The 144,179-nt window shown below is 37.0% G+C and overlaps 5 protein-coding genes and 4 pseudogenes across 6 annotated transcripts; 6 read left to right on the top strand and 3 right to left on the bottom strand.

Moving 5' to 3' along the window:
* Positions 1-40,150: 40,150 nt before the first annotated feature.
* Positions 40,151-43,197, top strand: LOC143614437 (uncharacterized; annotated as a pseudogene).
* A 16,296-nt stretch (positions 43,198-59,493) lies between these two features.
* Positions 59,494-74,340, top strand: LOC143614436 (putative LRR receptor-like serine/threonine-protein kinase At3g47570; annotated as a pseudogene).
* A 7,913-nt stretch (positions 74,341-82,253) lies between these two features.
* On the top strand, positions 82,254-84,195 carry LOC143614435 (uncharacterized). Its single transcript, XM_077087873.1, has 2 exons — positions 82,254-84,124; positions 84,189-84,195. Exons 1-2 carry the CDS (start codon positions 82,254-82,256, stop codon positions 84,193-84,195), a joined length of 1,878 nt encoding a protein of 625 aa, XP_076943988.1.
* A 19,036-nt stretch (positions 84,196-103,231) lies between these two features.
* Positions 103,232-104,058, top strand: LOC143614434 (putative LRR receptor-like serine/threonine-protein kinase At3g47570 pseudogene; annotated as a pseudogene).
* A 19,658-nt stretch (positions 104,059-123,716) lies between these two features.
* On the top strand, positions 123,717-126,821 carry LOC143614443 (uncharacterized; annotated as a pseudogene).
* Positions 126,822-126,915: 94 nt separating this feature from the next.
* Positions 126,916-130,330, bottom strand: LOC143614440 (uncharacterized). Its single transcript, XM_077087875.1, has 7 exons — positions 128,840-130,330; positions 128,633-128,723; positions 128,362-128,519; positions 128,220-128,271; positions 128,044-128,123; positions 127,875-127,968; positions 126,916-127,636 (listed from the first exon to the last, which is right to left on the bottom strand). Exons 1-7 carry the CDS (start codon positions 130,286-130,288, stop codon positions 127,011-127,013), a joined length of 2,550 nt encoding a protein of 849 aa, XP_076943990.1. The 5' UTR covers positions 130,289-130,330; the 3' UTR covers positions 126,916-127,010.
* Positions 130,331-131,517: 1,187 nt separating this feature from the next.
* LOC143614441 (dolichyl-diphosphooligosaccharide--protein glycosyltransferase subunit 4B-like) lies at positions 131,518-133,047 on the bottom strand. The gene is made up of 2 exons (XM_077087876.1): positions 133,010-133,047; positions 131,518-131,753 (listed from the first exon to the last, which is right to left on the bottom strand). Exon 2 carries the CDS (start codon positions 131,751-131,753, stop codon positions 131,640-131,642), a length of 114 nt encoding a protein of 37 aa, XP_076943991.1. The 5' UTR covers positions 133,010-133,047; the 3' UTR covers positions 131,518-131,639.
* A 2,535-nt stretch (positions 133,048-135,582) lies between these two features.
* Positions 135,583-138,107, bottom strand: LOC143614442 (uncharacterized). 2 transcript variants are annotated; one of them, XM_077087879.1, is made up of 5 exons: positions 137,838-138,107; positions 136,968-137,175; positions 136,558-136,894; positions 135,993-136,472; positions 135,583-135,871 (listed from the first exon to the last, which is right to left on the bottom strand). In XM_077087879.1, the coding sequence occupies exons 1-5, from the start codon at positions 137,924-137,926 to the stop codon at positions 135,765-135,767; spliced, it is 1,221 nt and encodes a 406-aa protein (XP_076943994.1). In that variant the 5' UTR covers positions 137,927-138,107; the 3' UTR covers positions 135,583-135,764. The 2 variants fall into 2 exon arrangements, with proteins under 2 accessions (XP_076943994.1, XP_076943993.1); XM_077087878.1 differs by having other exon boundaries at positions 135,589-135,871; positions 135,993-136,484; positions 137,838-138,093.
* Positions 138,108-140,467: 2,360 nt separating this feature from the next.
* LOC143614439 (mitochondrial fission 1 protein A-like) lies at positions 140,468-142,387 on the top strand. The gene is made up of 5 exons (XM_077087874.1): positions 140,468-140,595; positions 141,579-141,717; positions 141,799-141,920; positions 142,036-142,099; positions 142,186-142,387. Exons 1-5 carry the CDS (start codon positions 140,515-140,517, stop codon positions 142,269-142,271), a joined length of 492 nt encoding a protein of 163 aa, XP_076943989.1. The 5' UTR covers positions 140,468-140,514; the 3' UTR covers positions 142,272-142,387.
* Positions 142,388-144,179: the final 1,792 nt, after the last annotated feature.

The raw sequence follows: 144,179 nt of genomic DNA, 5'->3' as shown, positions 1-144,179 counted from the left end.
GGATATCTATTCTTTACCGTAAGCTTATTCAACTCACGATAGTCTATGCACATTCTCATACTTCCATCCTTCTTCTTCACGAACAACACTGGTGCGCCCCACGGGGAAACACTTGGTCTTATGAAACCTTTGTCGAGGAGTTCTTGCAGTTGGGACATCAATTCTTTCATTTCGGACGGTGCTAGACGGTAAGGTGCTTTCGCGACGGGCTGGGCTCCTGGTATTAAATCTATCTGGAATTCTATCTCTCGCTCCCGTGGTAACCCCGAAATATCCTCAGGGAACACTTCTAGGTAGTCACACATGATAGGAACACTTCTGGGTAGTCACCATTCTGTCATTCTGTTAAACTTCTAATTCGTTACTTATCCTTAATGAACTGACTTGCCATGATGAACTGGTTCTTGTAACGAATTGGAACCTTTAACGAACTGGTTACTTACACGAATTGGAATTTTAACGAACTGGACTCTTAACGAATCAGTCCATGTAGCGAACCAGTCCAAGTAGCGAATTGGACCTTCTAATTCGTTATCTCCTTTAATGAACTGGTCATAACGAATCAAGGGTAATTCGTTACCCTTTTCCCTTAACGAATTGGATACGAACTACAGCTAGTTCGTTAATCTTTCCTTAGCGAATCAGCTGGCGAATTACCTCTAATTCTCTAGTTATTTCTTAGCGAACTAGGGTTAGGTCAGGTTTGTCAGAACATTCCCTGACAACCTCGTACACGTTTTTCCGGCGCCGCCATTGCCGGAAAACTCACCGGAAAAACGTATCTTCACCGTTTTTCATCGTTTTTCGTCCCGTTCGATCCAGATCTGAGCTAGGGTAACCCCTAAGCTCATATTAGGTTCGGTTTATACCCGATTCCACCCGGATCTCATGACTTAAACGGTTTAACGGTGTCGGCTCGTCGTTTCATGATTATATCTAACGGATTTAAGCTCAAACAATAGAATACTATCATTACCTCGGGTCGGTTCTCAGTTTCCTTCTTGATATCAGTTTAGATAGAGAGAACTAGAGAGAGAATCTTAAATGTGTGTTTTGGATGGTGTAAGGGATATGTGTAAATGAATTAAATGGAGGATTAAGGGTATATATATTTTTGATCATGGGCTTAAACCCATGGTCTTTCCTTCATTCCTCCATAACCCAAGTCCATAACCCATATCCATTTACCCAACATAAGTCCATCTCGTATTCTATTCAACTAAACCGATAACGACCCGCTATAAAATAAACGAACTTTATTTTATTAATATAACCGAAAGTAGGATGTTACATTACTCACCCTTTTCGCTAGGATAAGATAACGAATCATGTCATTCGCTATAATATGCGCTTGTAACGAATGAGGCTTAATCATAGGCCATTAATCATAGCGAATGAGTTAGTAAATAAAATATTATTAAAGAATCCTAATGGAAATTTTGTTTAGAACAGTTAATGAAAATAAATTTTTTCCAAACTGACCTGGCAGCTTAACCCCAGCAAGGGGCTCTGCCCCTTGGACCCCGCCAGGGGCTACCGCCCCTAGAACCCCGCTGCCCTCGGACCCCCGTTCGTTGAAGGCTATAATAAACTACAAATACGTTATGGATAGTGATAATTAATTGATACGTTTAATTGTTATACAGTTAGTAGTGCACAGCTAAAGAAAGAAATAACCATTAACGGTGAACGTAACCGAGCTCAGGTGAGTTTCTAACCCCATTTTCTTGTTATGTTTTCGGGGTTGTGTGCATATTTGATGTGATTAGTTAATACACTTGCCTTAAGTGTTAAATGTATGCCTTCTATGATTTTTTGTATGAATGAATGTTTGACGGTACATGAATGACCTTCAGATATTGCATGTGCCGCCAGGTAGTAGTGTGATATGTGAATGTTTTATGAATAATGTATGAATGATATGTGAAAGTTATGGAAAATGTTAAGTGTATGTTTGAAAGTACATAAATTTAATATATAAAGAAGATAATGTATGGTTGTATGGAGGTACGCTTAAAGGGTTGCATACCCTAATAATATATGCGAAGGATACAGGGTTGCATACCCTAATAATATATGAGAAGGTTACAGGGTTGCATATCCTAATAATATATGCAAAGGTTACAGGGTTTGTCACACCCAAACCACGGCCTAGGCGTATGACAACTATGTTGGTACCACAAGAGTAATTAAAACAGAGTTACGTTTAATAGCAGAAGACTTTTATAAACTTGTGGGTTTTAAGTGTAATATTACAAAAGACGGGATTTTAAAATACCCGTTTAAGTTATAACAAAAAGTATTAATTATTTTTTAATTACAAACCACCATATTAGTATTTTAAGTTTATACAAAACAAATCCGAGCCATCGGATATCCATAGCACTTCGTTACTCCAAGTGCTAATTTTGGTCACCTGCAAAATGTAAGAAAATACGTTAGCAACGAATGCTGGTGAATACGCTGACGATAAAATATTTTTCTTTACTTAATCACCCCTCGGGACTACGTAGGTCCCGGACCAACGTGGCTTAGGAATAATCAAGTTAAAACAATACAATTTATAAACTCAAGTCTCTATACTCGGTCCCCCCAGCGAAACACCAGAGCGTTTGACTATTTGAGTGCCTATACGAGTACACAAGGTCATACTCCCCGCAGGAGAGCGTAATTGTGACCAGGTGTGGTGTGCCCACCACATATGAAAGGATCCAGATAAACGTACAAGATAGCTTGAGGCCAGTATTTATACCCTTGTTTAAAAATGTTTTAGAGACACTTAGTCTCATGTAAAGTTTTTCATATAACACGTTGACCCACTTGAAAACAAGTTTGTAAATCTTTGGGGCGTATTCACCTTTTTCAATTTAGATCGGCTTCAGCACCGTCCGAGGGTGTTTCCCATTGCTATCTTGCACCTATAGTACGAGTATAACCAATTGTTAGTCGGATGTACATTCCGGTTTAAGACCTTTAGTCTTATTTTATAAACTTTACCTCGATGAACCTTTAGTTCAAAATCTCTTTTTAATTTAAAACCTTTAGTTAGAAAGTAATATATAGACCTTTAGTTTATTTGTAAAAACCCGACGTTTCTTCTTTTCCATGAAACGTATTCTTTTTCTTTATTGTTTAAGAATAGTTATTTACTTAAATAATATTTTCATAACAAAGAATATATACTTACACACATATATATTTATCAATATTCATATTCTTATCTTTTGTTCATTTCTTTGTTATGTTTTCTTTTCTTTTATCAAGGTATCGAGTATAACCTCGACTTAATGTTTAAGACTTTTTAATATTATATTCATTGGTATTACGCCTACTTTGTTGGCGTTTAGAAACCCTAACAACTTGAGAAGCACTCCAACGCCGCTTCACCTTCTTTTCCTTATCGTTCTTTCTTCTTGTTTTTCCTCCCCTTGGCACGCCAAAACACCAAACTTCAACACTCGTGGGCACGCCTTTCGAGACTCATCGCCATGGTTACAAATGCCTTCTTGGTCGATATGTGGGTGGAGGGTGGCACGAACTTCGAGGAAATGTCGGCATGGAAAACGGTGAATCGGGACACGTTTATCGAGGATTTATGGCACGAACTTCGAGGTATGATATAAAGGCTAGTGAGATGTTAAAGAGAGAAGTGGATGACTGAGTTTGGGATGTGAAATGAGAATCCCGGACTTGCTATTTATAGACAAAATTTTGGAAGCCATCGCGGTACGCGATGGCCTCCTAGGCACCCATCGCGTATCGCGATGTAGCCCTGGACAGTCACCAAATAGGTTTGCCACGTGTCGCCACGTGGCAGAGGGTGTGCCACGTGTTGACACGTGGCGGGCCACGTGTGGACACATGGAAAAACTGGTGCCAAAGGAGTCAGACCACATCATCGCGATAAGCGATGACGTTGGTTAATAGAGATCGCGTATCGCTGTTAACTCCTTATAGAACCTTTTTGACCAAGCCCTTCGTGATACGTGATGGGCTTGTCCTTTGTCCCGTCGCGTATCGCGATAGGATAAGAAAACATAATTTTCGTTTTAAACCCTAAGGTTTGGAATTTTGGCATTTTTGGTCCTTAGACTTTGGAAAGTTATTAATTTGAACTTGAATTTTTCTCGATGTTACATCCTCCCCACCTTGAAATAAATCTCTTCCTCGAGATTTCTTTAGAAGAACAAGTGGGGATACTTCTTTCTCATTTCCGATTCAAGTTCCCATGTATACTCGGGTCCTCTTCTTTCATAATTTTCAATTTTCGTCTTTTCAATTTCTTTAATTTTGAATCTTCGATTTGAATTGGTTTTTCAACAAATTTTAAATTTTCATTAATTTCAACATCTTTTAACGGCATCTAAAGAGATTCTTCGGTTAAACATTTCCGCAGATTTGAAACATGGAATACGTCGTGTATCCCTTGCATTTCCTCAAACAGTCGCAATCGGTATGCAACAGTACCAATTCGTTCGAGTATCTCGAAAGGTCCAACGAATCGAGGACTTAGCTTTCCTTTATTACCGAAGCGAATGACGCCTCTCCAAGGCGAGACTTTCAATAGAACTTTGTCACCAACTTTAAACTAGAAAGGCTTACGATGGACATCAGCGTAACTCTTTTGGCGATCACGTGCCGTCTTAAGTCATTCTCGGATTTGAGGATTTTGTCAGTGGTTTCTTGGACTATCTCGGGTCCAGATAATTTATTGTCTCCGGTTTCAGACCAACACACGGGCGCTCTACACTTACGACCGTATAACACCTCGAATGGTGCGGCTTGAATACTTGTGTGATAGTTATTGTTATACGAGAATTTCATTAGGGGTAAGTGGTCATCCCAACTTCCACCTAAGTCAATCGCACAAGCCCGAAGCATGTCTCCCAACGTTTGAATCGTCCTTTCATTTTGCCCATCAGTTTGCGGATGATAGGTTGTGCTAAGGTTAAGCTTTGTGCCTAAGGCTTGTTGGAATCTTTTCCAAAAATGAGATGTGAAACGACTGTCTCGATCAGAAATTATAGACAGCGGTACTCCATGCAAAGCAACGATGTTGTTCACATAAATACGCGCTAGTCTATCCATTGAGTACGATTCATTGATGGGTATAAAGTGTGCGGACTTTGTTAAGCGGTCCACAATTACCCAAATAGCATTATGTTGATTTGTCGTTTTAGGGAGTTTGGTAATGAAATCCATAGTGATTAAATCCCACTTCCATACAGGAAGTTCGGGTTGCTGGAGCAATCCTGATGGCTTTTGGTGTTCATCCTTGACTTTCAAACATGTTAGACATTTCACAACATACGAAGCGACATCCCTTTTCATCCCACTCCACCAATAGTTTGATTTGAGATTATGATACATTTTGTCGCTCCCGGGATGCATCATATATTTGGATTTGTGAGCGTCATTCAAAATTTTCTCACGCAAATCCCCAACGATTGGTACCCAAATTCTATTGCCGAGTCTAAGGATACCATCGTCACCTTTGACTAGCGAGTCAACGGTGTCGTTACGTTTTTCGTCGGAGATTTGGTTTTCATTGATCGCTTGAGTTTGGGCAGATTTGATTTGTTCGAGAAGATCGACTTGAAGTTCAAGACGTAATGCTCGGAATCTTTTTGGCTTTTCGTGCTCTTTACGAATTAAGGCATCAGCCACGACGTTGGCTTTGCCTTCATGGTAAACAATCTCGCAATCGTAGTCGTTGAGAGTCTCCATCCAGTGTCGTTGGCACATGTTGAGCTCTTTTTTATCGAAGATATGCTTTAAGCTTTTATGATCGGTGTACACGGTAAATCTTACTCCATAGAGATAGTGCCTCCATATCTTAAGTGCAAAGATTATGGCGCCTAACTCTAGATCGTGAGTCGTATAATTCTTTTCGTTTACTTTGAGTTGACGAGAGGCGTAAGCGATTACTTTCTTGCGTTGCATTAGTACACATCCCAAGCCAGAGTGAGATGCATCACTAAATACAACAAAGTCCTCAGTACCTTCTGGAAAGGCCAGTATCGGTGCTTGGGTAAGTTTTTGTTTAAGTATCTCGAACGCCTCTTGTTGTTTTGTTCACCATTCATACTTGATGTTCTGGCGAGTTAAAGAGGTTAGGGGAACAGCTATGCGAGAAAAATTTTCAATGAATCTACGGTAATAGCCGGCCAAATCTAAGAAACTTCTGATCTCGGTTGGCGATTTTGGAATCTCCCACTTAGAGATAGCTTCAATCTTAGAGGGATCGACTTGAATACTGTTGACGTTGATGATGTGACCAAGAAATTGTACCTCTTGTAACCAGAACTCAAATTTTGAGAATTTAGCATACAACTTCTCGGTTCTAAGAATTTCAAGCAAAGTTCAAAGGTGGACTTCATGATCAGCCTTAGACTTAGAATAAATAAGTATGTCGTCAATGAATACGATAATGAATTTATCCAAGTAAGGCTTACAGATACGATTCATCATGTCCATGAACGCGGCTGGCGCATTCGTAAGTCCGAATGGCATAACGGTGAACTCATAATGGCCATACCTTGTTCGAAAAGCGGTTTTTGGGATATCCTCGGATTGGACTTTGAGTTGGTGATAGCCGGAACGAAGATCGATTTTTGAAACGAAACTAGCACCTTGAAGTTGGTCAAAAAGATCATCGATTCGAGGGAGTGGATAGCGATTTTTTATTGTGACTCTGTATAACGCACGATAGTCGATACACATACGCATAGATCCATCCTTCTTCTTGACGAATAAAATTGGCACTCCCCATGGTGATGAACTCGGTCGAATGAAACCCTTCTCAAGCAGCTCATCGAGTTGTTTCTTTAATTCTTTCATTTTAGTCGGAGCGATACGGTATGGTGCCTTTGCGATCGGAGCAGTACCGGGAATAAGATCGATCCTAAGCACTACTTCACGATCGGGAGGGATTCCGGGAAGTTCATCAGGAAAGACATCAGAAAAGTTGGAGACTAGAGGTACGTCATTTATCTCCTTTGGCTTTGACTCTTCAGTGACGTAGGCCATGAATGCTAAGCATCCTTGATTTAAACATTTGTTAGCCCTAATCATGGAAATTATGCTAACTTGGCCAGCGTCTTTGTCCCCTTCTATTCGAATGGTTCGTTTATCGGGGGCTTGAAGTTCAACGGTTTTGCTATTGCATATGATACGAGCATGGTTATCGGATAACCAATCCATACCAAGTACAATATCAAAACCAGCAAGTGCCATTGGTAAGAGTTGGATAGGCAGAATATAACCAGCTAAAAGAATTTTTCCGTTTTCAAGGGCTTCAGAGATTTTAACGATTTCGCCACTAGCAGTCTCGACGCTTAGAGTTTTATTTAACTTTGTTAAAGGTTCGTTTAATAGACTACACGAGCTATAATCTATAAAACTTAAATTGGCACCCGAATCAAACAAAACTCTAGCATAGGTGTCGTTGACTAGAAACGTACTGGTGATGGTTTCTGGCATTTCAGCGGCCTTTTTCGTGTCAAGTACGAAGACTCGTGCATTTCCCTTCTTGTTCTGTCCACTTCCACCCGCATCACCAGTCGCGAGTTTGTTCTTTGGGCACTCAAAACTAAGATGCCCCATCTCCTTACAGTTGTAACACGTCATCTTCTTCTTCCCGCAGTCAGCAGCAGCATGGCGCAGTCTTTGACATGATTCACACACGGTTGTTGAGGCATGTCGGCAATGCCTCGGTGACGTTTTCGGCATATCTTGCAGAATGGTGCATTCGAGTTAAACCCAGGTCGATTTTGATTTGCGCCTTTGCCTTTGTAGTTGGCGCTTCCTTCTGTTCTCCCTTGAGCGGTCGTTGTTGTAATCTTTCTGTCCTCTTCCTTGTTGCGAACCATTCAGCTCATCAGGTAACCAGCTAACTCCATCGCAGAGTCAGCGGTTTGAGGTAAATGAGACCTCACCATATTGCGGATTTCCCGCGGCAGTCCTCAAATGTATCGTGTAACTTTGCTGGATTCAGGATTAACCAGCTGGGGAACCAAACGACAATACTCGTGAAACTTGGTGTTGTATTCACAAAGATTCATCCCCACGACCTTATGATTGAGAAATTTAGTTTGAATTTGGTCGTTTCATGCATGGGATAAAACTTTGCCATTAACATCGCCTTGAACTCATCCCAAGTCAGATTGTACATCACTTCTCTTCCTTTACTCATGATCATCGTATTCCACCACTCGAGCACTTCTCCTTTGAACATAAGGGCAGATTATTGAATATTTTCTTCATCGGAACACTTGCTCGTTATAACAATTGTCTCCATTTTCTCAAGCCACCTCACAGTTGTGATGGCTCCTTTGTCATCTTGGAACTCCTTTGGTCCATAATACTTGAAATCCTTAAACGAACATCCTCCAATCTTGAGTTTCTTTAATTCTTGTATAATTCCTCTATCAGCATTCGATTCGTGAACACTCTTTTCGACCTGGGAGGGTTTCGGACGAGATTTTACGGATTTTCGAGAAGGATTAACGGAATGAGAATGTTTTGAGTTTTTCGATTGAGACCTAGCCATAGATTCCTCTCTAACAGCATCCTTAATCATCTTTTGTATTTGACTCATATTTTTCGGGGATTGGGTCATCTTGTTTATTTACGGGGTCTTTCCCCTTTTCTTTTCTTATTTCTTTCTCTTTTCGAACATTCTCATTGTTGTTTACACATTCTTTATTACACAACATTTCACATAACACATAGGATTACATTATACACATACTTCTACTTCACATCATTCATCAACACTTGCTTCAATCCTTCATAAACTTTCTCACAACCTTCGTCAACTTGTTGCACTTGCGAAGAAGCGTCTCTCCTATCTTCTTCTTTTTCTATCCTTATGCGGCCATCTTTTTCCTCCAATCGTCCGTCTCATGTAACACGCGGTCCAAATGTTCCTCATATGACTGCGGAATTTCGTTGGGGTATCCATTTCTCGGAGGTGGGTCGTGGTAACCCATCGTCACCATGTCATAATGATTTCTTGGTTCTGTATACGAGGAGGTGGTCATGTCAGATGCATAGTGGAAGAAAGCTTCAGCAGCCATATTTTGTTCTCGGATCTCATTAGCTTGCTCTTCAATTGATGGAATTTCTCCTTGGAATGGTGGGAAGCTTGATGATGCTTGGTTCTTGAGTTTCTCGAGGTATTGAACATAAGGGTCAACGGAACCATAGCTTGTGTTTTGGGAAGTGAGTGATTCCTCCATTGGTATTGATATCTCGTTAGGATTATCAGGGTACTCTTCTTTCGGTTCTTCCTCAGTTTCTTCTTTTGGATCCTCCTCCTCTGGGTCCTCTTCTTCTGGGTCCTCTTCCTCTAGGTCCTCTTATTCCATTTGATCAGTCTCATTTGACATTTTGGGCATGCAAAAGTTCTCGTACGGCATCATTACCCTCATTTTGGGCTTGCGAGAGGGTCCTTGGATCGAAGCTTAGGTATTACCTTGTAATACCTAATTCGCTAAGATCGATGGCTCTGATACCAACATTTGTCACACCCCAAACCACGGCCTAGGAGTATGACAACTATGTTGGTACCACAAGAGTAATTAAATCAGAGTTACGTTTAATAGCGGAAGACTTTTATAAACTTGTGGGTTTAAAGTGTAATATTACAAAAGACGGGATTTTAAAATACCCGTTTAAGTTATAACAAAAAGTATTAGTTGTTTTTAATTACAAACCACCTTATTAGTATTTCAAGTTTATACAAAACAAATCCGAGCCATCGGATATCCATAGCACTTCGTAACTCCAAGTGCTAATTTTGGTCACCTGCAAAATGTAAGAAAATACGTCAACAACGAATGCTGGTGAATATGCTGACACTAAAATATTTTTCTTTACTTAATCACCCCTCAGGACTACGTAGGTCCTGGCCAAACGTGGCTTAGGAATAATCAGTTAAAACAATACAATTTATAAACTCAAGTCTCTATACTCGGTTCCCCCAGCAAAACACCGCAGCGTTCGACTAGTTGAGTGCCTATACGAGAACACAAGGTCATACTCCCCGCAGACAAGCGTAATTGTGACCAGGTGTGGTGTGCCCACCACATATGAAAGGATCCAGACAAACGTACAAGATAGCCTGAGGCCAGTATTTATGCCCTTGTTTAAAAATGTTTTAGAGACACTTAGTCTCATGTAAAGTTTTTCATATAACACGTTGACTTGTTTGAAAACAAGTTTGTAAATCTTTGGGGCGTATTCACCTTTTTCAATTTGGATTGGCTTCAGCACCGTCCGAGGGTCTTTCCCGTTACTATCTCGCACCTATAGTACGAGTATAACCAATTGTTAGTCGGATGTTGTGACAATCGTCAATTTCAGGTTAACTCCGTTAACTCAACTCCGTCAATTCAAACTTAAGATCATTGAATCTCTAACGCACACCTCATTACATTTAAACTAGGGTTTAAATGACGCTTAACACTTACTACATGTGTAGTCTTTCGGGATTTGCACCGAAACGCAAACGATTTGACGCAAACGGTTGATGAATAAACGAAAAACGTCAACATAATAATTATGTGATAATTATGTGTTAACATATGTGTTACTTGATTATATTGTGTAATGCTAGACAAGAAACAAGAACTAAGTTAGTTTAAGCTAGGAAAAGTAATACTTAGAAGTGGAGGGGCCAAAGTGTAACATAGTATTCTATAAATAATAACAATAAACTAAACCCTAACTTATTTCTTTTCCTCCCCACTCAAAACCGATCAGCCACCCTCTTGGTTCTCCTTGGCTGCCGTCACCCTCACACACACATACAACCACCAATTCAAGCTTTTGATTGAAGAATTAGGTGCTAGGAAGGTATAATTGATTATCCTATACATTCTTATTACTTGATTTTGATGTTTGTTGGGTTAATTGTAAACCCTAGCTGCCGATTCTATATTTATATATAGTTATTATGATTGTTGATGATTTGATAACTAGAATTGATATTGTTACATGTTGATTGTTGTGTCTATGATTTGAGTTCAAACAAAAACCCTAATCATGTATGTAATGGGTAATTGATGTGCATGGATGGTGTTTATGGAGTCTAGAGTGTTATATGAATGCATGATAGTTCATAGGTTGTTAATATGTTGAGTTTGGATGCAAACAGTTTCTGGACAGAATGTGTATTTGATGTTTAAGTGACTGTAACGAAGTGTAAATGTGAAAATTGGTTGAGATTATTGGTACTACAGTAAACTAGGTTGAGTCTAGTTTATATAGAGTATAAATTTGTAATTTTTGGACAAGTAGAAGTTAAGTTTTATGATTTTACAAAAACGTTGTGCAAAGCTGAGCTGTTAGACCTGCTGTTAGGTTGTTTTGTAAATGTTATATCTCATGAACTACGAGACCAATTGGGTTGGTTCCACTTCTAGAAGTTGACTTATTGAGTTAGGAACCTAACCCAAGTTGTCTTGCATTTATTGGATTTTTCGTTTAACGGGAATTGCAAATAACATTCTGTTGCGCATGAATTTGACTGTTATGAGTTTGCTGTAATGATTTGATCATTGTGAGAAAACTATGTGGAATAAAAATATAATAAAATATGTTCTGGAAACCTAAGACATATATGCTTCTGTGATGATTTTTGGTAAATTAATTGAGATGCTATGATTGGTGGAATAGTACAATCTTTTAAGTAGAATTTCTGTCTCGGTGAAACTAGCTGCTGAGTTTTGTGAAAATGCATGAAATATGATACTTGCAAATTTATTATCGTGTTTTGACCAAATTGCCCTTGAGGGGAATGATTGCAAGATAGTTGTCGTGTTTTGACTAAAATGCCCTTGCGGGGAATAACTGCTAATTGATTGTCATAATTTGACCAAATTACCCTTATGGGGAATAATGGCTAGTTAATTGTCATGATTTGACCAAAATGCCCTTACGGGGAATAATTGCTAGTGATGTACTTTATGAATACATGACACGTATATGATTGCTTACACATGAAATGTGTCACAAATACACATGTTAAAGTCACACACAATTCACAAACGAAACACGAAACATGTTATGTGCTTAGGTATTATGTGCCGGGTCTAGAGACTCGATAATATTCCGACACTTAGAAAAATCTCTTTGTTATTTTAGAACGCTAGAGAGAGTTTTTCTGTGACGCGCATCTTGGTGATTTAATTTGGGAAATTCTTCGCAAACAGTGAGTTTCACTTTCCCCTCTTTAAACTGTTTTCAAACGCTTTTCACTTGGGGGAGATAACATACTCCACAACGCATTTAAGATTTTGTTATAAATTATATATCACTTGTAAAGGCTAAGTGGCAAACGAAACATTTGAAGTCCTACACATCGAACCGGTTAATATTTAGAATAGCGAGTCACTGTTGAGTAGTACTACTGGGTTTGACAAACCCCACCCAACGCTAAACTCGACTGGAGGTCGAGCGGGTGTAATTTTGGCTAACACGTACCATGGTCTGGAGGACCTGGTGACAAGGCACTTAATAAACGAGTCAGCTTCGGTGTCGAACACTTAGTAATACTTGTTGTATAGACTAGCTACCTATCGATATATAATTGACATAACACTATCTGTAACGCAAAACGCTGTAACGCTGTAACGCTGTAACGCAAAACGCTGTGACGCTGTAACGCTGTAACGCAAAACGCTGTGACGCTGTAACGCTGTAACGCAAAATGCTGTGACGCTGAAACGCAAAACGTTGTGACGCTGTAACGTTGTAACGCTGAACGCAAACGCTAAACGATTTATTTTTATATAACTTGTGAACTCACCAACCTTGTGTTGACACTTTTAGTATGTTATTCTCAGGTAGCCGAGGCGGGCGCGCGGTTTAGGAACATGCATTGCTTGATAAACTTTTAACTATGCAAATTTACTTTTAACTGTTATCATTGGTTTTAAATCGTCCTGCGTGACGTCACATTGTTCTCTATGGTTTTACGCTTCCGCACTTATTTTCATTTAAACGTTTTTATGGTTTGATTATAACTGATGATTCCGATCCTGTTAGTTCACACCCTCTGACGGTAAAACTCCGTTAGTGGATTTTGAGGGTGTGACAGAGTGGTATCAGAGCCATTGGTTATAGCGAACTAGAAGCTGCATGCATACTAGACTATAACCGCGACGACCCATTAGTTATAATGAAACGCACTACATAGATTTGTGTAGTCTTGTAATCTTATCTCTTTACCTCTTTCACTCATACGCGCGCGCATACACGGCTTACCTGAAGGAATGTCGACGCCGCCATCATCATCATCATCATCCGATCCGATGACTCATGCTCACGGGAAAGAACCGTAGATACCTACCGCATCGCCGCCCCGAGTAGTCCCGGAACTCGAAGCTCCCGCACCGAAGAGGTACCGCCTATCCGGAGGCATATACGAAAACGACGTTAGCTGGGATTGGTACCCTAACATGATCAGACGTATGGTCTATCGCGAACAAGTTCCCCTGTTACCCCACCCGAACCACCCTGCTTATCGCAACACCCTACCACCCATAACTGAACCTGTAGAGCGAGTTCTCGCAGCTGTTGTTTCATGCTTGGAGCGTGACGTGGGTTACATGCGCTATACGAGAGCGAACGTTTCCGGACTGTTAAAAGACGGAACCGAGACTAAGGAGGAGATTGCCCGCATGGCAGCGGCAATGAAGGAAATGCAAGAGGCTAGTGATCAACAGATGAAGATTATGAGGAAGATGCAAGCCGAGATGATAGACTCGCAAGAACAACTCCAAGTAGCAAGGACCCGAACCGAGATAGCTCGAGAGCGTTGCGATGTCTTACAAATGCAAATTGCTCAGAACGCAGCCGAACCTGAGGCAGAGCTTGAGGCTGAGCCTGAGGCAGATCCCGAAGAGGAGCCTGAGGAGGAACCTGAGGAAGATCCCGAGGAGGAACTCGAAGAGGAACCGGAGGAAGAACTGGCTGAGCCAGAGGCACACTCAGAGGTGTCCCCAGACGATGTACAGATGTGCAAATTCTTGGATTGGAACTGGCTAACACGGTGAACTGGGAGGAGTTCAAGAACATGATGCGAGAGGAGTACTGTCCGAGAGAGGAGATTTCGAAGTTGGAGTCAGAATTTTGGTCACTGAAGATGGTAGGCTCGAAAATTGAAGCCTACACCACCCGTTCTCACGAGTTGGCTGTGATGTGTCCGCGGATGGTGGATCCGCCAAGTAAGAGGATTGAAATATACCTTGATGGGTTAGCACCGCAGATACAGGGCATGGTGACGTCTTCCAGACCAACCGCGATTCAACAAGCGATCCGTTTAGCTCACAAACTGACGGATCAGGCTGTGACCCAAGGTGCGTTACCACCTAGGGGTTCAACCACTAAGGCCCGTGACAACCCGAGTAATGACAACAACAGCAACAGCAACCCGAGCAGCGGAAAGAGGAAGTTTGACAACACCAGATCCTCATCCTCGAACCTCCCACCGCAACAACACTACCGTAAGCCCGAATTCACTCGGAGCTTTAACAATCAAAGTCACAACAACAATAACAACGGTAGCGGGCAGGGTTCGAGCGGATATGCTGGGAAATATCCGAAGTGCAATAGGTGCAACTATCATCATGTTGGCCCCTGTAACCGTGTCAAGTGTCAGAGATGCGGAAAGATGGGTCACCAGGCGAAGGAGTGTAGAGGAGACCTTGCGGCAACGGGTGCTCCTAAACCACCTATGACGACGAAGGGATGTTACGAGTGTGGGCAGGAAGGTCACTTCAGGAAGGATTGTCTCAAGCTGAAACAGAACGACAACAATGGGGGTAATGGAAGTGGCAGTAATGGTGGAAGCAATGGCAAGGGAAGAGCTTTTGTGATTGGATCGGGTCAAGCCCGCAATGATCCGCCCGTGGTGACTGGTAAGTTCCCTGTAAACGATTGTTTTGCTTCTGTATTGTTTGACACTGGAGCTGATAGGAGTTTTGTGTCGAAAGCCTTTAGTCAACTCTTAGACTTAACTCCAACTCCGTTAGATGCTAAGTTTCCTGTTGAATTAGCTGACGGTAAAACTATAGTAACGACTCATGTACTTACTGGATGTAAGTTAAAACTGTCAGGTCATATTTTTGATATCGACCTTATTCCTTTTACGCTTAGTAGTTTCGATGTCGTTGTCGGCATGGACTGGTTATCCGAGAACCGAGCGGAGATTATATGTCACGACAAGATAGTTCACATTTCTACCCCTACCGGCGAGATCATTTCGGTCCGAGGTGAGAGAAGCGGCATGACCACCAGCGTCATTACCCTTATGAAGGCGCAGAAGTACTTACGAAAGGGTCATCCGGCAATTTTGGCGCAGATTGTTGAGAAACCCGCGGAGGAGAAGCGAATTGAAGATATACCGGTTGTGCGAGATTTTCCGGAAGTTTTCCCGGAGGATTTGCCTGGACTCCCTCCTATTCGTCAAGTCGAATTCCAAATCGAGTTGACACCCGGTGCAGCACCCATGGCACGAGCCCCGTATCGGCTCGCACCGGCGGAGCTTCAGGAACTGTCCACTCAGTTGCAAGACTTGTTGGATAAGGGTTTTATCCGACCTAGCTCATCGCCATGGGGAGCCCCTGTCTTGTTTGTCCGAAAGAAAGACGGGACTTTCCGAATGTGCATCGACTACCGTGAGTTGAACAAGGTGACGGTCAAGAACCGTTATCCTTTACCCCGAATAGATGATTTATTTGACCAGCTTCAAGGATCGAGTTACTACTCGAAGATCGATCTGCGATCCGGTTACCACCAACTGAGAGTGCGCGAAGAAGATATCTCAAAGACGGCTTTCAGAACACGGTATGGTCACTACGAGTTTTCGATTATGCCTTTTGGCCTAACCAACGCACCAGCTTTATTTATGGATCTCATGAATCGAGTATGCAAGGCGTACCTCGACAAGTTTGTGATTGTGTTCATTGACGATATTCTCGTCTACTCCAAGAACGAGGCTGACCACGAAGAACACTTAAGGGTAATTCTGGAATTGCTAAAGAAGGAACAACTGTATGCTAAACTCTCGAAATGTGAATTTTGGCTTCGCGAGGTTCACTTTTTAGGACATGTGATCAACGAGAATGGTATCCATGTCGATCCCGGTAAGGTAGAGGCCATCAAAAACTGGGAAGCACCTAAGACTCCGACTGAGGTGCGGCAATTCCTAGGACTGGCCGACTACTACCGGCGTTTCATCGAGGGATTTTCAAAGATTGCTCAACCCCTCACCGCTTTGACTCACAAGGGCACTAAGTACAATTGGGGTGACGCGCAAGAATCCGCTTTTCAACTGTTGAAAACCAAACTTTGTAGCGCCCCTATTCTAGCCCTCCCCGAGGGAACGGAAAATTTTGAGGTACACTGTGACGCATCTATACAAGGTCTCGGTTGTGTGCTGATGCAACTCAAGAAGGTAATAGCCTACGCCTCTCGACAACTACGGGTTCATGAGAAGAACTACACGACCCATGATTTGGAACTTGGAGCTGTGGTGTTCGCTCTTAAGATATGGAGGCATTACTTGTACGGTACCAAGTTTACCATTTACACCGACCACAAGAGTCTATAACATATCTACGATTAGAAGGAGCTGAACATGCGACAGCGCCGTTGGGTCGAGCTGCTCAAAGATTACGATTGTGCCATCAAGTACCACCCTGGCAAGACCAATGTAGTGGTCGACGCCCTCAGCAGAAAAGAAACAGATAAACCCAGACGAGTGCGAGCATTGCAACTCACGATTCATGCCAACTTGCCCGATCAGATTCGCGATGCGCAACTTGAAGCTTTGAAAGATGACAATCTTCCGTCGGAACTCATGCGGGGCATGAACAAGCAACTTGAAACCAGACCGGACGGGGTCCGATATTTTGAGAACCGGATTTGGGTTCCACGGTACGGAGAGTTGAGGACTCTAGTGATGGACGAAGCTCACAAGTCCCGATATTCTATCCACCCAAGCTCAGATAAAATGTATCATGATTTAAAGGCACTTTACTGGTAGCCGAACATGAAAGCCGACATTGCCACCTACGTGAGAAAATGCCTGACTTGTGCCAGAGTCAAGATAGAATACCAGAAACCATCTGGTCTACTGCAACAACCAGAACTCCCAATGTGGAAATGGGAACACATCTCAATGGATTTTATCACGGGTTTACCTAAGACACCGACGGGATGCGATACCATCTGGGTGATCGTAGACCGATTGACTAAGTCTGCACACTTCTTAGCGATTAAGGAATCGGACAAAATGGAAAGACTAACTCGCGTTTACACGAAAGAAGTGGTGTCTAGACACGGAGTGCCTGTCTCGATCATTTCCGATCGAGATTCTCGTTTCACTTCGCACTTTTGGAAGTCGCTGCAAAGCGCACTAGACACCCGTCTTGATATGAGCACAGCATACCATCCTCAGACGGATGGGCAAAGTGAACGAACTATTCAGACCCTGGAGGACATGTTGCGTGCATGCGTGTTGGATTTCGGAAAAAGTTGGGAACCTCACTTACCTTTGGTAGAGTTTTCGTATAATAACAGCTACCACGCAAGTATTAACGCAGCGCCGTTTGAAACGCTGTACGGACGGAAGTGTCGATCACCACTCTGCTGGGCAGAGGTGGGTGACAGCCAAATCACTGGTCCGGAACTGGTACTCGAAACTTCGGAAAAGATTGTTCAAATCCGAAATCGCATGGCAGCAGCACGAGATCGCCAAAAGAGTTACGCCGACAAGCGCCGAAAACCTCTCGAATTTCAAGTGAACGATCGAGTGTTACTCAAAGTCTCACCTTGGAAAGGTGTGGTTCGGTTTGGTAAGCGAAACAAACTCAACCCACGATATGTTGGTCCTTACCGGATAACTGAGAGCATTGGTCCGGTGGCGTACCGACTGGACCTACCAACGGAACTCGGTGGCGTACACAATGTATTCCACGTGTCCATTTTGAAGAAATGCCTGTCCGATGAAACCCAAGTAGTCCCTTTGGAGGAAATACAAGTTGATGAACAGTTACGTTTCATTGAGGAACCAGTCGAGGTTTTGGATTGGGAAACCAAAACGCTCAAGCACAGCAAAATTCCAATCGTTAAAGTTCGTTGGAACTCGAGGCGTGGACCGGAGTTCACGTGGGAACGCGAGGATCAAATGATGAAAAAGTATCCTCACCTTTTTGAAGGGCTAACCAAACACAGAAAACCGCGAAACCCGGCAAACCGTCAGACATCACCGGAGGTATGAATTAAATTTCGGGACGAAATTTCTTTCTACTAGGGGATGATATGACAAACTGAATTTTTTTTCTTACTCTTTCAGACACTCATCACGACTTAACTCAAATTTTCGGGACGAAAATTCTTTAACATGGGAATGATGTGACAATCGTCAATTTCAGGTTAACTCCGTTAACTCAACTCCGTCAATTCAAACTTAAGATCATTGAATCTCTAACGCACACCTCATTACATTTAAACTATGGTTTAAATGACGCTTAACACTTACTACATGTGTAGTCTTTCGGGATTTGCACCGAAACGCAAACGAGTTGACGCAAACGGTTGATGAATAAACGAAAAACGTCAACATAATAATTATGTGATAATTATGTGTTAACATATGTGTTACTTGATTATATTGTGTAATGCTAGACAAGAAACAAGAACTAAGTTAGTTTAAGCTAGGAAAAGTAATACTTAGAAGTGGAGGGGCCAAAGTGTAACATAGTATTCTATAAATAATAACAATAAACTAAACCCTAACTTATTTCTTTTCCTCCCACTCAAAACCGATCAGCCACCCTCTTGGTTCTCCTTGGCTGCCGTCACCCTCACACACACATACAACCACCAATTCAAGCTTTTGATAGAAGAATTAGGTGCTAGGAAGGTATAATTGATTATCCTATACATTCTTATTACTTGATTTTGATGTTTGTTGGGTTAATTGTAAACCCTAGCTGCCGATTCTATATGTATATATAGTTATTATGATTGTTGATGATTTGATAACTAGAATTGATATTGTTACATGTTGATTGTTGTGTCTATGATTTGAGTTCAAACAAAAACCCTAATCATGTATGTAATGGGTAATTGATGTGCATGGATGGTGTTTATGGAGTCTAGAGTGTTATATGAATGCATGATAGTTCATAGGTTGTTAATATGTTGAGTTTGGATGCAAACAGTTTCTGGACAGAATGTGTATTTGATGTTTAAGTGACTGTAACGAAGTGTAAATGTGAAAATTGGTTGAGATTATTGGTACTACAGTAAACTAGGTTGAGTCTAGTTTCTATAGAGTATAAATTTGTAATTTTTGGACAAGTAGAAGTTAAGTTTTATGATTTTACAAAAACGTTGTGCAAAGCTGAGCTGTTAGACCTGCTGTTAGGTTGTTTTGTAAATGTTATATCTCATGAACTACGAGACCAATTGGGTTGGTTCCACTTCTGGAAGTTGACTTATTGAGTTAGGAACCTAACCCAAGTTGTCTTGCATTTATTGGATTTTTCGTTTAACGGGAATTGCAAATAACATTCTGTTGCGCATGAATTTGACTGTTATGAGTTTGCTGTAATGATTTGATCATTGTGAGAAAACTATGTGGAATAAAAATATAATAAAATATGTTCTGGAAACCTAGGACATATATGCTTCTGTGATGATTTTTGGTAAATTAATTGAGATGCTATGATTGGTGGAATAGTACAATCTTTTAAGTAGAATTTCTGTCTCGGTGAAACTAGCTGCTGAGTTTTGTGAAAATGCATGAAATATGATACTTGCAAATTTATTATCGTGTTTTGACCAAATTGCCCTTGAGGGGAATGATTGCAAGATAGTTGTCGTGTTTTGACTAAAATGCCCTTGCGGGGAATAACTGCTAATTGATTGTCATAATTTGACCAAATTACCCTTATGGGGAATAATGGCTAGTTAATTGTCATGATTTGACCAAAATGCCCTTACGGGGAATAATTGCTAGTGATGTACTTTATGAATACATGACACGTATATGATTGCTTACACATGTAATGTGTCACAAATACACATGTTAAAGTCACACACAATTCACAAACGAAACACGAAACATGTTATGTGCTTAGGTATTATGTGCCGGGTCTAGAGACTCGATAATATTCCGACACTTAGAAAAATCTCTTTGTTATTTTAGAACGCTAGAGAGAGTTTTTCTGTGACGCGCATCTTGGTGATTTAATTTGGGAAATTCTTCGCAAACAGTGAGTTTCACTTTCCCCTCTTTAAACTGTTTTCAAACGCTTTTCACTTGGGGGAGATAACATACTCCACAACGCATTTAAGATTTTGTTATAAATTATATATCACTTGTAAAGGCTAAGTGGCAAACGAAACATTTGAAGTCCTACACATCGAACCGGTTAATATTTAGAATAGCGAGTCACTGTTGAGTAGTACTACTGGGTTTGACAAACCCCACCCAACGCTAAACTCGACTGGAGGTCGAGCGGGTGTAATTTTGGCTAACACGTACCATGGTCTGGAGGACCTGGTGACAAGGCACTTAATAAACGAGTCAGCTTCGGTGTCGAACACTTAGTAATACTTGTTGTATAGACTAGCTACCTATCGATATATAATTGACATAACACTATCTGTAACGCAAAACGCTGTAACGCTGTAACGCAAAACGCTGTGACGCTGTAACGCTGTAACGCAAAACGCTGTGACGCTGTAACGCTGTAACGCAAAACGCTGTGACGCTGAAACGCAAAACGTTGTGACGCTGTAACGTTGTAACGCTGAACGCAAACGCTAAACGATTTATTTTTATATAACTTGTGAACTCACCAACCTTGTGTTGACACTTTTAGTATGTTATTCTCAGGTAGCCGAGGCGGGCGCGCGGTTTAGGAACATGCATTGCTTGATAAACTTTTAACTATGCAAACTTACTTTTAACTGTTATCATTGGTTTTAAATCGTCCTGCGTGACGTCACATTGTTCTCTATGGTTTTACGCTTCCGCACTTATTTTCATTTAAACGTTTTTATGGTTTGATTATAACTGATGATTCCGATCCTGTTAGTTCACACCCTCTGACGGTAAAACTCCGTTAGTGGATTTTGATGGTGTGACAGATGTACAATCTGGCTTAAGACCTTTAGTCTTATTTTATAAATTTTACCTCGATGAACCTTTAGTTCAAAATCTCTTTTTTACTTTAAAACCTTTAGTTGGAAAGTAATAAATAAACCTTTAGTTTATTTGTAAAAACCCGACGTTTCTTCTTCTCTAAAAAACATATTCTTTTTCTTTATTATTTAAGAATAGTTATTTACTTAAATAATATTTTCATAACAAAGAATATATACTTACACACATATATATTTATCAATATTCATATTCTTATCTTTTGTTCATTTCTTTGTTATGTTTTCTTTTCTTTTATTGAGGTATTGAGTATAACCTCGACTTAAGGTTTATGCCTTTTTTAATATTATATTCATTGGTATTACGCCTACCTTGTTGGCATTTAGAAACCCTAACAACTTGAGCAGCACTCCAACGCCGTTTCACCTTCTTTTCCTTATCGTTCTTTCTTCTTGTTTTTCCTTCCCTTGGCATGCCAAAACACCAAACTTCAACACTCGTGGGTACGCCTTTCGAGACTCATCGCCATGGTTACAAATGCCTTCTTGGTCGATATGTGGTTGGAGGGTGGCACCAACTTCGAGGATTTATGGCACGTTTATCGAGGATTTATGGCACGAACTTCGAGGTATGATATAAAGGCTAGTGAGATGTTAAAAAGAGAAGTGGATGACTGAGTTTGGGATGTGAAATGAGAATCCCGGACTTGCTATTTATAGACAAAATTTTGGAACCCATCACGGTACGCAATGGCCTCCTGGGCACCCATCGCGTATCGCGATGTAGCCCTAGACAGTTACCATATAGGTCTGCCACGTTTCGCCACGTGGCAGACGGTGTGCCACGTGTTGACACGTGGTGGGCGATGTGCCACGTGTGGCCACGTGTCGGGACACGTGGATGACGGTGTGCCACGTGTTGACACGTGGCAAAACTGGTGCCAGAGGTGTCAGGCCACGTCATCACGATACGCGATGTCGTTAGTTAACAGCGATCGCGTATCGCTGTTGACTCCTTCTAGAACCTTTTTGACGAAGCCCTTCGCGATACGCGATGGGCTTGTCCTTTGTCCCGTCACGTATCGCGATAGGGCAAGAAAAAAGAAATTTTCCTTTTAAACCCTAAGGTTTGGAATTTTGGCATTTTTGGTCCTTAGACTTTGGAAAATTATTAATTTGAACTTGAATTTTTCTCGATGTTACAGGGTTGCAGACCCTAATAATATCTACGAAGGTTATAGGGCGAAATGCTCTTTAAAACGTGTAAGAATGTGTGCAAAGTAAGATAAACATTGAAAGTATGAAAGAAAGAAAGGAAGAATATATGTATGAACGAAAGAAAGATACCATGCTAAGTGCGTAATATGTATCTTCGGATACGTATGCATGTAAGTATGTGAATGTATTGTATGTTGCTTGATTAACTAGAACTCACACAGCGTAGCTGACTTTTAGTATGCACGCAGGTAAATAGATTGAGACAACTGGCTTGAGGAGGACACATGGCGGGATCTGAAGATTTGCCATGATGTTTTGATATTATGTTTTATGTTATGTTTAAAAAGACAAGTTATGATGCTTGTAATGAATGGTTGACCTTTATTATCATTCCATGAAAGTTTTAATTCATTCTTATATTTGGAACTGTGTTTATGAGTAAATCCAACGCTAATGTAGGGCACCGGGACCAGAGCCTTACAGAAAACCATACAATTCCATGAGACATGTGTAATAATCGTGCAAGTAAGGTCATTTCCAATTGGTAACAACCAACGTACTTAGATAATCGAGCAAGTAAGGTCCTTTCCAGTTGGTAACAACCAACGTACTTGGATCGGGGGTCCCTTTTCCACTCATAACAAAATGGTCCATAATGCAAAAGGGGGGGGGGTATGATCATACTTATTAAGGAAACTACGTGCAAGTAAGTTTTGAGCAATTAATCAACTAAACACACAAGTCCATTATATGAATTGTAGTTTTATAAATTAATAAGTAAACAATTGATTTGATATGATATATATGCTACCCCCAAAATGTGTTAAAGTATTAAAAATAGGGTGTGAGAAACTCACCTCGAAAATGAGAAATGATAGTTTGAGCGAGTCGAACAATCGAGATGGAGAATCACGGTGGATTATCCTAATCAAGTAAATATGTATGCTAGATTTTAATAATGAGCCTAAATGGAAAGGAAGCTACAACAAATTGGGACTTAGAGATTTTTGATTAAAAATGAGTTTAACTAAAATGAATTCAAGTTTATGTAAATCATTTGTTATTTATTAGTCGAATAATGATTTGTAAATGTATAATTATAACTTATTAATATTAAATAATAAGACTAAAAACAATTTATGATTAAACATTTAGTTGTTTTGGTAACATAATAAATTAATTTACTAATTAATTAATTTAAAGGTTTTTACATGAATTATTTTAAAGAAATTATACATATTAGTTTGTGTTGAATAAAAATAAACAATAATTAATTTACTCAATTAATTATTTAGAGATATGAAGTATATTAGGTCTATCATAAGAAATGTTTAAATAAAATAATTTTTATAAATCATCTTATTTAAAAGAAAGTTTATAAGTTTATAATGATCAATGGATCATATGATTTAGCTAAATACTTATGCTTATTCTTGATATAATATTTAGGAAATCAAAGTGTTTATCTTGGATATCCATGATCGTAATGATTCTTAAAACCAAAATATAAGATTTTTATAAAAGTATCATGGTCATGAAGAACAAATTATGAACATTCAACATAGAATCAAAACAAAAACTATAAAATGCATGAAATCATAAAACTTACTTGTTAATGCTTTCAATCTTAAGAAAATAGTGTATTGAGGTGTGAAAAAGATGGGGGATTAGTCCTCCTTTTATGGTAAATTTTTAGAGTGGTTATGTTTTATAGAATTTAAGATGTTAAATCATGTTCAATATATTAAAACACCAATTAAAAATAGTTTAATGGGGTTTTCAAAAGGTTTAACTTTTTTAATCAATTTTATTGAATTAAAACATTCATTAGTTTTTAATAGTTAAATAGCATATCAAAATTATGATGTTGATAATAATAATAATATTAACAATAATAATAGTTGAAGAACAATTTAGATAAATTGCATGGGATATGCATATGATCTTGATTATGAATGTTTAACATGAGCATGCAATACTACAAGGGTGATGAAAAACATAATTGCATAGAAATGATCACATGATTAAAAGGTGAATTACGAGTAAGTTCAAAACTGATGAATGTCACATAAAATACACGAAACGAATGTTACATTGGCCATTCGCGTATCGCGAAGGACAAAGTAACCACCTCTGAATATTTTATTCCTTCGCGTATAATGAAGGAGTTAGGATTGGCTGTTCACGTAGCTCGAAGCCGTCTAATAGGTCCGGTGTGTCGACACCTAGACCTGCCACATGTCACCTTGTGGGGACACATTACCTGAAAAGTGTTTCCACGTGTCGATACGTGTCATGCTTACTTCATGACTACTTCGTGTAGCGTGAAGTGTTTTATTCAGATCCTTCGCGTAACACGATGGGTCCAAAACTTACAAAACATCCATTTTAGAAATTTTTGGCACGAAAATTTAGAGACGTTATATCCTCCCACCTTGGAATGAATCTCGTCCTCGAGATTGCTAAAACAAATGTGGGTATTTTATCCTCATAACTGATTCTAATTCCCAAGTAAATTGCGATCCTCTTTGGGAGTTCCATCTTATTTTTACTAACTTTAGTTTTCACCTTTTAAGTTTCTATGCATTGAAATCTTTAACTTGTAAAGGTAGCTCTACAAATTTACGATTTTCGTTGATTTCAACGTCTCTTAAAGGCATAACTAAAGTTCTGTCAGCTAAACATTTAGGTAAGTTAGAGACGTGAAATACATCGTGTTTTCCTTTCATCTATTCTTGAAATGTAAGCGATAAGCTACAATACCGATTTATTCTAACACTTCAAATGGGCCAACAAAGTGAGGACTTTCCCTTTTGACCAAATTAGGCAACACCTTTCCATTGTGATACTTTCAATAAGAATTTATCTCCTACTTGAAATTCCAATGGCTTTCAACGAACATCCGCACAACTCTATCCCTTGTTGTCTTGAGTCGTTCGCAGATTTGTAATATCTTATCCGTTGTTTCTTGGACTATTTCTAGTCCAGCCATTTGATTATCTCTAGTTTCAGACCAACATACGAGCGTCCTACATTTCGTACATATAACGCTTCGAATGGCGCGACCTGAATACTCGTGTGATAGCTATTGTTATATAAGAATTCTATCAAAGCAAGATGAAGCATATCTTCTAACTTTTGAATTGTTCTTTCACTATGCCCATCAGTTTGTGGATGATAAGAAGTGCTAAGATTCAACTGAGTTCCTAACGCTTGTTGGAAACTATTCCATAAATGAGACGTAAATCCACTGCCTCGTTCATATATGATAGATAAAGGAATACCATGTTATGATATGATGTTGTTTAAATATATTCGTGCCAGTCTATCCATAGAGTATGATTCGTTGATAGGTAGAAATGAGCGGATTGGTTAACCTATCAATGATAACCCAGATAGGATTATGCTAACGTGTATTATTAGGGAGTTTTGTAATGAAATCCATAGTTATCATCTCCCATTTCCATATGGGTAGTTCAGGTTGTTGAAACAAACCTAAAGATTTCTGATGCTCAGCCTTAACTTGCAAACAAGTTAAACATTTAGCTACATACATAGCAATATCCATTTTCATTCAATTCCACCAGTACTTATGCTTAAGATTTTGATACAATTTATCACTACTGAGATGCATCATGTATTTTGATTTATGAGCTTCATTCATGATATTTTCACGCACCCAGATTATGTTTCCAAGTATGGGTATATCTTCATCTCCTTTGACTATAGAGTCAACTGTACCATTACGCTTTTCTTCGGAGATTTGTTTTTTTCAATGGCTTGCTTTTGAGCTCTTGATTATTCGATTAGATCTATCTGTAGTTCTAATCTTAAGGCTCAGCAAACATTGCAGCATTCAAGTACTTTGCAAATACCATTATACACAAGATTATCCCCACTCGAACATTACTTAGGTTCGGCCTAACGTGGCAGAGGCAAAATCTGGCATGGTGCGGTGTGCCCATCGTCTACCCACATATGAAAGGATCCAGACAAACGTATACGATAGCCTGAGGGCAATGATTACCTTTGTTTATAAAGGTTTATGGATACATAATCCCATGTGAACATTTAATGAATCAATTTATAAAGTTTAAAGAGTTTGGACGTATTCACCTTGTTCTTGATCAGTGTGTCTCACTAAGTTATACTTGCTTGTTACCTCGGACCTATAGTACGAGAATAACCTATTATAAATAACTAGATCAATGATCTAGCTTTAGACCTTTAGTCTTTTTGCATAACCTTTACCTTGATAATCATTTCTTTATAAAATATGTAACATCCCGTTTTTCGAGTTTCGGTTAATAAATGAAATATGAGTTATTATGAGTCGGGCTAGTGTTGGGTATATGGATATGGATTATGGACTTGGGTTATGAAATAAAGAAGGAAAGACCATGGGCTTAAGCCCATGCTCAATAAATATATATACCTTTAATCACCCATTTAATTTCATTTCACACATATTCTATACACCATCAAAACACACACTTAAGCTCTCTCTCTCTCTAGTCTCTCACTCTCTCTAGTCGAGCATGGAAGAAGAATCGATCCCGACCTAAGGTAATTATAGCATGATGTTAAACCCGTTAGTTATGGTCACGAAACGACGTGCCGACACTGTTAAACGTTTAAGTCACAAGATCCGGATGGTATCGGGTATAAACCGAGCCTAAGATGAGCTTAGGGATCACCCTAGCTCAGATCTGGATCGAACGGGGCGAAAAACGGTGAAAAACGGTGTAAAATGGGGTAAACCGCTTTTTTCCGGCCACTGCCCGGTTTTCCGGCACGGCGTCGCCGGAAAGGCGGCGCGTGTATTTAAGGACGTCAGAGAATGTTTCTGACATTCTCTGATAAAACCTAACCCTAATTCGCTACGGGAGGATAACGAATGAGGTTCAATTCGTTATGTGGTTCGTTACGGAAGAACCCTCGTTCGTTAGGCCAGTTCGTTAAGGAAGAATAATGAACTAGTTGAGCAATTCGCTATGACTTCCAATTCCCTATGAAATACCACTTCGCTAAAGTTCAATTCGTTAAGATGGTCCATAAGTGGTGATTCGTTATGATATAACGAATCAGAACTCCATTCGTTATAGAACTCTAATTCATTAAAGAACTGAATAAAGAATCATATAACTGGATAACGAACTAAGTTTACAAGAATGGCAGAAATGGTCCCTAGAATTAGAAAAAAGAATGATTTAATTACAAAGAAGCCCTTGAACTTTTAGGTAGCAAATTAATTAATGATTCAAAATGCTAATGGAAAATATGATAAGACAGCTCGACCCCAGCCAGGGGCTCTGCCCCTTGGACCCTGCTAGGGGCTGCCGCCCCTAGACCCCGCTGCCAGGGGCGCTGCCCCGGGACCCCCGTTCGTTGAGGGTTATAACTATACTAGAAACGCGATGTGAGTAGTGATAGTTATTTGATATGTGTAATTGTTATACGGTTAGTCGAGCACAGCTGAGGAAAGGAATAACAATTAACGGTGAACGTAATCTAGTTCAAGTGAGTTTCTAGCCCCATTTCCTTGTTATGTTTTCGGGGCTGTGTGCATACTCAATGTGATAGTTAATACACTTACCTTAGGTGATAAGTGTATGCCTTGTATGATTTATGTATGATGATTGCTTGACGGTGTGTGAACGATCTTCGGATATTTCATGTGCCGTCAAGTGGTAGTTAAATGTATGATTGATATGTGTGATGTATGAATGATGTATGTATGAATATATATGATGTATGAACAATGTATATATGATATGTTGATGGTACGTGAACGCTCTTCGGAGATTGCACATATTGTCAAGGAAAGTATGTAAAGGACATGTATGTTATAGTAGTACGAATGTAGGGAACCGACCCTAATAGTATCGGCGAATGCAGGGAACCGACCCTAATAATATCGGCGAATGAAGGGAACCGACCCTAATAGTATCAGCGAATGAAGGGAACCGACCCTAATAGTATCGGCGAATGTAGGGAACCGACCCTAATAGTATCGGCGAATGTAGGGAACCGACCCTAATAATATAGGCGAACGTAGGGAACCGACCCTAATAATATCGGCAAAGGTTATAGGGCGGAATGCTCATTAAAACGTATATGTAAGAATGAAAGTACGTATGTAAGTAAGTATGTAAGTAAATATGAAGGTATGTACCTTCGGGTGCATATGTTAGTATGTGAATGTATTGTATGTCGCCTGATTAACTAGAACTCACTCAGCGTAACTGACTTTTAGTATGCACGCAGGTGAGTAGAATGAGGCAACTTGCTTGAGGGGAAGCACATGGCATTGATTTGAAGTATTATGTTATGATATTTAAAAGACAAAGTTTTATGTTTAAATAATTGAAATGCTCGTTAAGACAAGGATTAATGGTCATGTAATGTAATGGTTTGAATGTTTTAATATTCCGCGAATGTTTTTATTAACTCTGATAGTATGAACTGTGTTTATGAGTAAATCCAATGTCCAAAGTAGGGCACCGGTAACGGGGCCTTACAAAATATATATGGACCGTAGTCCCTTTTTTTGTTTATCATTCATACGCTATGTTTCTTTTTCATGAAGAAACGCATATACCAAGTTTCTTCCTCACGAGGAAATATTTATAAAACTTTATATTATAAAGAAATAATATTTTAACTAACGATCATCTTAGAAAAGATATATTTTAACTTATATCTGATCAAGGTTTGGGCTATATCCCCCTACTAAGGTCTAAGCCATATAAAGTAAAATCGTCAGGCATAACCCTTATCTTGTATTGATACTTTATAAGAAATGCCTACACTTGACGCGTGCAGCACTCCCACTTATTGTTGATAATCGAGGGAATAAATCGATATAACTTCCACTCTTTGCATGTACTTTGAGAAAAACAAACACGTCAGGATGTCAGGAACAAGGCACGAATTTTGAGGTAATGTGTGTGTGATTGGAGTGTGGATGGAGAATGGGGTTTCACCGTGTGGCCTCCTATTTATAGGCTAAAATTATGTTTCTTCGCTTAGTGTGAAGAACTTCCAATCTGTCCTTTTGCGTAATGCGAAGGACAAGATAACCGCCTCTGAATATTTTATTTCTTCGCGTATCGTGAAGGAGTGTGTCGACACCAAAACCTGCCACGTGTCACCACGTGGTGACACGTGTTGCCACGTGTCGATACCCGACACGATAAATTCGTGACTACTTCGCGTAGCTCAAAGAAACAGTGGGTGAGATCTTCACGTAGCTCGAAACCATCTATCCTCGAGTTGTGTGTTTTATCTTTTGCGTTTCACGAAGAGATTATTTTGATTTCTTCGCGTAGTGCGAAGTGTCCTAATTAACAAAATTTTCATTTCAATCCCATAACTTTTACATTTGATATTTTTGGCTCAAAACTTTTGGAGTGTTACACTATTCATCATCTCCTAATACCTATTCTTGATTACATGTAAAACAATTTCTAAAATATGTCAGCAACACACGTTGTTCAACACGTTGACATTAAAATGATTTATATACTTAATTATCCCCTAAGGTATCGTATGACCCGACCCATCGTGGCTTAGGAAATAACTAATTTAGTGAAAATTATTATTAGGGCTTGCTTTTCTGCTATGTGTTTTCCTAGATTATGTTATGTGATTTCCATTGTGTTGTGTCCTCATAATCAAAGCACAGCATGCTGTTTTTTTATTTGTTCTTATGTGACTTTTTATCTCACTTTTATATCAGATTTTTATTGCATCCAATTAAACTTATTAGGTTTGATTTTGTAATCTCAGTCTTGTTTTTGAACATGAAGGAGAGGACATCTTGCTGAAGTCGTGTGGTTATAGGTGGCATGGCTTTATGAATGGTTGGCAACTTGGCACACATTAAGGTGCGTTTGGTTCAATGTCATTATTGTATATATACTATTTATATTTCTCATACTTGTTTTACGTTCCTGCTAAAACAGAAAATATATTTTCTGTAAATTTAGTTTTGATTACCTTACCTTCTCATTTGCATGTTCATAAATCCACATTTTATTCTAATACCCAAAGATTATTGATTTTAATGTTCCCATTAATTTGTTCATTATCAGTTTATCACTTACTCTACAGGAGGCATTACTAACTTTAGGATTTTTTTTTGGCAGTGAGGAAGATGAGGTCTTTGCTAGCTTCTTCGTAGCACATATAGAGCAATCAATCAATCAATAACACCCAGTAAAAATCCCATTAATAGCAAAGCTTAGGCAGGTGATCTACTGATTCCCTTTTCAATCAAATACAACTTTATGCCTTCCATGGTTCTTAGATTGATATATTATTAGCTCATTAGTTTACTTGTGTAATTGGTGCTTGCAGGTCTTCCATAAGTGTGCCTGGAACTGGAATAATGACTGCACGTACAACTACTAGAAAGATTATTTATAGTATTGACCAACACGATTGGACTTCTGTCTTTAGGGTAAGATGAAATCTTAAAACATAAAAGAGTGGGTTGGGTTACGGGTCAAAAACATGTTACTTTTTAGTATGGGTCAAAATAGATTTGAGTTTGCTTAGCCTCGCCAACAAACACTTTTTATTCTTATTCTTAAAACATGTAAATAATTACTCATTGCGTATTAGCCTAACTATATTATTAATTATTACTATAAAAAATGAACCTTTTATTTCACAGCCATCTAGAAGGTTTGCAAATCATAAGTTCATATGGTTTGTCAAACGCTATTTCCGAATATCTGCATCTTGTAAACATGTTAGTCTGTTAATTTTCTCAAAATGCAATTCATAACACTCTTCTAACGGTTAAAAAACATGGGTCAGAATAGCCACCTCTTTAGAAATACCATAAAAACGGTTGTTTTAGGGTTTAAATGTTTTTTTTAATTCTCTAACACAAACACTACACAAACAAAAGTAGTCAAAGCCAACCGAACATCAAAGGTGTTGTGAAACAAACTGCATTACCTTAACCGAAATAACCATAAATCAAAACCATAATAATTGCTTTAAATGCACATCTAAACACTTGCTAACTAATGTGATCGATCATTTCGTTTGTCATTTATAGTTATAACAACCTAACAAGTTACTTTGTTGCAGAATGTGATGGAACGTACAGGAGAGTCAAACATAGAGCCACAAGTTAGTATAATTTGAAAGATTCACCATTTTCTAATACTTTATATACAAACTGTACAAAATACAAACAACCTTGAACAAAAATGTATCTTTTAACAACCAAACTCATGTTAAATTATTTTACATATAAAAAAAGGCCATATTCGCAGGTTTTTTCAATGTTATCGGTAGATGTTAAAACAGTAGTTGTATTATATGTAAACTAAAATAATTAAGATGACCTATGTCACATCAAAATTTTTTGGAAGATCAGGCTATTACCATTTGTTTTACAACCTTTCCACAATCAATTATCAGTTAATATAATATTAGTTCACACTTTAATGTTGGTCATTTACAATTTGCCTATAAATCATTAGCAAAATTTTCTCACTTAGGTTTGGTTTTAGGGGTAATGTTGGGTTTTGGTGCAGTTTTTGGAATGTATAGGCGAAGGTGGTGGTCGTACAACGTGTAACAAATGTCAAGGAACGGGATTCGCTGCTACACAATATAATTCTTTGTATCAGAAATGTAAGTGCATGGAGGCAATATAACATTCAAAATTTATATGACCCTGAATCAACACAGAACTTGAATGTTGTAATTTAGTTGAACTTGAATGAGAGTGTTAACGATGAATGTTGTAATTTAGTTGAACTTTGAATGTGGTCATATTTCATCCCCGCCGCAACACACGGGCTCAACTACTAGTAATGCTAACAATCTTATAAACTTTTAACAAGTTTATTCAATTATTAAAATTGTACTCGTAAATTAACATGTCGTTATTTTCGATGTAATTTTTTTTTGAAAAATACAAATAAGATAAATAAATAAAATTCATATTATATTACAAATAATTTTCAATGTAATCTTTTTTCAAGGTAACAATAGTGATTTAATATTGTGTAGTCGTTACGATAACTACTAAAGAAAGTATTTCAGCTTATAAGCAAGACGAAGGATGATGCTTTTAGACCAAATGTGAAATAAAAATAAGTACAAAAATACAATATGCAACCAAAAGGTAAATTTTTATTTTATTCTCTTCATTAATAATTTGTTGTTTAATAAAGTTATAACAAAACTTTAAAAATTTTTAAATGTACTTTCTATACAAACACATCATGTAGCTAACATTTATAATGCTAACAATTTTATAAACTTTTAATAATATTATTCATGTATTAAAATTTTAATTGTAAACTAACATGTCGTTATTTTTAATGTTCTTTTTTTTTCAAAATACAAATAAGAGAAATACATAAAATTCATATTACTTATAATGGTCTAACACCTTCAGATAAGAAACTTTCACTTAAGTGAAGACAATTTCCCATTTCAATTTGTTTTGCAATGATCGTTAACAAAAGTGTCACACCCTGCCAATAGGGGGCTGGGAGTTTCAAAGACAAATTGGTACCAAGTGTAAGCATCGGAATATTATTGATAAAAATAAGTTACTATGTTTGCACTAAGTATTAATGACAAGGTGTAACTACACAACTATCTTTTCACTGACACTGCTACAATCCCGAGGTTGGTTCTACTAATCTTCTTGGCATATAATCTTCATAATTCATGTTCGGCATACGCCTCTATCCTTAAGTATTATCATTACAAAGCTAATCCAAATTGATAATCCCCATAGTACCTGAATACATGCTAAAAAGTGTCAACTAAAAAGTTGGTGAGTTCGTGAGTTTAGCTCACATACACATAAAACAGATCATTTATAAAAGCGCGCAAGTTTGCGTGTATGTAAGTATAAAGCATGGTGCACATCAATCAAGTCCACAATCAAACCTGCAACTAGCATAAGTATCCCCAACTCATACTAGAAGTTTAACCGTCCCGGATTATCACCCTGCTAAAAGCAATAATCAAACACGTAGGTTATATGTCGCAACGATCCGCAGATCTCAGTGTGGTTTACCCAACATAGGGTCACTGTGCGTGGGGGTCTCCCAAATAGTACTACCCATACAAGCCTCCGGCCCATTCCCTCGGGCTAATGATTGTGTAAAAGTTGGGACAAAATTTAGCAGTAAAACACCTCTTGATAAGTATCACACCATAAGTAAAACCAGCATATATCCAGCCCAAAAATTTTAAGTAAAAAGGGCAGCACGAAACTCACCTCAGTTCGTATGCAATGCGTATATGAAAGATAATCAATAGGCTTGCACTATGCTAGAAATCACCAAGTACGCCTAGTGTATATATTAATCAACAATAAGTTATCGAAGAACAATGTAAAATTCACTATTTGTATTGTGTACTAGTTAATTCTAAGTGTTTTCCAACGTATTTGGTTCTTAATGAGTAAAGTTTCCTTTTATGGGAAGTTGTACTTAACTAACTTAACAAGATTGATTTTTATTTTTTTGTTGTATTTAAGTATATAATTCAAATTCCAGGAGTTTTAGTTACCTTAGTTCATTTGTCGGGTTTTGATAAAGTTTCTATTTTTGAAAAGTTCGGTTTTCAGTTAGGTTTTGGGTTACCATATAACAATAGAATTTATATACATTTCATTGATATCAAAAGTCTAATGATACATATTTAAACAACCATGTCTTGTGTTTACAAACGTTGACAATACCGGTTATCAACGGTGTTGTCGGTTTTTAACGAAATGTCTTGAAAGAATAGTTTAAATAAACGAATACTTTTGTAACTGAAACTTGTCATTTCCATAATTATATATATCATAAAAATAATTTATTTTCAGGTCTGATATCTCAGAAATTTCTGGGCTGTACGGTTTTAGTCCTCGTACCTTCGTTTAACGTTTATTTTGGCAAAAACTGAGTTAAAGGCTTAGATAGTTTTTGTATAACAAGTAACACTAAAATCATGGTTTTATTAACTTATACTTACTGTTAAAATTCAGAAAAATGAAAACTTTATATTTTTCAAATGCTCGTTCGGGTTACGTCGTTTTTGCCATAACTCGCGTTTAAACGCTATTTCTTAACAAAAATGGGTGTTGTGAATATTGAAAATGGTTTATAAATTTATAGTAAATCATTTAATTATATAAATTCTGGAAAAATATCCATTTTATATTCTCTAGTCTTTCAGTCTTTAAAAGCCGGCTCGTTGTCGGTTTCAAACGAAACAATGAGATTAAGCATGCAAACGGGCCCGTTTTGTAAATACATTTTCCCATTAAACATTTATAGATTTTATCTTGCCATTTGAACTCATAAGCCTTTGTTTGAAAATCACAATCTTATACTTTCAGTTTTGAGAAATAACAGGTTTCCAAAAATGCTCTTTCGTTATAATTTTAACAAAAACGTACTTTTGATTTTCCAACTTGTTAATACCTGCTATAATGCATAAAAATAGGTTGTTTTGGTATTTCATGGGTTTTGAAAATATGTTCATGGCTGCGTTTTCGCGGCCCGGTTTTGGCTCTTTCGAGTCTTAGTTCGGTTTTAAAAACAATGATTCATGTAAAACCATTCTGGTTCAGGTTATAACTCATCATAGTATTATGTTTAGGGCTGTAAAAAGATGTTAAAGTATCAATTAGGTTGCATGGCTTATTTCTTATCAAAATGGTCATCAAAATGTCGGTTCGGGTGGTTTTTCTTACTCGATTAAATATTAACTTTCGGGGCTGGTCATTACCAGGTTTGAGGTCTTAAATATGCATGTGTAACTGCTGGAACTTTTGTTAAATGTCCAGAAGTTAGTATGGTCACCTATCGGGTTTGTTTTCAACTAGTTTTCATGTAAACGAGTTTCCGAATGGACTTAAACTAACCACAGTTTTCGGGGCTGCATATTACGTGATTTTTAAAGTTCTAAACCAGCAATAATTTCTGCATATCTTGGACATATTTGCAAAGCTTATTGGTTTGGTTCACGCTCCGCTAGTTTGGTTTTAAAATATGAGTTTTCGGTTTAATAGTTAATGGTTTTAACTTCACGGTTATGATAAACCCGATTTTAACATGTTTTCCATTATAGTTTTAGGTTACATATTAATATGTTTTCTTTTAGTTTACTGGTTGAGTTTCCCACAGGTTTAACACTGTTTCAAAGCTTGAAATCAACACGAAAATACAACAAATACGAGCTGCGATACCTCGAACTCTTTAGGGTTTCACGAGTAGGATAAATTCTTGAACTCAATCCATGAGCAAAAACAGAAGCTTCGGGGCCGGTTTTCCTTGTGATTTAGGCCGGTTCGGTCCCTCCTAGATAGGGAGCAGAGAGTGAGTTTGAGTGTATATATTTGAAGAGTAATATTGATTAAGTGGAGATGACGAGCATGAGCACACAAATGCTTCTGGTTCTGAGGGTAATTAGACAGCAAGGGTGGAGTTTCAGGTTGGGAGTTTTATAACATCTGAACCAATCAGATGATTATAACAGAATGAATTATGGATTGTACATTATGATAACAAACTAACAGGTTTCTTGTTGTTTGTCTGCTGGATCGGTTTTTCAAGCGGGGAAAGCACCACAAAGAGTTTGAGTGATGCTTATAATTGTAAAGATTGGTAATATTAAGGTGAAGGAGATGATATCTTTGAAGCAGGGAATCAACTTTGCATGAAGAGTGATTGGAGAAGAAGATTGATTGGTGGCAGGGCTGTAGATGGCTTCGATAGGGGCAGAGAGAAAGAGATTTCCAATGGGAGGCAAGGATTTTGAAGATATTATAATATCTTCCATTATATTAGTTGATTTGTTATTATTATTATTACATAATTATTTATAGTTTTGCTAAGACCGGTTTATGTATTTACATATAAACATGGGTGTAGGTGATTTATATAACGTGTCACAAATCTTGTTTATCGGTTTCGTCTCATTTTGTTTTGTGAAGCGGATGGTAATATAAGGAACTACTTGATGTTTGGTTTAACTATTTTGTATACCCGGTGTGATTCACATAATTGTGGAATGACTCATGTTATTATTTTTTATTTTTTTTTGGAATTATTGAGTTAGGGTTCGTTTGAGTTATGTGAGTCTCTATTTTGTTTGAGTGATTTGGGCCAAGCCCATGTTTTATATTATGGTATTATTTTTGAGCTTATCCATATTCTATCGAGTTCTACAAAGTGGCCCCGCCGAGCCAATAGGCAACAATCTTGGCGGCCCGGGCCAAGCCTATCGACGTACAGTTCGCTTCGACTGTTCGATCAACATTCCACTCGGTATCTAACGATAAGTTTTCTTAAAAAAAATTATAGCCCTGTTTTTGGGGTTGTTACAAAAAGTCATCGTCAGTCTCTAGCAATAGTTGGAATATGTTTGAGAGATCCTATTTTACACATGATTAACTATATGTGGCTTTATCAAGATGCTTATTTTGGATAACCATGTGTAAAGTTACAACCAAGACACCAAATATGGTTTACAAATAAATATTTAGTAGTTTATGAATTTTGTATTTTAAACTTTTAAATTATGTTTGTAAAAATTGTACTATGTATTTTCCTTTTTTTTTTTAAGTTTATGTTTTTTAGTACTTACATTATGTATGAATATGAATTGTAGCTAAATATCATGTTACCATCTCAAAAACATATTAAAAAATACGTTGTCGTTTGAAATTATATGCGTTTATTGGACGATTTATATAATTCCACTCGTGTGATACACGAGTCAATAACCTAATTTACATTAAACAATTAAAAAATAATAATCTATCTATCTATATAAATGCCTGTAAAAAATTCGTGTCGCTCTCTAGTTGCTCCACACCCCTCTCAAGCCACCAGATTATTTGATTTGGGATTGTTGGCTTCTCATTCATTTGATTTGAATTCGCGGGTATGAGTCTCACTAAACCCGGATAGTTCTTAAATGAGTTATAATTTATTCATTTATTTGTGAAAGCATTTTATCGTTAAACAATAATTTTTGTGGGTCATGGTCTCACCAAACCCGGATAACCCTTAAACGAGTTATAATATTTCATTTATTTATGAAATAACCATAAATCATCAAACAATAATTTTCATGGGTCATAGGTCTCACCAAACCTCAAATAGTACTTATAGGAGTTATAATATCTCATTTATTTGTGAAACCATTTCATTATCAAGCCATTATTTAATTTATTTTATCTACATATTTTCCACCAAGCATTGTTAACCTCCCCTCTTATGCATCAATCACCATTGTTACCTACCTTAAATGCCTTTTTTTCGTACGACATGTTTTGTTAATGTTTTTTCTTTGTAAAAAAATCAACATGTTCATATTCGCTTGTGGTTGTTCGATAAAAAACTAAAAAACCTACATGTCTCAATTAAAAGAGCTCAAACGCTAAAAAATATAATGTCCATAACAAACTAATATATACGTATTAAACAAAACAATGTTAAAAAATAAAACAAACCATTACAAAATATAAAATAGCAAAACAATTAAAACCAAAATAATCCCCCGTAACACGAGTGGACTCAAACTAGTTGTGTGATGATGGTTGCAAAGTTTTGAGGAGAGTTTTGACTACACTATTTTTTTCACAAAACTGGAAAAAAAATGATTGAATATCACGTGGCGTAAAATAGGTATGAAAATTTTTTCCCGAATACCCGTATCTGTACCCATACCAGTCTATTCCATACGGGTACCCAGATTTCTTGATTTTAGTTACATGTAGTTTAGGGTACATATACGGGTACTCGATACCCGTTTGTAATATGCATGGTTTCTTTTATATATCGGGCCAAAAAAAAAATTAGTTCATGGGTAAGAGGTTCTTATTTATTCATTTTTATTAAATATGATTGGTTGTTAAATAACATGTATTAACTTTCTCTTTTGTTTTTCTATACAAATTAAGGAAACAATAAACAAAGAAAGGGAAAGGGAAAATAGAAAGGTGACTAACGAAAATTTAACGGATGTTAACTTTCTTTGCTTAAAATAATTTTGTTTTAAACATTTTGATAAAAATAATGTTTGGGATACTTGGAATATTTTGGTAATCATTACTTGATTTTGAATGAATTTTATATTATGGTTGATTTGTTTCATTTATAATTTTGGTGTTATGTTTGGTTGCGGTATTACGGTTTTGGTTGTGGTATTACAGTTTTAGTTTTAAAGATAATTGATTGTCGGTACCATACCGTTACCTAGTTTAGAAGAGATTAAAAAAACAAAGGGGTACCAATGTGAGTATCGTGTCCAAAGTACATGTACCTGTACCCGTACCATAAAATTCGGGTGTGGGTATGGGTACCAAGATTTACTGATTTTAGGTACGGATATTTTCGGGTACATGTACGGGTAATGTACGAGAGACGGTCACGATCTCATCCATAACATAAAACAACCAAAGATGAAAAGTTTTGACTAAGAATGATCTTATTGATGATATATCAATCTTTTTTTAAGTTAGTCTGACTTGAATCCTACGACATCGGGAGGATACACTATTAAAATACGATCATTTGTAAATAACATTTCCGCTACATGTTCTTGTTTTTATGGTCATAATTATTATTTTTTTTTTGTATTTATAATAATGATTCATTTCGAATTGGTATTGAAGGGATACAATGAATTATTTTGTTAGGTGTTTGCTTCCGATCAATTAAGCAACATAATTTTCACTAATTAAGTTTTTCCAAGAACTACAAAGTAGTGGAAGACTAGCCAGAACAGTGACAAATGACTTTGTGAGTCATTTGCAAATTGACTTGACGGATAGAATTCCCACTGGTTTTCCAAATGTCACTAATTATTTATACTAAACTACTTATTAAATTTAAAGCAAAAAAACAAAATACGGTCTTAAATATAAGAATAATTATTTTTTTGAACGGCAAATATATATGATTATAACTACCCTTAACTAATCTCTCACTTGTGATATAGTGGTAGGAGACTTGGTTTCTCAGGTAGGACTTAAGTTCTATCTCCACTTGTATCACTCTTTATAAACTATGGTAATTCAAGATTTGATTTATGTCTTGTACAAGGTTGTCCGTTCGAATTCTGAGCCCAATCGGGTTTTTGTCCCCGTGTGTTACGCCAAAGAGTTATGCTTTGTAGCGGCACATACTATCAAGTGGTATCCGGCATTATGGTTTCTCGAGAGAATCCCCAAGCCAAACTCTGAAGCCAGCGTGGACTTTGTTAAGACAACATAGTCCGACTAGAGTATAGTAGCCTAAACACAAGAATGTCGCCATTCTAAAAACAAACTGCCATTAACTTTATGATATTCTAAATTTAAGGTAATGATTTAGAGTAAGTCGACCGTAGTGTCTATTTTTCGAGTAACAAGTCTTTCAATCCTGTGGCATAACGTGCTTTTGTGACAATTTAAATTGTTTGTTTAAAAATGACTATACACTAAATAACATGGATAGTTAATGGACAGAAAAATTATAGACGTCAAGAAGTTGGACCATTAGATAGTCCGACTCTTACGTATATCTTGTGAACCTCATTAAGTCAAAGTCCAAAAGTCCTGATGATTTGAAATCAAAATCAATCTTTTGCAATGATTGAACAATATGATTTTATTTTCCAATCCTAATATGATATAAAAAAAAAGAGATTTCTACATGTAGTTTCTTTCATTCATAATCATGAATTAAAGATCTTTAAACTTTGAACATCGGTAACTATGTGCTCCTCATTCTGCTTAAAAGCAACCTTGCTTCTTGTTCTTATACAAATGAATGTTGCTGGATCTGGTTCCAATCATCCAGCAGATAATGTTGCATTACTGAAAATCAAATCCAAGATTACAGTTGATCCTTATGGTGTTCTCACATCGTGGAATGATACTCTTCCTTTTTGCACGTGGCGGGGAGTGACATGCGGTCGCCGACACAAAAGAGTCACAAGCTTAAATCTAGCAGGCAAAGGCTTAGTAGGTTCTTTATCTTCTTTTCTTGGAAACCTCAGCTTCCTTAGGTCTATCATCTTAGATGACAACCAGTTTTATGGAAGTATCCCACACGAAGTAAGTCGCTTATCACGATTACAAGTGCTTTCCCTTCACCAGAACTTTTTCACCGGAGAAATCCCAGCCAACTTATCAAGTTGTTCGGAACTATGGTTACTTGACTTATTTTCAAATAAGTTGCCTGGGAAAATTCCAAATATTTTTAATTCTTTGCAGATGATGGTGATATTATACTTAGACAAAAATAACTTCACGGGTGGGATTCCACCGTCCATTGGCAATCTCACATATCTTGAATACCTCTTTCTTGCCAGAAACCCGTTAGGAGGCAGCATGCCCGACTCCTTCAATCAGCTAAAAGAATTGAGAGCATTAGGCCTAGGACAAAACGGCCTCGTCGACTTGTTTCCATTACTTTCCAATAACCTTTCTATGTTAGAATACTTCAACATCCCACTAAACCAACTTCATGGTGATCTACCCACAAACTTATGTTTAAGCCAACCTCATCTCCAGGTACTAGAAATTGATGATAATCATTTCAGTGGATTCCTTCCACCCTCCATATCAAATTGTTCAAAGTTGGAATACTTCGATGCTTCTGTAAATGATTTCAGGGGTGAAATTCACATCGATTTTGGAAAACTGCAAAATCTTCAGATGTTGCATCTTGCTGTCAATAATTTTGAAACTAATACCAAGAATCTTTTTGATTCTTTGTCCAACTGTAGTAATTTAGAGAACTTGGAACTTTTTGAAACCCGATTAACAGGGGTGTTACCAAATTCGCTCGGGAACTTCTCATCCAAAATGAAGTACATAGGGCTTTATGGAAATCATATTTCTGGGAACCTCCCTTCATCTATAGGCAATTTGGTTGGGTTGAATAGAATTAATCTAGCACTAAACAACTTCACGGGCCTAATTCCTGAAAGCATAGGAATGCTTCAAAACATGGAAAGACTATATCTGAGCTTCAATGCTTTCACTGGGATTATTCCAACATCGATAGGAAACCTCACATTTCTAAGCGAACTAACATTGGAAGCAAACAAATTGGAAGGTACTATACCCTCGACTTTAGGCGGATGCAAAAAGTTGTTGTTTCTAGACCTTCATAGAAATAACCTAAGAGGAAGTGTACCTATGGAAATATTCAAACTGTCCTCACTTTCCATTAGGCTAGATCTTAGTCAAAACAATCTATCTGGCATGCTTCCACAAGTGATTGGCAACCTGAAGACCTTATGCTATCTTGATTTCTCCCAGAATCATTTATCAGGTGAACTTCCAAGTAGTTTAAGCAGTTGCATCAGCCTTCAAACACTAAATCTTTCTAATAATTTATTCCAAGGATCAATGCCAGAGGCATTGAGTTTTTTGAGAGGCCTCGAATATGTTAACTTGTCTCGAAACAACTTTTCCGGGCTTATTCCAGGGTATTTGCAAAAAATGGATTTGAAGTATCTGGATCTTTCATATAACAATTTTGTAGGAGATGTGCCTGTTAAAGGTATTTTTACCAATACAAGTATGATATCAATCATAGGAAACAATAGACTTTGTGGTGGCATACCGGAGCTTCGCTTACCCAAATGCACAACCAAAAGAAGTACTAGAAAGCTTTCTATTGGTGTTGTTATGGCGATCTCGATATCTTCCACTGTTGTAGGGTTTGCTCTGGTGTCATTTATTTGGTTTTATTGTTGCATAAAAAAGAACAAAGACAAACCGTTAGATGCATCACTAACTGGATCTTATGAGAAGATTTCATACGGAAAACTATACAAAGCTACTGAAGGGTTCTCAGTAGGAAATCTTATCGGTACCGGAAGCTTTGCATTGGTCAACAAAGGAGTTCTTAACGAACATGGCTTTACCGTCGCAATCAAAGTATTGAATCTTAATCTCCACGGAGGTTTTAGGAGTTTTATATCAGAATGTGATGCTTTAAGAAATATTCGCCATCACAATCTGGTGAAGGTTATAACAACTAGTTTTCGAGTATCGATTTCAAAGGCAATGATTTCAAAGCTTTAGTTTATGAATTCATGCCAAATGGGACTTTGGACAGTTGGTTGCACTCAATACACCAAGTGCTAGATCTTGTTCAAAGAATCAACATTATCAAGGATGTGGCTTGTGCTCTTGATTATCTACATTGTCGGTGTGGAAATGTAATTGTTCATTGTAATTTGAAGCCAAGCAACATTTTGTTGGACACCGATATGGTTGCTCACGTTGGAGATTTTGGGCTCGCGAAAATTCTTTCATTTGAAGGAGTTTATGATGCAAACAACGATAGCTCAAGTGCTTTTAGAGGAACCATTGGGTATGCACCTCCAGGTAAGCTAATGATCACTAGCCTATTTGAGTATTTTCTTTTAGACCACGTTTTTTTATACTATATGATTAACTCTACATAAGTTACAGAATACGGGCTTGGAAGTGGCGTCTCAACCAGCGGAGACATATATAGCTATGGAATACTGTTGTTGGTGATGATGATAGGGAAGAAACCTATTGATCCAATGTTTGAAGAAGGTGTAACTTTGCATTCCTATGCTAGGAAGGCCCTGGGCGATGGTTCTTTGCTTCATATTTTGGATCCAGTGCTTCTAAATGAGGATTTCGATGAAAAGAGTTTGATGTTGTTAGTGAACATTGGAGTGCAGTGCTCTTCTGAGTCTCCACAAGATCGAATGGATATTGAGACTGTTGTTCACAAGCTTTTCTCAGTAACAACTACAACTAGATCTTGATTTGTGAAAGGTCTACTGATCAAGTTCTGCAATCCCTAAAAAGCTAGTATATATGTGATTGTGTTACATTGTTCGCTTATAAAAGTTTGTTTCTTACGTCTATGATGATATTGGTAAGGCTGTATTGAGTGTTTCTTTGAATGTACTGTCACTAGTAGCGATTCATGTTTGTAAGATTTAATACTCGGTATTTTTGTTTACCCTTTGGTTTCTTCCTATCTCCTAATGTATACATGTGAACCTTTGCTAGGAATGATGATTTGTACGCCATTGAGACTATAATAAACTGAAAGTTAGTTATTATTGTTCTTGTGACCTGCCTTTACAATTATTTGTGTTTGTTCTATTTAGATTATTTGCTTTACATCATTGAGAATCTCGTTTGAAAAGAAAAAGAAATTATCTTTATTATGATAATCAAATGGAGTATTTATTGTAAAACTTGAATTAGAAGTAAGAACATTGTTCACGTATAAATATTTGTAATGATTTTTTATAGATTAAATCTTTGAAAAGTTTTAGGAAGTTGGAATTAATAAGTCCACTTAACTGAGTCACTTGAAAAGGCATAGCCAAATGGAATTTATTTATTTAGATCGAATTTCTTTATTCATGTTATTTCTGTTAGTTATGTTATTTCTCTATTTAGATTTTGGGATAATTAGATATTTATATAAAAACGTTCCATTCATACAAAAAAGCCGGGTCTTGCTAATATATAGTTATAAAAATATTGATTATCTATGTAGTTGTAGCCAAGAAAAAAGAGAAATAATTATGTTTCTGCACCGACTAAACCAATAACTATTCATGATTCCATAATTGAATCAATTCCATATTGGTTCAAAATTAGAGGAATGTTATGGTAAAACTTCGTTTAAAACGATGTGGAAGAAAACGTGTGACTTGAAGGACACGATCCGTTGTGGATTCTTATTCTTACATCCATCATTTTATATAGGAATGAAGGTGCTCTTGGCTAGATGTCATTTTTCTATTCTACTAGAGCCCTTCTTTTTTAATTGGACTGTAATTGTAATGTAAATAGTTTGCGATGGAGCTCGGGTAGAAAATATTGATTAATTTCTCACGGGTAACGATCTAGGGTTAATTCCTATCAATAAATTGGAACAACTTCGTAAGTATATCTTCGATATATAAATCGAGGGATCCGAATCGAGCAAATTTTAAATTCCAAAATTTTTGTTGGAACGGCTAAAACTTTTCGATTCATGGTGTATCGGGCACAAATAAACCATCAATATGATTCTTTGATAGAGAGAAATTAATCACAAAAAGGGGTATGTTGCTACCATTTTGAATGGATTAAGAAGCACCGAAGCAATGTCTAAACTCAATGATTTAAAACCAAGATAAATGACCCCAGAACTACAAAAAAATTGGCCTAAGACAACCTTTATTTCACAAAAAAAAATAATACATTAAATTTGCATTTAAAAGAAACAATTGTGTTATCTAACAAAAAGGTTTCATTAGGTCTAATGCAATTTTTTTTTTTTAAATAAAGGTTGCCTTATGCCAATTTTTTTGTAAAAGCTAGTTAAATTGTCTCATCGATCCAAATACATGATCCAAATATATTTTAAACGAGACGAGGGGGGGGGGGGGGGGGGGATTAAAGACCGCTAAAAAAATGAAAATAATAATTTCTTTAAGATATTTTAAAGATATATTAGGATTCTTGAACTTGAGTTATGAGTACAAATAATTTTTTTAGGTAGAAAACTAAAGGAAAAAAATTACTATGAGTTAAATTATAGACTAATTTATTTTGTGGAGTCTTTTCCTATTTATTTTTATGTCATTGATGTGCTTAAAACATCCAATTAAATGTTAACTAAATTAAACAAATAATAAAAACAAGACTTAAGACTCAACTAAACAAAACACCGGCAAGTGAACCGATCAATTGTACTAAAGTTAAGTAAGTCCGGAATATCGAACCCACAGGACTCTATAAATTACGTTAATTAACTAATTAGACTCGACTTACGACACGACTATTTATTATTAAAGTAAGCAATTAATTACAAGATCGAGAAACAAGCAATTAATTACAAGATCGAAACCAATTAGAGAAGGAATCTACCTAGTTAAGAATCCCATGCATCAACAATCATCAAGCAATGGACAACTAATATGATATGGAAACTGATTTCTAAATATATTCATCTAACAAACCCTAAAGGACCGTCTATTGCATCAAGTAAAATCCAAAAGAATGAATATTAGATTATTAAGCAATCACTTGGATTGATTTCCTTACAGTTATCAAATAGGGTTAATTAATAGTATCTAAAGCAAGCAATCTCACGAAACACTAAACCCTAGATAACTTGATAGGCTAAACATGACATCATGAACAAGGATCAACACAATAAGCAAGAATATTGTCACTAATCTATCCTAGCATGCGATTAACCAAGAAACATGAACAACTCCTCACCTTACAGCTATTGGAATTTAGCAGAACATTTAAAACCCTAACCAACTATCAACAAGCTTCTATGATCTAATGGGCCCATTCAATCACAATAATCAAAATACCAAGTAATGATTAAACATAAACCCTAAATCTAAAGAACACAATCAAGAGATAAAAGATCTATTAAATAATCAATCAAGATAACAAATACTCATATGCATCATGAAAACAAAATTAAGTCTTTTACTATCAATAAAATGAAACCATAATCAAATCAATTGTCCAAAGTAAGAATCAAGCGTCAAACATGTTCATCAAACCTAGGTAGACATGAAGTCTAGCCTAGCATAGTCATAATCAAAGATAAATAACTAAAACCAAGAACAAAGATATACATCATGAAATATAATGAACAAGAACAAAGATAAAGAACGAAAGAACTCGTCTTAATCGATCCTTGAACACTTGTATGAAAGCTCGATGATCCTCCTTGATTCCTAGCTCCAAAACACCTTCAATATTAGCTCTAACCCTTGGAAAATCGGCTGATATGTTATCTCTTTGTTTAGGTTTATAACCCTTTATATATTAAACGAGTTGGGCCTTGAATAAGCAAAATATTGCTGGTCAGATGGGCTAGGCGCCGCGGGGCCCCATCTTGGTGCCACAGTCGCACGGCGCGGCGTGCCCTAGGTGGGAGCTCCGGTTTTTTGTGTTATTTTATTGCTTAAATATGTTAGATATCTTTCTTGAACTCCAAGTAACGTTTAGAAACTTCTTGACCTTCTTTCCCTTAACTTTCTAGTCACCATCTACATGAAAACAACTAAAACACTAAGTGAAGCAATCATGTAATCATTGACAAGCAAAACGAACTTAAACATCTTATGAAATGATAGAAAGAATTAGATTTAACGTGAAAGACACCAAACGATTTAAAACATGAAAAATATAAAATACTTGAATCAAGACCTTAAATAATAAATGATAAACAAAACACAAACTAAACCGAACTCAAAACATTAAATAAACATAACTTTACAATGCATTCGAGATGTATAAATATATGTATATTAAATTGTCACACCCCAACCTATGGCGGAAATGCCGGGGCGCGAACTGATTGTCACAGCTCTCAAGGTTACTATCATGCACAATATAGGTTTCAATATCTATTTAATAATTTCAAAATAATTGAAGTACAAAATACAACTTTTTAAACAAACAACAATTACAAATTAAATTCTTGATCATACTATTTCTCACTTAAATTCTTCACTGACTCTTCACCAACCTGCATTAAATTTCTACGATAACCAGCATATACGTTTAAAATAGAATTTTGTCAACAACACATGTTGAGTGAGCAACACATCAGTTTAGTTGTACATATAGTATATATAGCAAAATACGTAGCTACAACAAGTCATATGAGAATAACAAATTAACCAAATGAGCAAATATAACTGAGATGTCGAGAAGCACAAAGGCTAACGACTGGCGTATGATCATACTAGACTGAGATTATGTTGAACCTCTCCAAATGCGGTTCACGTAAAGCATGTAAGCACATAAACAAGTAAGGTATAAGTTGTTAACACATAAGACAAAGTTGCAGTTTTGAGTATAGGTATATATGAGAAATATATTTACGCATATGTCCCCAAAACATTGAAAGCGGTAAAATAGGGGAATGTGGTACTCACCTCAAAGACGAACAAGATGATTGAGATAATAAGAATACATGAAGTCACACGCGAACGTTAGAGCCTAAGACGAAACAAGAGCAAACGGATACACTAAGTACAAGATTTAATTACGCCAACTACTTAAACAATAACAAATTAATAATATAATAATATTATATTTATATAAGGATTTACTATATAAAATTATTATTTTGATTTATGTAAACATAACTTAACAAAATATTATCCGTAGTTTTATAAATAAAATTACTTGATTTATTAATTTATTAAAACATTAGTTGCTAAGTGATAAGATACTTTATTTATGTATGTGAATGAAAACGAGAATTAAACGAGTTTTGCAAACCGGGTTTTATTAGAATAATCTTTAATAGTTATTATTTTGATTAATATAACTGTTTAATGGTGTAAAAGGAAATAAACAAGAAAATCTCCAAAAACATCGGGTACAGGGGGTCGAACCCGCGACCTCCGCCCGATAACACGCATGTATTAACTAGCTGAGCTACAGCGCCAAGCGATTAGGAAACCGTTTCCATTTATTAAAAATACAAGCAGCTCATAACAGATTTGATTATAAACCCTAATTATTCAAATCGATCTATCCCGTCCCTGTTAATCAAATCAACATTGGGGCTTTTGATCTACATGAACTCGCGATCAAAACCCCATAATTAATTACCTCATAAACTGACGTGTGCTGGGTTAATTTGGACGGACGGCGGGCGGCAACTAGAGGTGATGAACGAGCATACAAACAGCTATGGAAAACAAATTATGTATAAGGTTAAGGTTAGCGAGGGTTAGAGGATTGAGGTTGTCAGTTTAATTGAATTATGAATTCCGTTTATATGTATTATGGGATCAATAAGGTGTCGGCTGCACATAAAGGAAGAACGAATCAATTTGATCAAATTGGCTTAATTAGAACGTCGTTTTAGCAAATTTTTGAATGTATAACACAACCTTTGATTCAATTACCATTTTGAATACGAGAATTTAGGTCCAAGGTTTTCAATTATAACCGGGTTTAAGAAAAAAGGAATGGATTACGGATTTGGGTAAGGGTACGGGTCTGGGTTAACCAGATTAGGAAACGGTTTATAGTATATTTTCAGTTTGAACCTTGGGGTTTGAGATCGGATACAATTGAGATAAAATTTAAAAGAAACAACTAAATATTAATAAAATAATCAATTTAGCTTGTTGAACACGATATTTTTATAAAATGACCCAAACACCGAAACGGTCGGGTTTATAGGTTTCGAAAATATCGAGTTGTTACAGTCTCCCCTACTTTAGGGAATTTCGTCCCGAAATTAAGGAATACTATAACAACACCATTAGAGTTTGAGGAAAAGAAACTTTTAAAATAGAAATTAAAAATTGATCATAAAACCGAACTTTGAATAGTTAAAATAACGCTCCAATGCAAATCCGATAAGGGCACTTATATATAGAATGTACCAGCGGCGTATCCACCATGTCCTTATCATTTTTACCTTTGTACCGTTATCGCAACTACTCTCAATTCTATATTATGACACACAACTTTACGCTTCATGATTTCCATGCGATGACTACGATAATTATGTTCCGGACCATAATTATTGTTATCGTCGGATGGTCCACATGATTCGTTCCATCGCGTGGATTTACGAAAACATTTGAGTAAAACATGTTTTTGAGGAAACACAAGTATTAAGGAGTTTTAATTTAAAACACTAAAAAGTCACTAATGTATAAAATAATTTCAAAAGTTATAGTGGATTTAAATAAAGCAAATAAATTTCTAAGATGACTTTTAAACGTAAAGATATAAGTATTTAAAATTTAAGAATGGTAGCTTATAAATAGTGAAGACAAAGAAGCAAGATAGAAGTAGGCTTAAATAAACAATCTATTTAAAAGAAACTTTATTCCTAAGATAGAATATAAAAGGTAAATAGTTCAAATGGCCATAAGAGGCGTTACAATAATTATGAAAAATACAAGATAACTTAAAATAGATAAAGGGAACGACAAAGGTCTTTAATATCGATGAGTAGCTTAATTGACTTGACTTGAGGCACCATGAGGAGTTGCAGGAGTAGAAGCAGTTGAGGTAGATTGATTCGTCATTTCCTGGAAAACTGGAGCTTGAATGGTTTGCAAGAGAGTTGTTTGGTGGGAATATGTCTGGTAAACTTGAGCTTGTGGTTGCGAGGTTTGGTAGTGTTGGGTTAAATAAGGTTGACCTTGATTGATAGGAGGAGCTTGAGGGACATGAGGTTGATGGGTTTGAGACTGGTAAGCATGGGTCAAGTAGCATTGTGTAGTCGTGGATTGGGCTTGATGAGCTTGGGTAAGTTGAGGGAAGACATTACGGAGATGATTTGGGTTTCCACAATGGTATCAAACACGGATATTAGGAACATCTGGTTGAGCAAGAGGATTAGGTTTTTGCGGAACAGCTTGTGCAATAGGCGGGATACAGCAAGTGTTAGCAAGATGGCCATAATGGTTACATTGGGTGCAAAGACGGCATAGGGATTTAACTAGGTGATGATGGTTACAAATGGAGCATAACGGGTAAGGACCGAGGTAAGGTTTCTTGTTTGAGGAGACTTGCGGGTGGGTAGGTTTTGTTGCAGCGAGGTTCTTACGTTTCTTGTTGTGAGGATTAGTGGAGGTAGACGGTTTGTAGTCACCAACAAGGGAATTAGTGGGAAAAGTTGAATCGGTTGCATTAAGGTTACGAATTTGGGTTACTAACCTAGGGATCGCAACAGTTAACTCTTTAGCTATAAAAGCAGCTATGCGGTGGTCGTGAGAGTCAAACGATTGATGTCGAGGATGACGATAGTTTCTTAGATGAGACATTCAACGAGGACCAAAAATAAAGATTTATAAGATGAAGGATAAGTTGAGGATATCATAAGAATAGTAAAATGTTTAATTATGTAGAGATAACAATGTTGTCTTAAGAAGTAAGAGGAATTGCGTCATGAGGATTAAAAGTAAAATTTTATAAGATGAGGGGGTACATTGCGCAAATAGTTATTAAGTGAGAGGTCAGGAAAATAAACTAGGAGTACAGTATTATAGAAAGTTGTATTTTGAAAAGGTAGATTTTATTGTATGAGCATAATCACTTAAAATCAATAAGCTATTAGAATAAAAAAAATTAAACTCAAAGATTAAATAAATATTTGTTATAATGAACGACCGAGAAACATAAAATATGTTTAGGTAAAATGACAAAAACATCTTCTTTGATAAACTTAGTTATGATTGATTTGATTTATTTGTTTTAACATAACTTGATTAATTAGATCTATAAAAATTTGAATCATTGAAGTTGATTGAATTGAAAAATTTTTATTAGGTTGCAAAGTAGGGTTTAATAAAAAAAAGTTTGGAAATTTTGAGCTTGTTGAATACGATTGGATCGAGAACACACATGGCGTAGGTGATTAAGACTTCCATAGTTAGTAATTATAGGTAGAAAGATATGAAATTGGAGAAAACGTCGTAGCATAGGCTTTAGAATTTGGTGGCATAGACAGTTGTGGAACATCTTGTGGTACGTGGCAAGTATTAACAAGATAATCGAACGATTACATGGGGTACAAAATGATATGAGGGTGAAATTGAATAGTGATAGTGTCAAGTGAAGCGTAACGAGTGGATTTTGACGTAAAGTTTCTTAGTTGAGACGCTATGATTTTATTGAGATTGGTTGCTAATTTGATTAATGGCACATAGTTTATGTTTAGGCTTGCGTTTGTTATTATTATTGTCATAAGAATGAGCAGGGGTAAATGGATCAAAATTACCAACAATTTAGTTTAATGAACAAGATTTAGTTGATTGTATTTACGTGTTAGAAATTGGGTTTATATTTTAGAGATCGCATGAGCTATCTCTTTGACTAAACATGTGGTCATGAGGCGGTTATAGAGAATAAATAATTGATGTTGTCTGATGTTGAGAAAAACATTCTATGATTAATAAAGATGTGATTTAATGAGGAAATTGGATAATTGTTTAGATTTCATATGAGTTATTGTGTAAAACGAAACTTAGATATTTTATGTTGATTTTTATTTATAACTTAAGGATAAGTTAGAATCTAAATTGATAATCGATAAGTTGATTTGATGAGAGAAAAGTTTTATCAAAGTTTAATATGTTTTTAACGAATTAGAATTTGAGGTTAAATGCTTAAAATATGTTTAATGGTTTATGTATATGGTATCATGAGTATTAAATTGTGCTATATTATTTAAATCACTTAAGGTATTGATATTATAATAACGTGATCAGATGAATATGTGAAAATCGATAGAGTGTAAATTGTTTTGATTGGCTTATGATAAATGGAGAATTTGTATCCGATCAGGAGAATAAAAATGTTGAGTATATGAATAGATCGAATCAGTAGATCTTGATTCAACAATAATTTAGTAAGGAATTGATAAATTGCATAATTGAATAATAGAATAATTGAGTAATTAAATCAAGTCATAAATCATTTCGTATAAAATCAAATAAACAAGCGAATAAACAAATAACGAATGTTCTTCGATGTGTTGGGTTTCCCATAAGCTTTCCATGGCATTTTGTTTCCCAACTTTTTAGCATACCAAAACCAAAACAAACGTGTAAGTTGGCTTCCCATGAGAGTTACATGGAAATTTGAATGGCCCAACTTAATTAACGAATTCAATGAATCAATTAAGTTTGTCAGCCTATGAGCTTTACATGGCGATTTAACCGACCAAACTAAATAACGAATAAACGAACTCAAACATAAGTAGCTGAAACACCTTGTGTATCATAACGGACGATAAATTTCCAACAAAATATCGCAAGTATAACGAATTGTGCAAATGTATAGTTGGCGTGTCCATGGCGTCCCATGGGTTTTATACCCGATTAGACGTTTTAAAAACAATAAAACGCAATAAAGGGTGTAACCGTTCAGCCGATTACGTTGAACGCTTAAAGTAGGAGCAAAAACAAAAAAAAAATTCTCAAGAAAATTTCGGATAATAAAAATTTTTTTAATAAAATTAAATATAAATATTTTGAGGTTGAGGCGTAGCCTCAGAGTTATAAAAACATTTTGAGGATGAGACATGGTTTCGGAGTAATAAAATATTTTGAGAGTTAAGCATAGCTTCGGAGTTGTGTGTGTATGTGCATGAAATATAAAATAAACAATTAAATAAACAGTTAAATAAGTACTTAATCTAGCAAGTAATTACATAAGCTGTAAACAATTAAATAGAACACATAAAGTAAACAAATAAGCACATATGGGGCTCATAAGCATGTTACTAAAGCACCACTAACGACCTATCTTAAACCTTCGGCTCTGATACCAATCTGTCACACCCCAACCTACGGTGGAAATGCCGGGGCGCGAACTGATTGTCACAGCTCTCAAGGTTACTATCATGCACAATATAAGTTTTCAATATCTATTTAATAATTTCAAAATAATTCAAGTACAAAATACAACTTTTTAAACAAACAATTACAAATTAAATTCTTGATCATATCATTTCTAACTTAAATTCTTCACTAACTCTTTACCAACCTGCATTAAATTTCTACGATAACCTGCATATACGTTTAAAATAGAATTTTGTCAACAACACATGTTGAGTGAGCAACACATCAGTTTAGTTGTACATATAGTATATATAATAAAATACGTAGCTACAACAAGTCATATGAGAAAAACAAATTAACCAAATGAGCAAATATAACTGAGATGTCGAGAAGCACAAAGGCTAACGACTGGCGTATGATCATACTAGACTGAGATTATGTTGGACCTCTCCGAATGCGGTTCACGTAAAGCATGTAAGCACATAAACAAGTAAGGTATAAGTTGTTAACACATAAGACAAAGTTGCAGTTTTGAGTATAGGTATATATGAGAAATATATTTACGCATATGTCCCCAAAACATTGAAAGCGGTAAAATAGGGGAATGTGGTACTCACCTCAAAGACGAACAAGATGATTGAGATAATAAGAATACATGAAGTCACACGCGAACGTTAGAGCCTAAGACGAAACGAGAGCAAACGAATACGCTAAGTACAAGATTTATTTACGCCAACTACTTAAACAATAACAAATTAATAATATAATAATATTATATTTATATAAGTATTTACTATATAAAATTATTATTTTGATTTATGTAAACATAACTTAACAAAATATTATCCGTAGTTTTATAAATAAAATTACTTGATTTATTAATTTATTAAAACATTATCCTAGGTGATAAGATGCTTTATGTATGTATGTGAATGAAAACGAGAATTAAACGAGTTTTGCAAACCGGGTTTTATTAGAATAATCTTTATTAGTTATTATTTTGATTAATATAACTGTTTAATGGTGTAAAAGGAAATAAACAAGAAAATCTCCAAAAACATCGGGTACAGGGGGTCGAACCCGCGACCTCCGCCCGATAACACGCATGTATTAACTAGCTGAGCTACAGCGCCAAGCGATTAGGAAACCGTTTCTATTTATTAAAAATACAAGCAGCTCATAACAGATTTGATTATAAACCCTAATTATTCAAATCGATCTATCCTGTCCCTGTTAATCAAATCAACATTGGGGCTTTTGATCTACATGAACTCGCGATCAAAACCCCATAATTAATTACCTCATAAACTGACGTGTGCTGGGTTAATTTGGATGGACGGCGGACGGCAACTAGAGGTGACGAACGAGCATACAAACAGCTATGGAAAACAAATTAAGTATAGGGTTAAGGTTAGCGAGGGTTAGAGGATTGAGGCTGTCAGTTTAAATGAATTATGAACGTCGTTTATATGTATTATGGGATCAATAAGGTGTCGGCTGCACATAAAGGAAGAACGAATCAATTTGATCGAATTGGCTTAATTAGAACGTCGTTTTAGCAAATTTTGGAATGTATAACACAACCTTTGATTCAATTACCATTTTGAATACGAGAATTTCGGTCCAAGGTTTTCAATTATAACCGGGTTTAAGGAAAAAGGAATGGATTACGGATTTGTTTAAGGGTACGGGTCTGGGTTAACCAGATTAGGAAATGGTTTATAGTATATTTTCAGTTTGAACCTTGGGGTTTGAGATTGGATACAATTGAGATAAAATTTAAAAGAAACAACTAAATATTAATAAAATAATCAATTTAGCTTGTTGAACACGATATTATTATAAAATGACCCGAACATCGAAACGGTCGGGTTTATAGGTTTCGAAAAGATCGAGTTGTTACACAAGTATCCCCACACTTACTCTTTTTTCGTCCCTGAAAAAGTCATATGCAGTTGGATCAGAATTGGAATATACAGTCTTAAAAACATATAGGTTAATTTTTAAAGCTTAGAAGAACGCAAAAACCGTGATCACCGATATTGTTGTCCACTTAAACCCATGCCTTAATCTTTACCGGGACAAATAAGATCCGACAATTTTATTACTCAGTGGTTTACACAAATGATTTCCGGGACAAATAAGATCCGACATACCACAGAGTACTATTATTGTCGGATCTTATTTGTCCCGGTAAAGATTAAGGCATGGGTTTAAGTGGACAACAATATCGGTGATCGCGGTTTTTGCGTTCTTCTAAACTTTAAAAATTAACCTATATGTTTTTAAGACTGTATTTTTTGATTCTGATCCAACTGCTTAAGACTTTTTTAGGGACGAAAAAAGAGTAAGTGTGGGGATATTTGATATACGTCTATTTATACATCTCGAATCCCTTATAAAGTTATGTTTATTTAATGTTTTGAGTTTGGTTTAGTTCGTGTTTCGTTAGTCTTTTATTATTTAAGGTTTTGAGTCAAGTTATTTATAGTTATCATGTTTTATATCCTTTGATGTCTTGAACGTTAAATCTAATTTTTTCTATCATCTCATAAGAAGTTTAAGTTCGTTTTGCTCGTTAATGATTACATGATTATTCCACTTAGTGTTTTGATTTGTTTACATGTAGATGGTGGTTTGAAAGTCAAGAAAAAGAAGGTCTACAAGGTTCTAAGCGTTACTTGGAGTTCAAGGAAGAAGATTTATCAAGATTTTACAAGATATTTAATAAATTAAAAAAAAAAGAAAAATCTCCTCCTTAAGAACGCCGCGTCGTGCGACGGGGAAGGCTAGGCCGGTCGCGGGGCGCCTAAGCATCCTTATCAGCCATATTTTGCAATTTAAGGCCCAGCTCGTTTATATATAAAGAGGGTGTTAAACCTAAACAAAAATACAACTTTTGGCAGCCGAATTTGAGAGAAGAAACCAAGGTTTTGAAGGGTTTTTGGAGGTTGATTGCATTAGAGATCATAGAGCTTTCATACGATTGTTCAAGGGCCGATTAAGAAGGGTTCTTTCGTTCTTTTTCATCATATTTGTTCATTATCTATTATGAATCTCTTTTGTTTACTTGGTTTTAGTTATTTATCTTTGATTATGATTATGCTAGGCTAGACTTCATGTCTACCTAGGTTTGATGAACATGTGTTTATTTGATTCTTGCTTTGGACAATTGATTTGATTATGGTTTCGTTATTTTATTAGTAAAAGACTTGATTTTGCTTTCATGATGCATATGAATATTTATTATCTTGATTGATTGTTAACTAATGCTTCACATAGATCTTTTATCTTTTTATTGTGTTCTTTAGATTTAGGGTTTATGTTTAATCATTACTTGGTGTTTTGATTATTATGGTTGAATAGTCCTATTAGATCATAGAAGCTAGTTGATAGTTGGTTAGGGTTTTAAAATTCTGCTAAATTCCAATAGCTGTAAAGTGAGGAGTTGTTCATGTGTCTTGGTCAACCACATGCTAGGATATATTAGTGACAATATTCTTGCTTATTGTGTTGATCCTTGTTCATGATGTCGTGTTTAGCTTATCAAGTTATCTAGGGTTTAGTGTTTCGTGAGATTGCTTGCTTTAGATACTATTAATTAACCCAAATTGATGACTGTGAGGAAATCAATATAACTGATTGCTTAATAATCTAATATTCATTCTTTAGGATTTTACTTGATGCGATTGAGGGTCCTTTAGGGTTTGTTAGACGAATATATTTAGAAATCAGTTTTCATATCATATTATTTGTCCATTGCTTAATGATTGTTGATACATAGGATTCTTACCTAGGTAGATTCCTTCTCTGATTGGTTTTAATCTTGTGACAAATTTCTTGTTTTTATAGTTTACTTGTTTATTTGCTTTCTTAGTTTAAAAACCCCCCTTTAAACATTAATAATAAATAGTCGTGTCGTAAGTCGAGTCTAATTAATTAATTAACGTAATTTATAGAGTCCTGTGGGTTCGATATTCCAGACTTACTTAGCTTTAGTACAATTTGACCGGTTCACTTGCCGGTGTTTTGTGTAGCTGAGTCTTAAGTTTAGTTTTTATTACTTGTTTTGTTTAGTTAATATTTAATTGACTGTTTCTAGCACATCAAGTTTTTGGCGCCGTTGCCGGGGACTCTTGGCAATTGCGTTATTATTAATTGGACTTATTTGCTACATTCGTGATATTTGTTTATTTTTGTTTGAGTCGTAGGAGTCTAATTAAATTTTAATTTATATTTATTTTTATTTTTAAGTATTCGAGTCTACTCACTTGGTCTGTTGAGTCTTTAAGGTTTATGCCACATCTTCGTTCGCAAGGACCACCGTTAGATAATCTGGATTTTTCTCCGTTGAAGACCGAGGCTAGCTTGTCAGCAGAGAAACAACCGTCAGAACCCGCGTCTACACCAAATTCGTCACCACCCAGTTCACCACCTGAAATTCCGAGAAATTAAGATCAAATGGCCAACGATAGGACAATTGCTGCTCAAGCCTTCGACGGCTTAACCGGAAACCAGTCATGCATCGTCATTCCGCAGATCGACAACCCTAACTCGTGGCAAATTCCGTCATACGTGATGAACAATATCGTTCAAACTAATCAGTTCACGGGGTGTGATGACGAAGATGCACCAGCTCATATTAACCGACTTTACTTCGTTCTTAAAACTTTTAATTTACAAGGTGCTACCGAAGATGCTATTTTCTTACATCTGTTTCCGTTTTCACTTGCAGGTAAAGCAGCTACTTGGCTTGACACGCAGCCACCTGGCACGTTTACCACTTGGGAAGCACTACGTTCTGCATTTATCAAGAGATACTTCCCATCGGCTAAAGCGGCTATTCTTCGCGATCAGATTCACTCGTTTCACATGGAACCGGGGGGGGGGGGGAAATATTGTCATGATTGGGAGCGTTTCCAGAACATGCTAGCTCGTTGCTCACAGAATGGTCTCACACCATGGGCTCTCGTGGAAAAATTTTACAATGGGTTGAACTACGAAACCCAAGTTCGGTTCGACACGGCCGCAGGAGGAAGTTTACTGGCAAAGAAGAATGTCACCGAATGTAACGAGATGTTTGAAAGCTTTGCTCAATCCGATTATGCCAAAGAGCCACATCGCGGGAATTCCCCTCCCGTCACTAGTACATCCTCATCCGCTCGAGGAGTATACCAGGTTAATCTAGATACTAGTGTGGTTGCTGCTTTGGAATCACTAACTAGAGAGGTTAAGGAGCTGAAGGCCAAGGTGGAAAGGTGTGAGTTTTGTAGGGGTGGACATGGTACTTTGGAATGCCCGGTGATGAATCAACAGGTCGATTTTGTTGCTGGTCAGACTAGGTTCCCCAACAATTACAATAACAACAGTCAGAGTTGGAACACTTAAAAGAAACCGAATCAGAATATTGCTAATTGGCGTCCGTCGGGTGCACCACCCGGATTTCAAAACTCTTATAATCAAGGACAAGGTCAGTATTTTAATGAAAATAATACCAATGGTACTAATGTTCAAAATAATGTGCAGGATTCGAACGGTGGAATTGGGCGTTTGGAAGAGATGATGAAGCTAATCTTGGAGAGAGATCAAGTTACACATAAAAAGTTTGCCGAACACGATTTGCTCTTCAAGAATCAACAATCTTCTATTCTCGAAATTCAAAGGATTGTTGGTGATATTGCTCTTCGTTTAGAAGAAAGGCCCCCAGGTCAGTTTTCGGGAATCCCTCTAACTAATTCGGCTGCTCAATTGAAAGCCATCTTCACTCGTAGTGGTAGGGTTTTTGGTCCGGAGGTAGTTAGTAGAGAAATTAGGAAAGATAGGGACGATGAGTTGATAGATGATGAGATAGAGGTAGAGGCTCCAGGTAAGTCACATAGTAAAACACCAATCATAGAGCCACCAGTTAAGAAAAACACTGATAAGAAGCCGGTTGGAGTCCGACCACCACCACACACCATTGACCTAGCCTATGTCCCGTATCCCGCTCGTCTAAAGAATCAAAAGTATACGAAAGATTACGGGTATTTTCTTAATATATTTAGCCAATTGAATGTCAACCTTCCGTTCGTAGAAGTCCTTCAGCATATGCCTAAATACGCCAAATTTTTGAAAGACCTTCTTAAAAGAAAGAATAAGTTGGAGGAGCTGTCGACTGTTCCCCTAAATGGAGAATGTTCTGCAGTAGTTCTCAATAAAGTTCCGGAGAAATTACCCGACCCCGTTGTTTTTACCATTCCATGTCTTTTCTGAAGTGATACGACGTGTTAAGCATTAGCCGATCTAGGAGCTAGTATAAACCTTATGCCATATTATTTGTATGAAAAGCTAGACCTAGGAAAGCTCAACCCTACTCGTATGACGTTGTCTTTAGCCGATCGTTCCATTAAGTATCCGAGGGGTGTCGTAGAGAATTTTCTTGTTAAGGTAGATAATTTGGTTTTCGCCACTGATTTTGTTGTTTTAGATATGGAGGCCGACGAGAGAGTTCCTATTATTTTAGGTCGTCCATTCTTACGTACTGCTAGAGCGTTCATTGACGTGTTTGAAGGTAAGATCACTCTTAGAGCCAGTGATGATAGTGCCACCTATTTGACTAAGTCCATGAGACATCCGAGTGGTCAAGACGGTCTAATTGATCCATGTCACCCAGTTTACTCGATAGAATCATTTATCTCGGGCATGGATCCTAGTTTTAATTGTTCCCGTTCGGTGAGTTTAAGTGTGGGGAAGGAACCAGAGGTTTTTAGTTCTCGGGAAATGGTGAAGTGCGTTGGAGAAACGAGTGGTGGTAAGCGAAAGTTTGAGAAGGTTTGTGGAGTTAGAAAGAAGAAGACCAGGATTGACGAATGGTCGGATCATGATTCAATATCCTTGAGGGCATTGGAGTTTTACCGAGGTGGAGGAAACTCCACTCGGTCCGCCACGTGATTCGCATAGAATGTCAAGTGTAGAGTTTGTATAATTTCTTTCATTTTATTTTTTATTTTTCTTTGAGTCACTAACGTAGTTTTTTGTAGTTCTTCTTTGTTTTGTGTTTTGCTAGGTAAACGTGAGATTGTTTGAGCTAGAGAGACGATCCTCAAGGGAAATTTATTGAAAAAGACAAGTGTGGGGATGAAGTAGCAGTGGAGCTGTATACTTTATATTTTTATTTGCTGTTAATTATTCATGATTTATTTGTTGGTTGGTAAAATACTTTAATTGCATAATATCTATCATTATGATAAGATACATTTTTTAGACATGTTTATTTGTTTTGTTTGGCCGCTTACGTTCGTGAGAGAAGGAGATACCATTTGCTGAGCAAGTTCGTAGTTGGAGAGCATTCTTAGAAGAAGACTCTAGCATCACGTTTCATTCGCATATTACCAGCTAAGTCTTTTCCATTATCTAGCATATTAACTTTTTATTTTGTTTATATAATTTTTAGAGTTTTAGTTTTTGTAGTCCAACTTTTTTTTATTTTTGTTTTAAGTCGTCTTTATCCTTACATTGAGGACAATGCAAAATTTAAGTGTGGGGATAGGATATTTGAGTCATGATTTTGTATATAAGAAAAAAAAATTAAAAAATTGAAAAATGTTTTACAAATGTCCCTTGAATTTAGTTTTTTGCGTTAAAGTGGGAAATAATGATATTTATCGGGAAATTGTTTTTTCAAACTACTAATAATATGAGATAAATAAAAGAAAACGCACTTAACTTGGGATGTGTCGGTAGGCTCAGCCTTGAAAATGAAAGGGCAATTTGATAAAATGGTTAAAACGGAGATCTTTTGTGGGTAAAGCGTTTTGTCCGTGGAAGATAAGTAATGAAAGGTCGGGCCATACTCAAGCCTCAATTATTGGTATGAAAAGTGGAAATATTATAAATTTTTAAATCTGAATACGTTATCATATGATGCTTGGGTAGGCCCATCTCGTTTATATATAAAGAGGGTGTTAAGAAAATACAACTTTTGGTAGCCGATTTGGAGAGAAGAAACCAAGGTTTTGAAGGGTTTTTGGAGGTTGATTGCATTAGAGATCATAGAGCTTTCATACGATTGTTCAAGGGTCGATTAAGAAGGGTTCTTTCGTTCTTTTTCATCATCTTTGATCATTATATATTATGAATCTCTTTTGTTTACTTGGTTTTAGTTATTTATCTTTGATTATGACTATGCTAGGCTAGACTTCATGTCTACCTAGGTTTGATGAACATGTGTTGATTTGATTCTTGCTTTGGACAATTGATTTGATTATGGTTTCGTTAATTTAATAGTATAAGACTTGATTTTTCTTTCATGATGCATATGAATATTTATTATCTTGATTGATTGTTAACTAATGCTTCACATAGATCTTTTATCTTTTGATTGTGTTCTTTAGATTTAGGGTTTATGTTTAATCATTACTTGGTGTTTTGATTATTATGGTTGAATAGGCCTATTAGATTATAGAAGCTAGTTGATAGTTGGTTAGGGTTTTAAATGTTCTTTTAAATTCCATTGTTTTCCTACAACCTTTCAAAGTTAGAATTTGTAAATATTCCACAAAACAGTCTTCATGGCAGTCTCCCCCAAAACTTATGTTTGAGCCAACCACATATCAACACACTAGTAATAGGTGATAATCGGTTTACCGGGTCACTTCCACTCTCAATATCAAATTGTAACATCCCAAATATTATAATATTAAATAAAGAAAGTTGCGTTAAATTGTCGTGTGTTATATAATGTTAACTAGCACATAATAAGGAAACGATCATGGACTTGGACTAATTAAGATGGATTAAGGGGATTGGGCCTTAGGTCCATGGGCTTTAAGGGATATAAATATCCCCTAAACCATCCTAAAACCCTAAATCCTCACACTTTCCATCTTATCCTCTACACACTCAAAACACACACCACACACCACCCAATACACGGCCGAGAGAGAGACGGGAGGGACTTGAGGCCAAACGAACGTTAGTTAGTATTAGATCTTTATTACGCGAGCTATATACAAGATCTAGAGTGCGTAAACAAGTTAAACGAGATCCAAAAGAACACTAAAGGTATGTTCTTGACCCTTTAAAGTTTATGTTTTTAGGATCGGTTAGCCTTGAAACTTAAAACGACAGCAGATCGGGTATAAACAAAACGTAAAGTTATAAACTTGATGTTAAAACGAACCTAATGAAACCGAAAACATAAATAGCTCGTTTAAGAAAAACCTTAGAACCAATATTTATGTCTTACCGGCCAAGTTTTACCCAAACAAGACCACGGGAATGATCACGGGTTCGATTGACATCATATCCAGGAATTTCTCGGTAAAACGATGATGATTTTGGGGATTTAGGGACAAACAGCGGAGGCTACTGAACAACTTCGCCTACAAGCAAACTTCGCCTGCAAGCAAGTTCGCTTGCAAGCAAGTTCGCCGAACCGATCAACTTCGCTGATTGATTAAGTCCGCTGCCGGTTAAGTTCGCCAGATACTAAGTGCTGGATATAACTTCGCCACTCTAAGTTCGCTCACGTATAAGTTCGCCTATGAATATGTTCGCTTGTAGTTAACTTCGCTTAATGCTAAGTTCGCTTGTATATAACTTCGCTTATATACAAGTTCGCTTACAATTAAGCTCGACCCCAGCCAGGGGCTCTGCCCCTTGGACCCTGCTAGGGGCGACCCCGCTGCCAGGGGCGCTACCCCCGGACCCCGTTCGTTGTGGGTTATAATTGAACTAGAAACACAATATAGATAGAGATAGATGAATGATACGTGTAATTGTTATACAGTTATCCGTGCACAGCTCAAGAAAGGAATAACTATAAACGTTGAACGTAACTGCATTCAGGTGAGTTTCTAGCCCCACTTCCTTGTTATGTTTTCGGGGCTGTGTGCATACTCAATGTGATCAGTCAATACACTTATTCTAAGTGATAAGTGTATGCCCTATGTGATATATGTGTACGGTATGAATGATTGCTTGTCGGTACGTGAACGATCTTCGGATATTGCATGTACCGTTAGGTTATAAATAAAGATATGGATATTGTATGTAATGCAAGGATGATTACTTGTCGATACGTGAACGATCTTCGGATATTGCATGTATTACCAAGAATAGATATGATGGTCTCCTTATATGGATATTAAATGATAACTTATATACAGAGTTCCCTATACGGATAATATACAGAGTGTTCCTTTGATGGAAAGCATAGTGTTCCTTTAATGGAAAGCCCCGTGTTCCTTTGATGGAAAGCATAGTGTTCCTTTAATGGAAAGCCCAGTGTTCCTTTGATGGAAAGCATAGTGTTCCTTTAATGGAAAGGATAGTGTTCCTTCTATGGAAGTATATAGGATGTTCCTTCTATGGAGAATATATATATAGAGTGTCCTTCTATGGAGAATATAAATAGCAGGGTAATAGTAATAGTTCTTTTAATAGATATTATGTGACGTTCTCTTATGGATAATTATACAAGGATAAGATGCGTATGTATGTAAGATATGTGTATGTATTGTATGTCGCCTGATTAACTAGAACTCACTCAGTGTAGCTGACCTTTAGTATGCACGCAGGTGAATATGATTAAAGAGCTAGCATGAGGTTGGCACATGGCATGGATCGAACGGCTGGCATTTGAAGATGGAAGAAATGATGTTTTAATATGAGGATTTATGTTATGATTTTATAGAAAAAGATTAAATGTTTTGTAATAAACAGTTACAATTTTATATTCCGCGAAAGTTTTAATAAACTCTGATTTGTAGAACTGTGTTTATGAGTAAATCCGACGTTAATGTAGGACTACCGGGAACGGGGCCTTACACAAATTGTTCAAAGTTGAAATTTTTTGATGTTTTTGATAATTATTTCACGGGAGGGTTAAAGATTGATTTCGGAAAACTGCAAAAACTTCAGTTTTTTGGTCTTGGTCGCAAACCCTATTGATTGCAAGAAATTCTTTGATTCTTTGTCCAACTGTAGCAATTTAGAGGATTTGGAGCTTTACGAAAGCCAATTAACAAGGGTGTTACCAAATTCACTTGGGAACTTCTCATCTAAACTGAATTACATAGGGCTTGTTGGGAATTATATATAGGCAATTTGTTTGGCCTGAATTCAATTGATCTTGCATAAAATAGCTTCACAGGCATAATTCCTAAAAGCATAGGAAAGTTTCGAAGCATGGAAAAATTGTCTCTTGGCTTGAATGCTTTCCCTGGGGTTATTCCACAATCCATAGGAAACATGTCATTTCTAAATGTACTATATTTGAGTACAAATAAATTGGAAGGCACTATACCATCGGCTATAGGCGGTTGTGAAAAGTTGTTATATGTAAACCTGTCTAGTAATAACCTAAGAGGGAGTATACCGAAAGAAATATTTCAAGTGTCTTCACTTTCCATTGGTCTAGATTTGAGTCAAAACAATTTGAGTGGAGTGCTTCCACAAGAGATTGGAAACTTCAAGATCTTAGAAAATCTTGATTTATCGGGAAACCGTTTATCAGGTGAACTTCCAAGTGGTTTTAGCAATTGCATTAGCCTTCAAACACTAAATCTTTCCAGAAATTTCTTCCATGGGTTGATGTCAGATGCATTGAGCTCTTTGAGAGGCCTCGAATATGTTATCTTGTCCCGAAATAGCTTTTCTGAGCCCATTCCAACATTTTTGCAAGAAATGGATTTGAAGTATCTAGATCTTTCATATAACAACTTTGAGGGAGAGGTGTCGGTTAAAGGTGAATTTGCTAACACAAGTATGATATCAATAATTGGGAACCATGGACTTTGTGGTGGCATACCTAAACTTCACCTACCAAAACGCACAACCAAAAGAAGTACTAAAAAGCTTCATGCTGGTGTTGTCGTAGCGATCTCACTATCTTCCACTGTTGTAGGTTTGCCTCTTGTGTTAATTCTTTTGTTATACTTTTGTATAAAAAGGAAAACAGATAAATCATTTGGTACAACATCGACCAGATCATTTGAGAAGATTTCATATAGAAGCCTCTTCAAAGCAACCGAAGAGTTCTCTTTAGAAAATCTGATTGGTACCGGTAGCTTTGCTTCAGTTTATAAAGGAGTTCTTAATGAAAATGGCTTCACTGTGGCAGTCAAAGTTTTGAACCTTAATATCCGAGGAGGTTTTAGGAGTTTTGTGGCCGAGTGTGATGCCTTGAGGAATATTCGCCATCGCAACTTGGTGAAGGTTATAACTTCTTGTTCAAGTATAGATTTTCAAGGAAATGATTTCAAAGCTTTGGTTTACGATTTCACGTCAAATGGAAGTTTGGAGAGCTGGTTGCATTCAACACACCAAACGCTAGATTTTTCTCAAAGAATCAACATTATCAAGGATGTGGCTTGTGCTATTGAGTATCTACATTGTCAATGCGGAAACATAGTTGTCCATTGTGATTTGAAGCCAAGCAACATTTTATTGGATACTGATATGGTTGCTCATGTTGGAGATTTTGGGTTTGCCAAAATTCTTTCCCTTGAAGGAGTTTCTAACGCAAGCAGCAATAGCTCTCGTGTTTTTAGAGGAACCATTGGGTATGCACCTCCAGGTAAGCTAACGAACACTATTCCACTATTCTATTTCTGAGCAGTTTTTGTTCCATCTAAGATTCTAACACGAGAATATGCTGATGTCACAAGTACTTTATATGGATTCAATGTAAAAAACTGTAAGTTGGAATAAATTGTTAGCTTGACATAGAGAACTAATAAGATAAAGGCTGTGTAAAAGTCATACTTTTAACTGAAAACCAATTATATTTTTAGGTTGTGGCTTTTTCTTAGTTTCAGTTCAACTTAATCCTTAAACTTATGTTAGCAATCCATAATAAAACTATCTTTTAATGGTTGTCGTAGTAGTTGTGACCCGAAACCAAATTTATACCTTTGGAAAACGACTCCTTTTGAACCGAAACCAAATTAATACACTCCAAAAATGGTCCATTTTGACCCAAACTCATTTTGGCCAGACCCCGTTTTAACCTGAACCCGTTATGACCTGTTACTTTACCCAACCCAACCCTACCCGCTCGTTTTGGCAGGCCTAATTAATAGTTATAATAGTCAGTTAAACATCTTGACTTCTGGGGTCAATTTCTTAATTTATATCCATTTCAATGTTCATGATTTTTCTTCCAAAATTAATGTTCTTTCACTTCTGGATCTTGAGCGCCATTACAGTTTGTCATGCTACATATTATACTGTAGTGATCTTGAGCGCAATTTAAAACATCAAGGGCGCATGCTACAGAATGGCACTTCGAGTCCCTCTAGGCTATTCCTACGTAAAAAAAATGAGCTCTCGTGGTCCACTGGCTGTCCTTTTCCTTCTGTTTTATTTTTGAGCAACGGCCTCTGCTTTCATGGAGAATGCCTAACTGCTTTTCCGCAGCTAGCCATTTTTTATTATAATTATTTTTTGTTTTCTTCTTTTTTTATTTTTATTCCTTGAGGTACGTAGTTAATGTGTATCCGGATGTGGAACCATTGATGTATCCGCTGAGGCCTCTTCTTATCTGTTCAGTAAGCCAATAAGCAATCCTCAAGACAAGAAAGGAAGATCTAGACTTTCTACTAACTCTATAGCATAACCCTGGTCTAAGACTTCACCCAAAGAGTGAAACGAATCAATGGTCTCCTCCTCGGCTTTCTTGCTAATGGAAGTAGGTAGTATATATGCCTTTCCCTATTCTGCTACGGTGGCTTTTCTTAACTGGGCTAGTGTCCCCGTCTATTCAAGGTGCGTTTTTGTTACAAGCTTGCTAATGGAAGTTGGTAGTATATATGCCTTCCCTATTCTGCTACAGTGGCTTTTCTTAACTGGGCTAGTGTCCCCATCTATTCAAGGTGCGTTTTTGTTACAAGCCAAACAGAAGAACTCAACCCAAAAGACTAGTATGATAGATGAGGAAACCTATTGGGCTTATAAAGCCCACATCAGTTGCCCATATAACCGATGTGGGACAAGTCTCATACCTTGCAATGGTTTCAGTCCGTAACAATGCACCCTCCTTAAGGGCCAACGTCCTTGTTGGTCATGGCTGGCTCACTCCAGGCCACCACTCCGTGGGCCACCACTCCGAGGTTGGCTTTGATACCAATGTTACAAGCCAAACAGAATAACTCAACCCAAAAGACTAGTCTGATAGATTAGGAAACCCATTTGGCTTATAAAGCCCACATCAGTTGTCCATACAACCGATGTGGGACAAGTCCCATACCTTGCAATGGTTTCAGTCCGTAACAATTTTCTTTTCAACTGGTCCTTTAAGTTGTTGGGTGAGGGTGTGCGCGCCTCTTTTTCTTCTTCCGGCTTGAGTTCTTAATGCCTGAAGGGAAAGGCTCTTGGACCACATTAACGGCTTGAGCAAGAGCATTGGTGCGTACACGATGAAAGTAATTTGGCTCTAGTTTTCAACCAATATACCGAATAACAAGCAAAGCACTAAAAGGTAACAATAAAACAAATATGAAATATACTACAACTCGTTGGCCTAGTAATTTAAAAGGTCCAAGGGAGCAGAGAAAAATAGCGTCCACACACTGTATACATTTAATTTGATTTAATTTAATAATAATAATAATAATAAAATACTAAAGTGAGTGTGACACGAGGCCACTATGTATGTATTATGGTTCGATTTCAACGCTTAACTACGATCATAAACATACTGATGCATGCATTCAGTTAACTAAAAAGTGAACCATAGATTTTGCAATATGGTTCCTTTTTATTTATTTATTATTATTTGTTTTTATTACTCCGCGTTTATGATAACATGTTTATAAGATATCAACTCATAATGTATGTTGTTTAATTCAAGGTCGTCATATGTGACTATGTGAGACCGATATTCACTCGTTTCTTAACTACAGAACTTCTTAGTAATTAGTATGCATATATCACTCAACACTAGCTTGACTGCAAACCTTAAATGGCAGTTATGAGTTTACTAATCATTAGGATGGCAATGGGTTAGGTCATGTGACGGGTTTAGGTATTCCAAATCCATACCTGATTATTAAAGTCCGTCCCAAACCCGTCAGACATTTATCGGGTAATTATCTATCGGGTTTCGAGTTTCCCCATCAGGTTTCGGGCTTCCTATCGGGTTTTGACAAAATACTAGTTGGGTATACCTGACCAAAATCCACCGGGTTTTATATCAAGTTTTGACAATATATAACAAATCGATTACAAACATGATTATCATAAAAATATAATTTCGCAAATAATTGCCATTAACAAATTTCGACAAGTACTTCTCCAAAATTCAACAAAAGAAAAAAAAACAATTCAACAAAATAAGTTAGCCGGGTGTTTCATGTTATATAAGGTACTAGCTTTAGAAACCCATGCATAACACGGGATAAGTTAATGTATAAATTACAATGAGTAATTTAATACAAATAAAAAAAAGATAATTAAGTCTCTTTATATTATTTAATTTTTACGACTTATTAAACATTGAATATTTGTAAAAAAAAAAATATTATAGTTTTCTTAGATGTCTCAAAAATTGCATGTTAATGTACTCTTTAAACATAAACTCTTTTATATACATTTTAATTTTAAAGAAAATATCTTTTAAGACATGTAATTATTATATTAATATCTTTTTATATTAAGTAAGTTTACAATATACTTTATGGCATTAGTAATTCAATCAAGGGAGATTGACCAATTAATATGGTATGTTGAATTTATAATTAATACTATATATTGAAAGATTATTTTTATTTTTCATCAATAGAAGATAAGTGATTTTGGCGGAAATCTGATAGTGAGAATTAATTTTATAATGTCATGTGTCCAGAATTATTTTCTTTTATTAGTATAGGTAGATTGATTTATAGTATAATCTTAAATATATATAAACAAAATATTTAAAAACTCTCTGGTTGCTCTTTACATTCTCTTAAACCACCAAATTGCTTTATTTGTAAATTGAGGCTTCTAATGCAATTGACCCGAATTCACGGGTATGAGTCTCACCAAACCAAGATAGCTCTTAAACGAGTTATAACATTTCATTAAATCAAAAATTAATCTAACCAAATAATTTATATGAAAATCCTACAATATAGGGATATAATAAAAATTAATATATAAATTTTTTTTCTAAAAAGATATTATTTATAACTAAGAAAAAAACTTATAGTAAAAAATATAAGCGTGTCACGGGTCTCACCAAACTCATATAGCTTTTAAACTGGGTTATAACATCTTATTTATTTGAGAAACGTTTTCATTATCAAACCCTAAGAATATTATTAACTTATTAAACAATAAACAAAATTAAACAACAAAAGTATACAATATTGAAAACAAACAATGTAAAACAACCCTCGTAGTAGTAGAGAGAATAAAAACTAATTTTATACTTACTTCAAAGAGACACTTAATCGCCCTTTATTATTTAAAAAACATAATAAACGTGGATGGGCCACGGATAGAGTAGTGAGAGACTAAAACACCATCATGCTTATGACTTATGAGTCGTTTGAAAATAAATATAACCATTAAATACTATTACCTTCTTAATATTCCAATTAAAGATAATGATTTATGAATCCAAAAGTCATGATGAATAGAAACCAAAAGCATATTCAATAATTGGGCAATTATGTAAATATAATATGTGTTAAAATGGAAAATAGGATTCTGTTTTACAATGCTTAGCTACTTGATATGAATAGATAGCTTTCTACAAGTAATTTCTGTCATTGAGAATTATGGATTAAAGCACTTTACATCTTGAACACGAGTCACTATGTGCTCACCATTCTTCTTAATAGCAATCTTGCTTCTTGTTGTTCTTTTACAAAAGAATGTTGCTGGACCTGGTTCGAATCTTCCTGTGGATCATGTTGCATTATTGAAAATGAAATCCATGATTACAAAAGACCCTCACGGTGTGTTTAAATCATGGAATGATTCTCTTCCTTTTTGTATGTGGCGAGGAGTGGCATGCAGTCATCGACACCAAAAAGTCACAAGCTTGAATCTAACAGGTGAAGGTTTAGAAGGTTCCTTATCTCCTTTTCTTGGAAACCTCAGCTTCCTCAAGTCCATCCTCTTAGATGATAATCGGATTTATGGAAGTATCCCAAATGATATAAGTCGTTTATCACGATTGCAAAAGCTTTCTATTTGCAATAATTTTTTGACTGAAGAAATCCAAGCCAACTTATCAAGTTGCTCAAACCTATGGTTACTTGACTTATTTTCAAATAATTTGTATGGGAAAATTCCAAATACTTTTAGTTCTCTAAAGATGATGAAAAGGTTACGCTTAAACAAGAATAACTTCATAGGTGGGATTCCACCATCCATTGGCAATCTCACATATCTAAAAAACCTCTTTCTATATACAAACCAATTAGGAGGAAACATTCCCTGATTCCTTCAATCAGTTGAAAGAACGATAGCATTAGGGCTTGGAGAAAATGGCCTTGTTGGACAGTTCCATTGCTTTCCTATACCCTTTCAATGTTGGAATATTTGAATATTCCACTAAATCAAGTTCATGGCAATATACGCAAAAACTTATGTTTGAGCCACCCTCGTCTCAAGATACTAGAAATAGATTGGAATCACTTCAGCGGATTCTTTCCGCCCTTGATATCAAATTGTTCAGAATTGGAACGTTTTGATGCATCTTTAAATAATTTTAAAGGGAGAATACAGATTGATTTTGGAAAATTGCAAAATCTTCAGTATTTGGATCTTGCTTCCAATTTTCAGTAGACGTCCTTTATGTTTGATCAGATTTTCAGTAGACATCATTTATCGAAACAAATAGCAGAAGACATAATTTATGTTTGAAATCCCTTTCACGTTAAGTCCTTTGGCACTAACCCAGTTAAATTTTTCCGTTAAATCTTATCATTTGCAAGGCACATGAGGTTATTTTAGTCATTTTACTCATATCAATAAATAAAACAAAAAAATATAAATATATCTCTCTCTCCCTCTCTCTTCTTTCTCTCTCTTTCTCTGAATATCCTAATCTTCATCCTAATCCGGCCGCCACCCGCTCTTTCCTCACCACCCACGACCTCACCCTTCTCCCCACCAAACCCTAACCCTTGAATCCAATTTCTCCGCCGTCTCTCTCTCCATCTCCAACCTTTTATCTCTCCTCCACCACCCCATCGCCTTCACCATACCTAAACCACCACCACCACCTCCGTCATGGTTCCACCTCTTGATGACGTCACTTCCCGACACCGACCCATTATTCATCGAATCATTCCGTATGATACCCATCTTAACCCCTTCAATAATATCACTCCCAGTTACCCCTAATTACGCAATTGCCACCACATTGTTTCGATTAGCACACACTGCGTCGTCTAATGCGGCTGCACGTCGCTTCGATATCGATTCGGCGACTGCGTGTAGAGTTTTTTATGTCGTGTGTAAGGCGATTATCGAAAATGGTGGAACTGCATTAAACGCCTAAAAATTGAAATTGATGAAGATGGTGTGGGCCGCATTAATGGTTAAGATAAACCTAAAAATTGTGAACCTAAATGTTTTTATAAATCAATTGACTGGTGTGGTATGATGGTGGTGTACTGGTGCGATTCTAGGTCGTCGGAACCGAGCTGCTCGGAGAAGGTGAAGTGGGTGGAAGGGGGGAGAGAGAGAGAGGGATTATGTTTTTAGAGAAAGGATCAAATAAGAAGTAGGTTTTCCTAAGAAGGCTAGAAAGGAGGGTATTTTAGTCTACTACCTTAATATTAAAACCCACTTAATTTAATTTTAAAAACTCACTTAATTAAAACCCACTTAAATTTTCACTCATCTCCTGCAACTACCACCGCCCACCGCCACCCACCGCCACCCACCGCCACCACCTTGCCGGAAAAGTCTTCGAAAATTTCGCCGGAAAATAACGCTATGAAAAACACAATGAAAAAGACATAATGTAAAAAACACAATGGAAAAAACACTATGAAAATAAAAACACAATGACAAAAACACAATGAAAACACAACTAAAAAACACAATGCAAAAAACATTATGAAAAAATAAAACACAATTGTATAACACAATTTTGTAAAACATAATTATGATAAAACACATATTGTAAAAACCCACGAATTTTTTTTTATTTTGTTAAAGCAATATGGTACTCATATAAAAGATAAAAAAAAACACTCGTTTTTATGGTGAAATTGTTTTGAAAAAAAAATGTCATATAAAAAAGTTATGGACGTTTTAAAATGATGGAGGAATTTGACATGTGTCTTGCATGTGGAGAGAGAAAGTCAACAAATGTGTCATCCCTTTTATGCGCTTACCTTTGTTTTACATTTGATGATATCTCTAATCTAATCTTAACCATTCAATTCTCAAATGAATGGACATGATTATTTTCTATTCTTCCTAGGAAAACTAATCTTCTTATTATAACTCAACCTTATGTTTTTATATCTAATTTTTTAGCTATAAAATAAATTATGCGTAAAATTACAAAACTACCCTCATGTGGCTTGCACATAATCAAATTTAACAGAAAAATTTAACCGGGTTAGTGTCAAAGGACTTAACGTGAAAGGGATTTCAAACATGAATTATGTCTTCTGCTATTTGTGTCGATAAAGGACGTCTACTGAAAATCTGATCAAACATAAAGGACGTCTTTTGCCATTTTGTCTAGTTTTAAAAGCAACCCTATGGATTGCAAAATCTCTTTGATTCTTTGTCCAAATGTAGCAATTTGGAGGCCTTGGAACTTCCCTAAAGCAGATTAACGGGAGTGTTACCGAATTCACTTGGCAACTTCTCATCCAAATTTGGAGGCCTTGATCTAACATTAAACAACTTCAAAGGTGTGATTCCTGAAAGCATAAGAAAGATACAGAACATAGAAATACTATATCTTAACTTTAATACTTTATCTGGGATTATTCCAGCATCAACAGGAAACCTATCATCTCTAACGAAATTAGATTTGGGTGCGAACATATTGGCAGGCACAATACCATCGACTTTAAGCACTTGCAAAAAGTTGATAGATCTAGAACTTTATGGAAATAACCTTGGAGGAAGTTTACCCAAATAAATATTCCAATTGCTTTCACTTACCATTGAGAAGAGATTGGCAACCTGAAGATGTTAGGATATCTTGACCGGCATGTCCCAAAATCGTTTATCAAGTGAACTTCCAAGTAGTTTTGGCAGCTGCATTAGCCTTCAAATACTAAATATTTCCACAAATTTCTTTCATGGATCAATGCTAAAGGCATTGAGTTCTTTAAGAGGCCTTGAATATGTTAACTTTTCCCAAAAGAACTTTTCTGGGCCTATTCCATCATACTTGCAAGAAATGAATTTGAAGTATCTAGATATTTCATACAACAAATTTGAGGGAGAGGTTCCTGTTAAAGGTATTTTTGCCAACACAAGTACGATGTCAATCATCGGGAACCATAGACTTTGTGCTGGCATACCTATGCTTCACCTACCAAAATGCACAGCCAAGAGAAGTACTAAAAAACTTTATGTTCGTGGTGTTGTAGCGATCTCACTATCCTCGACTGTTGTAGGTTTGGCTTTGGTGTCATTTCTCTTGGTTCATGTCTGTATAAAAAAGAATGCGGATAAACCATTAGATACAATATCGAGTGAATCTTTCGAGAAAATCTCATACGAAAGACTTTTCAAAGTTACCAAAGGGTTCTCTATAAATAATTTGATTGGTATAGGTAAATTTGCCTCGTTCTACAAAGGAGTTCTTAATGAAAGTGGCTTCACTGTGGCAATCAAAGTACTGAACCTCAATCGGCGAGGAGGTTTCAAGAGTTTTATTGCCGAGTGTGATGCCATGAGAAATATTCGCCATCGCAACCTGGTGAAGGTTATAACTTCTTGTTCAAGTATCGATTTCCATGGTAATGATTTTAAAGCTTTAGTTTATGATTTCATGCAAAGTGGGAGTTTGGAGAGTTGGTTAAACATTATTAAGGATGTGGCTTGTGGTCTTGATTATTTACATTGTAGGTGTGGAAATGTTGTTCATTGTGATTTAAAGCCAAGCAACATTTTATTGGACACTAATATGGTTGCTCATGTTGGAGATTTTGGGCTTGCAAAAGTTCTTTCGCTTGAAGGAGTTTCTAGTGCAAATAGTAATAGCTCAAGTGCTTTCAGAGGAACCATTGGGTATGCACCACCAGGTAACTTTATAATCACTAGTTAATTCGACTATTTTTTTTAGTTTACATTATGTTATAACACATTACGATTAACTCTACATGAGTTTCAGAATATGGACTTGGAAGTGCGGTCTCAACCAGCGGGGACATTTATAGCTATGGAATCCTGTTGTTGGAGATGATGACACGGAGGAAACCTGTAGATCCAATGTTTGAAGAAGGTCTAACTTTGCATTCCTATGCTAGGAATGCCTTGGCTGATGGCTATGTGCTTAATATTCTGGACCCAGTGCTTCTAAACGTGGATGTCAATGAAAAGAGTTTGATTTCGTTGGTGAAAATACAATGCTCTTCCAAGTCTCCACAAGATAGGATGGATATTGAGACTGTTGTTCGTGAGCTCTTCTCAATAACAGTCACAACTTGATCTTGAGTTGTTAAACGTCCACAAATCTGCAACCCCCAAAAAATCTAGTATGTGATTGTCTTATAATGTATGTTTATATTATAATAAGTTAATGCTTGTATCTGAATGAGCGTCTGTTCTTATGTCTATTATGATATGTGCGGTTGTATTGAGTGTTCCTGGAATGTATTTCCACAAGTGGTTGTTCATGTTTGTAAATTATAAGAATTTGATATTTGTGTTTACCATTGGTTTATTCATGCCTCCAAACACTGATTATGTATTTTCCATAGGGACTATGCACTGAGAGTTACTTATTATTGTTCGTGCGACCTGCCTTTACAAGAGTCAGTAGAGCACAATGACTTTTGAGGTCAAATTCATTTTCCGTTTTCTGTTTCAGTGTCTGTATGATTTTGAATTCATAAAATTTTGTGACTTCTGAAACTATTATGTCATTAAATTTTTCAAGAGTTTTTCAACCTATTTCCACAAGTGGTTGTTCAATTTTGATGTTAAAGTTATCCAGCTTGACCTGAAAGCCAAGTTATGCATATATAGTTATATACCTTTGAATTACTGGACAGTTTTTCCATCTAAGATTGTAACACGTGACTCCGCTGAATTGTTAGTTTGACATAGAGAAATAACAACGTAAAGACCATATAAAACTCATGTTATTAGTCTTTGTTGTATTTGTAACTGAACACCACTTGTCTTTTTAGGTTGTAGATTTTTCTTAGTTTTCAGTTCAACTTCATCCTTAAACTAAAGCTTGCAATCCAGAATCCAAAATAAAAAAATAGAGTAAAATTACATGGCATGTACATATTTTCTAAATTTGAAAAAGTACAGGTTTCGTTTATACTATTCCGAGAGGTGCAACATGGCCGGAAACACCATTTGTTGGGGGAAAAAAGCATTTAAAAAAAACCCAAAAGGTGTTATACAATTCTAGTAAAATTGTAAAAATCTACAATAAAACATGAACGGCAACCTACTGAGAGAAATGTTTAGGCCCAAATTGGTAATCACTTGGTTGTGAGATGGGCTTTTCAGTTTCGCTGTCAGATGGATATAAAGCATGATATGTTTGTGCCCGAAAATGGGCGGTATGAAACTGCAAAAAACCGTAATACAATTACAAGTTATCAGCTACAAATCAATAAATTTCATTGACGGATCTAGAAAAATATTTTCAGGGATAGCGCAAAAATTTTTTAACCATACACAGAACTTTTTATACCCATTTCGCGAACGGGCGCCCAGTTTCGCGTTTCGCTCGTACAGGCACCCGGTCACGTGTTTCGGGTGTCACGCGCACCTGTTACGCGTGTACCAGCATCCGGTTACCAGTTTCACATGTATCGGGTCTTGGTAATCCGTTTCACTCGTACAGGCGCCCAATTACCGTTTCGCTCGTCCTGGACCCGGTTTCTCGTTGGTTCCGACGCATGGTCACCCGTTTCGCACATACTGGTAACATGTTTCACGCGTACCTTTGCCCGGTTATTTAAGTTGGACTTTAAAGTTTAATTAAATTATAGGCTTTTGGACTACAAAATTTTGAAAGGTGAAATTTTGGGTTTTAAAAACTTTAAGGGGTAACATAATATAATTCCAAGGGTAACGAAACGCTAAAAAATATATACATTACATCTGCCCTGATAAATTCGACCACTTAAATGTATCACCAAAAATGATGAAGAGAACTAATTGTTAGCCATTAATTTTGTTTGGGCGGTCTTTGATGAGTTGGTGCCTTGTTTATCAAGTTAAGCTCATAACTTGATTTATAAAGAATAAATTACTTTGTGAACAAGTCGAACCGACAATAAGAAGTTTATTTATTAACTATACCTAGATTTGTTTTTACTAATAATAATTAAATATGATTGGGTTTTGTTTTGTATTCTAGTCTAATTAGGTTTTCAACTTTAAATATTTAGTATATATATACCCGAGCTTACGGGTTATATCATAGTGATTGTAATTTTCAAATTAATGAAAATTACAGAGATTGAGCTTATGATCTAAATTTGTTTTTGTGTTTGCGATTCTAATATCCTATATTTTTCTAGTCATGTTAATAATTTAGTAATTTGTGTGCCAAAACTATGCACCATTTGCTGATCCGTGGGGCGTGGACCAAGGGATGTAGGCCTAGGAAAGCTTGAAAGAATGAAGGTTAGGCTAAGGGATATACACCCTTCAACACCACTCCTCTTATTCGTCACGTGTACGTCATGTCAGTTTTTCCTCTATCATTCAACATCATCCTCAACACCTTTCAACCAAGGAAATACACCATTCTCCTCATTCTCCACCGGTCTCCATTTTTAGTTTTTTTTATTGCTATAATATTTAAAAATTAATAATTAAATTTAAACTTAAAACATTAGAAATAACCTATGTTGCACGGGAACTAGTACGAGAACAGGAACGGGCACGGGTACGGGAACGGGAAACAGCAAAACTCAAGAAACTAAGATACTGGTACGGCAAGGGTACGACAAAAACTATAAAAAGTATAAAAAATATATTAATCATAGGTAATTAATTATTAATAAACATAAATATATATTTTTTTTATCTATATATAATGTCAATTATAAACATTTTATGTATAAAATTACAAATTGAGGACCAAATATAAACTAGTCTAGATAGACAGAGTTAAATGTTAAAAGACATAACCAAATTTAATACTTCTTATGTAAAAGTTAACAAGTTTTATATACTATATGCAAAAAAGTGAAAGATTAAGGGGTTAAATGTTAAACCTAGACTTATAATTTAACCTAACATTCTTAACACATTAAAAAAAATATGTTATAGACGCCTCTTTTTCTTCTTCCTTCTTCTTCATCCTAGTTCTGGCGCCGGAATTATTTGCCGGAATACCGTATGTGGACGATCGCCACGCGATTGGCTATAGAAACGTCCCAGAATCGTTTGTTGACCGCCCCCATTTAAAGGCTTTAAATTGCGGAACGTTAAAAAATCGTCCCCAAAGTTCTGGAAACGTATCGAAACACCGTTTGACTTTTCAAAACGGTCAACGACTGTTCCTAACTTTAAGGAAACTGTCAAGAAACGTTTCCGGCCGTCCCCGTCGGCGTTTCTGTCCCCGACAAGTTTCCGGGACGGGGTACGGCAGGTTGGTCGCGTTTTCGTGCTTCAGAGGAAATAACATAAAATAAACTAAAACTAAAAAAAATAACTAAAAAAATATCTAGTCTTCATTGTCGGGAAGAAGCCGGAAATGATCATATATGTTCGACCAAGTCCGAACGTATCGTGTCATGTATATCTTGATTTTCCAAAGCCAATCGATTATATTCTCTTTGTGTTTTGCCAACAGGTTGATATTGGACGTTGTCTTCATCTTCGTTGTACTCGCAAATCGAATGTCCCTCGTCTTCAATAATCGGGTTATGGAAAATACATATTTCATACATCATCCGTCTAATTTTTTTGGCGTCCATGCTCGTGTCGGGTTGCCACTACATGCCACTTTCTTTTTATGACACCGAACATCTTTAAATATTTTTTTCTTGCCGGTTCTTGAGCTCCCTTAAATTTCTTTCTTTTTCATCTTGTGGGCACGTGAAGAATTTCACAGACACTGAACACGACGGATATATCCCGTCACCAAGATAATACCCGTGCTTGTATTCCATTCCTGAAACATGAAAACTTGACTCTGGCATCGTACATTCTAGTATGTTATTGTAAAACCCCGACTTGATGGATGATCGTTAAATCATTATTTGTACCGGCAACCAATGTTTTAAAAACCGGTTTTTTACTCACTAATATCTGGTTTTAACCCTTTTAAGAATATGCTAATTGCATATTCTTCAACAATGGTTACTCATAATAGATTTTCATTAAACCTATCACAATATTCTTTCAAAGAACCAGTTTGAACAGTTGAGATTAGAATACCCATACCATCCTGAAACAAGGTAGTGGAGAACCTATCTGTACCGGATTTGACTAAAAAAATGTACAGCTGGTTGAACCGGGTTATACCAGGAGGTCCAACCGATTAAATAGTTTACCTTACAATTTTCTATAAATGCAACTTCAACTTCAAAATAACCTAAAAGTAAATGATTCCATAACAAAAAAAAACTCAAAAGTTAATTCATATTAGAAAAAAATAATACAAAAACACTCAATTTTAGTCCTAAAGTTTACACGTTTGAATATTAGTTGTTGGGTTAAAATTAATTTTGATATAATATAGGCCGCAAATATCAAAAATTTCTCAGACTTAAAATCGGTTTGCCGGTAAAAACCGGTATTTTTAGAAAAAACCGTCGGTACAATATTCTAACAAACCGGCCAAAAATACCGGGCTCACAATACTGGCATGCTGTGCGAAATCCGGTTTAACCGGTTCAACCGGTCGGTTTGAACCGGTTTTTAAAGCACTGCCAGCAACACCAAAGAAGACATGCCAAATCCATAAATCTTGTGAAGCAACTACTTGCAAGGATATAGTCGAGTGTGCATGATCACCTCGTATGTACTGACCGCGCCAAGCATTTATGCAGTTTGCCAATCAATACTACCAAATATACCGGGAAATCCATGTTTTGTTTCATGTCATTCATATATTTTTTGAATATCACTCCAAGTAGGGCCACATAAAAATTTTTGCTACATAACTTAATAATAATTTTAGTAAACTTATAAACATTATCGCGTACCGTTCTTGTGGACATTTGTAGATACTCGTCCAAAGGATCATGAACCATGACGTATGCCATATGCCAGTTCGATGCAGTGCACTATTGTAGTGGAGTAAAACCTCTTCTCTTGCTCGCATCCGAACGTAACTCAAACCATGGATCCGTTCTTACTATATCGTCTATTCTTTGAGATAGACGTTTACTCATTCGGAAGCGCCTCATAAAGTCTTCGCATGTGTAAGTTGCGTTTTCGGCAAAGTAGCGGCTACTAAACGGTCGTGTGCACCTTTACGATATCGATTCAACTGAGCTTTTCTTGTGAGAGGAGGCGATGTTTGGTGGTCACCAAATAAAGCATGTTCGATCGTAAAATCCATTGCATGTAGAATAAAATTCGTATCGTCGGACGAAGAAGAATCATTCATTTTCAAATTTCGGGTTGAAATTATTTTGTTATGGTTAAAATATGTAGAAATGGTTTGAGAATGGTTTAAATGGATTTTATAATATAATAAAATCAGATTATATATATTTTTTAAAAAAAATGGACCGCCGCCAACGGTCATGAGAGGCAAAAGAGTTCGCATGACGTTACTGACATGGTCAGTGGGCTTAGGTCACGCATGACCAATTTAGGGGGGGGGGGGGGTGTTCCAGTGAGACCGGTAGAGTAAGGAGTGTCATGTGATTGCCACCTAGAACTAGTAAAGGTTGCCCACTATGTATACCCATTAGCCTTACAAACCTCTCGATACTCAAAACTCATTTGTTTCTTGTAGTTGAATCAATAAGATAATTTAAAAATGCTTTACTTTAATAAACAACTAACTATTCAAAATTTAAAATTGATGGATTCCGCTTTAGACGCTAGAAAATTTTATTTAATGAGATTAGTTATCAGTAAATGCACATTTATTTATATCTATAATATATATAAAGCATTAGTGAGTGACCTTCTAATTTTTAAGAGGTATCAAACTTGTTGCTTTTAGTACAAACTATGATGCATAAAATTAAGATATTTTAAGGGCAATTTTGTCTTTTAGCAAAAGCAAATTCATGTTACGGTTGATTTTTAGTTTACTTAAATTTAATTGCATGTTTGGTCCTTTAACTTTAATCACATATTGTTAATTGTTATAATAGTTAAATATATACCCTTTATTTTAAATCAACTACCCCGACGGCGTTTAAATCAAAACTATATTGACACAGATTCACGGTGCAGCTCCGGTAGTGCTCAACGGACAACGGTGGTGCAGCTCCGGTAGTGCTCAACGAACAACAACGGTGGTGCAGCTTCGGTAGTACTCAGCGAACAACAGTGGTGCAGCTCCGGTAGTGTTCAACGGACAACAACAGTGGTGCAGCTACATACACGGTGGCAGAGTGAACCCCAGGTCAGCTGCGTGCGTGAGATCTTGATGTCCAGGTCAGCTAGGTGGTATGATGTTGACGAAAAAGTTGGAAAAGGTTGGAGTTTATATCTCCCGGGCTTTCAATATGATGTGATTTATTGTACAATCCAACCCCAGACACTTGATTTCTACAAAATGGACGGCCAGATCTAAACAAAATTAAAATTACACGGATAGTGGCAAAAGTGTCGCCACTAATACTCAAAATTCTTGTAGTGAGCATTACAAGATAAAGCAATTACAATAAGTATTTGGAGTTAGAGAGACATCACCACGTAAACACAATAATTTATAGTGGTTCAATTGGATGTTAACTAGGGTTGTAAATGAGCCATGCTCGAGCCCGAGCTCGTTAATACTTAGTGCCCGGCTTGTTTTAATTTAAGAGGGTTCGAGTTCTGCTCATTAGAGCTATCTCTATAGCTCAAGCTCCACTCGTGGGTAGGTTCGGGTCAACGAAAACACAATTGCAATAATATCATCAAACCGAATCAAACAATGCTTGAATATGTGTATAGTTTTCAACTATCATGTGGTAAGGGTTTTATTCTACCACATTGACATCCTTGAAGTTATGTATTGCAATAACAAGCTTATTTGACATCCCTAGAAAAATAACATCAAACCTAAAACTTAATCAGCCATCATAGTTTTCAACATCTTTAGATCACAATGAAAAATTATGAAAATAGGGTAATTATGAGCTTGTTGCCATCCTACAAACAAGAATCCACAAGATTGTGTAATAAATATGCAATATAATATAATGAAACATTGATGGCCAGATTCGAACGTGGGTCTTCTACAGATCTGTTCAACGCTTTACCACGAGACTAGCAAACCATTTAGAGTTTTAACTTTTAAGTTCAAACTACAAGATATATAATATATAATAAAACTATTTATACTCTTAATGCAAGAACATATAAATCAATGCATATTGAAAGCAGGCTTAAAAACAATTGCTTAAGAGCAGTGTCTGCAAGAATACACAATTGCTTTGGGTGCACGGATAGTCGGATACACTCAAGAATCTCAAATTTAAGATGTATATATGCATCTTTTAAAGACTTTAATTAGTTTGACAAAACATATATCTAAAAACATGAACTAGTATATTCAATTTCTGTGAATTTGAAAGCAATGCCAAGGCAACACAGGTACAAAAGTCCATATGATTCCGTCACGTGTCACTTTATCTCAGTGTTAAAGCAACGGAAACTGTGCTGCAAGCCTGCAACATTATTCCTGAAGGGTCGACGGAAGGCCATTATTTGAAACCACTTTTATTTAATAGCTTAGTACTGAATCCAACTACCTTTCTACAATGCATATGCAGAGTACACACACTTCTCTCACTTTTTTAATTCCATCAATTAATCAGTACATACAATTCTCACCTGGCCCCTCCTATTATTAGAATGATAGATTGCTTCCTACAAGTACTTTCTTTCTTCATAATGTTAGATTCAAGTTCAAAAAATCTTCAACACTACACTGGTTCATCACTATGTGTTCCTCACTCTTCTTAAAATCAGTCCTGCTAATTAACCTAGTTATTCTTATACAAATGATTAAGGGTTTGAATCTTCCTACGGATGATCATGTTGCATTATTGAAAATCAAATCCAGGATTACAGACGACCCTCACAGTGTTTTCAGATCGTGGAATGATTCTCTTACTTTTTGCACGTGGCAAGGAGTGACATGTGGTCGTCGACACTAAAGAGTCACAAGCTTTGATCTAATAGGCGAAGGTTTAGCTGGTTCTTTATCTCCTTTTCTTGGAAACCTCAGCTTTCTCAGGTTCATCATGTTTGATGACAACCGATTTTATGGAAGTATCCCACATGAAGTAAGTCATTTATCACGATTACAAATGCTTTCCCTTGGCAAGAACTTGTTCACTGGAGAAATCCCAGCCAACTTATCAAGATGCTCAAAACTTTGGTTACTTGACTTATCTTCAAATAAGTTGTCTGGGAAAATCTCAAATATTTTTACTTCTCTATTGATGATGAGAGTGTTATACTTACGCAAAAATAACTTCACCGGTGGGATTCCACAATCCATTGGCAATCTCACATATCTGGAAACCCTCTCTCTCGGTAGAAACCCATTAGGAGGGAGCATTCCCCACTCCTTCAATCAGTTGAAAGAATTGAAAGAATTAAGCCTAGGACGAAATGGCCTCATCGGAGTGTTTCCATTGTTTTTCTATAACCTTTCAATGTTAGAATATCAAAATATTCCACTCAACCAACTTCATGGCAATCTACCCACAAACTTATGTTTGAACCAACCTCATATCCGGATACTAGAAATAGATAGTAATCACTTCAGTGGATTCCTTCCACCCTCGATATCAAATAGTTCAGAATTGGAATGTTTTGATGCTTCTGTAAATGATTTCATGGGGAGAATACAGATTGATTTTAAAAAACTACAAAAACTTCAGTTTTTGGGTATTGGTAAAAATAATTTTGAAAGAAACCGTGTTGATTGCAAGAATCTATTTGATCCTTTGTCAAACTGTAGCAATTTAGAGAAACTAGAACTTAAGGAAAGCCGATTAACAGGGGTGTTACCAAATTCGCTAGGGAACTTTTCATCCAAACTGAGTTACATAGGACTTGTTGGAAATTATGTCTCAGGCTCGCTGCCTTCATCTATAGGAAACTTGTTGGGCCTAACTATGATTCATCTAGCGCTAAACAACTTCACAGGTATGATTCCTGAAAGCATAGGAAAGCTTAGAAACATGGAAAGGCTATATCTTGACTTAAATGCTTTCTCTGGGATTATTCCACAGTCTATTGGAGACCTCTCACTTCTAACCGAACTAGATTTGGGTGGAAACAAATTGCAAGGCACTATACCCCTGACTTTAAGAAGTTGTAATAAGTTGGTATTTCTGGACCTTTCTAGAAATAACCTTAGAGGAAAGGTACCCAAGGAAATATTCCAACTTTCTTCACTTTCCATTGCGCTTGATCTGAGTCAAAACAATCTGGATGGACTGCTACCACAAGAGATTAGCCACCTAAAGATGTTAGGATATCTTGATCTGTCTGCTAATCATTTATCAGGTGAACTTCCGAGTAGTTTTGGCAGATGCATCAGCCTTCAAATACTAAATCTTTCTAAAAATTTATTCCATGGATCAATTCCAGAGCCAATGCGTTCTTTGAGAGGCCTCGAATATGTTAATTTGTCCCAAAATAACTTTTCTGGCCCTATTCCAACATATTTTCAAGAAATGGATTTGAAGTATGTAGATCTTTCATATAATAACTTCGAGGGAGAGGTGTCTGTTAAAGGTGTTTTTGCCAACACTAGTACGATATTAATCATTGGAAACCGTAGACTTTGTGCTGCTACACCTGAGTTTCACCTACCCAAATGCACAACTAGAAAGCTTTCTGTTGGTGTTGGTGTTGGTGTTGTTGTTGTGATCGCGTTATCTTCCACAATTGTAGGTTTGGCTCTGATGTCATTTCTATTGTTTTACTTTCGTATAAAAAGGAATACAAATAAAGAAATAGATACAATATCGGCTGAATCTTTTGACAAGATTTCATATGGAAGAATTTTCAAAGCAACCGATGGGTTTTCTCTAAATAATCTGATTGATACGGGTAGCTTTGCTTCGGTCTTCAAAGGAGTTATTGTTGGGTTTCAACGGTGGTTTGGAACGAAAACGGTCAAATAATTTAAACCCGTTTTAGTTAATAATTTCGTTTAATAGATATTAATCAATATTAATATACAAACTTATAAATGAACTATAAAACGCAGCGGACAATTAAACGATTTAACGAACCAAAACCGAAAACCAAAACCCGGATCCGTACAACGTTAAACGAGTACGATTAAACAAATAATAAAATAACCATAGATTAGTTAATCGATATACCTCGGTTATCGAAACCGGGAAGACATCGAAGGCTAACGAAAAGAGCTAGGAGTGACACAATCAAACGACCCGCGAAAGATCCGGCGGTGGCGGCTGAAGGCGGCGGTGGCGGAAGCTCCGGCAGGTGGTGTGGCGGCGGCTAATGGCGTCGGACAGCAGCGGACAGCAGCTTACACAGTAACCAACAGAGCAGTACCGCTTCAAACAACAGCAGACGCAACCGGGAACTGATTCGCCGGAAAACCGAACTCGCCGGAGAAGAATCAGTTCGCAGGAAAACTAAGGGTTAAGGATTCAACAGCACCGGGACTTGTATTGAGTTGCGGTGATGTTTGTGGTGGCTGAAGAAGAACTGTCGGTGGTTGTGGTCGGTATGCGGCGGCCGGAATCGACTCGCCGAAAAACCGAGCTGCCCGAATTCAGCGCCGGAATAGTAAAGAATATTAGGGTTTTTTGTTTTTTAAGGTGTTACCATAATTAGAATAATATTTATCTATTTATAGAAATGATATTAGGGTTTAACAATTAAACCCCGTTGGGCTTTAAGCCCAAATGTTAAATCAAAGGCTAATCCACCAACTTATCATTTTATGTGATTGTGTCGGGCCCGGTTAACGTTTAAGTGGGTTTATATTTCGTTACCCCTGGTGTAACTCATACCGGGTCACATTCGGGTCGGTCTTCGTTGACTTGACCCGAACCGACCATTAAATCCAACAGTGTGACAATCGTCAATTTCAGGTTAACTCCGTTAACTCAACTCCGTCAATTCAAACTTAAAGATTACTGAATCTATAACGCACACCTCATTACATTTAAACTAGGGTTTAAATGACGCTTAACACTTACGACATGTGTAGTCTTTCGGGATTTGCACCGAAACGCAAACGAGTTGACGCAAACGATTGGTGAATAAACGAAAAACGTCAAAACAATAATTATGTGATGATTATGTGTTAGACTTATGTGTTATGTGATAACATTGTTATAAACGTTAACTCAATGTGCTAGAACTAGTTAATTAAGTTAGAAAAGTAACATTTGAAAGTGGAGGGACCTAGATGTAACATGTTATTATTATTAATAATAATAAACCTAAAACCCTAATCTCCCTCTTTCCCTCACTAGACCGATCGGCCAGCCCCCCTCCCCCTCCCCCTCCCCCTCTCTTGCGATCGCCATTCACACACACACATACAAACAATCTTTCAAGCTTTTGATTGAAGATTAAGGTGCTAGGAAGGTATAAACAACTATCCTATGCATCCTCTATGCTTAATTTTCGATTTTCAATGGGTTAATTATAAACCCTAGGTCCGATTTCTATATGTTATTGTGTTCATATGATTTTGTTTGATTTGATGGTGTATTGATGATGATTTGATAACTAGAATTGATATTGTTACATGTTAATTGTTGTGTCTTTGATTTTGAGATCAAATAAAACCCTAACCATGTATGTATGGTGTAATTGATATGCATGGATAGTGGTTATGGTGTTTAGAGTGTTATATGAACGGATTATGATCCATAGATGGTTAATATGTTGAGTTTTGTTGCAAACAGTTTCTGGACAGATTGTGTTGTTGATGTTCAATTGACTGTATCTGGGTGTAAATGTGAAAATTGGTTGAGATTATTGATACTACAGTAAACTAGGTTGAGTCTAGTTTCTAAAGAATATAAATTTGCAATTTTTGGACGTGTAAAAGTTAACCTTTATGATTTTACAAAAACGTTGTGCAAAGCTGAGTTGTTAGACCTGCTGTTAGGTTGTTTTGTAAATATTATATCTCATGAACTACGAGACCAATTGGGTTGGTTCCACTTCTGGAAGTTGACTTGTTGAGATAGAAACCTAACCCAAGTGGTCTTGCATTTTTTGGATTTTTAGTTTAACGGGAATTTCAAATAACATTCTATTGCGCATGAATTTGACTGTTATGAGTTTGCTGTAATGTTTTGATAATTGTGAGAAACATATGTTGAATAAAAATATAATAAAATATGTTCTGGAAACCTAATACATGTATGCTTTTGTGATGATTTTTGGTAAATTAATTGAGATGCTATGATTGGTGGAATGGACTAGTTTTACAAGTAGAATTCTGTCATTAAGAAACTAGTTACTGAATTTTGTAAAAGTTGCATGAAACTTGGTAATTGCTAATTAATTGTCGTGTTTTGACCAAATTGCCCTTGAGGGGAATAATTGCTAATTGATTGTCGTGTTTTGACCAAATTGCCCTTACGGGGAATAATTGCTAGTTAATTGTTATGTGTTGACCAAATTGCCCTTACGGGGAGTAATTGCTAGTGATGTACATTATTAATACATGACACGTAAATAATTGCTCACACATGTAATGTATCACAAATGTACTTGTTAAAGTCACACACGATTCACAAACGAAACACGAAACGTATCTTGTGATTAGGAATTATGTGCCGAGTCTAGAGACTCGATATTAGTTCCGATACTTAGAAAATCTCCTTGTTGTTTTAGAACGCTAGAGAGAGTTTTCTGTGACGCGCATCACTTGGTGATTTATTTTGGGAATTCTTCGCAAACAGTGAGTTTCACTTACCCCTTTAAACTGTTTTTAAACGCTATTCACTTGGGGGAGATAACATACTCCGATAAACGCATTTAAGATTTTGTTAGTAAATTATATATCACTTGTAAAGGCTAAGTGGCAAACGAAACATTTGAAGTCCTACACATCGAACCGGTTAATATTTGGAATAGCGAGTCACTGTTGAGTAGTACTACTGGGTTTGACAAACCCCACCCAACGCTAAACTCGACTGGAGGTCGAGCGGGTGTAATTTTGGCTAACACGTACCATGGTCTGGATGACCTGGTGACAAGGCACTTGATAAACTGTCAGCTTCGGTGTCGAACACTTAGTAATACTTGTTGTATAGGCTAGCTACCTATCGATATATAATTGATTTAACACTATCTGGTAACGCAAAACGCTAAACGCAAAACGCTAAACGCAAAACGCTGAACGCAAACGCTAAACGCTTTATTTTATATAAACTCGTGAACTCACCAACCTCGTGTTGACACTTTTAGTATGTTATTCTCAGGTAGCCGAGTCGGGCGCGCGGTATAGGATCATGCATGGTTTTTGAACATTCTGATATGCAAACATGTTTTTAACTATTATCACTTGGGTTTTTAAGTCGTCCTGTGTGACGTAACTTTTGTTTTTGGTTTTTACGCTTCCGCACTTATTTTCATTTAAACGTTTTTATAGTTTGATTATAACTAATGATTCCGATCCTGTTAGTTCACACCCTCTGACGGTAAAACTCCGTTAGTGGAATTTGAGGGTGTGACAGATTGGTATCAGAGCCATTGGTTATAGCGAACTAGAAGCTGCATGCATACTAGACTATAACTGCGACGACCCATTAGTTATAATGATACGCACTGCATAGATTTGTGTAGTCTTTGTTATCTTATCTCTTTACCTCTTTCACTCATACACACGCGCATACACGGCTTACCTGTAGGGATGTCGACGCCACCATCGTCATCATCCGATCAGATGACTCATGCTCACGGGAAATAACCGCAGATACCTACCGCATCGCCACCCCGAGTAGTCCCGGAACTCGAAGCTCCCGCACCGAAGAGGTACCGCTTATCCGGAGGCATGTACGAAAACGAAGTTAGCTGGGATTGGTACCCTAATATGATCAGACGTATGGTCTATCGTGAACAAGTTCCCCCGCTACCTCACCCGAGCCATCCTGCTTACCCCAACACCCTACCACCCATAACCGAACCTGTAGAGCGTGTGCTCGCAGCTGTTGTTTCATGCTTGGAGCGTGACGTGGGTTACATGCGTTATACGAGGGCGAACGTTTCCGGACTGTTGAAAGATGGAACCGAAACTAAGGAGGAAATTGCCCGCATGACAGTAGCAATGAAGGAAATGCAAGAGGCTAGTGATCAACAGATGAAGATTATGAGAAAGATGCAAGCCGAGATGATAGACTTGCAAGAGCAACTTCAAGTAGCAAGGACTCGAACCGAGATAGCTTTAGAGCGTTGCGATGTCTTACAAATGCAAATTGCTCAGAACGCAGCCGAACCTGAGGCAGAACCTGAGGCAGAGCCTGAAGAGGAACCCGAAGAAGATCCCGAAGAGGAGCCTGAGGAGGATCCCGAGGAAGATCCCGAGGAGGAACCTGAAGAAGAACAGGAGGAAGAACCGGCTGAGGAGGAGGCACACTCAGAGGTGTCCTCAGACGTTAACATCTGAGAATGATAACACCTAGATGTCTGGAAGAAACGCTGGACACGGACGTGGTAACATCAACTTGACTGCAGCAGAACTCCAAACTCTGCTAAACGATCACGCGGCGGCCGCTCTAGCCGCACATGTCCAGAACCAAGCTGGAGGTCCAATTGGAACGTGTACCTTCGAGAACTACCTTGAATGCAAGCCCAGTTCGTTTAAGGGCACTGAGGGAGCTATAGACTTTCTGCGTTGGGCCGAGAAGGCCGAATCGGCGTTTGAGATGTGTAATTGTCCCCCTGCCAGTAGGGTCAAATTTGCTGCTGGAACACTTGAAGATTCTGCCCTCACATGGTGGAATTCAAACGTGCAGATCCTTGGATTGGAACTGGCTAACGCGATGAACTGGGAGGAGTTCAAAAACATGATGCGAGAAGAGTACTGTCCTAGGGAGGAGATTGCAAAGTTGGAATCCGAGTTTTGGTCATTGAAGATGGTGGGTTCAGAAATCGAAGCCTACACCGCCCGTTCTCACGAGTTGGCTGTGATGTGTCCACGGATGGTAGACCCGCCGAGTAAGAGGATTGAAATGTATATTGATGGGTTAGCACCGCAGATTCAGGGCATGGTGACGTCTTCCAGACCTGCCACGATTCAACAAGCGATTCGGTTAGCTCACAAACTAACGGATCAAGCAGTGACCCAAGGTGCGCTACCACCCAGGGGTTCAACTACTAAGGCCCGTGACAACCCGAGTACTGACAACAACAGCAACAGCAACCAGAGCAGCGGAAAGAGAAAGTTTGACAACACCAGATCCTCATCCTCGAACCCTCCATAGCAACAACACTACCGTAAGCCCGAATTCTCCCGGAGTTTCAACCATCAAGGTAACAACAACAATAACAACGGTAGCGGGCAGAGTTCGAGCGGATATGATGGGAAATATCCGAAGTGCAACAGGTGCAACTATCATCATGCTGGCCCGTGTGACCGTGTCAAGTGTCTGAGATGCGGAAAGATGGGTCACCAGGCAAAGGAATGTAGAGGAGACCTTGCGGCAAAGGGTGCTCCTAAACCATCTACGACGACGAAGGGATGTTTCGAATGTGGTCAGGAGGGTCATTTCAGGAAAGATTGTCCCAAGCTGAAACAGAACGACAACAATGGAGGTAATGAAAGTGGAAGTGGTGGTGGAAACAATGGTAAAGGAAGAGCTTTTGTTATTGGGTCGGGTCAAGCCCGCAATGATCCGTACGTGGTGACTGGTAAGTTCCCTGTGAACGATTGTTTTGCTTCTGTATTGTTTGAAACTGGAGCTGATAGGAGTTTTGTGTCGAAAGCCTTTAGTCAACTCTTAGACTTAACTCCAACCCCGTTAGATGCTAAGTTTCCAGTAGAATTAGCCGACGGACAGTCTATAGAAACGACTCATGTACTTGCGGGATGTAAGTTAAAACTGTCAGGTCATGTTTTTGATATCGACCTTATCCCTTTTACGCTTGGTAGTTTCGATGTCGTGGTCGACATGGACTGGTTATCTGAAAACCGGGCGGAGATTATATGTCACGACAAGATAGTCCACATTACTACCCCTTCCGGCGAGATCATTTCGATCCGGGGTGAGAGAAACGGCATGACCACCAGCGTCATCACCCTCATGAAGGCGCAAAAGTATCTACGAAAGGGTCATCCGGCAATTTTGGCGCAGATGGTTGAGAAACCCGCGGAGGAGAAGTGAATTGAAGAGATACCGATTGTGCGAGATTTTCAGGAAGTTTTCCCGGAGGATTTGCCTGGACTCCCTCCTATACGACAAGTCGAATTCCAAATCGAGTTGACACCCAGTGCAGCACCCATAGCACGAGCCCCGTATCGGCTCGCACCGGCGGAGCTTCAGGAACTGTCCACTCAGCTGCAAGATTTGTTGGATAAGGGTTTTATCCGACCTAGCTCATCACCATGGGGAGCCCCTGTCTTATTTGTCAGAAAGAAGGACGGGACTTTCCGCATGTGTATCGACTACCGGGAGTTGAACAACGTGACGGTCAAAAACCGTTATCCTTTACCCCGAATTGATGATTTGATTGACCAGCTTCAAGGATCGAGTTTTTACTCGAAGATCGATCTGCGGTCTGGTTACCACCAGCTAAGAGTGCGCGAAGAAGATATTTCAAAGACGGCTTTCAGAACACGGTATGGTCACTACGAGTTTTCGGTTATGCCTTTTGGACTAACCAACGCACTAGCCGTATTCATGGATCTCATGAATCGATTATGCAAGGCGTACCTCGACAAATTTGTGATTGTGTTCATTGACGATATCCTGGTTTATTCCAAGGACAAGGCAGACCATGAAGAACACTTGGGAGTAATTCTGGAATTATTAAAGAAGGAACAACTGTACGCTAAACTCTCGAAATGCGAATTTTGGCTATGCGAGGTTCACTTTTTAGGACATATGATCAACGAGAATGGTATCCATGTCGATCCCGGTAAGGTAGAGGCCATCAAAAACTGGGAAGCACCTAAGACCCCGACTGAGGTGCTGCAATTCCTAGGACTGGCTGGCTACTACCGACGTTTTTTCGAGGGATTTTCGAAGATTGCTCAACCCCTCACCGCTTTGACTCACAAGGGCACTAAGTACAATTGGGGTGACGCGCAAGAATCCGCTTTTCAACTGTTGAATACCAAACTCTGTAGCGCCCCTATTCTAGCCCTACCCGAGGGAACGGAGAATTTTGAGGTACACTGTGACGCATCGATACAAGGTCTCGGTTGTGTGCTGATGCAACTCGAGAAGGTTATAGCCTATGCCTCTCGACAACTACGGATTCATGAGAAGAACTACACGACCCATGACTTGGAACTCGGAGCTGTGGTGTTTGCTCTTAAGATATGGAGGCATTACTTGTACGGTACCAAGTTTACCATTTACACCGACCACAAGAGTCTCCAGCATATCTATGATCAGAAGGAGCTGAACATGCGACAGCGTCGTTGGGTCGAGCTGCTTAAAGATTATGATTGTGCCATCAAGTACCACCCTGGCAAGGCCAATGTAGTGGCCGACGCTCTCAGCAGAAAAGAAACAGATAAACCCAGGCGAGTGCGAGCATTGCAACTCACGATTCATACCAACTTACCCGATCAGATTCACGATGCCCAACTCGAAGCTTTGAAAGATGAAAATCTTCCATCGGAACGCATGCGGGCATGAACAAACAACTTGAAACCAAATCGGACGGGGTCCGATATCTCGAGAACCGGATTTGGGTTACACGATACGGAGAGTTGAGAACTCTAGTGATGGACGAAGCACACAAGTCCCGATATTCTATCCACCCTGGCTCAGATAAAATGTACCATGACTTAAAGGCACTTTACTGGTGGCCGAACATGAAAGCCGATTGCCACCTACGTGAGCAAATGCTTGACTTGTGCCAGAGTCAAAATAGAATACCAGAAACCATCTGGCCTGCTACAGCAACCGGAATTTCCAATGTGGAAATGGGAACAGATTTCAATGGATTTTATCACGGGATTACCTAAAACACCGACGGGATGCGATACAATCTGGGTGATCGTTGACCGGTTGACTAAGTCTGCACACTTCTTAGCGATTAAGGAATCGGATAAAATGGAAAGATTGACTCGCGTCTACATGAAGGAAGTAGTGTCTAGACACGGAGTGCCTGTCTCAATCATTTCTGATCGAGATTCTCGTTTCACTTCGCACTTTTGGAAGTCACTACAGAGCGCACTAGGCACCCGTCTTGATATGAGCACGGCATACCACCCTCAGAAGGATGGGCAAAGTGAACGAACTATTCAGACCTTAGAGGACATGTTGCGTGCATGCGTGTTGGATTTCGGAAAAAGTTGGGAACCTCACTTACCTTTGGTAGAGTTTTCGTATAATAACAGCTACCACGCAAGTATTAAAGCAGCGCCGTTTGAAGCACTATACGGACGGAAGTGTCGATCACCTCTCTGTTGGGCAGAGGTGGGTGACAGCCAAATCACTGGTCCAGAACTGGTACTCGAAACTTCGGAAAAGATTGTTCAAATCCGAAATCGCATGGCAGCAGCACGAGATCGCCAAAAGAGTTACGCCGACAGGCGCCGAAAACCTCTCGAATTTCAAGTGAATGACCAAGTGTTACTCAAAGTCTCACCTTGGAAAGGTGTGGTTCGCTTTGGTAAGCGAAACAAACTCAACCCACGATATGTTGGTCCTTACCGAATAACGGAACGCGTTGGTCCGGTGGCGTACCGACTGGACTTACCAGCGGAGCTCAGTGGCATACACAATGTATTCCACGTATCCAATTTGAAGAAATGCCTATCCGATGAAACCCAAGTAGTCCCTTTGGGCGAACTGCAAGTTGATGAACAGCTACGCTTCATTGAAGAACCAGTTGAAGTTTTGGATTGGGAAACCAAAACACTCAAGCATAACAAAATTCCAATTGTTAAGGTTCATTGGAACTCGAGACGTGGACCGGAGTTCACGTGGGAACGCGAGGATCAAATGATGAAAAAGTATCCTCACCTTTTTGAAGGGCTGACCAAACACAAAAAACCGCGAAACCCGGCAAACCGTCAGAAATCACCGGAGGTATGAATTAAATTTCAGAACGAAATTTCTTTCTACTAGGGGATGATATGACAAACTGAAAATTTTTCTTACTTTTTCAGACACTCATCACGACTTGACTCAAATTTTCGGGACGAAAATTCTTTAACATGGGAATGATGTGACAATCGACAATTTCAGGTTAACTCCGTTAACTCAACTCCGTCAATTCAAACTTAAAGATTACTGAATCTATAACGCACACCTCATTACATTTAAACTAGGGTTTAAATGACGCTTAACACTTACTACATGTGTAGTCTTTCGGGATTTGCACCGAAACGCAAACGAGTTGACGCAAACGATTGGTGAATAAACGAAAAACGTCAAAACAATAATTATGTGATGATTATGTGTTAGACTTATGTGTTATGTGATAACTTTGTTATAAACGTTAACTCAATGTGCTAGAACTAGTTAATTAAGTTAGAAAAGTAACATTTGAAAGTGGAGGGACCTAGATGTAACATGTTATTATTATTAATAATAATAAACCTAAAACCCTAATCGCCCTCTTTCCCTCACTAGACCGATCGGCCAGCCCCCCTCCCCCTCCCCCTCTCTTGCGATCACCATTCACACACACACATACAAACAATCTTTCAAGCTTTTGATTGAAGATTAAGGTGCTAGGAAGGTATAAACAACTATCCTATGCATCCTCTATGCTTAATTTTTGATTTTCAATGGGTTAACTATAAACCCTAGGTCTGATTTCTATATGTTATTGTGTTCATATGATTTTGTTTGATTTGATGGTGTATTGATGATGATTTGATAACTAGAATTGATATTGTTACATGTTAATTGTTGTGTCTTTGATTTTGAGATCAAATAAAACCCTAACCATGTATGTATGGTGTAATTGATATGCATGGATAGTGGTTATGGTGTTTAGAGTGTTATATGAACGGATTATGATCCATAGATGGTTAATATGTTGAGTTTTGTTGCAAACAGTTTCTGGACAGATTGTGTTGTTGATGTTCAATTGACTGTATCTTGGTGTAAATTTGAAAATTGGTTGAGATTATTGATACTACAGTAAACTAGGTTGAGTCTAGTTTCTAAAGAATATAAATTTGCAATTTTTGGACGTGTAAAAGTTAACCTTTATGATTTTACAAAAACGTTGTGCAAAGCTGAGTTGTTAGACCTGCTGTTAGGTTGTTTTGTAAATATTATATCTCATGAACTACGAGACCAATTGGGTTGGTTCCACTTCTGGAAGTTGACTTGTTGAGTTAGAAACCTAACCCAAGTGGTCTTGCATTTGTTGGATTTTTAGTTTAACGGGAATTTCAAATAACATTATGTTGCGCATGAATTTGACTGTTATGAGTTTGCTGTAATGTTTTGATCATTGTGAAAAACATATGTGAATAAAAATGTAATAAAATATGTTCTGGAAACCTAATACATGTATGCTTTTGTGATGATTTTTGGTAAATTAATTGAGATGCTATGATCGGTGGAATGGACTAGTTTTACAAGTAGAATTCTGTCATTAAGAAACTAGTTGCTGAATTTTGTAAAAGTTGCATGAAACATGGTAATTGCTAATTAATTGTCGTGTTTTGACCAAATTGCCCTTGAGGGGAATAATTGCTAATTGATTGTCGTGTTTTGACCAAATTGCCCTTGCGGGGAATAATTGCTAGTTAATTGTTATGTGTTGACCAAATTGCCCTTACGGGGAGTAATTGCTAGTGATCTACATTATTAATGCATGACACGTAAATAATTGCTCACACATGTAATGTATCACAAATGTACTTGTTAAAGTCACACACGATTCACAAACGAAACACGAAACGTATCTTGTGATTAGGAATTATGTGCCGGGTCTAGAGACTCGATATTAGTTCCGATACTTAGAAAATCTCCTTGTTGTTTTAGAACGCTAGAGAGAGTTTTCTGTGACGCGCATCACTTGGTGATTTATTTTGGGAATTCTTCGCAAACAGTGAGTTTCACTTACCCCTTTAAACTGTTTTTAAACGCTATTCACTTGGGGGAGATAACATACTCCGATAAACGCATTTAAGATTTTGTTAGTAAATTATATATCACTTGTAAAGGCTAAGTGGCAAACGAAACATTTGAAGTCCTACACATCGAACCGGTTAATATTTGGAATAGCGAGTCACTGTTGAGTAGTACTACTGGGTTTGACAAACCCCACCCAACGCTAAACTCGACTGGAGGTCGAGCGGGTGTAATTTTGGCTAACACGTACCATGGTCTGGATGACCTGGTGACAAGGCACTTGATAAACTGTCAGCTTCGGTGTCGAACACTTAGTAATACTTGTTGTATAGGCTAGCTACCTATCGATATATAATTGATTTAACACTATCTGGTAACGCAAAACGCTAAACGCAAAACGCTAAACGCAAAACGCTGAACGCAAACGCTAAACGCTTTATTTTATATAAACTCGTGAACTCACCAACCTCGTGTTGACACTTTTAGTATGTTATTCTCAGGTAGCCGAGGCGGGCGCGCCGTATAGGATCATGCATGGTTTTTGAACATTCTGATATGCAAACATGTTTTTAACTATTATCACTTGGGTTTTTAAGTCGTCCTGTGTGACGTAACTTTTGTTTTTGGTTTTTACGCTTCCGCCCTTATTTTCATTTAAACGTTTTTATGGTTTGATTATAACTAATGATTCCGATCCTGTTAGTTCACACCCTCTGACGGTAAAACTCCGTTAGTGGAATTTGAGGGTGTGACAAACAGTCTCCCACTTGGACGGATTTGGGTCAAGTATCACAACGCTAACAGCTAGAGGAGTTCTAGCTATACATAGCTGTCCCCAACCAAATATGACATTTTTAAATCCATAACCAAAGTATCTTGGAATACCTTATTGCAAGATAATGAATTTATAGTAATCGTTGTCATATATCCTTTCTGTACAAGACATCAATTCAATAATCAGACATGGATCAATTCAATCTCATATAGTGTTCGATTATTGTAGTTCTCGATATAGAGTCAAAGTGGTCCATTCAAACACACAGTAAGTTTGGGTGAGGCCTCACACTTTACCAGTTTGAATCAACGAGGGCGCCAATATGTCTAACTGTTACATTTTAATGTAAGAGTACAGAATCCCATCTTGACTACATACAACTCCCACTGAACTCCAGAACATTCCCAATCAATGCCTTTATGGCTGGCAGTTACGCAACAGCGGTTGACATGATCAAAGAATATTCATCGGTAAATGAAAGTTCTAATATGTATCTCAGGTCTTAGGACACTAAATGAGCATACTATTATCTAAACATCTTATGATCAAGATCCATGAAGATGATTTGATGCAAGTTACATCCAACGTCATTCATAATGAGGTCTGTGAGTTTGGAAGTCAACTGCTTGAGTCCAAAGTCAGAATAGTCTTAATTTAGAATCGTTCCCACGAGTCTGACCGACTACGAATAATTTAGAATACAATATTCATGGATTAAACGTATTAAAATGAACACAGTTATATTATTCAACGTTTGCATTTAACCATTAAATCAAAAGTAAACAGATAAGTACAACTGATTAAACATTCATACATCCAAATACTAAATCAAAATAAGTCACTAGCAAGTCTAAGCCCGATAGTATCTCTATGCTAATCATGCTTGTCCTGAGTCATCGGCTTAGTGAACGGGTCAGCTAGATTTTGATCTGTGTCTACTTTGCTTATCACAATGTCACCTCGTTCCAATATTTCTCGAATAAGATGGAACTTCCTTAGAATATGCTTGGTTATGTGATGAGACCTTGGCTCTTTGGATTGAGCAATAGCACCTGTGTTATCACAGAATATCTCGATTGGTTTGTGAATACTTGGAACCACATCGAGATCGGTGATGAACTTCTTCATCCAAGCAGCCTCTTTAGCAGCATCTGATGCGGCTATATATTCGGATTCGGTGGTAGAATCCGCCACTACACTCTTCTTGGAGCTCTTCCAATAAATAGCTCCTCCATTGAGAGTGAAAACGAAACCTGACTGTGAGCGAGAATCATCTCGACCAGTCGAGAAGCTAGCATCAGTGTAACACTTTACAGTGAGCTCCTCTTCCACTCCCCCAAACACCAAGAACATGTCTTTGGTCCTATTCAAGTACCTTAGAATGTTCTTCACAGCAGTCCATGGGCAATGCCAGGACTCTTTTGAAAACGACTGGTCATGCTCAAGGCGTACGAGACGTCAGGTCTAGTACACAACATAGCATACATGATAGATCCAACCTCAGAAGCATATGGAATTGCTTGCATACGTTTAAATTCAATGTCTGTTGCCGGAGATTGCGATTTGCTCAATACGGTTTCTTTTGTCATTGGAACAACTCCTTTCTTGGAGTTTTCCATTAAGAAGCGTGCCATTACTTTGTCTATGTAAGTACTTTGACTTATCCCTAGAATCCGCTTAGATCTATCTCTATAGATCTTTATTCCCAGAATATATGCGGCTTCTCTAAGATCTTTCATTGAAAAACAAGATTTCAACCAGTGCTTAACTTCCTTAAGCATAGGAATGTGTTTTCAATGATCAGTATATCATCCACATACAAGATGAGGAATGATATAGTGCTCCCACTAGCCTTTCTGTAAACACAAGGCTCATCTTCATTTTTGACAAAACCAAACTCTTTAACTTTCTCATCAAAGTGAAGATTCCAGCTTCGAGATGCTTGCTAAGTCCATAAATGGACTTGTTCAATTTGCAAACCCTATTAGGATATTTTGGATCAACAAAACCTTCAGGCTGAACCATATAGACATCTTCAGAAAGATGTCCATTAAGAAAAGCAGTTTTGACATCCATTTGCCATATCTCATAGTCATAGTATGCAGCAATGGCAAGCAATATCCTAATTGACTTAGTCATAGCAACGGGCGAAAATGTTTCATCATAGTCAACACCTTGAGTTTGAGTGAAACCTTTCGCGACTAGCCGTGCCTTGTAGGTTTGCACATTTCCATGCATGTCGGTTTTTCTCTTGAAAATCCATTTGCTCCCTACTGCCCGACTATCGGGGGGTAGCTCAACCAAGTTCCAAACTTGGTTATCATGCATGGATTGCATCTCGACGTTCATGGCATCTTGCCATTTCTTGGATTCTGGATCCAAGATAGCAGATTTGTAGTTAGTAGGCTCGTCCCCAGACTCGACTACTAATAAGACTTCGGGACCATCTAGATGCCATAAGTATCTAGAATTTGCTACCGGAGTCCTACTACTTCTGCGAACGCTCGTGTTCACGTCTGATGTATCAGCAACAACAACTTGTTGATCAAACGCTCCAACTTCCTCAGCGATTGTTTGTGGTTCTTGAATTTCTTCAAGATCGACAATGTTATGTCTAGTTCCTCGATTGAGAAATTTCTTCTCAAGGAAGTGGCCTTTCCTCTTGATAGAAATAGTATTTGTATCAGGATGAAAGAAGTAATAACCGCTTTTGTTATAGTATCCGAGAAAATAACTTTTACGCCGCGGGGATCAAGTTTGTCATCAGACTCACTTGTGATATAAGCATCACATCCCCATACTCTAAGATAAGACAATTTCGGCTTCTTTCCCTTGTGCCATATCTCATATGGAGTCTTGTCTATCTTCTTAGTTAGAGCTAGATTGAAAATGCGGGCGGCGGTCATAAGGGCGTAACCCCAAAAGGAGTGAGGCAAGTTAGTTCTACACATCATCGATCGAACCATGTTTAGCAAAGTTTGATTTCTCCTCTCGCTCACGCCATTAAGTTGGGGTGTGCCAGGTGGAGTGAGATGTGAAACAATTCCATGCTCTTTTAGATGAGTGATGAACTATGAGCTGAGATACTCTTCACCTCGATCTGATCGAAGTATCTTAATGGCTTTACCAAGTTGTTTTTCCACTTCATTTTGAAACTCTTTGAACCTTTCAAAAGTTTCATGCTTGTGTTTCATAAGATACACATAAGCGTATCGACTATAATCGTCGATAAAAGAAACGAAGTATCTTTCATGGTTTCTAGTCATGGTTCGGGAAGGTCCACATACATCAGTATGTATGAGTCCTAACAGATCACTTGCTCGTTCACTTTTATGAGTGAAGGAGTCTTTGGCGAGTTTGCCAGCTAAGCAAGATTCACAATCGTCAAAAGAGTTTGGTCCTGTGGATTCAAGAATCCCTTCAGATTGGAGTCTTTTAATTCTTGCCTTGCTTATGTGGCCAAGTCGGCAATGCCATAGAAAGTATCATTGATGCTAATCTTGATACGTTTTGAAATATGATATACGTTATTATCAGTTTGAACATCAATCTCATAAATACCATTTCGAGGTTTAGCCTTAAAATAAAAGATATCATTCAAGTAAGTAGAAATAGCCATGCCATTAAGAACGTACTTAAATCCTTGTTCAAACAACAACGAAACTGAAATGATGTTTTTGGTCAAGCCAAGAGCATACATACAATTATTCAAAGGAAAAACTAGGCCAGATGGACAAGTAAAATGAAACACTCCAGTTGCCAGAACTGGTACTCTCTTCCCATCTCCAACGATGAGTTCAATGCTGCCTTTATTCAGTTTCCTCCACTTCTCAGGCTCCTGCAAGACATTAACGATGTGGTAACTACATCCGGTATCAAATAGCCATGTGTTGCTAGAGACAGTGAAAATTTCAATAACGTATATGGAAATACCTCGAGAAGAGCCTTCACCATTGGCTTTCTTCTTCTTGATCTCAGCAAGGTATTCGGGACAGTTTCGCATCCAGTGTCCCATTTGGTTGCATCGGATTGCGCTCCTCAAAGGGCGGCGGTGGTGGCTTTGCAACCTTCTTGTTAGTGTTGGTGGCAACCTTGGCAGCAACAGTAACTTTCTTCTTGCCTTTTCCCTTAAAACCCCGATTCTTTTGTTTTGGCTTCTTGACACCGGCATATCGAATCATCAGAACTTGATTGTTCCTGGAAGGAATGTTCATCTCAGCCGTCTTAAGCATGTTATGAAGCTTCGGCACTGTCTTCACCCAGGCATTCATGTTGGAATTCATTACGAACTGGTCGTAAGAGCTGGGGAGAGAGTTGAGGATGAAATCAGCTGCCATCTCATCGGGCAGGGGATAATCAAGTTTCTTAAGCTGATCGATGTGCTCCTTCATCTTAAGAACATGTGCACTGACGGGAGACCCCTCTGCCATCTTGCAACTGATGAGTTGTTTCATGGTGTCGAAACGTTCTTGACGGGCTTGTTTCTGGAACATGCCCTTGAGTTGCTCAAGCATCTCATAGGCACCAAAGTCTTCCAAGACTTTAGCAAGCTCAGAAGTCATGGTGGCTAATATAATGTAGGAGATATCAGCCGAGTCATCCTTATGCTTCTCAAGAACTTTTCGAGCAGCGGCTGTGTTATTTTCAGGCTCGGTTGGAACAGGTCCATCGAGAACATACAGGCGCTTTGCCATGGTGAGAACAAGTCTCAAGTTGCGGTGCCGTTAGATGAAGTTGGTACCGTTCAGTTTATCCTTCTCAAGGATAGTCTTAAGGGCGTAGGGTGAGTTTTCGTTTAACGACATCTGATTAATTAAGCAAAAGTAAATTTAATTAGTATTTTTGACGTTGTAGTCCCATTATTAATGACCCAATAACATTAATGAAATAGGAGCATGAGAATCCGGCTTCCAGTTATTAAAGGCAGATGTAGCACACAACATTAATAAGTTGTTAGGCAGACTGACAACGATTGCCAATTGTGAATAGAGCACAACTCTCGGTTATGAGGCCTATAAAGACAACGATTGTCTGTATAGATACGTTTAGCCTCATCTTTGCCCACTTTAAGTCTCCAGACAGCTTTAGCACGTAACAGGAGAGTAAAGTAATAGTCGTCCTAGTATAGTGACGTGTGAAAGGGCCGGATGTGTCAACGAAACGCTTTCACCTTGATGGGATAGGCTAGAAAACAAGTGCGGTGCTGTAGCTCCAAACACTTGAATTTTCGCAGTATACCTCAAGTGTGACTTTTAGTAGGATTGGCATAAACTATTGGTTTTAAATTGGGATTAATTTTAAAATTACCAATTAGAGTAAAAGTCAAATTTTACTGTATTTATTATCAGGACTATTTGATGAACTCTTTCATCTCTGAGGACACTTAGTTTTAAATATCCTATTAAAAAACTAAGTTTGCCGCGATACGGCTAACCAATTTTAAGTTAATAGAAATCTATTAAGTTATAAGTTTTGGAAATCAAAACGTTTTAATTTGCAAAACATAATTGGTTAATAAAATGTTTATTTTCAAATTTATTTGGTATTAGATCGGTGATATTATAATCCTATTATAAACAATCCAAGCAACCACAATAGCAATTAATAATATGTAAATCCTTATGGCCAAAAGGTGATCGGTCTCGCTAGAGCCAATTAGGGAGACCGATCGGGTCAAGGGGTTCACAACACAAAACAACCACAAGGATGGACTTCTTCGTGCATCCCGTCATCTTGCCCAAACTCCCACTAACTCCAAGAAATCCTTGAGCTCGTCCTCGGTTATCTTCGCTTCTTCTTAATTACAAATTTATAAACTAACAATAATTTGCCCTATTACAAATTTGAACCATCTTTATGGCCAAAAGAAAACCGAAAAATAAATAATAACCGTTTACAACTTTTGAACCATCCATATGGCCAAAATCAAGCTCAACAACCAAACAAACATATAGGTCGGGGCCGGATTTACATATTCAAAATAAATAAAATTTCGGGTCGTTTTGACTTTGTCAAATAAAATAAACAAAACTTTGACCAAATCAAAATTACCCGAAAATAAATCTAGATCAAAACTTTAAACGATTTAAAGTTTAAGATGTAGATCCGGTTTTAAACGAACCGGGATCGACTCGTACGTTGTAACCTCGGCTCTGATACCACTGTTGGGTTTCAACGATGGTTCGGAACGAAAACGGTCAAATAATTTAAACCCGTTTTAGTTAATAATTTCATTTAATAGATATTAATCAATATTAATATACAAACTTATAAACGAACTATAAAACGCAGCGGACAATTAAACGATTTAACGAACCAAAACTGAAAACCAAAACCCGGATCCGATTACAACGTTAAACGAGTACGATTAAACAAATAATAAAACAACCATAGATTAGTTAATCGATATACCTCGGTTATCGAAACCGGGAAGACACCGAAGGCTAACGAAAAAGCTATGAGTGACACAATCAAACGACCCGCGAAAGATCCGGCGACGGCGGCGGAAGGCGGCGGCGGCGGAAGCTCCGGCAGGTGGTGTGGCGGCGGATAATGGCGTCGGACAGCAACAGACAGCAGCGGACAGCAGCTTACACAGCAACCAACAGAACAGTACCGCTTCAAACAACAGCAGAACCAACTGGGAAATGATTCGCCGGAAAACCGAGCTCGCCGGAGAAGAATCAGTTCGCTGAAAAAACCGAGGGTTAAGGATTCAACAGCACCGGGACTTGTATTGAGCTGCGGTGGTGTTTGTGGTAGCTGAAGAAGAACTGTCGGTGGTTGTGGTCGGTATGCGGCGGCCGGAATCGACTTGCCGGAAAACCGAGCTGCCAGAATTCGGCGCCTGAACAGTAAAGGATATTAGGGTTTGTTGTTTTTTAAGGTGTTCCCATAATTAGAATAATATTTATCTATTTATAGGAATGATATTAGGGTTTAACAATTAAACCTCATTGGCTTTAAGCCCAAATGTTAAATCAAAGGCTAATCCACCAACTTATCCTTTTATGTGATTGTGTCGGGCCCAGTTAATGTTTAAGTGGGTTTATATTTCGTTACCCCCAGTGTAACTCATACCGGGTCACATTCGGTCGGTCCGCGTTGACTTGACCCGAACCGACCATTAAATCCAACAGTTATTGATGAAAGTGGTGTCACTGTGGCAATCAAGGTGCTAAACCTTAGCCACCAAGGAGGTTTTAGGAGTTTTATGGCCGAGTGTGATGCTTTGGGAAATATTCGCCATCGCAACATGGTGAAGGTGATAACTTCTTGTTCAAGCATTGATTTTCAAGGCAATGATTTCAAAGCTTTAGTTTATGAATTCATGCCAAACGGGACTTTGGACAGTTGGTTGCACTCAATACACCAAGTGCTAAATCTTGTTCAAAGAATCAACATTATCAATGACGTGTCTTGTGCTATTGATTATCTACATTGTCGGTATGGAAACGTAGTCATACATTGTGATTTGAAGCCGAGCAACATTTTACTATATATTGATATGGTAGCTCATGTTGGAGATTTTAGGCTCGCGGAAATTCTTTCACTTGAAGGAGTTCATAATGCAAACATCAATAGCTCAAGTGTTTTTAGAGGAACCATCGGGTATGCGCCTCCAGGTAAGCTAGTGATCAATAGTCCATATAATTGTTTTCTTTTAATCTACATTATATTGTATGATTAACTCTACATGAGTTTCAGAATATGGACTTGGAAGGGCAATCTCAACCAGTGGAGACATATATAGCTATGGAATCCTACTGTTGGAGATGATGGATGACAGGGAAGAAACCTGTTGATCCAGTGTTTGAAGAAGATCTAACTTTGAATTCCTATGCTAAGAATGCATTGGTTGATGGTTCTTTGCTTCAGATTCTCGATCCAGTGCTTCTAAATGAGAATGTCGATGAAAGTAGTTTGATCTCGTTAATAAAAATTGGAGTGCAATGCTCTTCCGAGTCTCCACAAGATTGGATGAATATTGAGACTGTTGTTCAGGTGCTCTTCTCAATAACAATGGAAACTACGTCTTAATTTGTGAAAGCTCCACACATCAAGTGCCTCAACCCCTGTTGCTACAACAAAGATAAGACCATTGATAGTGAATAGACTGGTTAGGCTAAAAGGCTTCAAGGGTTCCGGTTAGCCTCACGCAGGTCGTGGTGTCCCTTTACGTTTGCAAAACGTAGAAGGAGGTTCACTAGTTAGTTGTTTGTTGTTATAGCTCACCGATGATCAAGAACCGTGATGTTTGGAATCGGTTTTAGAATGATGTTCTTGGTGAAGCTATGAAGATATTGAAGTAAGAAAGAAATAAGCTTGGAGCATATTTCTCAAAGAAGAAGAGAAGATTAGGGAGATGATGTTATCTGCCCAAATCTGGTGTGTTCTTGTTTGTGACTAAGCATCTCTTATATAGGTGACGAGATGCAAGCCTTTTAGTCCAGATGTAACTAAACTAGTTAACCTCTTGTTTGCATAGAGAGTTGACCATTGTTAGGCGGGAAGCTTTGGACCACTGGTCCATAGATAAAATAATATTACTTTATCTGAGTATGTCCTTTGCTCAGAGGGGACAAGGATGTGAACAGTGATGTGACGTCGTACTGTAACACGTGGGTGCTTATTTACATAAGTTTGGGCGGGATTTGAAGCTTTTAACCTTTTAACCCTTTTAGCGATAATATGTTCCAGCCATTTTATTATTTCCTTGGGCTACCCCCGTCATCAACCCCCAAAAAGCTAGTATGTGATTGGGTTATAATGTTTATTTATATCGTATTAAGTTAATGTTTGAATCTGAATGAACGTTTGCTCTTATGTCTATGATGCTATTGGTACGACTGTATTCAGTGTTTCGTGGAATGTATAGCTACCGGTGATGGTTCATGTTCGAAAGATTTAATACAAAGATATTTGTGTTTACCTTCAATTTTTTGTGCCTCCAAATGTATACTTGTGAACCTTGGCTAGCACCAATTGTGTATTTGCTAACAGTACTTCAGTCAGCTGAAAGTTTGCTATTGTTGTTATTGTGTCTTTCCTTTACAATAGTTTGTAGTGCATGTTGATTCTTGTGGTCAAATTCATTTTACTTTTCCAATTCGAAGTTTGTACGATTTTCATTCAATAAACGTCTTTGATTTCTGCATTTCATTTCAGTCTAGAAATCAGCTATCTCAAAAAGATTGTTCCAAAAACTAAAGAACTATTATGTCAAATTTGATGTTAACGTTGTCCCGCTTGACCTGGAAGTTCAACTATGCGTGCCTTTAAACTTCAGATGGATTTAAAGTAGAACAATACAAGTTGAAATGAATTGCTTGCTTGAGATAGAGAACTAATAAAGTCAAATTTGTGCCTGAAAACCAGTTAACTTTTTTGGTTGTGGCTTTTTCTTAGTTTTCAGTTCATTCTGATCCTCAAAATCAAGCTTGCAATCTAGAACCCAAAATAAAGCTAACTAAGAGGCGCCATACAATAATTTACTAGACAGTAAATATCATATTCAGTTACCAATTATAGTAGTAGTTTGTACCAGCAGTGTTGTATAACCAACAAATCAACAACCAAAATGTAGTTTATTCATGACCAGGTTGCTTGAAGAAAATAATGGTATGCTGTAATTATATGTTTTGAATACAGTAGGATTGTACTAAAATGAGATGAGCAATGTTTTCTGAAAAATCAGAAACTGGTATCAAAAGGAGTATGCCGTAACCTCCAGCACTGCCGCCCGTAAAAACAAATATAGCAGGGATTTTTCACTTTGGTCACACCCATTTTGACACGAAACCAAATTAATACCTTTTATAAATGACCCATTTTAACCCGAATCCAAATTAATACACTCTAAAATGGCTCATTTTGACCTGAACTCTTACCCGCCCGTATTGCATGGCTTAATAACATATAAAAGTTAGTAAAGCACGTTTCAAATTCTTAATTTAAATCGAGTTCAATGTTCATATGATTTTTATTTCAAAATTTCTTTCAGTTATGGATCTTAAGTTCACAATTGGTTCACAACGTACGTTTACTTTGATTCAAATGTACGATTTTTGAAATATATTATTGTCATACTACTATCAATATGATCAATAATTGCACTTGTAAGACAAAGCCCTGAGCACCCTACCTACTGAGAAAAAGTAATGCCATTTAAATATTCGATCTCAAGTAGTTTTACGAGGGGCTTGGCTTGTTTACAACCTTCATAAAACTAGGCGGGGGATACATACGGGTTATTTGGCTTGTACATTACATGCATGTTGTGATCAATAGATGGAGACCGCTGACCACCTACTCGTCACCAACGCTTTTGCGAAGGTAGCCTGGGAGTACAAGTAAACATATGGTGTAAGATCATCACCGCATCAAGCAACTCCATCGTGAAAGTGATAGTTGTACTGATGTCACTCGAAATACATAAGATCTACAAGAAGATTAAACATGTGATCTACTTGACGAAATGATGATGCTATGGAGTTTTTGGAAAGTTAGAAATGACATAATTTTCGACAATATAGGATAAAGTTTTGGAGGAAATGGAGGCGAGCATCTCCATTTTGATAACCAATAAGGCAAAAATAAAAATATAGGTTAAGGTAAATTGTGTAATTTTGATATTTAATTACCTATTATTTTGATTGTATTACTCTAGCATCTTGCCAGTAGTATAATCAAAAAGGTAGGGAATCAAATATCAAAATATAAGCAATCAAGTTGTGTTAAATGGTCTACATGTTTAATACACGATATGACTTGATCAAAAAATATGTGATTTTCTTTTATTTTTTTTAAATAATTGATATTAGTAGGCTAGACTCTAACATTTTTCTTTGCTGGTATATGAAATTTAAAACTATATTATAGTCATGACATATAAAGTAGTTAAACGAGTCATATTGATGCTTGATACGTATGTTAAGCGCGTTGTAGAAAGAGATAATTGGTATAATTTGCTTGATTCTCATTATCACCAAACCGGTTACATATATACACATGAAATCCATTTAATTAGGGATGAAATCAACTAACAATATTATATATATTTAACCGATATACATGCCAACTATACAATATCTATTAGACCCCCGCAGTCTAAGCTGGAGGTTCACGAAGGCTGAGACTGGTACGAAAATCTTCAAATAGGGCTTTAGGAAGGCCTTTTGTAAATATGTCTAACGGGATGGAACATGAAGAACGCGCACGAGACCTCGTTGAACTTGTTCACGAACAAAGTGGATGTCAAGCTCAATGTGTTTAGTTCGTTGATGCTGGACCGGGTTACCGGATAGGTAAATGGAGCTTAAATTATCACAATACACCAATGAAGCATGAGTGAGTGGCCGATCGAGTTCCAGAAGAAGGTTTCGAATCCAGCAAATTTCTGCAACAACATTTGCAATACCTCAGTATTCGGCTTCTGCGCTTGAACGTGAGATGGTTGATTGGCGTTTCGAGGACTAAGCTAGCAAGTTGTTGCCTAAGTATACGCAGTAGCCCGACGTGGATCGACGAGTGTCGGGACACCCCGCCCAATCGGCATCAGTGTAGGCACGTAACGAGGTCGAGGTCATCGGTCCAAGAGTAAGTCCAAGATGAGAGGTGCCCCGAATGTATCGTATGATACGTTTTAAACTATCCCAGTGCGAAAGACGCAGGGAATGCATGTGCATGCAAACCTGTTAGACCGCGTACGAGATGTCGGGTCTCATAAAGGTGAGATACTGGAGGGCTCCGGCCAAGCTTCTGTAAAGGGACGGGTCCTCGAACTCGGGGCCATCTGAAGGAAGCTTTCCTTTAGTGTCAAACGGAGTTGCAACGGGTTTGCAAGAGGTCATGCCGGCTCGATTTATTATGTCTTGCGCGTAATTCTTTTGTGAGAGGAACATTTCGTTACCCGTTCGTTTTACTGATATCCCCAAGAAATAGCTCAGTGGCCCCAAATCTTTCATCGCGAATTCCGAGCTTAGACGGTCCATCAGATTAATACGAAGTTGCTCGGACGATGTCGTGAGAAGTATGTCGTCCACATATAAAAGCAAATATGCGGTGTCGGAACCGTGATGACAGGTGAACAGTGAGTTGTCACTCCGGCTTTGCTTGAATCCCAATTTGAGAACAAATTCAGTGAAACGTTGGTACCAAGCTCGAGGTGTCTCTTTCAGGCCGTATAATGACTTCTTAAGCAGGCAAACGTGATCCGGGAACCTTCTATCTCGAAAACCCATAGGTTGATCCATGTATACCGTCTCGTGTAGTTCCCGTGAAGAAAAGCATTCATGACGTCAAGTTGATGAACGGCCCACGATTGAGATAATGCGATAGATAGGACCGTTCGGATGGTTGCCGGTTTGACAACCGGGCTAAAAGGGAGTTTGACACTTTTCCCAAAAACACACGGTTCGCAGACACGTTTATTAGACTTAGAAAAAGAATTAAAAGAAGACTTCTTGAGAGATTGCAAAGGACATGAGCCAGGGTGGCCAATGAGAATCAAGTTTAACATTAGCCTAGCCTAATCATCGCCGCCGCCCCATGATCCAGGGTGGCTAATGAGGAGGGTTATGGGATTTCCTGTGTATATATGTAACCGGTTTGGTGATAATGAGAATCAAGCAAATTATATCAATTATCTATTACGCGTCATTTCTATCCTTTTAAACATGTTTAAAACACGAATTGACAACCATAAAATGGTATTATTTTCTTTAAGGGTAAGGAATCGATTCCGAGTCTCGTAGTGAACAGTGGTGTACATTAAGGAATATGATTATAACGGGTGTGTGTTTGTTGTTAAAATAGATAAAGAAAGAATAACACAATATTTGTCTTAAAAATAAATAATTAAAGGAAGTTAACTTATAGGGTGGTGTGGTGTGTCTTCGACGTTTAAGAAACGCATGGCCCCCTCTATTTATGGTATTGATAGAATACGTGTCGACAGAATACACAGTAGTGAAAGTCGACTTATGGGTCGATTGAAATTGACTTCGACGTACAAACTCCCATTATTTTTCGATTATTATGAACTAGAGTTATACCCGGCAGGCATGTCGGATCTATTTATGTATCCGTCGCGTTGTAGCGGTGCATTAATGTGGGTTTGGTTAGTACCATAATTAAACCCAAAAACTAAATTTGTCGAAATAACAAGATTAACATATAAAAAATTAAAATATTCAAAACAACATTTATTTGATTGTTAAAACCCGAGCGTCGAAACCCATACGTTGGTAAAACCTTGGTAGGTAAAAACCGAGAGTTACAACGGCGATTTGACGCAAATTTGGTCGATAGTTCGTTATGGTATAAACAACGATGGTAAAACCTGGACGTTAAAAACTAAGTAAATTTGCCAAATTCACATATGAAAAGACTAACATATTAACAAATAAATACCAAAACGACATGAATGATCGGTTAAACTCGGGTCGTTGGTAAGAGCCAAACATTGTAGGTTTCAGGCGTTGCGGCTGTGACTCGATGCGAATTTGGATGGTTGTGTTCTTTACGGTACAATATTAAAGACATAACAAATAAATTTAAAACGATTTTCGGTCGGTCAAACCCAACCATTAATAAACTTGAGCGTTGTCATTCCCAGGCATGGCGACAGTGAGTCTGTAAATCTTGTGCATTCGTAAAACCCAAGCATTGTCGGTCTCGAGCATCGCGGCATTGAGTCAACACGAATTCGGTTGGTTCGGTCATGTTCATTATGTTGTCGGAACTAAAACAAAAAAGGTCAGTAAAATGCTAACGCTATCGGTACCGGGCGTTGAATCGGTAAAACTTGAGCGTTGGTAAAACCAGAGCGTTGTCGGTCCTGGGCGTTGTAGTGATGAGTCTACGCGAATTTGGTCGGTCTCGGTTATGTTTTTAACGGCACCGGAACTAAAACAAAAGGGTTAATAAACCCGAGCATTGTCGGTCCCAGGCAATGCGATGGTGAGTCGATGCGAATTCGGATAGAGGTTTCATTTGACGGTATTGAAACTAAATAAAAAAAGTCGGTAGAATACTGGTGTTACGACATTGAGTCGGTAAAACATGAGTGTTGTCAGTCTCAAGTGTTGTGGTGGTGAGTCGACACAAATTCAATTGGTTTCAATTACATTCATTTCAATAACAAAACTAAATTAAAAAAATAATAAAAATAAAAAAGAAAAAAAACCACTGTTGCCTAATACCGAACCGCCACTTGGCACAATGGAATGTCAAGCGACACCAAACTTCTAGTTTATATACATTAGATAATTATTTATACCATAACTTTTTGTTAAATTTAAACTAAAATAACGTACAATAACGAATTCCTGAATATAATTATCATATATTTAAAGATTACGGATTTATGTGTATCTTTTTTTCATATTCCTTGAACAACCATTTTATTGAAAACACTTCGTGATAGGGCTGTCACTCGAAACCCGAAGCCCGAAACCCAATCTGAAAAAACCCGTATTTAAACCGGAACTAATCCAACTCGAAGAACCCGAGCCCGAGAAAAGACTAACCCGAACCCGAACCGAAGTAATTCGGGTTGATTCTCGGGTTTAATTTATAAGATTTGGATCAACCCAAATAAACTAATTTTAGTTTTGAAAATTAAATATATTTTTATGTATAATAGGCTAAGTCTTAGCCACTAAAGTTATCAGAATCTGGCTCTAATCGACTGTTGTCATTCTAACTATAACTATTATGGATCGATTGCGTATTATTAATTTATGTTTTCCATTTATTACTAATAGCAAATGTAATCGAACAACCAAATCACGCCCGATTGAATACGATTATGGTTCAAGTTAGTTATACTCTTCTTTTGAATTGTTTTATCAAGTTATGTTAGTTTATTATTTTATTATTTGTGTTACAAGCAAAGAAGAATATGTTGTTTTAATTTTAGCATTGTAATTTTAAAAAAAAAAAATTGTTATGTATTTTTATTTTTAAGGTACTCGCAACCGATTAACCCAACCCGAAAAACCTGTGAGAGATTTGGGTTGGGTTTCGGGTCAAGATTTAAAACGTTAAAACCCGAAGAACCCGACCCGAAAAACCCAAAACTCGTAACACGAACCCAAAGAGCACCCCTACTTCGAGACTAGGAAATTGTTAGCCCCACAAAATTACATCCACTAATTTAGAAAGGGAAAATTCCCAATATAGCCCTTTAATGATGGTAGATTCCAAATTTATCACTCAAAATCGTTTTTTCAGATTTGTCCCTCTTTTAACGCATCGGCGACGATGTGTTAGGTAGTCTCGCCGACGAGTTAGCCAACACATAGTTAACAAGGTGTTATGCCTCAAAACATATAGTCAACGATGTGTTAGACCTCCAAACACATAATCAAAAATGTGTTAGGCATCCAAACAAATGGTAAAAAATGTGTTAGCCTCTTCTTTATTTTTTTATTATTATAATATCATAACTAATTTTACTTATATTTGTTTTCCTTTAATACTTTTAGTATATAAAGTTTTATATAATTTCGAATATACCGTCGAGACGTGTTTTTTTATCTACATGTTGACATAATTTTTTTAATCCATGCCGGGTTAAATTTTTATTAAACATTTTCTATATTAATTTAACACGGCTCAAATTTGAGAAAAAATTATGTTGGTCCGTAGATAAAAAAAAACATATCTCAAAGGTATATTCAAAATTATATAAAACTTTATATATTAAAGTTATAAAAGAAAACAAAATACAAGTAAAAGTAGTTATGACATTATAATATTACAAAAACAAAAAAGAAGCTAACACATCTTTAACCATGTGTTTGAATGCCTAACACATCTTTAACTATGTTTTTGGAGGTCTAACATATTGTTGACCATGTGTTTGGAGGCCTAACGCATCATTGACTATGTGTTAGCTAACTCGTTGGCGGGACTACCTAATGTATCACTGACGATGCGTTCAAAGAGGGACAGATATAGAAAAACGATTTTGAATGGACAAATTTAGAATCTCTCACTATTAAGAGGTTATTTTGGAAATTCACACGTTTAGAAAACCCACCAGGTTGCATAATATCAATCATATAGTAGTGTTATTTCCCTTTCTCCTTTTCTTTCCCAAATTATAAGGCTTCTAATCTAGTGGCATAACTTGGTTTAGTAACAATCTTAATTGGACCAAAGGTCTATTAGTTGAGTGGTAGTCTCATGACTTTCTTTACGTAAGGTCGTGGATTCTAGTCTCACCTACCTATAGTAACTTGTTCTAGGTGAGCAAGCAGGATAGAGCTTTGCCACCACCACCTCCCTCCTCCCGACCCCGAGTTTCGAATAACAGAAAAAGTAGAGTGACCCTCTTATAAAATAGGAGTGCTTCTGTTACAAGTTGTGCAGTGGATAAGGCATGATATTAATAAGCGCAAGGTCCCATGTTTGATTCCGTATTTTAGCTATTTATTTATTTGAAACAATTTTTAGCAGTTTAGGCTTTTTAAACATAAAACTTTTAACCATAACACATTATATGCCACTACAACTACTTTCCTCTCCACGACTCTACCCAAATGGCCAGACAAATATGATATTGAAGTGGTAGATATGAAAGCCAAGTATGTTGACTCGAAGTCGACGAAGGAAGACTAGCATCACCAAGCGTCACCATTATGAGTTTAATTATCTTAAAATGGTTCTCGATATGCAAATTCAATAGCTTGAAAACGTTTTAACGAGGTAACCACTAACTTGCTTATGCGTATGAGTTATATGAGTCCGTTTTGTAATTTTAGTGGCTTTAGTAAACTAAACTTGTTAAAGTTGGTTGTTATGTATCCATATGATTTTGATGAAAAAGACAAGCTTATATATGAACTAGGCCACTACATGATTACTAATGTGAAAGAAGATAAGTTGTTTGCCAACTTGAATGTAGGTGATCTTCTCAAAACTGATGGTGAAAACAATATTACACCTTGATTATCCGTTATTCTATCGTTTAGTAAATTTATTAGTTTTGTCAGTTGAAACGACCCATACTGAAAAATATTTTTCTTCAATGAAGAATGTGAAAAATGTTGGAAGTTTTAAGTGTGAATGAAGGAAGTGGTAAATGTTTGTCCCACATCGGATTGGGAACAAAATAATGAATGGTTTATAAGGTGGAGCCCTTACACCCATTTGAATTCTTTGTGACATGTTTTACCACAAGTCCTACGCGCGCGCAGGGGGGGTGAAAATTTGGGTTTCTGGACTAGAAATTCATCGAACTCGTGCGTGCCCCACGTCCCGCGGACACGAATGCAACTCCGAAAACCCGAGCCCGCGAAACAATCAACACAGTAAATCGGGCTTGTGTTTAACACAATTCCCTTAAACAGATTCTCGGTCTGTTCCCAAGGTACTCCGGTTCGAAACAGAGTCGAAGCTCCACAGGATTATAATCAACATGATAATGACCATTAAATAATAATAATATCACATAATGGCCCATTAGTGCAGATTACAAAACTGAAAGACACTAATCATTTTCTTATTGATTATTAATTGTATTGACCAGACCAGCTTTTGAATTTCAAACACAAATTCAAAAAATCGTCTCACGCGGGCTCGGGTTTTCGGAGTTGCATTCGTGTCCGCGGGACGTGCGGGCACGCACGAGTTCGATGGATTTCTAGTCCAAAAACCCAAATTTGCACCCCCACCCTGGCGCGCGCGAGAACTTGTGGTAAAACATGTCACAAAGAAATCAAATGGGTGTAAGATCTCTACCTTATAAACCATTCATTAATTTGTTCCCAAACCGATGTGGGACAAACATTACCACTTCCTTCATTCACACACTTAAAACTTCCAACAATCACCCACATGAATGGAGGTTGAAACACCAACATTATTCCGATTAGATTTCAGCAGTTGAATCTTGCATACAATAGGTAGGTATTATCCTTTGAACCTTTGCTTATGAAGCATACTTAGCCCACTGGCTCTGAGTAGACTGTGATGTCTTTGAACTTGTCTGCCGTTTGTGTAGACGACAATACACTTCACACAAGACTCTCGCTGACAAAGTCAAGTCCTCATAGTTATGTTCGTTATGGTCATGAACATGCGCCTGGTTCTGCAAGAGCTATTAAGTGTTGTGCGCAACAACACCCTTCGAAGCGACGCCACTTCTCTCTCACATAGGTGATTCACTATGTATGACTACCTTGGTCGAATCATTAAAAGCCATATGCTTAGCCTCACACTTGTCACTTTTATGAATGGACTAGGAAGGTTACCATGCCACGTGGGAAACTCCCTCTTAAAATTGTAGGGTTATCCCCCCCCCACCCACAGTGACCGCACTAATTCATACAATTAGGTTTTCCTATTGAACTCAACTCTTGGGATCTCCAGTCTGTTGAGTTAGGTTTCCTTCGCATGAACTTTAATTTTTCAAGGGCTTCAGTCCCATTCCCATGGACTACTTCTGAACTAACTCTCTACTTAGGCCTTTTGTTAGCGGATCTGCAATTTTATCCTTTGACTTCACGTAGTCAACAGTGATAATACCAGTAGATATTATTTGTCGTATCGTATTATGTCTATGTCTAATATGTCTATTCTTACCATTATACATTGTGCTGTGAGCTCTGCCAATTGTCGATTGGCTATCACAATGTATATAGATGGCCGATGCCGGCTTAGGCCATCTTGGTATATCCTCAACAAATTGACGTAACCATTCTGCCTCTTCGCCCGCTTTATCTAGGGCGATGAATTCTGATTCCATCGTGGATCTAGCTATAACCGTTTGTTTAGACGATTTCCACGATATAGCAGCACCTTCAAGTGCGAATAACCCACTTGTTGCTCTGGAATCATTCGTGTCAGATATCCAATTTGCATTACAATGTCCTTCGACAACTGCAGGATATCTGTTATAATGTAACCCGTATTCTCTAGTGTATCTTAGGTACCGAAGCAACCGAAACACACAGTTCCAATGACTTGAACTTGGGTTGCTTGTGTATCTACTTAGCTTGCTCACAGCATATGCTAAGTCGGGTCTAGTGCAACTCATAAGACACATCAAACTACCAATAATTCTTGAGTATTCCAACTGGTTAACGGGTTCACCTCTATTCTTAGCTAGATGTTGACTTGTGTCAATGGAAGTTCTAGCTACATTAGAGTCATTTGCATTAAACTTCTCAAGAATTTTGCTCACGTAATGGGATTGACTTAAACAAGTCCATCTTGGGTTCGTGTGATTTTAACTCCCAAAATCACATCCGCAAAACACATGTCCTTCATGTCAAATATTGCTTTTAGCATGTTCTTTGTGGACGTTATGATTTTGTCATCACTTCCAACAATGAGCATATCATCTACGTATAAACACAAAATGACATATCCATCGGATGTGTCCTTCTTGTACACACATTTGTCACATTCATTGATTTTGAACCCAGCATCAAGCATGATATGATCAAACTTTTGGTGCCATTGTTTAGGAGCTTGTATCAATCCATACAAGGATTTCACAAGTTTACATACTTTCTTTTCTTGCCCAACGGCTATGAAGCATTCGGGTTGTTCCATGTAAATCTCTTCCTCTAGATTTCCATTCAAGAAAGCCGTTACATCCATTTGGTGAACTTCCAAGTTTCTAATGGCGGCAATGGCAATCACCAACCTTATAGATGTTAGTCGCGTAACTGGCGAATATGTATCAAAGTAATCTAAACCTGCTCGTTGTTTATATCTTTTGATCACCAACCTTGCCTTATACTTATCGATGGCGCCATCAGGTTTTATCTTCTTCTTGAAGATCCATCGATATCCTAGTGGTTTACACCCTTGAGGAAGATCCACTTGTTCCCACGTATGATTTTGTAAGATAGAATCTATCTCACATTTGATGGCCTCCCTCCACTGAGGTCCTTCAGCGGAGTTCACCGCTTGTTGATACGTTTGAGATTCCTCTTCTACCATGTAGGTAAGGAAATCAAGGCCGAAGGATTTTTCAGTCCTTTGCCGTTTACTTTTTCTGATTTCAACCTCCTCTATCTCAGATTGTTCCGAGGTTCATCTCCAGTACTCTCGTTTTGAATACTTTCCTCAACCGGTTTAGAATAGCTCGGTTTTCCTTTATCCAAACATGGGAACTTATATTCAAACCATGATGCATCCTTTGCTTCTATTATGGTGCCATTGTTTATTCCGGGATTCTTGGAATCATGCACAAGAAATCGATATGCACCACCGGGAAGGGTATATCCTATAAACACACAATCCACGGTTTTGGGTCCTATTAGTAGGCGTTTTGGTGGAGTCACCACTAACTTGGCTAGGCACCCCCACACTCGCAAGTATTTGTATGGTGGTTTAATTTTCGTCCATAACTCATATGGATTTAGATCTTTCTTCTTATTCGGTATCATGTTTAAGACATAATTAGCCGATAAGATTGCTTCCCCCCACATGTTCGGGCTTACCCCAGAACTTATCATCATGGCATTCATCATTTCTTTCAAGGTTCGGTTCTTACGTTCCGCTATGCCATTTGATTGAGGGGAGTAAGGAGTCGTGACTTCATGTATGATTCCTTCTTTTTCACACAAGTCAATAAAAAAGTGAAACATATTCACCACCTCGATCAATCCTTACTCTTTTAATTTTTCGATTTGGTTGATTCTCAACTTCGGCTTTAAATAAGATAAACTTATCAATAGCCTCGTCCTTGCTGTTAAGTAAGTAAACATAGCAATATCCTGTACTATCATCAATGAACTTGATGAAGTACTTGTTCCCACCACGAGTAGGAATTGCTTTTAAATTACACACATCGGTGTGAATCATCTCGAGGGGTTCGGTAAATCGTTCAATCTTTTTGAATGACGATCTCGTTTGTTTTGCTTCGATGCAAGTTTCACATTTATTATTTGAGTCGATATCGAATGTTCGTATGCATTTAAGTTTAATCAAACGTTGAATGGAATTAAAATTAACATGACCTAGTCTACCATGCCAAACATTAGAAGACTCAAGCATATAAGCAGAACTAGTAGCATTCTCATTCATTTTGTTAAACACGGTTACATTCAACTTGAACATACCATTAAAGGCATAATCCTTACCAACATACAAACCATTTTTGGTCAACATGACCTTATCAGACTCAATCACCATTTTGAACCCAAACTTGTTCAACTGCCACCCCGACACAAGATTCTTACGAATTTCGGGAACATACAACACATTTGACAGAGTAAGTTCCTTTCCTGAAGTCATCTTCAAAACCACATTCCCCTCACCTTTTACTTCGGCCGTAGCGGAGTTTCCCATAAACACCTTTTCTCCATTAGTCACCTCTTTGAAAGTGCTAAAGAGACTTTTGTCAAAGCACACATGACGGGTAGCCCCCGTATCGACCCACCAATATTTGTTATTTTGCCCAACCAAGTTAACTTCGGTGACTATAATCGAGAGGTCCGTGACCACTGCAACAAGGTTCTCAACCTCACGAACCATGTTAACTTGTCGAGCATTTTCTTTCTTTGGAAGCTTGCACTCATTGGCCCTATGGCCTTGCTTTCCACAATTGTAGCAAGTTCCTTGGAACTTCTTTTTCTTCCCAACTCCCCCCTTAGGACCAAGGTTGAAGCCTTTCCCATGATTTTTCTTTCCACCATTTTTACCCTTTGAAGATTGGCCATGTTCAAAAACATTGGCCTTTGTTGTTCCGGGACCGTCAATTATTTTTAGAGCAATTTTGTTATCTTCTTCAATACGAAGAAGAACAACAAGATCTTCAATGGTCATCTCCTTTCGCTTATGCTTGAGATAGTTCTTGAAATCGACCCAACTTGGTGGTAGCTTCTCAATAATACAAGCAACTTGGAATGTCTCACTAAGCGACATCCCTTTCGCATGAATATCATGAAGAATAACTTGCAAATCTTGGACTTGACTCATAACAGTTTTTGAGTCTATCATTTTAAAGTCCAAGAATTTAGCCACCACGAATTTCTTAGTACCGGCATCTTCGGTTTTGTATTTGCGGTCCAATGACTCCCATAATTCTTTAGCAGTCTTGGCCTTACAATACACGTTATAAAGTGCATCAACCATGCCATTCAAGACATAGTTCCGGCACAAGAAATCCGAATGATTCCAAGCGTGAACCGCGCTCACTGACAGCGCATCCGTTGCCCCTTCATCAACATGAGGAACGGTTTCAGTCAAGAACCTCGCGAGGTTCAAAGTGGTCAAATAAAAGAACATCTTTTGTTGCCATTGTTTGAAATTCACACCGGTGAACTTCTCCGCTTTCTCAGCATGAGACGTGACTGCATTAGGCAGCGGAGCAACCAAACCGGTTGTGACAGCAACAACGGTAGTCACGATGGCAGAAACAGCAGCGCTCATGGGTTAGGATTCCATTCTGAAAACGAAAAATACAAGAATAATAATAAGTAATCTGTTTAAGTTTGTTGGAAAGCTTGTTTTAATAATCAACAGAAATAATGAAACAATCAACACAGTAAACCGGGCTTGTGTTTAACACAATTCCCTTAAACAGATTCTCGGTCTGTTCCTAAGGTACTCCGGTTCGAAACAGAATCAAAGCTCTGCCGGACTTGATCACTTGCCTGAAACGAAAATCGTAAATAATTGTTGCAGCAAAGAGAGGAGGAAGATGAAGTGTATTTTGTGTGTTGTAAATTGAATTATAAGGTACTGGTTATATAGCCACAGGATTATAATCAACATGATAATGACCATTAAATAATAATAATATCACATAATGGCTCATTAGTGCAGATTACAAAACTGAAAGACAATAATCATTTGTATTCACACTTGGAGGTGCTGCTATATCGTTGAAAACGTCTAAACAAAAGGTTATAGCTAGATCCACGATGGAATTAGAATTCATCGCCCTAAATAAAGCGGGCGAAGAGGCAGAATGGTTACGTCAATTTTTTGAGGATATACCAAGATGGCCTAAGCCGACATCGGCCATCTGTATACATTATGATAGCCAATCGGCAATTGGCAGAGCTCATAGCACAATGTATAATGGTAAGAATAGAAATATTAGACGTAGACATAATATGGTACGACAACTAATATCTACTGGAATTATCACTGTTGACTACGTGAAGTCAAAGGATAATATTGCAGATCCGCTAACAAAAGGCTTAAGTAGAGAGTTAGTTCAGAAGTCGTCCATGGGAATGGGACTGAAGCCCTTGAAAAATTAAAGTTCATGCGAAGGAAACCTAACTCAACAGACTGGAGATTCCAAGAGTTGAGTTCAATAGAAAAATCTAATTGTATGAATTAGTGCGGTCACTGTGGGGGGGGGGGGTAACCCTAGAATTTTAAGAGGGAGTTTACCACGTGTAAAGGTAACCTTCCTAGTCCATTCCTAAAAGTGACAAGTGTGAGGCTAAGCATATGGCTTTTAATGATTCGACCAAGGTAGTCATACATGGTGAATCACCTATGTGAGAGAGAAGTGGGGTCGCTTCGAAGGGTGTTGTTGGGCACAACACTTAATAGCTCTTGCAGAACCAGGCGCATGTTCATGACCATAACGAACATAACTATGAGGACTTGACTTTGTCAGGGAGAGTCTTGTGTGAAGTGTATTTTCGTCTACACAAACGGCAGACGAGTTCAAAGACATCACTATCTACTCAGAGCCAGTGGGCTAAGTATGCTTCATAACCAAAGGTTCAAAGGATAACACCTACCTATTGTATGCAAGATTCAACTGCTGAAATCTAATCGGAATAATGTTGTTTCGACCTCTATTCATGTGGGGGATTGTTGGAAGTTTTAAGTGTGAATGAAGGAAGTGGTAAATGTTTGTCCCACATCGGATTGGGAACAAAATAATGAATGGTTTATAAGGTGGAGCCCTTACACCCATTTGAATTTTTTGTAACATGTTTTACCACAAGTCCTACGCGCGCGCAGGGGGGGTGAAAATTTGGGTTTCTGGACTAGAAATTCATCGAACTCGTGCGTGCCCGCACGTCCCGCGGACACTAATGCAACTCCGAAAACCCGAGCCCGCGTGAGACGATTTTTTGAATTTGTTTTTGAAATTCAAAACTGGTCCAGTCAATACAATTAATAATCATTAAGAGATTGATTATGATTTACAGTTTTAAAATTTGCACTAATGGTCATTATTTGATATTATTATTATTTAATGGTCATTAACAGTATTGATTATTATTATTGTGATTGTATGGCTATATAAACAAAACCAGCTCTTCAGTTTAGACACACCAACGAAAATCACACTTCATCTTCTTCCTACTGCAACAATATTATTTTGTTTTCGTTTTCAGGCAAGTGATCGAGTCCGGCAGAGCATCGATTCTGTTTCAAACCGAAGTACCCTGGAACAGACCAAGAATCTGTTTAAGGGAATTGTGTTAAACACAAGCCCGGTTTACTGTGTTGATTGTTTCATTATTTCTGTTGAATATTAATACAAGATTTCCAACAAAAAAGGATTTGCGTAATAGGATGGGTAATTGGTGCATGAGTGATTCTTGCATTTGTTACCTAGAAAGGGAGTTCCTCCAACAGTTTGGGTCGAAGATGTAATGCAACTATTTCAAAAGATAAAAACTCATAGGAAACAACGATAGGTAGTTTTTTTTAATTCATAAAGACCATTTCATTTATATTATGTGTTTTTTAATTCCTGATGACAATGTCATTTTTATTATTGTATCGTATTTTTATTATGTGATGAACCTCACCCAGACAAACCATCGAACTGATCTGAATTTTTTTATATCCGACTCTATCAAATTGAAACATCTAAAAGCAGTGAACCATTCGGAAAAAATTCCATGTTCCACCACGGTGGATCAAGGGTTTTTTTAGTTAAGGGTTTCATGTTCTTCAAATGAAAGCATGATCCATTTGCATTAGTGATTTTAAATATCTGGAAAATATTATAAATCTAAAGCAACAGTAACCTTAAAGCTTTTGCAACTTTCGTCCTTGAGTTCTAAATTGTGTCAACTTTAGCCCATCCAAATTTTAAAATATTTTAATTGAAGCTCCAACATCTACTATTTCTACTTTTTTTTTTATTTCGTACTTTAGCCTCTCAAATTTTCATGGTTTTAATTGTTGGGGAACTTCTGCAAACGAGTATCTTTGGATATTTGAGAGTCGTGTAAACACTATCAGAACAAAATTATTTGTGGTTCTCAAATATTTTGACCGGATGAAACTCAGATTAATTTGAGCAAGACTTGAATATGATATCTGTGAGAGTATGATGAAACAGAGATTGTATCGTATGATTAAAATGAATATATAGTAGGGTTTTTGAGAAACGGACAATGATAACTGCTTTGTAGTTATCACAACAGTTATCTAATAATTGAATATACGCTCTTAGACCCTGCTAGGGGTTGCCGCCCCTTGGACCATGATACCAGGGGCGCTACCCCCTGGCCCCCGCCACCCCTTTGGAACCCCTAAGTACCAATAGGATTATGAATTATAATAAGATCAAATAAGTGTGCATCTCGCACCTGAATTATTTAAATTCATATTACAAATTAACATAATCAACAAGTTAATCCCTAATTACACTACAATCAATAACACTAATTTGTGTCATATTTGTTTTTCTTCCCCCGCTCTTTTTTTGTCATTATTTATATATTTAATTTGTTGATTATTTTATAACATTTAACATGTATTTAAATTTTTGAGTATAACACCGTTAAAACGAGAGTTTTATTCACAATGAAGTAAATAAATTTCATTGAAAACGAATTTGTATATATTTTTTTATTGTAAATCAATATCGTCATGTGCCGAATTGATACCGGTCAAGTTCTTTTGATATTTAGATAAGTGTTTTTTTTGTGTCGAAGTGATAGTCGTCATGATGTGTTTGTATATACATATATTAATATTCGGGTTTGTTGCCAAGTTTCTCGCGCAACACACGTGAAGTACACACTCGTTCGCTGTAAAAAGAAATCACAACAAAAATCAAATAACACATATGAATAATACAACTGACATATATGATTAATAAATTGTAAGAAATTTAAGGGAAAAATCCTCAAACTAGTCCTTTTTTAGAGAGAGAAAATGTGTTTATCTCAAAATTCTTCAATATTCCAAAAATAGCCCACATAATAGGGACTGAGGCGGCATATTGTGATAAAATCCGAAGCGATTTTTAAACCAATTGTATTTTGACACTTTTAGAATTTCTAAAAATCCGGCCAAAGTTTTGAAAATCTTGAGGGACCCGTCCACATTTTCTCACTAAATATTTATCTAAAAAATCTGTCTTCGCAGACGATTTTTTTATGTTTCCTAACTTTCCAAATTCTAAAAACCTTGAAAAATGCTCTTTTAAATTCCGCATTCCAAGACGCATTTGAGACGAATTTGTACCAAGGAGACGATATTATGGTTTTGTTCTTATAAGTTGAAATCTCGTCCACACCGACAAGATTTGTTTTTAATCCGTCCACACCAACATATAATATAAATACTTCTGATGAATTAATTTTCCTTATTTTTCATGTTTATTAACTTCATCTTCTTCTTCCTTTCTTCATTCTTCCATTGTTAAGGTGCTATCAATTGTTTCATGGAATTTGATAATGTCGTGGTTTGTTATGGTGGTAAATGGCAAAACATCGATTATAATCACGGGACATTATCAACCATAACAAACCACGACATTATCAAATTTCATGGAACAATGGAACAACCGATAGCACCTTAACAATGGTAGAATGGAGAAAGGAAAAAGAAGATGAAGGATAATATATATAAACATGAAAAATAAGGAAAATTAATTCATCAAAAATATTTATATTACATGTCGGTGTGGACGGATTAAACTTAAATCTTGTCGGTGTGGACGGATTAAAATTAAATCTTGTCGGTTTGGACGGGATTTCAACTTATAAAAACAAAACCATAATATCGTCTCTTTGGTACAAATTCGTCTCAAATGCGTTTTGAAAGACGAAATTTAAAGGAACAATTTTTAAGGAATTTGGACGGATAAGTTATGAAACATAAAAGAACCGTCCGCGAAGACTGCTTTTGAGATAAATATTTAGTGAAAAAATATGGGCGGGTCCCTCAAGATTTTCAAATATTTGTCCGGATTTTTAGGAATTTTTACGCGTGTCAAAATACAATTAGTTTAGAAATCTCATTGAATCTTATCTAATGTGTCACCTCAGTTCATATTATATAGGCTATTTTTAAAATATTGAAAAATTTTAAACTAAAATACATTTTCTCTCACTGGAAAACGAAAAATGGACGGTTTGAGAATTTTCGTTAAATTTAATCATAAGAATGTCAAGTAAAAACTTTAATGATAAAAAGTCAGGCATTTTAGACCTCTCAAGCTGTCAAGCATTTAAAACCCACTAAAGTTAATAGATCGATGTGAGTTACAATAATGCAAAGTCGAAAGTCTTGATGGAATTAAATCAAAATCAGAAATCTTTGAATTATTGGGCAATTTTGTAAATATAACATGGTTTCCATTGTTACTTTATATATGATATAAATAGATTGCTTCCTTTCTTACATTCATAATCTTGAATTTAAGCTCAATATATAAATCTTGAACACCGGGAAGTATGTGCTCTTTATTCTTCTTAAAAACATGCATGCTTCTTCTTGTTCTTACACGAATGAATGTTGCTGGATCTGGTTTGCATCTGCCTACGGATCATGTTGCACTACTAAAAATCAAATCCAGGATGAAAGACGACCCTCACGGTGTTTTCAAATCATGGAATGATTCACTTCCTTTTTGCATGTGGCGAGGAGTGACGTGCGGTAGACGACACCAAAGAGTCACAAGCTTGAATCTAAAAGGCGAAAACTTATCAGGTTCTTTATCTCATTTTCTAGGAAACCTCAGCTTCCTCCGGTCCATCATCTTAGATGACAACCGGATTTATGGAAGTATCCCTCATGAAATAATCGTTTAGCACGATTTCAAGAGCTTTCCCTTGACAAAAATTTTCTTACCGGAGAAATCCCAGTTAACATATCAAGTTGCTCAAAACTAAGGATAATTAGCTTACAAGCAAACAAGTTGTCTGGGAAAATTCCAACTATTCTTAGTTCCTTGCACATGATAAGAACGCTAGTCTTACAAAAAATAACTTCATAGGTGGGATTCCACCATCCATCGGCAATCTCACAAATCTTGAAAATCTCTATCTTGGTGGAAATCCGTTAGGAGGGAGCATTCCCGATTCCTTCAATCGGTTGAACAAACTGAGACAATTAGGCATCACGGAAAATGGCCTCGTTGGAGTGTTTCCATTGTTTTCCTACAACCTTTCAAAGTTAGAATTTGTAAATATTCCACAAAACAACCTTCATGGCAATCTCCCCCGTAACTTATGTTTGAACCAACCGCATATCAACACACTGGTGATAGGTGATAATCGCTTTACTGGATTACTTCCACGCTCAATATCAAATTGTTCAGAGTTGAAAGATTTTGATGTTTTTGATAATTATTTCACGGGAGGGTTAAAGATTGATTTCGGAAAACTGCAAAAACTTGTGTTTTTAAGTCTTGGTCACAATAACTATGAAAAGAACCCTATTGATTGCAAGAATCTCTTTGATTCTTTGTCCAACTGTAGCAATTTAGAGCAATTGGAACTTTACGAAAGCCAATTGACAGGGGTGTTACCAAATTCACTTGGGAACTTCTCATCTAAACTGAATTACTTAGGGCTTTTTGGGAATTATATATCAGGCAATATCCCTTCATCTATAGGCAATTTGTATGGCATGAATTCAATTGATTTTGCATTAAATAGCTTCACAGGCATAATTCCTGAAAGCATAGGAAAGCTTCGAAGCATGGAAAAATTGTCTCTTGGCTTCAATGCGATCTCTGGGTTATTCCACAATCCATAGGAAACATGTCATTTCTAAATGTACTATATTTGAGTACAAATAAATTGGAAGGCACTATACCATCGACTATAAGCGGTTGTGAAAAGTTGTTATATGTAAACCTGTCTAGTAATAACCTAAGAGGGAGTATACCGAAAGAAATATTCCAGTTGTCTTCACTTTCCATTGGTCTAGATTTGAGTCAAAACAATTTGACTGGAGTGCTTCCACAAGAGATTGGAAACTTAAAGATCTTAGAAAATCTTGATTTATCGGGAAACCGTTTATCAAGTGAACTTCCAAGTGGTTTTAGCAATTGCATTAGCCTTCAAACACTAAATCTTTCCAGAAATTTTTTCCATGGGTTGATGTCAGATGCATTGAGCTCTTTGAGAGGCCTCGAATATGTTATCTTGTCCCGAAATAGCTTTTCTGGGCCCATTCCAACATTTTTGCAAGAAATGGATTTGAAGTATCTAGATCTTTCATATAACAACTTTGAGGGAGAGGTGTCGGTTAAAGGTGTTTTCGCTAACACAAGTATGATATCAATCATTGGGAACCATAGACTTTATGGTGGCATACCTAAACTTCACCTACCGAAATGCACAACCAAAAGTACTAAAAAGCTTCATGTTGGTGTTGTTGTAGCGATCTCACTATCTTCCACTGTTGTAGGTTTGGCTCTTGTGTTAATTCTTTTGTTATACTTTTGTATAAAAAGGAATACAGATAAATCATTTGGTACAACATCGACCAGATCATTTGAGAAGATTTCATATAGAAGCCTCTTCAAAGCAACCGAAGGGTTCTCTTTAGAAAATTTGATTGGTACTGGTAGCTTTGCTTCAGTTTTCAAAGGAGTTCTTAATGAAAATGGCTTCACTGTGGCAATCAAAGTTTTGAACCTTAATATCCGAGGAGGTTTTAGGAGTTTTGTGGCCGAGTGTGATGCCTTGAGAAATATTCGCCATCGCAACCTGGTGAAGGTTATAACTTCTTGTTCAAGTATATATTTTCAAGGAAATGATTTCAAAGCTTTGGTTTACGATTTCATGCCAAATGGGAGTTTGGAGAGCTGGTTGCATTCAACACACCAAACGCTAGATTTTGCTCAAAGAATCAACATTATCAAGGATGTGGCTTGTGCTATTGAGTATCTACATTGTCATTGTGGAAACATAGTTGTCCATTGTGATTTGAAGCCAAGCAACATTTTATTGGACACTGATATGGTTGCTCATGTTGGAGATTTTGGGCTTGCCAAAATTCTTTCCCTTGAAGGAGTTTCTAATGAAAACAACAATAGCTCAAGTGTTTTTAGAGGAACCATTGGGTATGCACCTCCAGGTAAGCTAATGAACACTATTCCATTTTACTGTGTTATACTATACAATTAACTCTACATAAGTTGCAGAATATGGATTTGGAAGTGCAGTCTCAACCAGTGGGGACATATATAGCTTTGGAATCCTGTTGTTGGAGATGATGACAGGGAAGAAACCTGTTGATCCAATGTTAGAAGAAGGTCTAACTTTGCACTCCTATGCTACGAATGCCATGACTGATGGCTCCGTGCTTCAGATTCTGGATCCGGTACTTCTAAGTGAGGATGCCAATGAAAGGAGTTTGATTTCATTAGTGAAAATTGGAATGAAATGCTCTTCTGAGTCTCCACCAGATCGAATGGATATGGAGACTGTTGTTCACGAGCTCTTATCAATAACAATTGCAAACAGATCTTAATTCGTTAAGCATCCGTAGATCAAATTTCGACATCCCAAGAATCTAGTATGTGATTGTTTTATATTGTTGGTTTATATCTTATTAAGTTGATGTTCTAATAAGAATAAAAGTATGCTTCTTATCTATGATGATATTGGTACGGCACGCGCTGGATACAATGTTTGTTAATACTCAAGAAATACTAAAAACTAAACACCATTTTGTGGTTGAAAAGCTAGTTTTGGTGTTTTAGTTTTCATTAGATTGAGAAGTTTGATATATGTTTTAATGCAATAAGAAACTACAAAAGGAAACTAACGTACACTCTTCAATTTACTCTACAAACGGCCAACCTTAAAAGGCAGACCAACATTCTGGAAAACCTTGATCTCGCCACCCAACCCTGCAGTCACAATAACCAACCCCCATGCCGTTGCTTGGATGGTCTTGTGACCTTGGTTACCACCCCACCCGGGAGAAGGTGATGTCATTTCATCAAACCTACCTGATGAACTGACAACCGAGCTGAACGACTCAGAGGGCCCTACACTCGAGTCAACATTTGCATAGTGGTCTGTGTATTCAACACTGTCCGCTGAGGGATTACTCTTTTTAGGAAGTGGTGGTAGCGTTGTTGACGATGGCTTACTGTGGCCAATATCATCATGTATAGGAGAAGAGCCGGTGACCGATGGTGGCAGGGTGGTGGTGGACCTTTTTGTGTGTCTCTTGGAATGCATTGCCACTAGTGGTTGTTCAAGTTTGTTGCTTCCGGGCCATGGTGCGGTGACAGAAACTTCTTTACAAGGGAAGTGTTCGTAAGATGTAGTTATCGGATATTTGTGTTTCCCTTTGGTTTCTTCATGCCTCCAAATGTATACTTGTGAATCTTCGCTAGCGCTGATTATGTATTTGCCATCCGGACCATAATCAGCTGAAAGTTGGCTGTTATTGTTCTTATAACCTGCCATTACAATAGTCAGTAGTGCAAGTTGAATTTTGAAGTCAAAGTCATTTTAATATTTTTCTAAATCAATGTTCATATGATTTTCATTCCATAATTTGTTTCACTTCTAGATGTTTATTCTCATTCTTGATCTCAATTACCACATTATATTCTTCCAGAAACTAAAAAAATATCATGTCAATTTTGATTTTGAAACTTATCCCATTTGACCTGAAGAAAGTCAAATTATGCATACCTTTGAATTTCTGGACAGTTTTTGTTCCATCTAAGATTCTGACACGTGAATCCGCTGATGTCACGAGTAACTCAGATGGATTCAATGTAGAAAACTGCAAGTTGAAACGAATTGTTAGCTTAACACAAAAAACTAATAAGGTAAAGGCCTGTACAAGTCATATATGTACCTGAAAACCGGTTATCTTTTTGGGCTGCGGCTTTTTCTTAGTTTTCAATTCAACTTGTTCCTTGAACTCAAGCTTGCAATCTAGGATAAAAATAAACTGATCAAGAGGCGTGTATGCGATAATTAACTAGACAGTGAATATCAGATACAGTTAACAGTTATAGAACTAGTTTGTACCAGCAGTGTTGTAAAACCGACAAATCCCTTTATTGGAACCAACAACCGAAACCTTCATTTGTGCAAACATCAATCATTAAGTGATTAACTTTCAATCTAAAATCAGAGACAACTAGTTGAGGTCATTGAAAGAATATATTACCTTGCCGTCTCTAGAATAGCCAACAGCAGTGACCATCTCATGAAGATCGATCCAGTCCACAACATATCGGTCTGGTATATTCCATATTCTAACCTTAGCATCCAATGAACCACTTATAAAGTAGTCCTCGTCTCCTGGATTAAACTGCACACAAGTCACTGTCACACATATTAGTTACATGTTTATAAAAAACTGTCCTTTGACATTATTACATTAACCAAACAAAAAAACAAAACATATTCAGCCAGTTATGTTATATGAATGTGCATACCGTAATCTGTATGAGAAAATATCTTCAAACAGTTCTTGGTTTGAATATCCCATAGCCTTACTGTTTTGTCCATTGAAGATGAAAGCAAGAGCTGCAATAAACAAAACAATATTCCTTCATTATTGTACACCACCATTTGTGACCAAAACATGAAAATATAAAAAAGAAAAGAAAAAATAAACTAAAACTTCATAAATTTAAACTAACCCGAGATCTTGACCATGATAGGTCCAGGACATCATCCACATGACCGGACAACGTGCAGAATGGTGTTTCCGACAACCCGAAAACAGTCTCTGGCACATGAACATAATTTGGAAACCCTTTCTTTTTCTTCCCTTTCTTCTTCTCATCCGGCAATGGTGGTCTACCCTCTGAACTCAAATCATTTCCGCTCCGTGTCGCCATTACATCAAATTCTTGCACTTCCCATACATTAATCACCTTATCCTCACCAGCAGACGCCAGATATTGTCCGTCGAATGAAAACTTCAACGCCCATATTGATCCGCCGTGGCCCTGAATCTCCTGACTCATATGCAATGCAGTAAACTCCTTGTACGGCTTTCCATGAACTCGAGCTTTCACCCATTGAGAAGATGATTTTGATCCGCCTATTGATCCTATTTTAATATTCTTGAACAATGCAGCCCCTTTTTTCTTGCTTTTTCTGAAGCTTTTGTAGAAGGAGGAGTCTCCCGGAGTCAGTTTCGGATCACTGGAAACAGTTTCACCATCGCTAACCGCCTTCCTCATTAACTCTTTTACCATCTGCGAGTGTCCTAAGTTTTTCTCGAATTCCTCCATTGAAATTTGCTCACCGGTTTTAACATCACTCAGTTTATTCCAACCCCCCTCATTGTTACACTCTTTAACCATGAATTCCTTCCCATTATCCAAGTTCTTTATCAAGAGGATGGATTCATTTAGACTCATTGACTTCGTGTCATCGTCTTTGTCATTCTTGCTGGTATTGTCTTTAGATACAACAATCGTTCTTTGTTGACAAATGTTCGGAGACGATGAACTCACGAACTGTGTCGTGAAGCCAGAAAATGTCCGGGTCAGGCGTTGTTTCGATATGGAACCGATCATTTCTTCTTTCCTCAATTTCGTATCAATAGAAGATGTATTTATACTTTCATCAGATTTTGAACGCGACAGTAATGCATGCGAGCCTAAAGAAACAGGCTCGCATTGCAGCTTATCATCTTGTTTCAAGTCTTTCTCTGCCGGCTTATCAGGAGTGCCGTTGGAGATACGAAACACTGACATATTTTTTCTGCTCCTCAAGCCCATATCCTGGTGAAGGCGGCGTCGCCTGTCAGCAATAGATACTGGCGCCGCCATCCATATGTCATATTCACTGGTTTGAAATTCGGAGAGGTCAGAGAAATCCGCAATGGATGAGAAGGACATGCGGCTATCGTTGAATTCTTCATCGGATGATGATGAAGTGAGATCTTGTGGGGTAGCAGTAGAGAGTCGTTGAGCGTCGAAGAAAATGTCACCATGGTCGTCATCAAGGTCTCCTAATTCTTCCCAGTTCATCGTCATGGTTCTCCGGTTTTCCATTTTTGCGCATTCGTAAAGAAACAGAACAGGTGTGAAATTGTGTTGAATTGGGGAGTTTGGTTTTCTAGGTGGAGATTCCATGACATGAGATGACTTGAATACTACTACATGTCACGTTGAGACATGCAAAGCTCAACACTTAGAATGATTCTTTTAAAAGTAGAAAATGATTTTTTTTATTATATAATACAAGAATAAAAAAGAACATTAATACCAACTAGATGATTCATAATGAGAAAGTGTATTATACGTGAATTTTAATCTTCATGGACAGTTTTGGTTGTATGGAAATGGGTTGACATTAGTTTTTATTAATGTTAAAAGTAAATTACAGATTTCTTCATTTATGTATATAGTCAAGTTTAGATTATTAAGTCTTTAATCTTCATTTATGTATATAGTTAAGTACACTTGACTTTCTTAAACTGAAAGGTTTGTAATCAAATAGCATCAGTTGGTAGATGACTGTAGTTTTGTCTATTAAATCTAGTCATGTGCATACATGAAGTAAATATTTTAACCCAAAAGTATTACTAAAAGAATCATATTTACAAAGCAATTCCAAACACCCACGATTTCGTATTCTCTGTCAAACCAATAACGTAAAGATTAATTATATCCTTTATATTTTAAAAAGATGGCACAAATAGTCCTTGTGGACCATATTACAAGATTGATCCCCAATAGAGTGATCAAGTTTAATGATCACTTCTCATTCCTCATATTTAAGAGCTCAATATTAATTTCCTATACGTATTCTTCTTATTTTCTGTGAGCGACGATGAGTAAAAAAAATGACAGTAGATACTTCTGTTTCTTAACAACATTTGAAACTACCAACAATGCCCAAGCGAGCCTTTCTGAAACGGGATATCAACCGTCCATACTAATTTTGACGCCCTAGACCTTAACCATCACCCTTATACCATTAGACCAGAAAGTCAATGCCAAAAAAGAGAATATAATAAACACCAATTTAAACATTAGTATTTAATTGAATTAATTTGGAATGTAGAAGGGTTTTTAAAATATGAACAAACTTTAGGATAAATGTGAGTTTTAGTTGTATGGGCGCTGATGGAGAACAGGATGTGAAGGCTCTAAGTCATTGGGTATACTCATATTCACAAACAAACATGTAATCGTCGGTCCATACATGACACGATATTAAGCCGGTCCAACAAAACACGAATAAGTATACGGGTCAGCGTTAGGGCTCAACTCGACAACATTCATTAACCTGCCAACCCGAAACACATTAACCGGGCACCTTGTAATCAAACCTAAACATGTGTTTAAAAAAAAGCATATGCAATACAATCCATGTGTTTACTCAAAGCAAGCAGATTCTCAAGGTCTATCTAGAGGGAAAGCAACTTATTCATCGCATTATTGCATTACACATCAAAACATAATCACCATAAAACAGCTATCAGTTGGCTTCATACTTGACATCAGCCATCACAAAATGATAACCGATAACTAGAAACAGTATAACGATGCCCAAAGAATTGGCAAAGAATCCCAGATCCTGATCATTAAACATCTGTTTAAAACATAGACCAAGAACACATATCAGAGGACATTACAGTCATTCCACAATGATTGATCCAGCTGATCACAGCCTTTATAAAAATTATACCAAGTCTAAAGAATTTACATGAAAAGGAATGTATGCATATTAAGGCAAATATGCTTTAAATTTGGGCTCTTTTCATAACTTCATATGTAATTGAGAATTACTATGACTAGTGCTGTAAACGAACCGAACGTTCAGCGAACAGTTCGTAAACCTTTTGAGAGGAAGTTTGTTTATGTTCATTTGTTTAACAAATTAACGAACACGAACAAAATATTCTGTTCGTTTAGCTAAATGGACGAACATGCACAGAGGTTGTGTGTGTTCATTTGTGTCCGTGAACGTTCAGTAATGTGTTCATTTATGTTTGTTTATGTTCGTTAGTTAAAGGTTTGTTTTATATTGTTTATTATTTGTTTAATTTTATATAATTTTATTGTTTACATTCAGTTTGTTTCGTTAATGATTTGTTTTATAAAGTCTTTCTTTACGTAACAACAAATTTAGCTTGTGCTTTGTTGACATTATCGAGAAAAAACCACCGATTGGGGGATGATTATGTTAATGATTAATATTATCTCAAGTGCTTAACTTTATATTTAATTAAAGTGATTATGTCTAATAATGTTTTGGATTAATAATGTTGCTTCTTTTTTGTTTCTTAAATAGTACATCTTTGTTTGTATTCACGAACTATTCATGAACAAGTTCCATTCCTTAACGAACGAACACGAACAAGATTTTCTGTGCGGTTAGCGTTCATGAACCATTCGTGAACAAGTTAAATACTAAACGAATGAACATGAACAAGGCTTCGTTTGTTATATAATTCACAATTTCATAAAAAGCTCCCTATATCTACTTATCTGAAACCCAAATTTATGGCATTTGTCCCCAAAACCCTAAATTGATCCCCAATCGGCTCGAATGATGTGACTAAATCCAATAGGAAGATAACGAGTATTAGAAGCCCTAATTTAATCGAACAAGAGCCTAAAACCCTAAACCCATCCCAAGTTATGATGTTATCTTAATTAATCAGATCTAACATGCTATCCGATCTTAATGCTTAACCATTTTAAAATAAAACTCACGCATTCAAATGCGATTAAATGAATTAAAAAAAAAAAAAAAAGAAAAAAAGAAGACGGGCAATCTATTTTAATCGGCAGGATGATTAGAAATCCCAACTTAATAATAAGAATAATAAGAAAAAACCTGACATTTGCTATCTTTGAGAGACAAATCCGGCTTCTGCACTGCACAGAGGGTTGTAGAAAGCACCAAAAACACTTTATATACTATGCTTCCAAGGAAAAGTAAGTTTGACTTTGACTTTAATTTTTCTACTAATTAGTAATTACAAAACCCAAATTAGTCACACATTTTAGATGTGTTTTTAATCTAACTAAATAAAAAGAGCATGATCGTGTTCGTGGTCTTAAGAGTATCTACAACGGTGCTGATGTGGCACCGTCTGGATCTAGCTGGAAACAAGCAGATGAAATTGTATATAACTTGTCGATGTATGGTTGTTTTTTATCTATAATTTAAAGATAAAGTTTGTGACAAACTGAAGCTAGGCTCCACCTGACATTTATCCTTCTCTTTCAATAATAACAAAGTTGACAAGGACATTCTTCTATATTGAAAGCGATAAGTGCGCTTATATTTAGATCATACACTTGTTCCTCGTTAAATGTGGCGAGCAATATCAAGGTTTTCATGTTTACATGGATCCGTTGTAGGAGAAAAATGTAATTTGAATTGGTTAGATTGATGTAGTTGTCCTTTAGTCTAATTTTAGATTTAGACCACAAGCAATCATTTATTTAAAGTAAAATTCAAAGTTCATGTGATTGATTTAAAGATAGTGAGCGAAATGAACTACTCTAATTTCATAGCCAATTCCAAATGCCCTTTGTGAATGTACACCCAAAAAAGGTATGAGTGATATCTTCTTTCAGCTTAGCCACTACAAGGACACAAAGATGAAGAAACCGTAATTCCTCTACATAAAAGATTTTCGAAATTTTATTTATAGGTTTCCTCCATATAAAAACAATTAGTATTCAATGAAATTCAATTAATTAATATAAAAGGCGCTCAATACTTGATTTAATCATGAGTATTCTCATCAAGTAAACCGAAAATATATCATAAGAATTTCCCCTTCATCTCAATTATCGAGCAAATCTATGAATTGTTATAATGATTTTAGCCCATAACACAACCGAATCCCTTCCTCTCCTCTGGTCTCTTCTCCAAACAAACAAACAAAAATTGCTCATTAAAATTCAAGTTCTTCCTATTCTAATTCTATGTCTATTGAAACAATTTTTTTTAAATGATACATTTACGTAAATACAAGAATATTTATTTATATATCTTTACAAATCATGTTTTCACACCACCTATTTTTAAAAAAATACATATTATTTCTCACTCTGATTCTCCTTTCAAATAAAGAAGAAAGCGTACATCCAAATCATCGAAGTCCGAAGTCCTTTTCGATTCTAGAAAGTCACACACCAGGTAAACCATCTTTGGCAATTGGTTTACCATCGATAAGGTTAATGTTGTGTAAAGTTTTAATACTCCTAGACCAAATACCATTTACCTTACATTTAACTCTCCACCATCATTTAACAAAGACTAAAAGAGACATGTAAAAGCTTATTCGTTTATGTCATTCTTTGTGATAAAGTTGTAGAAATTCAAGTTTTCTATGAAAAACATTTTAAAGAAATAAAAACAAAAAAAATTCATTTACTACATATTTTAATTAAGTTGTTAAACTTATACCCTTTCTATTCAACATATAAATTATTTATCATTTTAAGGTTCATTTATTAAGCTTTTTTATTCACCATCTTTGTTAGCAATGACAAATTTTTTATCCTTAAAACACCTACCACGAACCATCAACGTCAACCAACATGTCACCATGACAACCAACCCATCACAAGTATCAGCCAGTGCCACCATTACTCCCATGAGAATTGGAGGGGCATTCACTAACAAAAAGTAGGTCACGTCACTGCCAGTTTGCCACGTAGGAGAACTCACTCACTGCTAAACCGTCAAAGGTGTATAATGGTTTAATGGACCCCCCCCCCTTCCCGGCGGGTTGATGACTTGGAGCTGCTCTAACGGCCACTACATATGGTTGTAGGGTGAACATGACGCCTTTGGTAAATCAGTAGATACCGCCACAATTGGTTCGGCAAAGGGAAAAGGCAACACTTTTCGAGCTTTAACTCATTTAAGGTTACACCAGCTCGAGACGAACTTAGGCTCGTTTAAGTTTTTTCTCGTGATATATAAAAAGAATTAAAATGTATAAAAAATAACTAATAAATAACAAACAAAGCCAAGCCCGAGCTTGAAAAAACAATTTACGAGACTAACTCGAGCTTTAGAAAAAGAGCTAATGGCGAGCCGAGCTAGATCTCTCATAAGTCAAAACTTGTCGAGCTCGAGCATAGTGAAGCTTAGGCTCGGCTAGACTCGTTTACACCCCTAGTGGCGGGTTACTTTATTAAAAAGTTAATATTCCTTACGGTATCAGTTTTCATAATGCAAGTTGTCTATGTCAAGAATTGTTATAATTTAGCAATAAGATTTTTGTGTAACTCAAACGACTAAACCAGCTTTTAGTATTGTCAAAAGTAAACCATAACGCCTAAATCAATACCCTCAATAATTTGTAAAGACCAAAATAAAGTTGTTTCACAACCACATGCTTGGAAATTGGAATACAAAAAGAAGATTAAGCAAAGCAAAGAATTGAAAGAAGCAATGCATTAGATACACAAGATCTTAGATATGTTCACCAAGATGCCATAATTAGTCTTTTATCAATTACACTCTATTATTACCAATTTACCATTCCTGGTTTAGCCTCTTTTACATGAGTAAAATTCCATACATACCTGATTAAACACACAATCACAAATCTATGCCTTTGTTTTGTGATCAACTCTTAGAGGTAAACCTTGGTGAAGATCTAACTTTCTGCTTGTCCAAATTAAGGGATTTCTTCTTAGAACCATAACTCCTTCCACCATTGCTTGTCACATTCCCTGCCATCCATAATAATATAAATTTTTAAAATTAAAAGTTATCGTAACTTTCTATATACACATTGTGTTTTGGAAACGACAACGTGAGATAAAATAATTATAAATACAAAAATCAACATACCTCCTGAAATTTTGTTGTTTTGCTGAGTTGGAAGTTCATCAACACAGGAGTCGTTTGCAACTTCTGTTTTAATATTTGCAGCCTCATGGTTTTGTTCTGAACGGGTAAACCTCCTGTTAGTCACAGGGCTCGGTTTCTTGCTACTTTCATTATCATCGTCGACAGAAATGCCCTTCGATTTCTGAATCTTTGAACGAGTCGACCTCGTTTCACTTTTGGGGTTCATCTTATCTTGTTGCCCACCATTTGTACTAATATCTTTGTCTGATGATTTACTTTCAGATAAAAGAGACTTCTTCAAACTTCTACCATGTTTTGGAGTAACTTCAATTCCCAAGGGTGTTTCCGTCATTTTGGAGATGTCGTTAGCACCGGTGGACATCAAAGAAGCAAGAGCTGCACGAGCAGCTAGCGGGTTGAGAGGGGACCGGTTGTCTGTAGCTTGAACTTCTGATTCTTTTACATTTGACATAGATATATCTGTTTCTTTAACTGCATTAAGAAACCTCATAACAGTATATAATAAACAGATCAAGATTAATCACATTGCCGGTTATGGAGTTACCTTCTAATCCTAGAATTTCATCTCTAATTCTTTTCTTGCAACCATTGACCGAGTTCTTGATTCCTTCTATTTGTTTCTCCAACATAACATGTAGATCCATATCAAAATCATTGACAACATTAAGCGGTGGGGACAAACATGAAAAAGTTGAGTTATTTAACTCCACTGCATCTACGAATGCTGAAATTGTTGGATGATTAGTTATGCTTTTGTCTGATAATCTCATTACTGAACTTGAAGGAACTTTTAAACTTTCGCCATTCAGATCTTGTTGAAGCCATTTAATCATGAAACTGCATCTACAAATTGCCCTTTTTGAATGCCGTACCCTTATCACCTGTTAAATTTTGTAGATAATTAGATTATGGATAACCAATGATAGCAAATTATCAATAATTTAGAACATATACCTTTTCTACCTCCGCATCAAAGAAGCCATTTTCAGACTGTGAGTCTTGACTAACAACAACATGATCACCTGGTTTAACGTGAGTGCACTCATTATCTTGAAGAGGAAGTGAACGAGCACGAATTCGAACCATTGCTTCCTTTTCAGTTTCCAGTATGTCCTCAGAATCGTTATTATCATATTTTATAACAAGACCAGCGCCATTTGGACTGAAAATAAGAGATGTCACATCATTATTATTTGTTTATTATCTTGATTGCACATAATCATTATTTAATATTATGTTTTACTATTTGCTTCAAAACACGTCTTTAGCATTAATACAAATTTAAGATAATCTCTTCATTACAACCAGCAATACTAAATTGATCTTTTATTCGGATTAAAATCATACAGCTGTCAAGATTTAACCAATAAAATACGCCACTTCAAGCAACGAACGAGAGTGATAAGAATGATCTGTTTCTAATGGAGATAGATATGCTTCTAAATATGGTAAACTAAAGATGTTTAGTGTTGTTTGTCACACATAACATATTGAGTAAAGGTATTGTATCTTACTATCTTATCTATCTAAATTATGGGTATACAAACTTCCGCGTTCTAACTGTTGCAGAGTGCTAACAATATTTATCTGGCTTTAATTCAACAACTTCCAATTGAATTAGTATTTAGTGACTTGTGATTTATGCTTAACTACTGAAGACTAAAATAGATATAGGATCAAATAAGCCACCACAATGAGACATCAAAACTCAATAACTTAATTATATATGTATTTAATTAGACTCCTAATTTCAGATGATTAAACTTAATTAATGTACAAACCCTAAGGACATTGGATTGTAATGATATAGAGAAATTGAGAGACCTCAGATCGACTTGGCAAGGGTGCCATGAGTAATCGGCTAATCTCATTGCTTCAAGTTCCAGCTCGAAGGCATCGGTGTTACCTGCCATTGATGAAGGTGTAATCGGAAGTAGCTGTGAGTGGAATAGTGAGAAAGAAAGGTATGGTTATTAATAATTGATTCAGACCAACTTTTTCTTTTTTAGGTGCATAGTACTACTACATACCATGATGGAATTTAATCAGGCCCATTTGGCAACTGCAAGGTAGGTAGGCCATCTTCATTGGGCGGTAAAATGGGCCGAATTTGAGCGAGAACACCGTCCTCACAGGCGATAAGTGGGGGGGGGGGGGCGATATATATTTGTCGCCGGTTGTGTGATGGACATGCTGACGTGGCGATTAAGTATTGAAGGGTGGGGCGATTTGTGTACTACATATCACCCTTCTTGGCCACGTGTTAAAAATCCACCATTTTGTGGCTCATCCACTACACGTAGCATTAGTATTTAGTAATATAAAAAATATAGAAAAATGATAAGACACAAATCTATTTTTCACAATTTTCAGAAAGAATGAATGAAGACGAGAAGAAAGTCACTTTTAGATTAAAATAATTGGTAAAAAAATGTGATTGAAAATTCATAAAATTTAACAAGAGAATGTATCACCAATGAGAAACCAAGTTCAAAATAATTTCATTTTATTGGTAGTGAAGTATCATAAATTCATAATGTTTAAGTTGAAACATCATGACTTCATATGAAAAAGTCTGTTAGTTGATGATTATAACTATTGCTGGTTATTCAGTTACCGTGAATAGTAACTTTGTTAGCAACAACAACTCCTTACGCAACAGTTGAGTTAGTTGCTGTTAAGCACCAAATTTGGTAATGATGCACATGTTATTGATCACCCAAGTTTTTGTTAGTGCAAACTAACTTTCGATAGCCCAAGTTAATGTTGATCACAATTGCTACTAAGTACTAACTGCAGTTCCTCGCTTACCAATTATGCTCATTTACTATTTATACTAGTTAACGACTCACAGTATATTCTCGCTTACGATCATTTCCGAAACAACTTCTTATTAACCATTCCATCTGAAACAATTTCCAATGGCATTTTTGCATAGCAATAAGTGAAATTATATGAGGAATCACGAGTCATCACCCCACCCCATAATGTCATTTGAATAGTTGGTTGATGCCCTCAACACAAGGATGCTCAAACAAGGTGCAAGTTAGACATGTCTAGACATCAAACCCATACCATACTAAAAATTATAAATAAAATAAGTGAAAATATAAACCAAATACTATACCAGCTTTTATCCAAAAATACCAAAAAAGTAGGAAACTCAGTCTTTTTTCAAAAACAACTCAAACTATTTTAACATTTTAGACCTCTGACTATCTATAGGGTACAATGTATTTCATGAAATACCTTTTTCTTTTCTCGTATTTTTGAAATATCTAATCTTTCTCTCCCATTAATTTATGGGAAAATTTTCTAAATTGCCCATTTGAAGAAAGAGATAATTTAAATGACTCATTAATCATCAATATTCTCAAAATTGATCAATAAATTTGGACTGAAGCGATGGGATACAAAAGATTTGAATCATGCCTGCTCCGTCCAAATTTAAGGTGAATCCTGTTTTTCCAGTTCAAATTTTAAATAATTACGTCTTCCGAGTCCAAATTTTGAGAAAGTTTTTTTGTCATATTCTCTAACACCTTTTTCTATCCCCTTCAACTTCTCTCTTTTTTTTCTTCCTAATCTTCTTCATCATCATCTTTTTCTTCTTCATCACTGACAATAAAAAGAAAACTGAAAACCCATCAACGGAAAACGGTAAAGTTCCAATATTTCTCGTCATTGATCGATAATTATTACTATGATTTCTATAACAATGATGAAGATGACGAAATTGACGATGAAGCCACTCCGTTTTCATCGAAATCTTTCTCCCCGGACAAGTAAAAAACTAGAAATCGCCGGAGATGATGAATAAAAAGAAGATGATGATGAAGAAGAAGAAAAAAAAGAAGAGATGGGTTGAAAGAGAGTGAAAAAAATGTTTGAGAAAAGGAAAAAAAAAATTTTCAAAATTTGAACTGTAAGGATGAAATTATTTAAAATTTAGACGGAAAACACGAGATTCACTTTAAATTTGAACGGAGACAAACGAGATTCAAATCTTTTTTAAATCATGTCGCCTCAGCCCAAATCTCTTGGTCCATTTTAGGAATATTAAAGATTAATAAGTCATTTAAATTTTATTCCTCTTATTCAAATGTGCATTCCCTTAATTTTATTATATTATTCTTTTTATTACCGGCTCCTCGTTGTCATGCCATTTGGCGGACGTGGGGGTCGGGTTTTATCTGGTGAATATCTCAATAGATGAACCGCTAGGGGCTCCGTCCGTCCGGACTAGTGGCCGGCTCGGGCTACCTTTAGCCAATGGGGCCGTATACGGAGTACCTAGCGTTACTTAGGTGGTTGTTAAAAAAAAAGAACTTATCAAAAACTTATTTCTTTATTATCAAGAATTAATGAAAGAAAAACTTGTTTGAGAAGAAATAAAAAAGTTATATAATATATCTATGTCCACACACTTCTATTTATTCAATCTTCTGTACGTTTCGGTGGTCATTACGTCAGTGAGTCATCAATTAAGGATTGTGGGAAGATGAACAAGTTTTTGGAGTCGGTTAACTCCTTCTTCTCCGGCGGCGATCAGCTTCCATTGTGCTCTCGTGATATCATTGCGGTAAAACCCTAATCCATTGATTTACTTCTGTTCCGTTATTATTCGATTCATGATCAACCGTACCTGCTATTTAACTTCTAATTAACACTCGACCTATATATTTGGCTTTATAATTGAGTCAGTTTTGAATATATGTGTTAATAATGATTTGTATGTTTACATTATATAAATTGAAGGTTTTGGCTTTTCCATAAGGTTTTGCCTAATTACTGAACTTAGGCCTGGCCTGTAAACGAACCCAACTTTCGGTGAACTGTTTTGTGGAAAGTTCGCTTATGCTCGTTTATTTACGAACATGATCAAATTTTTTGTGTTTGGTTAATTAAACAAAACACATGAACACATGTGTCGTTCGTTCATTTATATTTGTAAACGCTGATTTATCTTTGTTTATTTATGTTCATTTATGTCCGTTTAGTTATGGTCGTTTATATCTTGAAGAGTCATCAACTTAATGCTTTTATATATGTTCATTGTTTTCATTTAAGTGTGTTCATTTATGTCCGTTTATGTTTGTTTGTGTTCATTTACATCTGTTCGCATATGCTCATTTATGTTTGTTTATCTTGGTAAGTTATGTTCATTTATGTTTTATGAACTGCTCGTTTAGAACTTAAACAAACAAACAAACATAAACGAAAACGTACATGCTCATTTTTTAAATAAACTAACACGAACACCACATATGTGCTCAATTAAGTGTTCGTGTTTGTTTAAGTTAAATGAACGAACACGAGCATGCCCTTGTTCATGTTCGGTTTGTTTACAGGCTTAACTGAACCAAATAATAATAAATAGGCTCATAATCAACTGAGATTTGCAGCTGTCCTAATTTTATTTCTGTTCTGAGATCAGTTGTATCTCTGAATTTGTGAACTTAAGCATTATATTATCAAATTTGAGGTTTTAATAGAACTAAAAACATTTCAATATAATAGTTATTTGTAATTTTGGTTTAAATGATCCTTGATGATATTGAATAGGGCTGTGAGAAAGAAGTTGCTGAGGCTGCAAATGATGCATCTGATGAGTCGATGAGTGAAGGCATCATGCGGTTGTCGTGGGCTTTGGTTCACTCTAGGCAACCGGAAGATGTGCAACGTGGAATAGCTATGCTTGAAGGTAATAATAAACTAATATTGTAAATTAATGTATCAGCATATGTCATTTGAAATAATGAATCTATTTAACTTGTGTCTGCAGCTTCACTAGTCAACACCAACAGCCCGTTGCAAAAGAGAGAGAAAATCTATCTATTGGCGGTTGGATATTACCGAAGTGGTGACTTTGCGAAGAGTAGGATGCTCCTTGAACAAGCTTTAGAGGTTTACTTTACTTCTGTTTCTTTATTATTGAGGGAACAAATTATTATTGTTTTCAGCTTTAGATCTAACTAATAAAGAAGATTTAGTATTTACATTTTAAATTCATATAATCTAGATTGCACCTGATTGGAGGCAAGCTTTGTCACTTAAGAAGGCGATAGAAGATCGCATCACTAAAGGTTGGTTTTCTATGTGTTTTTTTATTGTGACATTAGGTCAACGTCTGGTCGTAAACATTGAATAAAGTATTATTATGATTATGCAGATGGTGTGATTGGAATTGGTATTACTGCTACTGCTGTTGGACTTATAGCTGGTGGGATTGCTGCAGCGTTGATCAGGAGGAACTAGTTAACTTTTATCAATACATTAATAATTACATCACTCAACTTTTTTAAGGATTAATGTGGTTTCATCTTTTGTAGTTTACTGGTAACTGAGTTATGCAGCCTCTTTAGTTTTGACTAGTGTTTTGTTGCTTGGTAGAAAGTATTTACCTTGTTTTTTAATAATGCAGTACATAATACATCGGTTATTAATGCGCTCAATTTGCAATTGTACCGTTTTAGGCTTTGAGTCCTCTGTTTCTGTGATTGAATTTTATATGTGCAAAAACGTATCGGTAGACTTGAATTTTGAAGTGGTAGTAAATTCATATGAAACTCAACTCCTTGGAAAGGGACAAAGGGCAAATGTGCAATTCTTATGCAGTATGTTTCAAATAAAGTAATAAGTGTGAAATTTGAGTAAGGATTGGGGTATGAGAAATGATTTGGGTTCAATCAGGATTATGGACTTTTGTTGATAAAGCCGTTCGTGGTGGCCTCGGGAGGCGCTGTCCGACCACCTCACCCATCAAAAAGTGCCAAACCACAACTCCTTTTATAATTCTGATGCCAAACCATTTTCCCCCCCTAGCGTCCCTGCAATGGTGGCACTATCCTCTATTGGTGGATGGGGTACACTTCAAACTACTAATCTTTGTTTTTTCTTTTTTATTGTAAAAAATAATTAAACCAAATTAACCAACAACGCTTAAATTAACAGGTGATTAGTTGTTATTGGTCTACAGCCTACGTGTCAGTGACGTAGCGTGATAACAAGCTATTGCTAGTTATTTTACAATACACAACCTAGGCTTAATTGTTAATGAAAGGATACGCAAAATGTAAGATAAATGTTAACTTCAAGGTTTAAATACGTTTTTCGTTTTCATATAAAATCGGGGACTTTTTTTGTTTTTTATTAAAGGTGAAAGGTTATAAAGAACGTATTGAATCCCTTATCTGAGTAGTTTGAATAATAATTTAAAATAAAAACTTTATGATGATGAGATAAAGAGTCTCGCTTCTCGAATACAACCCATATCCGATCTGGCCCACTGGACCAAGATCCGGTCCACTTGACTTGTAACTAGCCCACTGTATACTGGACTAAGCCTCTAGGGATGAGATCGGGACCGTACCCGTACCTATACCCGTACCTGTACCCGAAAGTTCCCGTACCTAAAATCAGTAAATCTTGGTACCCATACCCGTACCCGAATTATATGGCACGGGTACGGGTATAGGTACGGATACAGGTACTTTGGGTACGGTACTCGCTTTGGTACCTCTTTGTTCTTTTTTTTAAATCTCCACTAAACCAAGTATCGGTAACGGTACGATACCGAAAATCAATTATCTATAATACCAAAACCGTAATACCGCAACCAAAACATAATACCATAACTAAAATTAAACAAATCAGCCATAATATAAAATTCATTTCCTTTTCATTTTTTTTAGTCTATTGGTTCCTCAATTTCTATATAAAAACAAGAGAGAAAGTTAATACATGTTATTTAATTATAAACACGATTACACATACATGAAATAAAATATACGAATACACAATATATGAATATCTTACTACTCTAATAAATACCTACTACTATATGTCACTTGTCACACTCTCATCCATTCTCATTATTTAACCCATTTTTTAAATATGGATACTACATGGGTCATTACCCACCCACTTTATTTGTTATTCAAACTGTCTATCCTTTATCCAATCAAACCCTAAATACCAAATTTCTCTCAACTCTATCACGTATGCCTTTCCATCGGCCCTCTCCATGGCCTCCACCACCACCCCAAGTGCCGGCAACGAAATAGACTCTCTCCACGACTACCACTACTATCTCCCCCCCCCCCTTCACTATATCTACTATATATATACATATACGACGTAGCGGTGGACCTCAAAAACCCTAAA

The sequence above is a fragment of the Bidens hawaiensis genome, unplaced genomic scaffold, assembly GCF_021521415.1.
Source record: "Bidens hawaiensis isolate Kalapana, Puna unplaced genomic scaffold, B.hawaiensis_p1.1 tig00040012_1, whole genome shotgun sequence".
Lineage (NCBI taxonomy): Eukaryota > Viridiplantae > Streptophyta > Magnoliopsida > Asterales > Asteraceae > Bidens > Bidens hawaiensis.
This window is presented reverse-complemented; position numbering and strand designations above follow the sequence as displayed.

Bases quoted from the DNA above. Each gene is read 5' to 3' on its own strand.
- LOC143614441 (XM_077087876.1), bottom strand. From the start codon at position 131,753: ATGTTTAATGATCAGGATCTGGGATTCTTTGCCAATTCTTTGGGCATC.
- LOC143614440 (XM_077087875.1), bottom strand. From the start codon at position 130,288: ATGGAATCTCCACCTAGAAAACCAAACTCCCCAATTCAACACAATTTC. The intron at 128,124-128,219 runs GTACAAACTAGT...TTTTTATCCTAG, and splicing joins TCGGTTTTACAACACTGCTG to ATTGCAAGCTTGAGTTCAAG. The intron at 127,637-127,874 runs GTATGCATAATT...TTGTAATGGCAG, and splicing joins AACTGTCCAGAAATTCAAAG to GTTATAAGAACAATAACAGC.
- LOC143614439 (XM_077087874.1), top strand. From the start codon at position 140,515: ATGAACAAGTTTTTGGAGTCGGTTAACTCCTTCTTCTCCGGCGGCGAT. The intron at 141,718-141,798 runs GTAATAATAAAC...TTGTGTCTGCAG, and splicing joins TGGAATAGCTATGCTTGAAG to CTTCACTAGTCAACACCAAC. The intron at 141,921-142,035 runs GTTTACTTTACT...CATATAATCTAG, and splicing joins TCCTTGAACAAGCTTTAGAG to ATTGCACCTGATTGGAGGCA.
- LOC143614442 (XM_077087878.1), bottom strand. From the start codon at position 137,926: ATGGCAGGTAACACCGATGCCTTCGAGCTGGAACTTGAAGCAATGAGA. The intron at 137,176-137,837 runs GTCTCTCAATTT...TCTTATTTTCAG, and splicing joins CCTTGCCAAGTCGATCTGAG to TCCAAATGGCGCTGGTCTTG. The intron at 136,895-136,967 runs GTATATGTTCTA...AAAATTTAACAG, and splicing joins TTGATGCGGAGGTAGAAAAG to GTGATAAGGGTACGGCATTC.
- LOC143614435 (XM_077087873.1), top strand. From the start codon at position 82,254: ATGTTTGATGACAACCGATTTTATGGAAGTATCCCACATGAAGTAAGT.